The 141476-nt window shown below is 46.7% G+C and overlaps 11 protein-coding genes and 1 long non-coding RNA gene across 21 annotated transcripts in view; 3 read left to right on the top strand and 9 right to left on the bottom strand.

Moving 5' to 3' along the window:
* LOC121588671 (kelch-like ECH-associated protein 1B) overlaps positions 1-4996 on the top strand; it is a 17332-nt gene extending 12336 nt beyond the window's left edge. For 5 of the 7 annotated variants that reach the window (XM_041906882.1, XM_041906879.1, XM_041906877.1 and 2 more), the window contains exons 2-4: positions 770-1582; positions 1669-2351; positions 2430-4996. In XM_041906882.1, the coding sequence (XP_041762816.1) occupies positions 812-1582; positions 1669-2351; positions 2430-4056 (3081 nt within the window). In that variant the 5' untranslated portion in view covers positions 770-811 and the 3' untranslated portion in view covers positions 4057-4996. Of the gene's footprint in view, positions 1-766; positions 1583-1668; positions 2352-2429 lie in introns of all 7 variants that reach the window. The other 2 variants (XM_041906881.1, XM_041906876.1) reach the window with 1 other exon arrangement.
* On the bottom strand, positions 4941-6036 carry LOC121588674 (28S ribosomal protein S11, mitochondrial). The gene is made up of 3 exons (XM_041906886.1): positions 5675-6036; positions 5291-5588; positions 4941-5227 (listed from the first exon to the last, which is right to left on the bottom strand). Exons 1-3 carry the CDS (start codon positions 5866-5868, stop codon positions 5120-5122), a joined length of 600 nt encoding a protein of 199 aa, XP_041762820.1. The 5' UTR covers positions 5869-6036; the 3' UTR covers positions 4941-5119.
* Positions 6037-7076: 1040 nt separating this feature from the next.
* Positions 7077-24923, bottom strand: LOC121588670 (ubiquitin carboxyl-terminal hydrolase puf). Of its 2 annotated transcripts, none has more exons than XM_041906873.1 (17): positions 24204-24923; positions 22152-24002; positions 22023-22077; positions 20981-21950; positions 16784-20893; positions 15600-16523; positions 13965-15484; positions 13761-13884; positions 13492-13679; positions 13140-13410; positions 12205-13062; positions 11915-12105; positions 10652-11633; positions 10359-10573; positions 10151-10274; positions 9867-10074; positions 7077-9748 (listed from the first exon to the last, which is right to left on the bottom strand). In XM_041906873.1, the coding sequence occupies exons 1-17, from the start codon at positions 24244-24246 to the stop codon at positions 8550-8552; spliced, it is 13833 nt and encodes a 4610-aa protein (XP_041762807.1). In that variant the 5' UTR covers positions 24247-24923; the 3' UTR covers positions 7077-8549. The 2 variants fall into 2 exon arrangements, with proteins under 2 accessions (XP_041762807.1, XP_041762808.1); XM_041906874.1 differs by having other exon boundaries at positions 20981-21947.
* A 4370-nt stretch (positions 24924-29293) lies between these two features.
* On the bottom strand, positions 29294-31109 carry LOC121590148 (putative serine protease K12H4.7). Its single transcript, XM_041909574.1, has 2 exons — positions 30595-31109; positions 29294-30522 (listed from the first exon to the last, which is right to left on the bottom strand). The coding sequence occupies exons 1-2, from the start codon at positions 30993-30995 to the stop codon at positions 29454-29456; spliced, it is 1470 nt and encodes a 489-aa protein (XP_041765508.1). The 5' UTR covers positions 30996-31109; the 3' UTR covers positions 29294-29453.
* Positions 31110-35374: 4265 nt separating this feature from the next.
* LOC121589647 (putative serine protease K12H4.7) lies at positions 35375-37213 on the bottom strand. The gene is made up of 2 exons (XM_041908724.1): positions 36720-37213; positions 35375-36640 (listed from the first exon to the last, which is right to left on the bottom strand). Exons 1-2 carry the CDS (start codon positions 37139-37141, stop codon positions 35545-35547), a joined length of 1518 nt encoding a protein of 505 aa, XP_041764658.1. The 5' UTR covers positions 37142-37213; the 3' UTR covers positions 35375-35544.
* A 1177-nt stretch (positions 37214-38390) lies between these two features.
* On the bottom strand, positions 38391-40232 carry LOC121589881 (putative serine protease K12H4.7). The gene is made up of 2 exons (XM_041909103.1): positions 39750-40232; positions 38391-39671 (listed from the first exon to the last, which is right to left on the bottom strand). The coding sequence occupies exons 1-2, from the start codon at positions 40175-40177 to the stop codon at positions 38576-38578; spliced, it is 1524 nt and encodes a 507-aa protein (XP_041765037.1). The 5' UTR covers positions 40178-40232; the 3' UTR covers positions 38391-38575.
* A 2485-nt stretch (positions 40233-42717) lies between these two features.
* On the bottom strand, positions 42718-108092 carry LOC121603460. 2 transcript variants are annotated; one of them, XM_041932188.1, is made up of 7 exons: positions 107797-108092; positions 106891-107538; positions 78753-78920; positions 49085-49359; positions 47771-49012; positions 47499-47684; positions 42718-47431 (listed from the first exon to the last, which is right to left on the bottom strand). In XM_041932188.1, exons 4-7 carry the CDS (start codon positions 49134-49136, stop codon positions 43653-43655), a joined length of 5259 nt encoding a protein of 1752 aa, XP_041788122.1. In that variant the 5' UTR covers positions 49137-49359; positions 78753-78920; positions 106891-107538; positions 107797-108092; the 3' UTR covers positions 42718-43652. The 2 variants fall into 2 exon arrangements, with proteins under 2 accessions (XP_041788122.1, XP_041788123.1); XM_041932189.1 differs by lacking the exons at positions 78753-78920; positions 106891-107538; positions 107797-108092 and adding an exon at positions 51023-51182.
* Positions 108093-113182: 5090 nt separating this feature from the next.
* Positions 113183-115572, bottom strand: LOC121590504 (inositol oxygenase). Its single transcript, XM_041910248.1, has 5 exons — positions 115287-115572; positions 114997-115168; positions 114004-114349; positions 113699-113929; positions 113183-113608 (listed from the first exon to the last, which is right to left on the bottom strand). Exons 1-5 carry the CDS (start codon positions 115518-115520, stop codon positions 113500-113502), a joined length of 1092 nt encoding a protein of 363 aa, XP_041766182.1. The 5' UTR covers positions 115521-115572; the 3' UTR covers positions 113183-113499.
* A 2589-nt stretch (positions 115573-118161) lies between these two features.
* LOC121590502 (protein suppressor of white apricot) lies at positions 118162-123042 on the bottom strand. Its single transcript, XM_041910246.1, has 3 exons — positions 122267-123042; positions 120901-121073; positions 118162-120832 (listed from the first exon to the last, which is right to left on the bottom strand). Exons 1-3 carry the CDS (start codon positions 122728-122730, stop codon positions 118305-118307), a joined length of 3165 nt encoding a protein of 1054 aa, XP_041766180.1. The 5' UTR covers positions 122731-123042; the 3' UTR covers positions 118162-118304.
* A 231-nt stretch (positions 123043-123273) lies between these two features.
* On the top strand, positions 123274-130597 carry LOC121590501 (uncharacterized protein CG7065-like). 2 transcript variants are annotated; one of them, XM_041910244.1, is made up of 5 exons: positions 123274-123374; positions 125304-125451; positions 125637-126038; positions 126446-126707; positions 126780-130597. In XM_041910244.1, exons 3-5 carry the CDS (start codon positions 125979-125981, stop codon positions 130424-130426), a joined length of 3969 nt encoding a protein of 1322 aa, XP_041766178.1. In that variant the 5' UTR covers positions 123274-123374; positions 125304-125451; positions 125637-125978; the 3' UTR covers positions 130427-130597. The 2 variants fall into 2 exon arrangements, with proteins under 2 accessions (XP_041766178.1, XP_041766179.1); XM_041910245.1 differs by lacking the exon at positions 125304-125451 and having other exon boundaries at positions 123291-123374.
* Positions 130598-130695: 98 nt separating this feature from the next.
* LOC121590503 (U3 small nucleolar RNA-associated protein 14 homolog A) lies at positions 130696-134252 on the top strand. Its single transcript, XM_041910247.1, has one exon. It carries the CDS (start codon positions 131496-131498, stop codon positions 133971-133973), a length of 2478 nt encoding a protein of 825 aa, XP_041766181.1. The 5' UTR covers positions 130696-131495; the 3' UTR covers positions 133974-134252.
* A 194-nt stretch (positions 134253-134446) lies between these two features.
* LOC121589980 lies at positions 134447-139683 on the bottom strand. The gene is made up of 2 exons (XR_006004369.1): positions 139362-139683; positions 134447-134726 (listed from the first exon to the last, which is right to left on the bottom strand). It is a non-coding gene; the product is annotated as an uncharacterized LOC121589980 (long non-coding RNA).
* Positions 139684-141476: the final 1793 nt, after the last annotated feature.

Raw genomic sequence — 141476 nt, 5'->3', positions numbered from 1 at the left:
TTACAAATAATTGGATTTGAATTAGTGATGGGAAAACAAATTTTCGTCGGAAGTTTTTCCGATGGTAGGTCCGGGATCAGTTTCTGCAATCGATTCCAGAATCGGCTTTAGAATTGGAATCGGATCCAGAATTGGTTCCAGAATCGGCTCCGGAATCGGCTCCGGAATCAGAATCAGTTTTCGGAATCGTAATTGGCTCTGGAATCTGAATTGTCTCCGAAATCAGAATCGGCGTTGGGGTCCAATGATGCTACGTATTGATAACTGCAAAAAATCAAATATTGCTTGTAAGCGATCCATTCTCATGGAGATTCTCGGACTGATTTCGCTTCTGAAACATCTTATTTCAATTCAAGAACTGATTCTCATTCCAGAGCTAATTCCAATTCTGGAGCCGCTTCTGATTCCGGAGCCGATTCCGATTCCGGAATTGGTTCCGGAGTCAACTTCGGAATCGGCTCCAGAGTTATCATCGGAATCGGTATCGGTCCCAGGATTGATTTCAAACAACGAATTGGAATCGGGTAGGTCCGATTCCGAACTCCCACTACTAATTTGAACGATGACTGATGTCTAAGCTGAGTCACTGAAACGGTGTGAAAGAAATCCCCCGAATGATGATTTGGAATTACGAAAAAATCCGACCCGTTTTTGGTCCCAATCTTCGTTGAGTCATGCTAAAATCATCCCCCAAAACGTAGTCGGCTGTGCGCTCTAATCATTTGTGACCGTTTTCTTTCCCTTCTTTTTCATGCACCTTTAAAAGCAGCCTACAGATTGGACACCGTATCGCGTACCACCGCCCCCGAGCATGGAAGCAGCAGCCGCTGGCTTTGCCGACTGCTTCGGCAATGGCGGCGGTGGCGGCCCACACTTCGTGGGCATCGTCGGGAATGTTGGCAGTGGTAGTGGGACGGCTGGCGGTGGTGCGGTAACTGGTATGTCACACCCGGCCACCGATGGCACTGGTGGCGGTAGTGTACCTTTGGCGCCCGGCAGCGGCAGCGGTTCAACCACCGTCCAGTGGGTCCAGTCCGGCGGTGGTGGTGGTGGTGGTGGTGCCAGCGGCGGCAGCATCAGTGCAGCAACAGCGCGGGAGGATCTGGGCGATATGGCCTTCTACATGCCGAACTATTCGCGCGAGGTGCTCAAGATGATGTTTATGATGCGGTCGCACCACATGCTGACGGACGTGACGCTCGAGGTGGAGCAGGAAACGTTCCACGCGCACAAGGTCGTGCTGTCCGCGGCGAGCCCCTACTTCAAGGCCATGTTCACCGGCGGCCTGAAGGAGTGCGAGATGGCGCGCGTGAAGCTGCAGGGCGTCTGCCCGACCGCGATGACGCGCATCCTCTTCTTCATGTACACCGGCCAGATCCGGGTGACGGAGCTGACCGTGTGCCAGCTGCTGCCGGCCGCCACCATGTTCCAGGTGCCGAATGTGATAGACGCGTGCTGTGACTTTCTCGAGCGGCAGCTCGACCCGACCAACGCGATCGGCATCGCGAACTTTGCCGAGCAGCATGGCTGCGAGTCGCTCCGGCAAAAGGCGAACCAATTCATCGAGCGCAACTTTACCCAGGTAAGTCGCCCAGGGTGCGCTCCGGTGCGCGCAACGTGTACCCCGACACTAATCGTGAGTGTGTGTTTTCCCCCATTTCCGTACAGATTTGCCGCGAGGAGGAATTCCTACAACTGTCTGTGATGCAACTGATATGCCTGATCCGGAAGGACGAGCTGAACGTGCAGGGCGAGCGGGACGTGTACGATGCCGTGCTGAAGTGGGTAAAGTACGACGAGGACAACCGGTACCCGAAGATGGAGAGCATCCTGTCCGCGGTGCGGTGCCAGCTGCTGACACCCAGCTTCCTGAAGGAGCAGATGAAGAACTGTGCCGTGCTGCGCCGGGCGCCCGGCTGTCGCGAGTATCTGGCCAAGATATTCCACGACCTCACGCTGCACAAGCGGCCGGCGGTGCGGGAGCGGAAACCGAACACGACGCGCATGATCTTCGTGGCCGGCGGGTACTACAAACATTCGCTCGACATGCTGGAAGGCTACAACGTGGACGACAAGGTGTGGCTGACGCTGCCGAAGCTGACCGTGCCGCGGTCCGGGCTGGGGGCCGCCTTTCTCAAGGGCACGTTCTACGCGGTGGGCGGGCGAAACAATTCCCCCGGCTCGTCCTACGACTCCGACTGGGTCGATCGGTACAATCCGGTCACGGAGCGGTGGCGCCCATGCTCGCCGATGTCGGTGCCCCGCAACCGGGTCGGGGTGGCCGTTATGGATGAGCTGCTGTACGCGGTGGGTGGCTCGTCCGGCTCGGACTACCACAATACGGTCGAGTAGTATGTATATTCCCTCGCACACAACCTTACCTCATTTTTTCCGTTGCTAAATGGGTTTTTGCACTCTTCCTTCTTCAGCTACGATCCCGAAACTGACCGCTGGACGCTAGTGCAGCCGATGCAATCGAAGCGGCTCGGTGTGGGTGTGGCCGTCGTGAACCGGTTGCTGTACGCCATCGGTGGGTTCGATGGGAAAACACGGCTCGCCTCGGTCGAATGCTACCATCCGGAGAACAACGCCTGGACGCTGGTGCCACCGATGCGGTACGGACGCAGCGGGGCCGGCGTCGCAGCGCTGCACCAGTACATCTACGTGGTCGGTGGGTTCGACGGGACGCGCCAGCTGGCTTCGGTCGAACGGTACGACACGGAGCAACAGTGCTGGGAGATGGTCGCGCCGGTCCGGATTGCCCGCAGTGCCCTCTCGCTAACCGTGCTCGATGGGCGGCTGTACGCGATCGGCGGCTACGATGGGCAGGACTTTCTTACCATCGTTGAGGTGTACGACCCGGTGCGGGACGTTTGGGACGAGGGCACACCGCTCACGTCCGGGCGCAGTGGGCACGCGTCCGCCGTCATCTACACACCGTCCTGCATCTCCAGCTACATGGAGGGGCTCAATCTCGGCGGCAGTGAAGAAAAGCGTAGCGATTCGGGCGATGGCGGCGGCACTGGCCAACCCCAGCAGCCACACCCGCCTCCATCGTCATCCTCATCATCACAGCAGGCATCGGCACCAGCACCGCCATCTTCATCATCGTCATCATCATCATCGGCACCGTCTTGTACGTCAGCGGCCGGAACACACGCTTCCTCCCGCCCGACAGATAATGGCGAGGAGATGACAGCTGGCAGCGGTGGCGGCGGCGGTGGCGGTGGTGGTGCATCTGACGGCCCGATGGAAGCGCAGGTAGTAGAAGCAGAAGAGGAACCGTTTGCCATGGAAACCGACTCTAGTCAAGAGGAATGTGATAAGGACGTCACTGTGAGCGATGGCGATGGGATTCGAAGCAGCGCCGCCGTCCCACTGGAAGGTGCTCCGCCCCCCGACATACCCCCGCCTGTGGCGCTGTCGCTGGCAGTGGTTGAACGTTGCCCCGTCGTGCGATCGGCCGACCTGCTGCTACCCTCATCGCGCCTGACACGCCGCATACTGTCCTGCCGGCAGCGGAGCAAGCGGTGCTCCGGAAAGGAACGAAGCAGCAGTGCCGCCTCCCCGTCGCCTTCGCGCTGTCCCAAACGGTCGTCGTCGGCGGCACGGTACACGCTAACGCTTGCGCCTACGTCACGAAAGGAGGCGCCCAGTGGTTCAGCCGGAGGAGGAGGCGGCTGCAAGAGCAAGCGGAAGGCGGCGGGTGGTACCGCGACCGACGATCACTGTCCGCTAGTGCGACTGAAAAAGCGCATCACCTGTCTCGTGTCTGCCATCGTGTCACCTACCTCCTCCTCGTCGTGTTCGTCGGTCGCGCAGCCATCGCCGCCTGCCTTGTTAAGCGAAGAATCGTCGTCAGTCAGTCAGGCGACGGCGGCGACCAATAGCAATAGTAGAGATAGCAACAGTGCGAATACAAACGACGAAATAGTACCCACTGTGCCAGCAATCGTATTATCCACCCCGCATGATCTAAGTGCCGTTGAGGGTGCGAGAGCGGCCCGACGAGTACCGGCAGTATCGGCCGGGTGTTGCACCACCGCAAAGTTATGACGTTTGTAAAAATGCGCCGTTCGACCTGCGTCCTTTTTCCAACAAACCTCCCCACTGGTTGCGAGGAGAAGTATTGCCAACAAGCATCACATTCGAGGAAAAGGCCTTAAAGAGATGAAGGAAGAAAAACACACGCGAACCAACAGCCCACTAAATGCGCGATATGAACGTGTTAGCTGTCGATCTACAATGAATCTGAGTACCGCAAACTAACTAACCTTGGTATTGTGGACGCACGGGTATAGATTACACCACAAGTCAGCATCAAATGGAGTGAAGGAGAGAGGGGAAAGAAAGAGAGGAGATAGAGAGAATAGTAGAGTTGATACTTCCATGGACATTCCTTTTCGGGGGTGGGGAGGGGTTCATGTAAGAAATCGAGGCAAAATCATCACCGAGCCTTAGCGCATTTGTGCCAAGATGTATATACCGATATGTAAGCATACACACAAACACATACCCGTACCAGTTTGCTGCAAACAGTACGTTACTGCGATTCGAGTCAGACGATGCGCTGCCCCGCATATTTGTTTGTTAGGGTTTGTAGTTGTTTTTAAACACACGTCACTTATAGTGGACGCAAAAGTAAAGGACGTGTTTTAAGCCTACGACACGTCGGCGAAAGGACGAGGCCACAGTCCTCAACAACCTTCCTTTCCGGTTTGTCTTATACCATGTATAAGACCGGTACTAGTAGGAAACGCTTCGAAATAATCTCGCGTGTTGTAGTAAAAGAAACAAAAGATTACCAGACCGGACGCCGCACGGCCGGTTCCCCAAATACTGTTAGCGGTGCGTTTCATTATTTCCATTTCCGCGTGTACATATGTGTATGTATTAGGAGGCGCCGAGGTTTCCCTGACTAGCGATGAGCGGGAAAGACATTGTGCTAGAATTTTAATTTTATTACTATTTTTTAAAATAAACAATCAAACAAAACTGTAACACGTTGATGCACACGTGGGAGAGGAGGAAGGCGGCTTTTCATGAGCGTCTTTGATGGCGGTATGATGACAGAGTGTTAAATTCCACCTCCTCCAGCCAGGCCAGCTTTTACCACATTTTACAGCTTCCTTTGCTTTCTGGGACGCGGGGGATTCCACGATACTGGGGTCGTGTCCGTAATGGAAACAATGTTCAGCCCAGCCATCTCGAGCCCCTTTATAGCGGACTGGAAAGGGAGGCAAGTCGATAAAGCGAGAAATCCGACGGTGAAGCTACAGGTGATGCTTACCATTCGTCCCGGGCCGAGCCCTCGGACCGTGACGCGAACCGTTTTGAAGCCACGTTCGATCGCCCTCGTGCTGATGCTGATTGCGGTCGCCTGCGCCGCAATGTTCGTGCCTTTGCGCGTGTTCTTGAAGCCCTCGATGCCGCACGAGCGGATAAACTGTGGCACACCCTTGGCATCCGTGATCGAAATGATGGTATTGTTCGGTGACACGCGGATGTGGCAAATCGGTATCTCGTTGAACGGTACCCCATTGATCAGGGAGGTCGGTGTGTTGGCATCAGGAAATATGCTCGTTTTCCTATGGACGTGGCGGCCAGACAGGCAGGTTAGCTTGTGGGCAGCGATGGGAATGGGAAGAATCGGTTGTCTTATACGGTGACTTACTTGTCGATCATGGAATCAATGTCGATGGAACGTTCGCCGACCGTGCCCTCGTCTTTGCTGGGCAGCGAAGCCAGCATTGCCTTGCGATCTTCCACCTTGCGGAGTGTGGCCGTCTGGTGCAGCGGCCTTACACTACCGACCAGTGTCCGGCGCACTAGGCCGGACAATAGATTGAGCTGCTTCAGCAGAGACATGTTTGTTCCTTCGTTCCTCTACACACACGTGCGAATGTTATGCCTATGTACGTAATCGTTATATGCGATACCGGATCACAATTTCGGCATGTTTCACCTTTTTCTGTTTTTCCCCGTTTTGTAAGTGATGTGTAAACACGGCGTATAGTGGTGTTAGTGTGCCTCATGCTCAAACTGTCAAACTGCGATTCGAACGAATTTCGAACATGTGCTATTCAAATTCGCACGCGCTTTTTGACGGTTAATTAACCCTAGCAAACGCAACCAACAAAACGTAATGTAAGGGTCATTTCGCTATAACTAAATACAGGCGTCCCCCGAGTTACGACCCCCTCGAGTTGCGACGATTCGCAGATACGACGATTTTGATTTTGACAGTGAAAAGTTGTCATCGAGAAGAAATTGATGTATATTTTTGAATTTCTGAGCTGATAACCGTTACACACACATTTCCAAAGATTCCACTACTACCCGTTATTGTATATCTATATCGTGTAAACGATTTTTTGTGTAAAATTAATACATTATCGAACATTGTTTCAAATAAAAACACGATATGATAGATTTCGACTCTTCAACTTCGGTTATAAACTTAAAATTGACAGATATTCGACATACGACCTTTTCGACTTACGCCTTGCGTTGGGCCTTTTTTTCGGTCCCAAATACAGTCGTATCTCGGGGGACACCTGTATGTTTAATTTGGGCAATCAAGTGGGTTTGGCGACTTTTTACAGGGGTCTGGATGGGAATCAAATTGTGTCCAGTTTTGTAGCAGCCCGAACTATGAACATTCTTCTCAGTACAGATGGCTTCCACCGTTTTACGATCATTAAATCATTCCTGTCATTCACTTTTTCATTGTGCTGGTCTTCAAAAGGGCGTAAAACCATCACTTAAGGTCCTGGTCGATGCTTCAATCCAGAAGATCCTCCAATCTTTCACTCCTAACTTCTCTTTACTCTTCGAAGTTTGAAGAGAAAGATGCCACAGGATCAAAGTGCATGCTGCTGACAAAACAGAGCCTATTACTATCTGCATTATTATAGATTTCAGCACCAAAACTGAGTCGAAAAATGGGCCGAAATTTTAACATTTGTTGCACTGGATGACGCTACTCGTGATTAGAATTACCTACTCTCTTCAATGCACAACGACTTCGGATGTAAGATAAACGCAACGACGATCGATCGAGACACCGTTTCATCTGTTTACCATCGATGTACGATAATAATTTTAATAATTAAACATAAAAGAATTTGCTGATGATAATCATAATAATAATAATAATAAAGAAAAAAAGGAAATTTTTAGACTAGCTAGATTTATAATAAATACGATATTTTTTCGCGCATTTTCCATTGTTAGCCACTGTGTTGCTGCACACTCAGAGCATTGAGTGTCGGCAGCTCCCCCCCCCCCTCCCTAACCACCTTCATACTATCGTAGTACTATTTTCAAACCTGCGTTCGTTTTGTAGCCGAAAACAGTGACCACCGAATGCTTTGAACCAAAGAGAAGGCGAGAGAGCGAAAAGGTTAAATACATTTAATAAAAATGAAAGAAAGAAAAACGCATTATAATCGCTGCGCAGTGATCTATAACAGACAAATCGACTCAACAATGCACGTGCACATGGGCAGGTAAGTTTACCGTGTCCCCTGCCCATTGGACAGTTGCAAAAGAAAACTGATAAAAACGATAAAACTCTGTAATATTTCGACGGCGCATGGAGCGAAATGAAGAACGTATCCTAGTAACCGGTGAACATTAGACCAGAATGAGGAAGGGGACTCGTCGTTCGTGTTTTAAGTGTCTTCTCCGTTGCGTTCAACCGCTATCGTTCCTCTGTTTCCCTTATCACCTACACCAAGAATATATTTGTGAAATTTATTTCACACTGTTAATCGCAAATTAAGTGCAATCGAGATGTACGATCGTTCCGTAATCATTCATCACAATGCGCGTGTTAATGCCTCTCTGTGTAACAACTGCCAGTGGCTGTTTCCCTTTGCACGTGCAGGCCTTCCTGCACGCAGCGTATCCTCGCTTGACCATCCGCTAGTAAAATGAATCTCCTCTTCTCTGCTCCGACACAGCTAGGTTCTGAGTTGTCGGACGATTATTACAATCAACGTCCCTCGTCCTACTATCAGTGATGTTTGTGATCGATATTAATTAACGTACGTCTCTCCGAAGCAGTGCTAACCGAACGAGCGGAAATGCGGATGCTGTTGTACGGGGGAAAGTATAATTATTGCAATGATGATAATAATAATAATAAAAATAATAGGATAATGATAATGCACGTCACCAGCATGACAGCGATAGAAGGGGAAAACAAACTTATACACGATACAATATTAGCAACTAAACATTATACCTTAAACGTGATTATTTCATTCGATCGGACGAGAAGTTCGGGTCAATCCTACACCGTTGTTTTAGATTCAAATTCCTGTATGAGCAATCTATTTGGGGAGGCAGAATGCAGAATCGACCCCTCATCGATAGACCTCCCAGTCCTTCGCTACCTAGTAGGGCTCTCTCTATCCTTCTCTTTCTCACTCTCTCTCTCTCTATTTCACTGTCTCTCTTTCAATCATTCATTCATTATCTGTTTTCTAGCACCTTACTATTTAACGTTTTTCTTCTCCTATTTCCTCCTTTCTTTCCATCGCTCAATCCTCAATTGTATCTGATGTGGATGAAGTATTTTCCTTACCTGACGTTTCTGGACCTACCTGGGAGTTAGTGTCCTGCGTGTCTAACTGTGGTTGTGTTCCAGCCACCACAAAACCACCCTCACCGCTACTACTACTGCTGGTTACACCAATTCCCTGCGGTTCCTGCGATTCGATTGTTTTCTTTTGCAACTTACTAGCAGTTGGCGACTGCCGTCCAGTGTCGCCATTGTCGCCTGACTTACACCGCGCGGCTACTTCCTCCGCTGCAGCCAAAGTTTCGTCGACTGCGGTTTGACAGCCAGCACTGGTGCTGCTACTGCTAGCTACTGTGAGATCGTCACCTTGCTCCATACCTTCTGCAGCGCTGGAAGTCGACATAGAAGCACCCATCGACGCCGTGGTGGAGCTGGACTCGGTCTTAGTGGGCGGGTTGTTGCTGGTTGCATGGTTTTCGGGTAGTACTTTTCCACTCGTTGCTGGCTGCCGTTCGACCGTTTCATCGTGCTGCGGTTGGTGGTGGTGGGGTTTAGCATTGTTGGTATCGTTCGCATTCTCACCCTCGTCATCGTCCAAACACTCAAATATTAGCTCAATATGGCTCTCAATGTCTTTCACCAAATTACGCAGGTACTGTTCCTGTTGCTTTTGCTGCTGTTGCTGGTTCAGGTTCTGCTCACTGGTGGTAACGGCGTCCAATGCCGTGGGTCCGATGATATCATTCTCACCCGCTGACTGTTCACCGGCCTTTTCTGCTTCCTTTTCTCCACCACCAGGTGACGACGGTTGTATTGATTGCAATGCTTCAGAAACCACTGCAGCCGTCTCGGGGGCTGGGTTCTTCGACGAGGTCGGTTGATTTCGTGCCTCATTCGAGGAGCTTGGGCTTTCTGCTCCGATTGGCTGTTTTATCACTCCACCACCACTACCGCCAGCCCCAACTGCAGCACCCACGGAAGGGGTGGGTTTATTTTGTACCGTTATTTCAATCGAGGGTGGTATGGTTTCCTTTAGTCGCGTAGCTTTGGCCAACGTCGCCTCGGATACGCTTGCCGCCGCTACACCTGCTGCGGATTGTCCCGTCTCCGTTAGCACTTGGGCTGCAGACACATTCCCACCGGAGGATGGTGATCGCACAACCGGATGTATCGTTATGTGTGGCACTGTAACTTTCCGCTTTTTCGTTGGTACTTCTTCTAAAAATAAGATGAACAGACACAAGCAATCGTTAGATTTTTTGCACTCCCGATGATGTACCAGCAGCATCCTGCAGGTTGTTGTTGGCAATTTGCTCTCTTTTTAGGATCCACATACCGTCACTGTAGATTTCATCCTTGAACTTTGTTAGCACGGCATGCAGCGAGTTCTGTAGCGCACCCTTGACAGAGCTTGGAATTCCCGTGCGCTGGCCAATGATGCGTATCGCCTGCAGATCGCCGCATATATCCTCCAGATTGTTCTTGTCCGGCAGCAGCTGACAGATGGATTCCAACAGGCGTGGCACCACAAGACGAGATTTTATCTAAAACACACACACAAACACATTGTAATCAGCGATTCGTTCAGCAAAAGGATCGCGATATTGCCGAGAGATTTACCTTTGGATAGTAGATTTCGATAAAATTCGCTATGATGGGATCATTGAGCGAAAGTCTTTCGTCTCTCAGTATGTTGTCGATGTAATCAATGAGCAGTGGGTTCTTGATGAGCATATCAGCATATCTGGACGGATTTCGATAGAGAAGGTATTGGAGATGAATATCTACATCCTGTCCCTTTCCTCCCCAGTTAGGCCTGCGAACTTACCGGTGTGTTGTTTTGTTGTTATAGATCCCAACCCAAAACTTTGCAAAGATGTTAAAGTGCAGCACTACGCCTTCGATTCCGGTCAACAGCGACAGGTGTACCAATGGTTCCGTAAAGTGGTTCGATGTAACCGCCACGCGGAACATTATGTCAAGAAATTCGTGGTACGGTCGATAGAACAGTTCAAGTGCAAGATCAAAATCCTTGTCCAAACCCTGCAAAACAGAAACAAACAAATAACGGTAAAATCTCTTCGTGTCGCCACCGTTAATGAAGTAGGCAAAAATACTAACCTTTTCACAAATCTGTGACTGTGGAATGTTCATCTGCACCATTGCTTTCGGTGGACGGGGTGTATTTTTTGACACCGGTGGCCAGGCGGCTTTCATTCCACGCCGCGGAAAGTACGAACCGAGCGGCCCGATGGACGAGGCAGCAGCAGCAGCAGCTGCTGCAGCTGATGCAGCGGCTGCATTGGCCGTCGCCGCCGCGCTACCGCTTCCGGCACTGTTTGCCTGATGAATTAGGTGATGCACGTGCGGTGCATGGCAGCTCGTTAGCAGCGGTACCAGCACCGTCGTAATGATGTCCGGTGGAGCACACTTAACCAGCTCCTTCAGCACCTCCAGCGCCAGGTTACGCATCTCGGGTGGATTGAATGTGTTCAGCAGCGTTGCCAATCGCCGGACGGCATCCGGCAGTCCCTTCATCAAGGCCGGCTGCGGGCGCTTCTTCTGCTCGCGGCTACTTGCCCGCAGGGTATTGATCAGCAGTATTACCTCCGTCAGCAGTTCCTGCAGATCGCCGTACACGTGGCATGCCGTGGCCTCGTGGTACATCGAGTGCAGTGTGTGCAGCGCGTCGAAGCAAAGCGTTATGCCACCGTTCAGCACCACGTACAGGCGGTCGTCATCGTTGTCTACGAGAATGCGCAGCGCCGCTATGAGCGTACCCCAGGACACCCGCGCATCCAGTCCATTCAGGTAGGCAGTTAACGTCGTCCGCCGGAAGATGGTCACGTCGCGCTGTTCGGCCTCACTCGCTTCTGGGTGTCGCTGGGCAAACAGCGTCATCAGCCGGAAGAGCTCGTCGACGGCTAACGGGTATTGGGTCGGATGTGGCGTGATGTTTTTGAACGCCCATTGCAGGTTCTGGTGAGCGGCTAGCTGTCGGGTCAGCAGGCGGCTTTGCTGGCAGCACATTCGCAGCAAACCATAGTACACTGGTAACATTGCACGGTTGTAAGTCACTATTTCCGTATCGTCATGGTCAGCTCTACAAAATGAGAAAGATATGCGGCAATTAGACAGACAAATTGTGATGCCTTACTGAAAAACACTTCGTCGAAAAGTAATGCATGAACATATAATAACAGATCGTTTGTTGTATATTTTGTATCACTACTAAACGAACTGTCAAATTTACCAGATTTTATTAGATTTCATAAAATGTTTCAAGAAATAAATTTCAAATGGGTTTATTTAATTAGAAAAAATAAACTCTAAAGAGGTTATTTTCGTCAATTAACGGGGGCAAGATATGCTTTTAGTACTCACAAAATGTAGTTAAATGCAATGTTCCTCGTTATGTCTGGACAGTTTGCTACGAGGCTCGCATTTTCTGGACAGTCAAGTGTGGCCTGATACCAGAACGCAAGCAACGCTTGCTTATTGTGATGTGCCGGTACAGCCGGTTCCGACAGCCTCGGGTGAAATAGGTCCCACAGCGCCCTTAAGTGTGGTCCAACCTGTAACGATAAACGGGAAAAGGTGGCACCAGACCATCATTAGTTCGCTGTTCGCTGTCGTGCTAACCATTTGAACCGCTGCCGTGTACGATACTGTACCATAAGCTTCTCCGTCTTGGATACCAAACAGTAAGTTAGAAGATTAAAATACGCGGTAAACTTGCTCGTGCCGTGCACGTTAATGTCGGTGTAGTTGCGCGCCGAACGAAGTAGTAGCAGCAGCATGTTCAGTATAGTGTGCAGGATAAGTTGGGCTTCGCAGGAGATTTCGCGATGCTGAAACACGTGCATCGATAGCTTGTGGTGCGATGTCGCTCGATAGTTGTTGCGGAAGCTTTGCGAAGGCACTAGAGATACCAGCAGATAAGCAGCAGCATTCCGGACCCGTGCGTTTCCGTGTGCCAGCAGGAACCGCTCCACCCAGCTGTCGGCTGACTGCAGGATCCAGTTGTGGACGATCTTGTTGCGTGGGGCCTGCACGGCCAGCCAGTCCAGGGCCGACTGCGGACAGTACTCGGCCGCATCCCAGACACGCTGCAGGACGAGCTGCGAGAAGCACGGTAGCCCCGACGGACCACCGGAAGATTCCGTGAGCAGGGTAATAAGCTTGAAAAATGGCCCGCACAGCTCCGTGTGCTTCGTGACGGCGGTGAACAGCATGGCTATGATTTGGCTAGCGAGCCGCTCGTCACATCTACACAGTGCGTGGATTAGATGGCGCGTCTGCTGCGGGTTGATGTTGTCCTTGATTTGCTGATACAAGAACGGGAATCCTTTACCACCGGCGATCGCATTGTAGTCGCGGGCGGACAGGTGCAGCCGCAGATCCGGTCCTCGGGACCGTTCCACTAGCGATGCCACTAGTGCAATCATTTTGTCCAACGAGGCTGGCCGCGATTTGTCTACCGTTAGTGCTTCGTCCGAAGAATTTTCCTCATTGTCCGAATTGGCGTCCATCTGAAACGGCAGTGCAAACAAACATGGGTAAACGTTATTCAGAACAGTCAAGGGCGTATGCATTCACATTCACTTACGCATTCCTGCCCTTTATGACCGAGGTAAAAATCGGCCACACTTCGTATCACGTTAATGCGCAGCAAAAACAATGCCTCCTCCTCGCCCATTCGAGAAAATTCGTACAGCAAGCCGAAGAACTCGGACAGATGTCGCGAATGTGCTTTTGCACCGTGCTCCATCAACATGATGAGCGATTTGATGAAGCGCGTCACGCACGACACATTGCCGATTATTTCATTTCCGTCTAGGTCGGTTTCTGCCTTCAGATACAGACTACAGTGACTTTGTCTGGGGGAGATACAAAACGAACCGCAGTGGTGTAGCAAACGCAACTCCAGCACAACGTGCCAATTTACACTCATACACTACCTTAAACGCTGTATTACATGTATCACTAGTCGCTGGAACATCTGACGAACCATCTGATTTGGACATTGTATTAGCACCTGTACAGGCCACCAAGGTTCGGCCGACATATGGCTGAGAAACCATTCGCATGCTTCCTGGCTGGCGTTGAACTGTTTTGTTAGTAACTCTACCCATAACACCATCGTTGGCTGTGGATACAGATACAGGGAAAAAGAAAGCGAATAAGTTAGTAAAATGGGTTCCGCAGAGAGGGGATGATGATAACGTACCTTTTCCTTTGCGTGTATAAATGTTTCGATAAAAAACGACACTGACAGTTGAGCCGCGATGCACGTTATATCCGGTAGCGCCAGCAGATTTTGCGGAATCTGGCCACAAATTTGCCACATGAAGCTAAAACAGAAACCATAACCAAGCATAAATTACCATTGCACTAAAATTCAATGCTTTGTGTAGGTGCATTTTACACTTACTTAAAGTACGTGTGCTCGAAGATGTTGCGGTCCTGCAGGAAGTGCCGATTATCCTGCCATATCCACTCCTCTAGCTCCTTAGATAGGGGCCGGCGGCGGAGACGTTTGTTCGAGTGGTTGATCCGATTCACCATTACCAGCCCCGAACTACCGGAGCTTCCACTGCCCGAACTGCTGGAACAACCGGGCGAGCTTGAAGACTGCAGTACGGCGTGTGTTGCAACGGCGCTGAAGGACGATCCTGGCCCACCAGGCGTTGGTCCGACGACGGCTGCCATAGGCAGCGCGATGTTACCCCCCACGGTGGCCGTCAGAGCCGACAGGGATGATATCGATGAGTACGAGGATGGTGCCGGTTCCGGAACGACGCCATGTAGCATGGCTGACGGTGACGTTGCAGACGATGTCGATCCCTGGAAACCGATGACCGATGAGGCTGCTACTGCTGCTGGCCCTGGCCCACCCAGCACACCCATGCAGGACGATACCGGCGCCGTCGAGATGGATGATCCTGCCAACGGTGGCACAATTACCGGGTGTAAGGACGTGGACACGGACACCGTCGACGGTACACTTTGAGCACTTGGCACAGTGGTGGGAACTGTAATCGCTGTGGGAGCGGCTCCCGCTGAAGCAACGGAAGCGGTCGACGCGGTTGACGTTGGCGACAGTGAAGCAGTGCTGGCAAGGGATGCGGTCGTTGGCGTCGGACTGACCACTCTGGTGGATGTCACCTCAACTTCCTGCTGCTGCTGCTGTGATGATGTCGTTGATGGTATTCTAGCAGTGCTAGCGTGCTTAGTATCTATATCACATTTACTTAGATTATTACTTTGTTTAGCTACTTCACTAGGTTGTTGGATGAATTGTTCAGTCTCTTGATCACGTTCGTTTCTTGCTGATGCCGGACCTTGACCCACTGCTGTAGCATAGACAGGCTGATGACAATCCTTCGATGGCCCCAGGTTCGATGGCAACGGGTCTTGCGCTAGGGCAGCTTTGCTATTGGTATTCGGTACCGCTTTGAAAGAGGGTCCACCACTAGTAGCTGCAGTCGTCGCTGGCAGAGGCGAGGCCGCCGAAAACGACGCTTGCGACATGGAAAATGGAGTCGAACTGAAGGAAGAACTTTGGGACGGCATGGTGGCTTTTCGGTTCGAGAAATGGCCACCGTCCGATAGCTCTGGCGTTGGGTCTTGCTGCTTGCTGGAACCTCCCCTTTCCGACACGACAGCGGATTTGATCGGGTTTTTAGTGGGAGACCGTCCGGAACTGCCGGTAGTTGCATTATTTAAAGTTCTTTTATCGCTATCCACACTGCTATTTGATGCAGTAGAGGATCGTTTCTCTGTAGAAGCTGCAGTCGTAGCGCTGTTCGTGGCTTGCTGTTCGTCTGCCTGGTCACGCTGCACGTTTTTGCCCTTGTTCGAACGCCATTCGTAGAACAGCATGTACGCGGAGTTCGTTTTCTCGAAGCTAAAATCCAAGTATTTTTCCGCCACCGAGTCGTACGTTTTACTCTGCAATTGAAAATGTACGAGGGAAGGAAAACATCAGAAAGTTTAAGCACAACCATATTCTGGTAAAACCAAAGTGTGAGGGCATATGTTTCTCGTACCAATCCGGAACACTTACCGTCATTTCTCCACCAAAACATTCAGCCGCAATTTGCGATGGATCGAACAACTTCACTTCGGCATCGTTGAAGAGGAACCAGCGTTCCTGGTGGTTCGGATCGCCGTCCTCGTTGCGCTCCTTGATAAAGCTGTAGTAATGCCCACCGTCCGCATTGCCTGTGTGAACCGTTACGCCGACAAGATCGTACTCGTAGTGCTCATTGAAGTCTTCCGATTCTTCCTCGTCCATCGTTTGCTGCTGGCGCTGCAGGTCTCCATTGCTGCTGTCGCTAAGGTTACCGTTCGATGAATCATTCTTCCTATCATCGGCACCCTCCTTCTCGTCCGAGCTTGCATTCTTCATCTCAACGTCTTCGCTCTCTTGCTGCTTCTCTACCGCCGGTGCGGGGCCGTTCGTTTTATTACCACCGTTGCCAAACTCACTGCCTGTGCTCATCAAGCCGGTGCTGGTGCTGCTGCTGGCACTGCTGCTACTATTATCGTCCAGCCCAGACGTACCGGCAGGGTTCACCTCTCCCGTGGCGGACGATTCGCTTACGTTGCGCGAGTGTGATCGGCGCATCTGCGATTTTCGCTTTTCCTCCTGGTAGTGGTGCGGCATTAGCGTTTTCTCCACATAGCCCGACATGTCCAGCCGCATCGGGAAGGAAAAGTGCGTGTTCACCTTTTCCTTCAGCATGGTGACCATGTTGAACGTGTAGCGCATTGTGTTGAAGCACAGAATCTGGGGTAGCTTCTTGAAGCAGGCACGCTTTTCGGCACGCACCTTCTTCCCGCACTGCGAACATGTGTACATGTTGTCACCCTCGAGCGTATCCTTGACCGTTACTTCGTCGAGCGATTCGTGCAAATTGCGCATATCTGCCACCTGGCAACGGACGGTGTAAAATTCTTCCAGCGTTCTACTCACATGTCCACAGTCCTGAAAATGAAAAAAAAGAAAGGGAAATATTATTACCCGAGGGATGCTTCAAAATTATCGACCCAAAGCAAAGATTGAGTCTTGCTGCGCCACTCGTTTGAGCGCAGCAAATAGTTTGGCCAATCTTTCGTTTCGGTCAACAGCTTCTTAGTCAAACATGCGATGGAAGCTCATCTCAATGCACGCCCTTACAGCGCCATTGAGATGAGTCACTGTCTCACGGTGCTGTGCAGGCGCACTCTTTGTGCACTAAAACTCACTAAGGACACAACATTATTGCTGATGACACCGCAAAAGATGCGTTTGACCAGATTCTTCAAGTCCGGCGTCATCTCCTCCAACTTCGATACGAGATCGATGAAGAACTCTGCCATATCCTTCTGCTCGCCCGTGTTCAGCGGCTGATGGTCCATCTGATACACCCGGCAGAACGATCGCGGACAGTACGCCTTGCGTTCCGACTCCATCAGGTAGGCGAACATGCGCTGCAGCTCGCACAGGGTAGCCTTATGCTTCTGCGGTGCGTCGGTCGAGATGGACAGAATGGCGTCCCGTGTCTGGGGCGTCATGAAGAGATGCTGAATGCACGACGCCATGTAGCAGGTGGCGCCGAGGTTCGTCAAACCGACGTAGCCACACTCCGAGCGTCCCTCGTCCTGCGGCCAGTAGTCCCACGGGTACGGCGAGTGCGGTCCGGCACGGTGCTGCTGCATTAACTTGCCGTGCAGTAGGAGATAATTTTTCGGCGCATTGCGACACATCTCCACCAGCAAATCGTAGGCCGCCGCCCGTGCAGCGTGGCTCTTACACTTTGGCTTTTCCCGGTCCTCCGGCGAGGGCAGCTCGAACAGGCAGCAGAACACGCTGATCATGAACTCCTGCCCGACGAGGCTGTACTTGAACGCGGGATCGAACTTTAGCAGGTTGGCCATCAGATTGAGCAGCCCGAACAGTCCATCGTCGGGGCTGCCGTGCCGGCTCTCCAGATAATCGCGCTCGAGAATGCTGCGCGCCACCTGCTGACACATATCGTCCAGTCCAATCGCATCGCGCGGCTGCAGCTCATCGCCCGCCGAGTGGCCAGCATTGCCCCGCAAAAGCTCGGGCGAAAGTGCGTCTACCAGTCGGCACAGCAGCCAGAAATAGTCTCGACAAGCCGGACCGTACGGTTCCTTTGTTTCGTCTCCCGCCGACAGGAGCGCGCCGTAGATACCGCCGCCCGGTCCACCGGTCAGCGCTTGTGGTTTCATGTTTTCTGCCAGCGGCAACAGTGCCACCAGCTTCGAAAGCAGCGGCGCCATCAGTTCGTAGTACGTTTGCGCATTGCCCAGGCAGAGCCGGTAAAGTGCAGCGCAAGCCTCCCGCCGTACGGCCGGCTCGGGATCGTCCAGTATCAAACGCTGCAGCCAGAGCGAGTTTGCCTCGATGGTCCAGAGCAGCCGGCGCACCTCCTTGCACGAGTGCGCATAGCAGACGAGCAGATTCATCGCGTAATGTATGACCTGCGGCCGACCGAACAGGCCCGTCTTGAACAGGTTGGGATTGACCGGAAGCGATTCCTCGTTCAGGATCGACGCAATGCGCTCGAGCGTTGGCCGCGGTTCGAACAGGGCAAGTGTTTCGCGATTCAGCGGTGGAATCAAAATCGCATTCCCTTCCGCTTCGGTGGCCTTCAGCTCATCCATGCCTAGCAGACACATGATACGCAGCAACGAAGCCAGACAGTCGTGCCGCCACTCGTTCAATTCGCTCTCGTCCGACCCGTCGGTAGATTTTTGCAGCACACCGGAGAGGAAGATGCGATACAGGTGGGCCAACCCACCGCAACGCATAAACTCATCGCTCCACTCGACTACGCGCGACGAACTGGCGCAGGATTCGTTCCGATCTGCTTCCGCGTCTCGGTTGCGCTCAGACTTTTTCGGTTCATCTACCTGCACGGGGTCTTGCTGAGCGTTTCCTGCATTCGCCCCTTCTGGCTCACATTCAATCGCTTGCTGCGTTTCACCTGTTCGTTGCTCTTCTAGCTTGCTCGTAGCCCCGTCGCAGTTCGGTGTGTTTTCCTTATTTTCCGCACTCTCGTCCGCTCTGTCCTTGGCCAGTACGGCCGAACGTTCGTCCTCACTACACAATGGCGTTGGTTTCACTACACCCGGCCCTGGTGAGGTGGGTGCAAAATCCACCCGTTTGCCGCCCTTTGATGGCGATCGATTGCTGGTTGCTGCGGCAACGGACGTTTCCTGCCTTGGGATACCACTTTGCTGTTGCATTTTCAGCGACTTAGAAGAGGAAATCTTCAGCTTTAGTTGATTCTTAACCAACAGCGTTTTGGAGCTTGTCCCGGCCACTCCCACCGTGGCACGATTGTTGCCACCCTCGGTGAATGGAACCTGCTTTAAGTGCATCACGCCACCGGCACCACTGCCACAACAATTGCCCACAAACTTCGATTTACACAGGCTCTCCACAATGTGCAGGGCGTACATGAACTTTTGCAGGTTGTACGGATCAAGAATTTCCTCCAGCGTGTAACAACCCCCTAGTAGGGGATCTGTTTCCTTGACAGAGCCTTCTGCACTTTCGTCACCTCTCTGCTGTGGTAGCTTCGCTTCGCCCAACTCTTCCTCGCACTGTTCGTCCGTTTTCGGCCGAGCTGCACATTTGAAGGACAGATTTTTCAGCGTGCTGAAAAAGGAAGGACACGTGGGCAGCATTGCGAGTATGTCCCAGACGCGACGCGACAGCAACTGTGCCTTGGTGTTGGGCTGGCAGCGCTCTCCCGTGGTGCTGATTTTCATGTCGCCCAGCGTTTGCATCAAACGGAACAGCTGCTCAAAGTACGGTGGCTTTAGCAGCAGCAGCGTCGGCAGACAGTCCTTCGGGGGCGGCGGCTGCATGGAAGGATTTTCGCTCTGCTCGCGCCTGCGGCCACTGCGTCCACCGAGCGACACGTACACCATCTGATTATCTTTAAAACCCACGTCCGCCAGGCTGCGCTCATCGTACTCGGACGTGATCTCCTGACCCTGCGTGATGATTCTCAGCGGTCCATCGTTTAGCAGCAGCCCCAGCACCGGGGCCGGACTGCCACCACCCGCACTGTTCTGCTCGCCCCCACTGCCTGGAGTGCTGGTGTTGTTGGCAGGGGCTGTTTTCGCCTGCGGGACAGCTTGATACTTTTCCCACCATTTGGCAATTTCCGCCTTCAGGTCGGCCACCAGATCGCTCGCGTGCATGTTGAGAAACGATTTGTCCGGCACGCCCGCCGGCTGCAGCACAATTCTAATCGGCGGACCGGGGCCCTCCGTGCGCAGGGCACTGTGTGCCCCTATGTCTTTGCCTTCGAGGGCCCAGCGACGCAAATGGTAAGCGTATCGTCGCCGGAATGTGTCGAGATGCGTGTTGAGCAGCATCAGCGCACGCTGCACGCACATCAGCGCATACTCGGTGGCCGGCCCGTTGTTGTCCGAATGTTGATTCAGCTCCTCGACCGCCTGCGACAGATGGTTCATACACTGTGCCACAAACTGGTGCTCGTACTTCAGCTGCTTCTCCATGTAGTAAGTGTTGATGTACTGGATGGCTGACAGCGACACGTCGGTGTTGGTTGCCCGCAAAGCTATCTTCCACAGGTGCTCCATGCCGACCGTGTCCGTTTCACGATCGCGCTCGCCACCGTCAACCGGTTGGCCGAAAATCTCCTCCCGGCCGAGGGTGAACAGCTGTTGAAACAGGCCCAACGCAACCATCGAAATGCCTTCCGGTTTCAGCTCCGACAGGCGCTTCAGATACAGATGCTGTATTGCGTTCAATCCGAGCGCATGGGTGTCGCCGCCCTTCACCTGGGCCTGCAGCCAGGAAAACAGACAATCGCTGCACTCTGGATCGTTGGCCAGACAGGCCCACAGGCTGTCCACCTGGTTCAGCGTCAGGCGAAAACTTCTCGGCGAACCGACGTCACTAAAGACGGACGTGAGGAACTGCAGCCGCACCTGGATCTGGGTTACGTGCGAATAAAGCGGTCCGCACTGTCCGGTGCCATCGGACGGTGGTAGTACTACACTGGCTGCGCCAGCACTGTTTCGAAACGTTGACGTGTAGTGTTTCAAATTGTTGAAGAAATGAAACATCATGCGATGCTGTCGTTCCGACCACAGCACCACCTGGTGCGTGGTCACGTCGCGGAACTGCTGGAACGATGCAAACAGCTTGGGCAGCAGCTTCAAGCTCGTCACCACGCTTCGATTATCGGCCAGATTTTGCAAACAGCCTTCGATGAACCGTGTGCGAATGTGCTTGTCCGTGTGGAAGCAAAGCAACGTGCCGAGAACTTTCTCCGCCTCCAGTGCGATCGATTCGCCCAGCTGTCCCTGCGCGACGTTCGAGACAAATTACAGCATTAGAGCAATGGTTCAAGAAAAACATAACGAATCGAAGGAAAACAAACTTGTACTTACAATCTTATCATCCTGAAGAAGATCCCACAGCAATGTATTGCCCGGAAGGCACACATCCGGGAAGCGGTAGGGTGTACCGATCATCATCGTACCCACGGGGCCGGCCGAAGCGGCAGCCGCTGCTGTTGCCTGCAGAATGTCTTTCGTCTTCGTAGATCCCCCTTTCCCCATCTTTATCGCTCCATTGTTTGCCCCCATTCGATGCATTCCGGGCGAGTGCTGATGAGGTAAATGTTTCATCATGCCCATTCCGGCAGCGCCAGCGCGTAACGGCGACGGACCGGCCACCGTTCCAATCGAGCGCGGTCTCGAGATGGGAAATCCTTGGTGCAGCGATTCGGCACGTGCCGCCAACTGTGCCAGCTCCTCCTCGCACGGTGAGTCTTCGTCGTCAAAGTCGGCCATGTTCTTTTCCGACTTGTTGCTCATCGGCGACGAACAGCTGCCATCGTGGTCTGCCGCATCCGCCGCATTCAGGAAGTTGATCAGCCGACCCTCCCCCATGGCGCCCATGAAACTGGATACATCATCGCCGAGCGATGCGACCCCTGCCGCGCCCATCAGGCTGTTACCGGCACGGGCAACTAGCTGCTGCTCCCTTTCGCTCATACCAACGATGCCTGGACCGAGCGGGCCACCATGGTGATGGTGATGATGATGGTGATGCTGCTGCGCCTGCTGTTGCTGCTGCTGCTGCTGCTGTTGAATGTGGCGCAACACGGAAGTCTGCAGGTTGTTATCGCTACAGTCGCTGTCCGGTAGCATCGCAGCGAGCAGATCACTATCCTCCACGTCCGAAACGCTTTCGTGCAGCTCTTGCAACTCTTTGCGCGTGAGTCCGCTTATTTTGCGACGTTTTTTGCGCAGCTTTTTGCGCATTAAAAACGCCTCATCCATATCGATGCCATCGTCACTGCTCGTACCTTCCTCGTTGAACGTGTTGATCGAGCGTGTCATTAGAGGAATTCTTCTGTAACCGAATCGCAATTGTTCGTTTTAATTGTGTGCGCTTTGTTCACAACAAGTAACTGCGTGTACTTACATTTTCTCCTTATTTCTCTGAACATTGTAAATATCTGGTTCTACCTTGATGCTGTCTGTAAAGTTTAATTTAAAAGGGATCCAAATTAACCCAAATGCAATCAAAAAAGGTTCCCCCCAAGAGACTTACCATCCGTAGTTTCATCACAACAAATTTTATGGCGCGCTTGCTTGCAAGGAGGAGCCCCATTGTCGGATTCTCCCTCGCGGTCCGGAACCATGCCCAGAATCGGTCCAGGCGGCTTATGGCCACCGGCTACCACCACTGGCACCACCGATGATGGCACATCCGGATCGGAACTGTCATCCTCGGGATGCTCGTCCTCGCTGTTGGTGCCATCGACGCTAACGCTGTTCTCCGAGCTGGATGGCAGCTCGTTATAATCCCCGCGGCCCGTCGCAATATCATTTATGGTGTTGCCAGCCGACTTGCTCATATCGATGAGCGTTTGCCGCGAGCAGTCCCGCATCCATATCAGCTTCGTCAGTGCGGACGTAATGTAGATGCTCTGCTCCGTATGCTCCTTCGGGTCCAGCCGGCACAGCAGCGAGTACAGGTGGGTCGCCGGTGTCGGTGCGAGGTTCTTCACCAACGAGGGCAAGATGTCGTAGATCGTCTTCGAGCAGTGCTTTAGCTGGGCCGCCTGCCACATCAGCGTAATGTGCTCCTCGGTGATCTGATTTTCGACCGCTAGAAAGTTCAGCACGATGTGCGACTGCTTGATAACCTCCACGTGCAGGTTCGGTCCGAACAGGTGCGAGATGATCTGGTTCTCGGACAGCCAGTTGGCCAGCTTCAGCCCGACTGCCTCCACCTCGGACACGGTTTCCGAGGTGCAGATGTCGTTGAACATGTTGATGTGCGCGTTGATCTGCGCCATGCCCGCCAGGCGCATCGTGAGCGTGGAGGACGTGAAGTACTTGAACGCTAGCGCCAGCCCCTCCGTGTCGAACGTAATTTGCGAATCGAAAGGATCCTTGATGGCGGTCCACATGAAGTCGGCCATCGATTTTGTGGCCGGCGACCGGAGGTCCTGATCGGACAGCCGGCACATGTACTGCAGCACCTTCACGCGCAACGGGATGAACAGCTGCATGGTGGAGCGGTAGTTGATCCACAGCTTAATGTTGGAGCTCGTGGCCGTGATGGCATGGGCCGTCGAGACGGGCAGTCCGGGCTGGTCAAAGCAGTGCATCATTGCCTCAAAGCCGCCGTAGTTGCAGAACAGCGAAACGTTGCGCAGCAGGAAGGCCGAAATTTCGGTCTCATGCAAATCGCAGAACAGGCTGAGGGATTGCACCTCCTGCGGAGAAACGTCCTCCAGGCGCGTGTGCACACTGTGCTTGTACGCGACGTACAGAGGGAAATTTAGCAGGAACACCTTCGACACCAGAATCAGCAGCTTCTCCACGTCCAGCAGTGTCCACTGTTCGTCCATCGTGTGTTGGTTGTTCGTAACCGCCGACTGCTGCCTTTCGGCATGTCTCCCGTCATCAGTGGGCGCATGCTTCGATACGCCCGCCTCGCCAGCACCACTATGCTCTGCCTCCTTGGAAGTGACATCCGCCTGTCCACAGTCGGCGCTGTCCGTTGGAGACTTACAGGTTGGTGCCTGACCATCGGTTCCCGTCTTTTCGTTCCCATCCTCGGCAGCATTGCTGCCACCTGGGTCCGATGCACCCGACGCCTCCGACTCATTCGCAGCACCGGGCAGCGTCTGTCCAGTTCCGGTCGCGCTCGCCGATGCCTGCAGCTGGTTTTGTGCCAACAGCTTGCGAATGTGTTTCAGCTGGTGCACGGTAAAACAGATTATACCCTGCAGCACCAGGTTGAACCGCTCGAAGTTTTTCACATCCCGATAGCAGCACATACACTGCCTGTTCGGCCACGTTTGGATGTAGTTGAGAACGATTTCCACCTCGCGCTTCTGCAGGAACACCGGTTGATCGGTGTCATTGCTGCCGTGCAATCTGGACTCGTCTAGAAAATGGGTAAAAGCGAGAGCAAAACAAGAAGGTGAGACACGCATCGGTCGGGAAAGCGTTGCAGACAACATGTTGTCTCAGCGCCTCGTTGTTTAGCTGGGGACAACAATGGTGTTGGCCACCAACACCGACAACGGCCTCAAGCTGTCAACGGAGTGTGTTGAGCCAGCCAGTGTACAGCGTGCACGGTACTTACACGAAACAAGAAGATTCAGAAACCCGGAGCAAACATCGCACATTTTCGCAGTCCCTTGTTTTCCCCGCACGGAGGCTTGTTGCTAGCGTGTACTGTTTCTCCGCCGATGGGCACCATCCGAGAGGGCTGCGGGTCAGTTCTGTTTGCCACAATGTTCGCCAATTGCAACGTAATATGAAATATTTTTTCACTCTAGACTAACTCTCTTGCTGTTCGGCAGGAGTTCTTTCACCACTTTCTTTCTTCCTATTTGCTGCTGTCATTCGCTGTCAAACTCTTGTTTCTTTCATCGCCGTTGTCTTCGTTGCCGCTTTGTACCGCTCGCTGCTGATGCCTGCCTGTTCCTGCCTTCCGCTGCGCCACCCTCTTCCTAACGACGACGGCGACGACGACGTCGAAGATCACTATGTTGCAGGTTCCGCAAAGTCTGCTGGCGAGCGAAACTTTCGCAAATACTACCACAAATGTACGCACATGCACCGGCACTAGCACCAAGCCAGGGCAACCAAGATCCGACGGTTCATTCAAACGCGCACCGGAGAAAACATTTCTCACTCAACTTGCAGTGGGCAAGACATTTTCCGTTCAAACCTTTTTTTCCAGTCCGTGAGTCTTATTCTTCTGCTAGAACTGTGCTGTTGTACGCTCTTCCTGTTACTTTCGTGCACATGGTGTACTCGCTTTCATTGGTGTATCGCTATCTCTTCTACGCCTCCTAACGGGATATGGTGAACTTCTTGGAATTTACTGCGCTGTTGTCTTCTTCCGCCAATCTGCCTGTCTAAAATCAAACGTCAAATCGGTTGCATGTTCGAATGTTGCTGTTTTTATATTCAAACATGTTGTTCGTTATTTCATTTCGTTACCCTGATGCTGATGCATAAAAAGTAGTATTTTGAAAATCAATTTGATTTAGAATGCATTTGAACCCTGAAAATCTAGGTATAGTATAATTATTCAAACCAAACTCCAAGAAAAAAAAATCCTAAAATCCCAAACATTGGTTTGACATTTCGAAAACGAGGTTGGATAGCTGTGGGATACTGCACACTATTTGTTTCAATTTCAATTGACTTGTTTGGAAACAAAAACTTGTTGTTTACATTTTGTCACGGGCATATTTCCGGACAGAGAAGTGTTTATTTTTTCTACATTCCTCGTTATACAGCAATTATCCGCAGTACGCGATACTCGATATACGCGAATTCGCAGTACGCGATTCCTCTAAATTTGACAGCTCCATGTGTTTTTTGCAAATATTTTAATTCTTTGAAATATTGTATGCTCTTTTTGAATTTCCTTAAAGTTCTTAATGCATTTTGAATTAAATTTGTGCAAAAGATACTTGTTTTATAACAAAAAACATTAATGCAAAACTCTGTGGCGATATATTTCAACCCTCGAGTCGGTAGTGTAAACTATTTTTCTATAGGAATCCGCTAAACACGAAAACTCGAGATACGCTATTGCGTTCGGTCCCGTACGATAGCGTATATCGGATAATGACTGTACTCCGTTATGCTCTTCTATAAGGTGCAACTATTTTTTAGAAAGTAAGACTCTGAATATGGGACTTTGGAAACATATGTTTGAACGAACATAGGAGGATACACCCTTTCTTGACAAAATAGAAGGAGAATTATTGTTTAGCTTTACTTCGAATTTGTTACAAGGTTATAAGTGTTTCATGGTATGGGGCATGGTTGGGATGGATAGATTGCTTTACACAGTTTTGTGGTGATCCTACCCGTACCCGTAAAGCGCTACGTTTTTGTGGTCAGCACTGTCAGCGCCGGCACTGCAATCACGACGTTGTACTAGCATCCGCTAGATGGCATCAGAAATGATAGGGAGTAGTAAGACGAAGGGTCCGAACATCCACGAACCATAGGAGAGCAGGGATAAACGATCGCACCGATAGGAGAGCAGGAATAAACGATCGCACCGATAGGAAAGCAGGAATAAACGATCGCACCGATAGGAGAGCAGGGGTAAACGATCGCACCGAGCGATCGTCTTTCTCTTATCATTCCGACCGCCAAACTGTACGCTCGTGAGGTTCTTCCGTTCCGTTTATCTGTGCGTGATTATAGTGCGTAGTAATAAAGTTGGTGTACGACAAAAACCCAACAATTTCATGCAAGGGAAACTTGAGATGTTAGGCACCCAAGGATTCCACAATATCAGTTCTTGCCCAAGCGCCACAGATTAAGCTTAAACGACTGGAAAATTGAATATCCATAGAAAAAAATGAAAGCTCCACAGCTTCATTGGTTTGATCAATAGATGGCGTATTACAACTCATCATTATATTGCTATCCTTTTCTTGCAATGTGTTTCGACAAGTTGCATTTTATTATGACCTATATAGCCTTCTAACTTTCTGAGCAAAAATCTATATAAATGGTCGTGTGGTTAGATACGTGGGTATCAACACCAATGACCATTGCTCAAATCTCACTTGCTTCAGTGCTGGTGGTTTCCGTTGGAGTTTAGTATTTAAACAATCGTATCGCCGTTCTAGTTCTAGCGATGCATAACTTCAATGCGAAACCATACAACAGTACAGAGGAAATGAGAAAGCTCTCCTCCAAGCGATGAAGCTCAACTGGTTGGGGTATCCCACCAACACATAGCGCCACCAGCTTTTTTGCTATTTTTAGAATGCATGAGTCGTTTGGCGTCTGCTAAACGAAGTCTTTCTATATTCCGTTTAGGTAGAGAACTTGAGTCGTTTAGAAGCCGTTTAGTGGTCGTTTAGTGGATTTGTGGCACTTGGGTGCTATCATATACCTTCAGCATCCATACAACCGATACAACCAAATGGCCAAATTCGCCTGTCGCTATCTATGAAATCTATGGCCGGTCTGGTGGTACAATCGTCAACTCGTACGACGTAACAATATGCCCGTCATGGGTTCAAGTCTCGAAAAGACCGTGCCCCCATACGTAGGACTCTGACTATCCTGTTATGGAGGGTAATCCAAAAGTCACTGAAAGCCAACCCCAGAAGTGGTATGCGCAGGCCTTGACCGACAACGGTTGTTGAGCCAAAAGAAGAAGAAGAAGAAGAAGGACGAGGAGGATCTTTATTTCGACGGGTTCTTTTTGTGAATGATCTTGTCATACGGTTCACTTTCATATTTGTATTTGATGAGATAAACGACCTGGAGTCCATTAACTCCTTAATGGCAATAGCTGCTGAAGTACCACTACACATAAGAAGCAAATACATAGCAACAAAAGAAACTTTAAAGACAATAACATATTCAAAAATCCATCAGAATCAAATAACAACCAACATAAACAGAATCGCAGAAATTGAAAAAATGGCAAAAATAAAAATAAATAACATAGAAGTGAAAATCCCAATTAATCCTAAACCAGACGAAGAAATTACAAAAGATACCCCTCATAGAGAAATAATATTGAGACAACAATTTGAACAACAAATCAGAAACCTGGAAAAAAAGAAACCGATAGTATATACAGACGGAAGCAAAATAGAAGATAAATGTGGAATTGGCATCTACATAAAACCACACAACAAACCAAATCAGTATATAGCATCCCACTTCAAGCTTAAAAACACGGTACTAATAACTTCTGTAGAGATAACAGCAATTGAAAAAGCCCTACAAATTGCCAATGAAAATAATCTAAAAAACCCGACAATATATACAGATAGCCAGCATGCATAGGCAGCATGCTATATTTTAAAAGAAGCACAAGAGAAATGCTACATAGACGAAGCAATACATAACATCCTAAAAACAAGCGAAAAACTCAATGCTGAGATAAGATGGATACCAGCACACATAAACATAGCAGGAAATGAGAAAGCCGACCAATTGGCCAAAAAGGAAGCACATCAAAAAACATAATTGAAAACAAACTACGAATAAGTGACACAACAATCAACATAAAGAACACAATGAGAAAAGAAACTGAAGATTGGTACACAGCAGAGTGTAGAGAGAAAGGGAAGAAACTAGAAGAATTTCATAAAGAATTCCAATTTAAACCTTGGTACGACGAAATCCCACTAAGCGCAAATGAAATCAAAACAACAAATAAATTACTGGTTGGCCATGACCTATCGAGATATTGGTTAGCTAAAATGAAGATCGAAGAAAACGGTGATTGTCCAACTTGCCATACTCCGGAAACGGGACGCCATAAAATTTTCTACTGCACAAAATACAAAAATCAAAGAGACTCAAACCCTCTCATATCTTGGAATAATTTTATAACCAATTGGAAAGGAAAAACATGAACAACGATAAAAGAAATCATCCGTTTCATGAAAGAAAACAACATCGAAATTTAAAAGAAAAGATATTCTTAAATCTTAATACAAGAAGTATACACCAACCTATAAACAGATACATCTAAACAACTGACATGGCTGACAATGAAATAGCAAACAACACAACACAGAAAAAAAACAACAAGAAAAAGAAAAGACGTTCCCGAACCAAAAGACATATGACTCTAGACAGTCGAAGTCTAAAAGAGAGAGTAAGCCTCTGAATATGTTGTTTAAAACAAACGTTTGTACAACATAGGAGGATACATCCCCTCTCGCCAAATAGAAGAAGAAGAAGAAGAAGACCTGGAGACGTTCTTCATTTCGACGGATAGTTCTTTTCATGAACGTCCTGGTATTATGCTTCACGTTCATATTTGCAATGGAGGAAATGAACGACCTGGCTTTGTGGGACGGTCTTTATTTCGACGAGTAGGATGTTATTTTCTTGACCAACTCAGTATATTATGATTTATAAAGAATCGATGAACGGAGATTAGATGAACGTAGGTCGTTCGTTATTTAGGATGAATTGAATGGATCGTACAGTTCTGGTTCTTGAGGCACAACTCTTGGTAACTCGCACGGCTGAACAACATTCCTTATTTTCGTGTTGTCGTTACGCGACGATCAATATCGCTGTGATAACCGGGACGAGAGAGAATAATAATCTGCACCCGAATGGAAAACCCATTTTGTGCATCCTAAAGTTAGTATACATCCTTAAATTTTTTAGCGAATCCTCCTAACCGGTCTATGGTAATTAATGATTGTGAAAATGTTAGATATAGCTGTTTTATTTTTTCACTTGATGTGCATTAGTCCAGTGTAACAAGTTTACTTTATAACAATCTATGATCCTCTGCTGACTATTTTCAAAAAGATAGCATTTCAATACTCTTTCAACAATTTCTGTTACTAAACTCCAAAAACTCCACTAACTAACTAAGCCAACTCACAACGTACCCCACGATTTCCTCTCTAACACGCAGCAAATCCTCTGAATCGAGCGGTGTCTCCGCTATCCAATCGAGTGATACGACCGCGCCCTTTATAACGAACGCATTGGCCAGTAGATTCGTATAGTCGGTGAGCGAAACTAACCGGGTCGGATCGTGCTGGGCATTCACGTAAACCACATTCGTGACGCGTGGATCATCCGCACCGAAGTGCAAATTCGTCAACCGCACACCGTCATACACGACGGACTGATCGATCCACTCACCAAACACCGCCCGGCACGTGTCGATAAAGTACCGGTAGGTGATGCGCGTCCCAAACGGACTGCCCCCGGACGACGACGTCAGGAACCATCCGAACTCGGTGCACAGCTGGTACGTGCGCTGCCTAATGCCAAAGTCCGCATTGTTCGGTACGCCAACTTCCTCGTCCAGTGCGCTCGCAATGTTGCTCTCGAAGTCAAACGGCACGCAGTCGAACGCACCGTACCGGCGCTCGAAAAAGTTTGCCAAGACTTCCAGCGCCGTCTCGGCCGGATCGGCAAGCAGTTCGGCGCACATGCGCGTCACCGAGTCGGGACTGGCCTGGCCAAACATTTCCGCCTCGAACGAACTCTTCAGCCCGTAGAAGAACGTTTCGATCGTGAGCGGATCGTCGGCCCGCAGTGGCACACACGTGCGGAACATCTCCGACAGGCGGCCGTACAGTCCAGCTTCTATCAGGTTCTCGGCCGTGCGGAATCCACGCCACACGATACCATAGCAATCGCCATGCCCGAGCGTACGAATCGTTTCGCCCATATCCTCCCCGTACTCGGCAAAGTCAACTCGCGCTATGACGGATGCGGTCGACCCGTAGGCACCATCGATGAGGCTGGGGAATCGCTGCCGGGCCCAGATGGCAACCGCTCCGCCATAGCCGAGTCCGTGCAGGATGACCTTCGCGTTCGGGTCACGCACTACCTCGCGGCGCAGATGTTCAATCCATTCGATCAGATCGATCAGCGCCTGTTCGACGCTCAGAAACCGCATGTTGGGCGCGGAATAGTCCCTACAAAAGGTAAAAATGTGGTTCATTACCAATTTATAACGGCATTTTATGTTTTCCCGGCATCACTCTTACCCAACTGGCGAGCTGCGACCGTAGTACCGATGCTCGTTGCTAAACAGCCAACCACCTTGCCGTCGCGCAATGTCGTGAAACAGCCCATTCTCGATGAAATACGGGTTCAGTGCATTGTTGCCTCCGACGACGATGAAAATGGGTCCACCCGGTCGATAGTACTCGCCGTTCGAGACGTAATTGAACTCGAACGTTGCTCTGTTCTGCACGTCAAAATGATCGACGCGTGTACGAAATCGGAATGCTTCCGAACGCTGCGCCACATATCCAGCCGGTACGTTCGCATCGGTCCTCGGATGGAGAAGATCTAGCAGCAGCGGTCCAGCATTGCTTCCGAATGCAACTGCAGCAAGTGCAGAGAATATGGCAACACGAATCGGAACAGCGTGTGTACGTGTCATCCTGTGTGCGAAAAGGGTAACGCCGAGATACTGAAACAGTTCTGCCAGTGGCCAGAGCAGTTTAAAAACGCGATGTTCGGGACTCCCTAATCCTCCGAGTCAAGATATTGGTGGTTTCGTATCGCGAAACAGGTGCAGAATCACCGGAAGGGCTGTTTTCCATTGTTGCGGTTGCATGTATGCATGGTATCAGATAATGAAATTAGTCACGCGCTTCGATAAACCAAATTTATTGTGCCAAAGAGATTAAGCCTTCCAAGTGCTATCGGTCGATTCTGATGGGCTGTTTTATTGAGGATTTTGCACTTTAATTCCAACAACCATGTGATGAGATTGTTTATTTACGGTTACATAGCTTAGCTCGTAAGGGAAATCAAATAACCATTACTTGAAAGATAAGTTGGCGATCGACGGTGATCATCTTCTGCAGTTTGCAAATACTCAGAAGATCTTTCAGGACGTCACAGAAGTATATATTCATATCCTAATTTCTTTAAGCTCCGTATAGCTACCCAGAAAGCTTTATATTAGTGATGGGTCATATTATTCATATTCGGACCCAGAGTCGGGTGCGAGCCTGTTGGAATCGATTCCAACCCGTGGGTGCAGTCGGTACACATACCGGAATCGTTGCACCTACTGAACATACTTCTGTCTATGAGGTTGATCCTTACGACTCCGGGGACGCTTAGGGATGGATCCGACCCGGTAGGTTCGGGTCAACTCTCCCATCACTACTGTACAGTCAGTCCAAAAAGTATTCGTCTAGCTGAATATTTCACAGAAAAAGGCGAATTATGGCCGCAATACGTATGGGGCGATAAAAGTAATGATGAGGTTTGATAAAGGGACCATCAATACACACGTTTTGCTAAAAAAATAAGCATTTAAATAGTGCAATAGCAACCAAAATACATAAAAACTAAAAAAAAGTCGTTTGATGGGCGCGCAACTAGTATTCGTCCATCTAGCTTTTTAATTATTTACACTGGACAAACACTACGTAGACGTGAATTAAATTTATTATTATCAATCAGCTAGTTACTTCAATCTAAACTAATGCATTTCTGTTGTTTTAATTGCACTTCAAGCGATCAGAGAATCACTGTAGGCGGGGAAGTTAAATGAATGGAGCATGATGGCGAAAATTGTATCTTAATCCTATGGATAACCTATCCTTTCCATTTTTGAAGATTACAAAATGTTTGGGAGGCCTCGTTCCTTCATTTGATCAAAGTTTGGCAATTTTTCTGACACTTATTGTGTGACAAACTACCATGTAAGCAGCCATATCTGACGGTTAATCCAACGAAAGAAGTGGTTTAATGTCCAAAAAATCAAATTTTACCAAGGAATAAGTGCATTTTGTGATGGCCAATAAGATCAGGACAAGAGATGGGTCACATTTGGTTGATGGGTCATGCTGCATTTCATCGTAACTGGTCATGTAATAGCTTGAATGAGTGAGTAGTTACAATCATGTTTTGTTTGAATAATACCATACACAGAAAGTGACCAAATCTGTTTAGGTGCATCAAATAATTAAGGAATTTATTTCAAATTAGGCTCTACTAACATATTAAAACATGTTTAAATCGCCAAGGTCATACGGCCGACGTCTACCATAGCGAAAACAGTCTACTAAGATGCAACATCAAAATCTCGTGTAACGGTAGCATCATGAAGTCATGATACTAGGGCTCAGTGAGGTAAGGTGAGCTAGAAAAATGATTCAAAATGATAGGAGACGAGATGGAGATACATATTAATGCAGTTTTTAAGTACTTTGAGTCCCAGTTCTGAGAAATTTTACTTAAAATGTATCACATGTTTCAAGAACAGCCGAGCTGGAGAACATACAGGGCATTGTCATTTGCCCGAAACTCCAAACCAGCTGAAACCAAACTGATGAAAATGATTTAGTAGACTCTCAATATGATATCAGTTGCCAATTTTTCAATGGACCTTGGCCACGTAGTCCGAAAATGCAATATTTCTACCAGAGAATAATTGGAACAAGTCTTGTAGGATGAGTGGGTCAAAATACGCCTTTTTAAAGGTTCAAATGAGTTCTTGCGTTGTGTAGGTAGTCACCAATAGTCATAAATGCAATAAAAAACACGATCAGGACATTTTTTGATTCCATAACGTTTGTTTTCGTACGCATATTATGCCAAAAGTCTGATGGACGAATACTTTTTGCGCGCTCATCAAACGACTTTTTTTTAATTTTTAAATAATTTAGTAGTTATTGCACTATTTTAATGGTTATTTTTAGCAGTACGTGTGTATTGATAGTCCCTTAACCCATGATAAACCCCATGATTACTTTTACCACCCTTTGCCTATTGCGGCCATAGTCCGCCTTTTTCTACAAAATATTCAGCTAGACGAATACTTTTTGGACTGACTTTATGTACTAGTGGTCTCGACGGGTAGGTCTCGGTGCACGACAAATATGATTTTTTAACAAGAAGTGGTGATAGAATTTTTCTTCGTATTAACATATCAGTCATGTCTTTTAATTGCGAGTTTTTCACCATTGATAAGAAAATCAAAATGGAAGTTAGGTATTACTGCAACAAATACCAATATCCAACGGTGTTGAATACCGCCGACAAATGTCTATTTAAGAAGGGATGAGCTAACTTGTCTTATATTCAACGTAGCTCTCCGTTACTCTGGGGCAATGATTTAGAAATCAATCTACTACTAAGTCAAAGGCAATCCGTATCTTGTCTCTCTTATACATTAGATCAACTATGGACGGTAACACGGCTACGTGTCGATAAACCCAACCAGTTTTCGAGACTGATTGATCCCTAATGCCTTCGCTGTTTATTAAGGACTACTGATCACGCTGATCTGCCCGGATTAATGTCTAAGTGCTAAGCAGATCACTTAGAAAACCTTCTTAAGGCTCGTTGTCTACGGTAGTCGATTGTTTATCTCTTCAAAACAAGCTCACCAATTTGTGGTGTTGTTCACAAGGGCTTGTGTTGTATTCTGAAAAGAGCCTCAATTGTTTTTGTAGTTGTCTCTTAACCAGAGTTACTGTTACCATAGATCGCGGATGGACTTGGATGGATATAAAACTCTTATTGCAATTGCACATCGATCATGCTCTTATCTGATGCGAATAAGACCTCTTTGCCTTTCTTTGCCACTCTTTGTCTTTATTATTCGCTTTACTTCTGTTATTGGCGATCATTTCATGATTATGTTCTTGGAGTGTATGTTTCAATGGTCTGGTATCCGAAAGGAATGAAAAGGGATCCAGAGTTTATCGTTGTTGTTGTGTTTGCTACTTTTCTCGAATAGAGAAGAATGCGTTACTCTCTCATGTTGCTCTCTAAGGAAGGAGCGCAACTGACCATAGAGATCCAAAGCTATTGTAACCATGGTAACAATAACAACAACAACAACAACAGCCACATTGCTGTGATCCACACTTAGACATATGACTCTGGATAGTCAACGTCTTTAAATGAGAAAGTAAGCCTCCGAATATGGGAGTTGCAAACATAGGTTCGAACGAACATAGGAGGATACAACCTTTTTCGCCAAAATAGAAGAAAAAGAAGGCGCGATCCACACTATTCCAGCCTGCGAACGAAACAATATGGTAACATTACGCAACAAATTAACGTCAGCGTTTGTTTACGCTTCGTAACAAAGTTTACAGCTTGTTTGTACAGATCGGCAACACAGTACAGGAGCGCGATTAATAAAATATCAATCAACAACTGCTAATCGGAAGTCGCTCCAAGCCTGATAAGATAGGCCGACGATATCGGAGGCCGATTATTCAATTATATGATCCACATGGGTTCCCCAGCATGAGGCACAAGGTAAGATCGTCGGATAAGATTAGTAATGTCCGTTAGCCTTCGGCCAGAGCCCTGAGAAAGGCAGGAATGGGAACGACCAGGATTGAGAAAAAACAAAACACACTCGGAAGTGAAATTGTTCTGTGTGTAATCCTTTTAATCCCTTAAGGTATGATATCAACACGGAAAGCAGTAGAAGAAGGAGTCCTTTACGCATTGAAATACCCATTTCCGCCCCATTGATCTACGATTTATTGCATTCGCTGTTGGAAGGTGGATTAGCATTCCTCAAAGCAAAGCAAAGTCGCGCGATCGCTCTGCTAAGTACGTAATTGCGGTAACGATAACAGCTGCATACCTACCTGGTTGGCTAATCGAATTAATCGCGCACAGCTGTCTGTTACGTGCTGACCCCGTACCGTGCTCCTTATCAGCAAAAGAACATTTCCCCTCTGCTTGCCAATAAATGCCTTTAAAAAACACTCCCCCTCCTGATCGATTGTGATAGGAATGAAACGATAATCCAAAGGGCACACAAAGGGGCCACGATTTGTTTTATGTTGGCTTTATCAAGCCGAATGTGTTTATGGCTTTTAATTGGTCAAACTAACGCTCTGCTTACATTATGCAATCGCTCCGCCGAAAGGAGATGGGTGGAACTGTGCGTGGGGTGGCTAGTGGCCCCAACTCCTTCGCCAACTGCCTCGCGCTTTCCACACTCACTTCCGGAACGGGCTGATCGACGATCCGAGCCAGGTGGTGATGTACTCCTCCGCCATGTGCTTGGTCTCGAGCATCTCCTCCGAATCCATACCGCTGATCGCGCGGATATCCTCGGTGTAGAAGGCGGCGGGCGTGACGCGCGCATTGGCCAGCAGGTTCGTGTACTCGGTGATGGACACGTGACGGAACGGATCGATGCCACCGTTCGTGTACAGCACGTTGGTGATGCGCGGATCGGTCGCACCGAAGTGGAAGTTCGTGAGGCGCACGCCATCGTACAGCACTTCCTGTGTGAGCCACTCGCCAAACACGGCCGAGCATTCGGCCAGGAACAGATCGTACGTCACCTTGGAACCGAACGGCTGGTCGCGCGACTTTGCCGTCTGGAAGAAGCCAAACTCGGTACAGATGTGATAGTTCAGCTGGCGCAGACCGAACTCCGCGTTCTGGGGAGCATCCACCGACTCGTCGCCCAGGATCGAGATGAAGTTCTCGAACGACAGATCGAAACAGTCACGGATCTCGGAGTAGCGATCCTTCAGGTAGGCAGCCAGCGCTTCCATTGGCGTTTCGTACTGCTCGTCCGTCAGCACGTTGCACACGCGCTGCACATTCTCAATGTTGAAGTCGTCGAACATGGACAGCTCCAGCGACAGCGTCATCAGATGCAGGAACAGCTCAACCTGCAGCGAGTTCTCCGCGTCGAGCGGATCGCAGGTGTTGAACATGCTGGACACGATATCGGTACGGCCGGCGTCGAGCAGGTTCTCGGCGGTGTGGAACGCACGGAAGATGGAGTTGTAGCACTCGTCGCTGCCCTTGATGCGGATCGTGTTGCCAAAGTCCTCGGTGAACTCCTCGAAGTTGACGGTCGCGCGCACGGTAGCACTGGACACCCAGGCACCGTCGATGATGTTCGGGAAGCGCTGGCGGGCCCAGGAGGCCAGTGCACCGCCGTAGCTGAAGCCGTGCAGGATGACCTTCGCGTTCGGGTCGCGCATGACCTCGCGCCTCAGGAAATCGATCCATTCGATCAGATCAAATAAGCTCTGTTCCGTGCGCAAGAAGCGCAGATTCTCCGACGACAGATCCCTGCCAAACAAAAAAGTGGGGAATGACGATGACAGTTAGCGCTTGAGCAAGTGCAGAGGATGATACTAGGTGTACTCACTCAGTCGGAACGCTGGTGCCGAAGTAACGGTGCTCGTTGGTAGCCAGGAAGGCACCCTGCAGGGCGGCAATATCCTTGAAGTGCGTTTCGTCGATGAAGAACGGATTGGTACGGTGATGGCCTCCGACGACGATAAACAGCGGGCCACCCGGGCGGTAGTACTCATCGTTCCACAGGAAGTTAAACTCAAACGTGTCGCGGTTCTGCGGGTCAAAGTGGTTGATGCGCGACGTGAAGCGGTCCTCAACGATGCGCGGGTTCGGCACGTAATCCTTCGGCACCTTCGGGGCCTGGAAGTTGGCACCGAACATGCCGCCGAGCAGCTCCATGGGCAGCCGGGACCGCTTGCCGGACGGTACCGTCTTGGCGAAGGTGGTCGAAACGACCGCCACTGCCACCAGCAGCACTAGCGTAAGCTTCATCCTGTACTCAATGCGCGTGTTCCCTTCCCTTTCACTAACAATATACACAACGGAATGGTCAGCCGGCGTCCGGTGCGTTGGTTAAATAGTCCCCTTCCCGAGGACAGGAACGCACACTTTCCCACGGGAGTAGTAGCACCCACCAGGAGACTAACCGACCCATTCACTCCGCCCCGTTCCACGAGGCAAGGAACTCATTCCGTCACTCATTTGCCTGCAGTTAGAAAGCGATGGAATGAGGTAGAGTCGCGTTGTCGTTTTGTATGTATTGTACATTGCTTTTTTTTCGATTATGCTCTCACGATTTGAATTACTACACACTCCTCAGTCGATGTGACCGCAATCAGGGGAGGGTGGGTGGCGTGTGTGATGGTAAAACGAGCGCAAAAGAGTACCATAAACCGTTGGCTTGCTTATCAAGGATCTGAGAATATTTGGAAGCGCGGAAAGTACCTGTAACGATAAGAAAAAGCACGGCCCGGCATGACGTTGCCTGGTGTATCGTGTAATCGTGTTGGGATTGGGAAGTGCGTAAGCAGCATCGGTTGCGGCTGTATGTGGTTCGGACGGTTCTCATAGGATGATAACGGCGACGCAGTGAAGGAAATGCGTGAATGAATTTCAATTCGAGTGCCGGGTTTAAGGAGTAGAGGATAAAGGAGACTTCAACGCACTACCAAGACACGAACACAGGGTTGTTGGTTGATTTGATCGTCCGCATCAGTTGTGCAACTGGATATCTTTTTGGGCTTGAATTAAATGTTTTACTAATTGCAAACTGATTATTTTCAATCAAATTTAAAAAAATGCCCCAACCACACGTAACGCAAATCACTCGATTTCGTCAGGACGTCGTACTGGATTCCTCGAAACAAGCAATGGTTGCTTCGTCACGGTTGCGATAACACCTGCCAAGGCTTCGGCCTGCTCAGATAGGGCTATAAATCAGCAGCAAGCTGCGGCAAGCCCTACCATAAGGCCATCGACAACGACCAAATCCAACACACACACATACAACGGACACACAGTTTTCTTATCTAAATTGGCCTGCCCGAAAATTTGTAACGATTCATGCTGAACGGTGCCACCCATTTGCGGTGCTCTTTTGTGCCGGGTCGTTAATGAGGCTATTACCGTCTTATCCTACACCACCAGGCCATCATAATGCCAAGGTAATAATAGTAAGCCGATCAAGACGGAAAGCGCAGCACAGAAGAGAACGGAAGCAATGATATGGAAGTCAGTGTGCTACTATTTGTGTTAGATTTAGGTTTTTATTGTTGTTATTGTTTTTTTTACGCGGACACTTGCGCACTATTGCTGGTGGATCCTACCCGACGTGACCGCGTGATGTACGGTCATGCGTTTGGGCTAAGGCAGGATTGGGCAGGTGACCGCTTACACTTAGACCTAGAAGACAGAGCTACGGTGGGTCTACTTCCGGAACGGGCTGATCGGCGATCCGAGCCAGGTGGTGATGTAATGCTCCGCCATGTGCTTGGTCTCGAGCAGCTCCTCCGAATCCATGCCACTGATCGACAGGATGTCCTGGCCGATGAATGCTCCTGGCGTGACGCGCGCATTGGCGAGCAGGTTCGTGTACTCGGTGATCGAGACGGCCCGCAGCGGGTCCAGCTCACCGTTCGTGTACAGCACGTTGGTGATGCGCGGATCGGTCGCACCGAAGTGGAAGTTCGTGAGGCGCACGCCCTCATACACGACGTCCTTGGAGAGCCAGTCGCCGTAGGCGGCCTGGCACTCGGCAAGGAACAGATCGTACGTCACCTTGGTACCGAACGGTTGGTCGGGCGAGGTAGTCATCTCGAAGTATCCGAACTCGGTACAGTCCTGGTAGCCGGCCTGGCGCAGTCCGAACTCCACGTTGGCCGGTGCGTTGATGTCCACATCGGTCAAGTAGCGGATAAAGTTCTCGAACGACAGATCGAAACACTCGCGCGTGTCGGCGTACCGGTTGAGCAGGAAGGCGGACAGGGCCTCCAGCCCGGTGCCGAACTCATCGTCCGTCAGCGCATCGCACACGCGGCCAATGTTTTCAATGTCGTAGTCCTCCACCATGGCCGCCTCGAGCGAGAACATCATGGCGAAGAAGAACAGCTCCACCTCGAGCGGGTTGTCCGTGTCGACCGGGTCGCAGGTGTTGAACATCTCCGAAATCATCTCCGTGCGGCCGGCATCGATCAGGTTCTCGGCGGTGTGGAACGCCTGGAAGATGCGGTTGTAGCACTGGTCGCTGCCCCGCTCGCGGATGATGTTGCCGACCTCGACGGCGAACTCCTCGAAGTTGGTGGTGGCACGGACCGGCGCACTCGAGCCCCAGGCACCATCGATGATGTTCGGGAAGCGCTGGCGGGCCCAGGTAGCCAGGGTGCCGCCGTATCCCACACCGTGCAGAATGACGCGTGCGTTCGGGTCACCCATGACCTCGCGCCTCAGGAAATCGATCCATTCGATCAGATCGAACAGGACCTGCTCCGTGCGCATGAAGCGAAGATTCTCCGTCGACAGATCTCTGCCAAAAACGAGCAAGCGGAAACGGAGTCGTTAGACATTATCCCCCAAAAGGAAGCGACCTGCCTCATACACTTACTCGGTGGGGTAGCTCTCGCCAAAGTAACGATGCTCGTTCGTGGCCAACCAGGCGCCCTGCAGTGCGGCAACATCGCGGAAGTGGCTGTTCTCCATGAAGTACGGATTGACCGGATAGTGGCCACCGACGACGACGAACAGTGGGCCTCCTTGGCGGTAGTACTGGTCGTTGTGCAGATAGCTAAACTCGAACGTGTCCCGGTTCTGCGGGTCAAAGTGATTCACACGCGACGTAAAGCGACCCTCGACCGTGCGAGGGCTCTGCGACACGTAGCCCTTCGGCGGGCGGATGCCATCCTTGCGGGTGAACATCCGCTCGATGCCGGGCGGCAGACGGCGGATCTTGTCGATCGACTTGCCCGAAGCAACGACGATCACGGCCAGCAGCAGCAGCGCTGCCAGCCTCACACTCGCTGAGCTAAGCTTCATCCCGGCGACGGTTATACGGTAGGTTGTAAGATTAAAGACTAAACGGTTTCCAGTCGTTTGCACGCCGGTTAAATAGGAAGGCCGGCGGGACGAACGCTGAAAGACACAGTCATCGATCCGGGCGGACCATAAACGGTCGGATTTAATCCTTATCGTAGTAATATTATCGAAACAAATTGTATTCCAACCATGACGGGGGAAGAATAATAGACCCGCCTGCGGATACCGCGTACGGGCTGCGTACGGGAAGACCGGCCGGGATGCAGGGGGAATGCAGAGGGAGAAATAATTCCGGCGGGACGTGCCATGACAATGCGCGTTGCAATATCACGCGGAAGTTAATGGCACAGGATGGTCATTTTGAAAATCATTCCCAATACAGGTACAGGTGAGCGCCTGATTTTCAACCCGACTCACAGTCTTATCTAATCCGCCGGAATAGAGGGGTGTGTTGGGCGATGCAGTTGCAGTTGTGAGGTAAATGGGCGCATGGTTTAGCGCAGGATGGTGGAGGTGTTTCAAGGATTTTTCAGCGTACTAAGCAATAGATATGCTCATCGTTATCGGATGAATGGTGACTTACTTCTTAATATTTATTTTGAAATAATAAAAATGATAACGATAATAATGACAAGAATGGATCAGTCAGTGTTGAAGGTTTATTTTAACAAGACCACAGTTTATCAAAAGCTTTATCACTTTTTCCAAATTTCAGTCGATTTAGTGACATAAGCGAAGATTGTCCCTTTGCCGGATAGGCTTGGCTTAGAAATTGGTGCGATTGGACTGATCAGCATTCTATGGGTTTTCAATAGATTAGGAAAAGGGAAATTGATCATTGTCGACTACACAAGTGATGCGGGTTGCATAACTATGCGATAGTTAAAAAAAATCAGTGTAGCATACGTTTCAGGCGTAAATTGAACGTCGACATTCAGTTGTAGTGATGCGCGTTGCGTTCCGAACCTGTCAGGAGCGATCCGTTCCAAAATGATAGTAATTTTGGATGAGGTAAGTAATGATTTGCCAAACTTTAAAGACTCCATACTACACTAGTGTGCAAACATAATAAATTGGCTAATGCTCGTCTGCCATATGCATCTTATTAGTATTGATCCGTTTTCTGGACTGGATTGTGGCAATGACTGTATTCCTATGCGTTTGTGGCGCTATATTCGACAGGTTCGTACCGTATCTTTGTTCAAGAATTATCACTATTTTGTTGCTTGTCCCAGCTGCGCTACAGCTGAAAACTAGCACAAGTTGAGTTTGAGCTTTTTTTTATTATGTATATAAATTGTTGGCTTAAGGGATATACAACATCAGATTTACTGGTGGAAGCTCGGAGTCGGAACTACCTGATTCCGATTCCATCGGATCCGGATTCAGAAACAGCCTTGGAATCGGCCCCGGAATCGACTCCGAAGTCGGCTCCGGAATCGTCTTCGGAATCGGAATCATCTCCGGAATCGGAATCGGCTCCGGAATTAGAATCGGCTCCGAAATCGGAATCAGCTTCGGAATCTCCATTACATTATAAATATTTTCGAAGTGAACTTTGAGCATGGGGCAATCCAAACATGTAGATTGATTTGAGTATGTTATTATTTGTTAAATGAAGAAGTGAATTTACATTATGCAATTTATAAAATGTACATCAATACACTCAAAAACTAATAATTTTTAAACATAGATCTTAGATCTTACGAAAAATTAACGCTCCTTTTCTCAAATTCCTTTGATTTCTAATCTCATTGCTATGAAGCTTGATGATCGATATAACAACGATGGAGCTCGATGATCGACCGAAAATGTATCCAGAACCAGCACAAATAAATCTTCAATTAATGCTTTTCATCAAAATGTCAAAATGATTTCACGATTTTTGCTTGAATATACGAATGCTTCGACCCCCATTAAATAAGCCGCAAAGGGTTCACATGTACTTGAAAACGATCTATTCTCATGGAGATTTCGGAGTCGATTCTGTATCCGAAGCCGATTTCGATTCCGGCACCAATTTCAATTCGGGAGCCGATTCCGGACCTACTATCCAGAATCGATTCCACAAAAATTAGGTGCTAGCCGGAATCGATTCCGTCCAAACCTTAATTTTTCCCATCACTAATCAGTGTAAACCTAATTTAGCTTTACCGTAATACAACTCCTAAGCTATTTGGCCAGGACACATGGAAAGTACAGCGACAAAGAAGTAAAGCAACAGAGAAAGGCAAGGAAGGCCTTCGGATGACGAGCACAGACTAGACGCTAACGGAAAGTAGACAAAGACAGGTGGAAATCAAAATGATCAGCCGAACAGTAAAGCTAAAAAGACCATTTTCACTATTATTCAAGCATCTCAATCTCCTAAAATGTTGAATTCTGTCCCGGGACTTTGAACATTGAATTGTATTGCATTGTATAGATACTAAATCAAACTGAAGAAACATCGTTAAATTAAACCTAATTTAACGATGTTTCTTTCAATGGTAACATTTCTTTCAATGTTTCAATTAATGGTACAATTGAAGAGCAGCGAGTTATTATTAGTAAACTTTTAATATCCACATGTTTATTTCATACAATATCTATTAGACTGCAGGTATTAGACAATTCCCATTAAAAAAAACATAGTTAACAATACACATCAATGAAATATACACAACCAACGTGAAACGGTTCCAGCCTTTCTCCACTATTTTCTTCAGCTTTCTTTCATTCTATATACGTTGCTATTTGATACACTCTCTCCTTTCAAGCGTAATTCTCACGAAATAGCTATCCGCTACAGCTCAGCTGCTTCTAACTGTATGCATGCTGACTAACAAAACACACCTCCTTCGGGGAAGTATGTGTATTATATTCTAGTTCTATTCTATCATGTGCTCGTATAAGAGTCCCTGCTTGCCGAGTACCTGTGTTTTGTGTTTGTGTGTGTATTGTGGATTATTGATATCAGTTTTACATGTACACATATGCCGTTTCTGAAACAGCCACAGTACCAGACAGTACCAGTAGGTTTAGTTGCCATATTCCATAATAAAAGATAACAATTGCATTGTGCAAAAATGTGCATTTACCCGCATGAGCTGCGCAAACGGTTAACGCTTCAACTATGTTACAGCAAAGGGTTGGTGGGTGGGTAAGTAAGATTTAATAAAATCCCTGCTATGTTTAAAAAGCAAAGAAAAGGTAATTAAAACGATGCATGCGAGAAAAATGCATGCAATGTACTGTTGTCCCGGCGATGATGTTGTGCTCTACATGCAAAAAGCACATGAAACAAGGGACATCAGCATAAAAAAGCGCATCACTTCGCACACAACGAGGTGTATGGGAATGGATACAATATATGTATGGTTAGCATACATAAATTACCACAAACAAAAGTAGAAGCCAAATAGCAAAACAAAAGGAAACTACACAAAAAGCCCCACCTTAGCAGAAAACGTAATGCATGTACAAGCGCTCCTTATTAATCCTTTCGCAGCGAATCCTTGTTAAAGCTTCGGATCGCATCCAGTAGTGCCGTCCGCGGATCGATGGCCGGCGAGGTGGCGGGTTTCTTCACGATCGCACCACGCACCACGGGTTGGGAGGCCTTGGTCGGTGGCATCGGTGCAGGTGGTGGCGGAATGGGTGCCGCTACCGGAAGGGAAACGGGCCGTACGGGTGCTGGTGCCGGCGCAGCCACTGTGACAGGAGCAGCAGGAGCAGGAGCAGTTTGCGTAACGCTCACTTTGGTAATCGTAGTAACCGGTTCCGCAACGGATGCCGGATCCTTGGCCAGTATTTTGTCCTTCAATCCCGTCCGGCGAAGAGTGTGCTGGGAAAAGGGCAACGAGTTCGGAGCCTCATCCTCGCTCGCCGCAGGCACCAATGGGACGGTCGTTTTGCGCAGCGTACTCGTATCGATCATAGAAACGGGACGTAAGCGAGGCATGCTCACCGTACCGGACGAGCCGGCCGGATCGATGTCGAGCGATTTGAAACCGCGCACCGTCGGCTGCAGCACCGTTGGAGGTTTCGGCCCGAAGCTTAGCCGGCTAATGTTGGTGCTGAGGCTGGGGGAGGGAATGGCTGTCCCATTAATGCTGACACTGCTGACATTGGTGCCGGAGTAGAAGGAAGGAGGCTTTGGCTCGACCGGCGGCGGTGTTGGCCGTTGCGCAACGTTCTTTTTGTATTCGACGGCACGCACGATCGGTAAGCGTTCGCCGGGCGGTGTCGTCGTAGGCTTCGGCAAGGTCGCCGGAAGCTTCACCACCGCCGGTGTCAGGTCCTGCTGTCGTCCCAGGGACGGAGCTCCTGCTGTTGCTGCTGATGATGATGGCACATTGGAAACGACTTCTTCCTGCAGCGACTGATCAACCTCATGGATCGTTCGCCGTATGTATCCGCTGCTCGATTCCACCGTGGTAGTGGTGCTGCCCCCCGGACCAATGCTAATTTTGGTGCTGCTTACGTTGTTCACATTACGGAATCCACGGGGAAGCGTGGAGCTGCCACCAAACCGATAGTCTCGATCCGATTTGATCGACACGTCGATCTTGGGCCGCTCGTTCCACGTCGCAAAGCTTATCGTCGGTGGTCCCTGGTAGGTCCACTTTTTCGTGTCGGACTCGTTGGACGGTGTACCAGCGACACTCGAGCTGCTGCTGCTGCTCACCACCGTGTTGGTGGTTGTAATGCTAACGACCGTCGTTTGTGGTTCCTTCGGCGGGACACCCACGTGCTGAATCTGCTGACGTTGTTGCTGCTTATTCTGCAGCTTTTCATCGTCGCTCTTCGACTCGCTAGTCAAATCCACTGCCAGTTGCTGATCCTCTGCTGGCTTAGCAATCCATTCGGCTTGCACCGTTTTTTCCTCCACCGTTTTCTGCACAATTAATTTCTCAACAGGTTCTTCTACCTGTTTCTCTTCTGGTACGACCAGCTTCTCTACCAGCTTTTCAACGCTCTGTTCAACCTTCTTCACTTCTTCCGTTTTGTTAACGTTTGCCTCGAGGGTTGGTTTCCGATCAGCCTTTGAAGGTTCCTGCTTCGGTTGCACTTCCGGTTCCGGCTCCTGCTCAGGCTCCTGTTCTATCTTTGCCTCCTCAATGCTATCCTTGCGCACGGCATTGCTCATCAAACCTCCGGCACCATTGTTCATAAGCCCCTTGGTCGTACCGTTCAGTTGTACCAGTGTCGAAATGTCGGTAAAACTATTCCGCTTGATAGCAGCCATCGATGGCAAGACGATACCTTCATCCGTCGGGGAACCTTCCACCGCACTTCCATTCGTTTGGTGCAGATTGTTAATGCTGTTCTTGCGCGATGTGTTCAAAATGTTCTTGATCACCTCCAGGCTCTGCAGGGAAGGTGAATCGCAGATGCTAAGCTCACTGGCCGATTTGCGACGATTGAAAGAGTTCGCTGCGGTCACTAGCGAGGCACTGGTGGCCGCTCTGTTTTCCCACCGCTGTGCACCGATTAGCGAAATGTACGACGTGCTTCTTGGCGTTAGATGCAACGGTCCGGAAGTGCTCGTGCCGGTTTGAGCAGGCGAATTCAACGATTGTATGTAATCCGACCGGGTGGAGTGGAACGAATCGGACCGATTAATCACCCTCGGGCTTTTGTTGAGCATTGTCAAGCTGCGACGCTTGACCGGGGCCAGTTCCTTCTTGGCGCTCGCACCCGCAGCCCCATATCCGTTGGCCTGTCGACCGACCGGGTCATCCTCGTCGCTGCTCTGGGTAAGCGAGTGTGGTTTACGGAAGGTGATCGAATCGACCGATATCTTGCGGCGTACGATCACATCGACTTCCTGCGCCTCCTCTTCCTCCTCTTCCTGACACTCCGACACGTGTTTCGCTTCGGAAGCGCCGTTCGGTACAACCGGCACGTCGTTTCCTCCAACGTGGTTCTGCTGCTGCACCTGTTTCTCCACGATGGTAGTGGTGGTGGTGCTGGTAATGATGTTTTCCTTGTTTTCCGAGCTACTGTAGGTTGAAATTTTAAAGTTCGCCAAGCTGCTCCTGTTCACGACGGCAATTTCCGTCTCCTCCTTTCGGCTCAGCTCAACGCCTTCGCGCAGCAGCTGATTGAGCTCACTCATTACGCTGCTCTTCCTATCGTTCACCGACTGTGTGCGAGACACAGTGGGTGCATCAACTTCTGGTCCCTTACCACCGCTACCGATGGATTCGGTCAACGTCGATAGCTCACCCTCGATGATCTTTTCCCGCCGCTTTTCAAGCGTTTGGAGCCACACTTCGCGTGCCTCTTGGCTGCTGTCCGGAGCGCCATTTGCCTCCGATCGGCTCTCGGCACCGACACGATAACCATCCTCCAGATCCGAGCTGATGTGTGGTGGAACATCCTCCGAAACGTGCATGGTAGCATCGGCTTCCGTGGACACACTCACCGGACTATCCGGCCGATGATCCAGCACCGTGGGGTAAAATGGTGGCTGCATCGTATCACGGCCTGCCGTTAGGTCGAGCATGGTTTGCAGGCGCTCCTGGATGAACGGTTCGATGCGCTCCGTCTGCTCATCAGAAACGACCGTCAGCATATCGCTGCGCAGCGTCGTATTGTCGACGAAGGTAGACGCCGGTCGATAAAATTGGCCACGCTCATCGTAATCGCTTGTTTTGATGGAAGAATCGGCAAACTTTGGCGGTGCGGGCAGCTTGTACGTCCACTGTTCCTCGTCCGCAGTAGCACCGTTGGGTTGCTGTTCAGCCGATTGCTGATTTATGTCGCCATTCGGTTCGATGCTTGTACCGTTGGACGAGCTCACCTTTGCCCCATTGGTGAGGGTAGTGCCGCCACCCGGTGTAGCCTTCTTCTGTTCCTGCTCCATTTCGGTACCATTCTGTGTTTTTTTCTTAATCAGTGCTTTGCCGGATTCGATGTTGTAGATCTTGATTTCCTCGTCCGAGCTGTTATCTCCCGGCGAAGTTGGCAAATCCAACGGGGCGGGTAGGTTTCCACCGATCTGCACCTTCGATACGATGGGTGTCGTCGATGAGGGTTTTGATTGTGCGTCACCTACACCATTGCTGACAATTTTAATAGACACAGAAGACGAAGTGGATCCATTCTTCTGGTGCTTCTTCTCACTGTTGTTCGGTGTGGTCGACGTTACGACCGGATCGTTAAGCGGTGCCTGCTCTACGTTCAGCATCACCTTCGACACATTCTGCTGCTGCGGTGTGTACGGAGCATGGTGGATACTACCGTTGACGGCATTCAATCGCGATTCTTTAATACAGGAAAAAAAAGATGTTTTCTCTTATTCCCCACAACACATTCAAGCTGAGTTTCTTACCTCTGTTACGATGCGTATCATCTGGTTCGCTGCTAAAGTTTGAATCCGTTTCGGAAATGGCCGCATCGTTGTCCCGCAGCAAATCCAGTGTCGAGCGGGTGAGTGCCCTAGGCGAGGGCGTCGGCACCGGCGTGATGGTAGTTGTCTTTGCTCTCGGCGGCGGAGCTGGTGCTTTGGATTTTTTGGCTGCAAAAGCGAAAAAAGAAAACATTAAAGTAAAAATCAGATACGTTGCCAATGTTTAGTGCGTGGTTTGACTCCTTTCGGCTTACCACTAGAATTCAAGCGCTTTCGTGGCGTTGGTTCAGGCATGTCCTGGAAGTCCCGCGGATCTTTCGCATCCGAGCAGCTGGACGATGCCCGGGAATGGTGATGATGTATGTCGACCATGCTGCCACCGTTCTCGCTCGAGCGCTGCAGCGTGTTTGTTGTGTCCGGTTCGCGTATAATGTACATGGACGTTGGCCGATTTTTAAGCGTACTGTAGGACGTTTTGGTGTTGATGAGGTTTTTGCGGTCCTCCTCCTCCAGCATCGCACTTTGGGCATCATGTATGTTGTTGTTGTTGTTATTGTGAACATCTGCCGAATATCCGTTTCGGTCACCGTTTGCAGTTTTCGGATGCACGCTACCATTGCCATTGTTGTTGATAATGTCGGCCGGTTTTAGCTCCCGATCGTACAAGTTCGGCGTAGATACGTGGAAATTTTGCCTGGAGTACGGCGGTAACTGGGGCTCTTTGAAGATATGATCATCTGTACCGGGCTTGTCGCCCGGTGTTCCGCCGTTCGACTGTTGTGGCGGCGTTTGCGGCGGGACACGCGACACCTCGGGAATGGAGCTCTGGCTTGGTGGGCGCGGAGCAAGTCGTTTCTTGCGCGTCGGTGCTACCGGTGGGCCCATCTGGCTGTGTCCGTTAGTTGCCGTACCGTTTGCAGTGCCACTGTGACCACCGCCACCACCACGCGAACTCGAGCTAACGCCGGACGAGTCCATCGAGTTGAGCGAGTTGGTCGAACTGTACGGTGACGTCGTCTTGAGGGCCAGTTTCGAGGTGCGGCTCAAATCGGACGACGATACGGAGGTTCCACCGGACGTTTCTCGTGCCCCCTTCTGGTGCATCCGGAAGATGTCGCTCGTGCTCAGCCGATAGTCGCTGTTGCGCAGCGCTTCCAGCTCCTTGCGCGACATCATGCGTATCTCGCTCAGTCCCACCTCGCCAATGTTCATGTCCAGCTCGAAGCCCTGCTGAAAGTCGGCCGGATGGCGAAAGACGTACTTTTGTGCGTCCAGCAGCTTGTCGCTGCACACCATCTCGAGCAGGGTGGAGAGTTTGGTTTTCGCGCCGACGCGTGCTACGTACAGCTGGTCCCGCGGCAGCAGCACCGTCACGCGGAACGTCTGCTCGAAGGGCGCATTCGGCACGACGGGCAGCTGTATGACTTTGTTGTTGTAGTGACTAGAGGCGTCCAGGTTGGTGGTTGACCGACTAAGGTTGGAGGTTGATTTGGAAACTGAAATGGACACAAGTGCATCCGATTGGTGAGTTAACCCCTGGCGCTGGATAACACGCGTTTTAAACTTACCATCTTTGTTTCTTTTTCCTAGCAGTCTGTTAAGCGTTGATAATCCGTTCATTTTGTTTGGCTTTAAGGTGGATGTGTGTAGTATGATTGGAATGTTTGGATGTATATTTGATCAGCTCCTAAAAAAAGTTGCGTACTGTGGTAACTGCAGTTATGCTGTGTTTGACGTTGTTTAATTGCCTAGCAAAAACGATATGTGAATATGCAGTGGAACCTGTATCTACAGCATCACAATCCTAAGCATGGTTGGTATTCTCTTCGGCTCGAAGAAAGTTCTGAAAGTAGACACAGATATAAAGCAGTACATTAGCGACTTGTTTATATTAATGGAGTGCCATCTTCTAAACGGAAATAGTGTATCAGCAAAGATGCACTTCACTACCGATCGTGCTTCCTCCGTACAAAGATGTTTCGAAATGCATACACACGTTTAACGTACGCGCGCGCAGTTTGCCGCTTGCTCGAGTGGTGTTTGGCTAGCGTGAGAACGATTGTTTGACTGCATGTGGAAATTTCATCTGCCCCCCTTCGGTCTTGCATGTGCCGTCGTCCCCCTACTTGCCAGCCGCGCGCAAACTTCAGCTACTGCCGTACATCAAAGATCTGACGTTTTAATGACCGGCTCGCAGCAGTGTGGTCACGTGTCCAAGACGTACTCGAAACGTAAGCAGCAGCAGCTTGGTAGGCAATACATAGGGTAAGATGAGCTGGACAACTGTCTCCGGCAAGCTAGACGGTTTATTCAGCTTTTCCAAAAGGGTGGTAGAATAATTGTACCGCGAACCAAAATATTTACCCACATTGCAAGTGTTGTATACACTGGGTAAAGACTTTGTTGTAACGACTTTATTTAGAAATTTCAAGAAAGTGTGTGTTTATCTTTTTTGCTAGAATAATTAAAACCACTTGACACACTCAGTACTAACAGTTCATAAAACAACGCAAAAAGTGAGGTGTAGTGTTTGGCAAGGAGAAGAGATGATGGTGGCAGAATACAAACAAAAAAACAACCATCACTCAATGCTCCACAGACAATAGGTACGTTATTGATGATAGGTGCTGCCCACAACCGTTGTCAACAAGTTCAGTCCAATCTGGCGGAATTCCTCCGCAATCTGATAAGCGGTTGTCGGTTGTTTGAACTATGGTACTGCTGGAACAGTTATGGGGCATAACGAGAAAGAGAGCGAAAGAGCGGCAGCAGAGCGATCTTACAAAGTCAACATTCCCCACTGACCACGATAAAAATATGAGCCTGAAGAGTAATATTGCACATTAATCTACCGGACGTACCGACTAGCACGTACTGGCGCACTGTGCAAGAATGAGTTTTAATGCAACTTTAGTGAGGGGGGCAGCATAGAAATCATTCTTCTAAAACAAAAAAAAAGCGAAAAGAAGTCCCATACGACACCAGACTTAACGTTATCCTGCAGTCGCACTTATTACGGTTTGGAATGTGCCGTTTCTTTACTGCCGTGCTGGAAGCAATTTAGCTTATCATCGGTATGATTTGATTGACGCCGCATATCTCACCGCTTGGCACACCACCCTTGAGCGCGTTCACACACATGACCTCGCACAGACACGTTTATCAGAATTTTGTTTCCTATATTTTTTGTGAGTGGCGGTTTTGAGCAGCTGTGTCTTCCTAGGCACGTATGCAGGTTTTAAGACCATAAAAGAGCTTTAAGCCACTGGTAACACGGATGACGGATGTTCGGCGCATTTATAAGCTGACTCAACAACACAGGTTTTGATCCTACGGTCCTCACCATAAACCACCGTCCCACTCACTCTCTCGGCAAAACATTGAATCATCAAACGCACTTTTTCTTCCCGCCTGCTCTTTCGACTATCACTAGAGCACCCCGATGACGCGTCACACTGATTAAAATCTGATCAGATATCAGTGCATGCACAGTCGCACAATCCTACCTCCACGGGGCCTCCACCGCTGCCTGTGGCGTATCTCGTCCTTCCTTCGATAAATTAATTGTGCGCTACCGACTGTGTGCGCAAAAACCCGCGAGACGCGAGGGTTCCTCCTCCTGTGGTACGCGCGTTGGACTATCGGCGCAGAGTGATAAAAATTAACTAAAACAAAAGTCTTGTTCAGCGTCGAGTTCTACCGCACAAGGTTCATTCAGCAGCAGCAACGTGTGTGAGTATTTGCGGGGCGTACCGATTGGGGGTGGTAGTGGTATCTCGTGATCATTGATGATGATGACGACGATGATAACGTGAGCTTCTCTAAGCGAGACCGCCGCAGTAATAGGGCCCCCACCGCGCGCACAAACACACGGACGCGGTTTTGTGTGCAAGGGAGACGTACCAGTGTGTTGATACAGCCTTTTCCGCAGCTGGAAAGCTACAGGTACTGGCCGCGGACAGTACATAGTGGTCGCGAATGTGAGATATGGGGAAGCTTCCCGTGTCACAGCAGATAGCCGCGTCCGAGAGATAATAAATCGCAGTGCAAGGTACGATTTTGTGGATTGCTTGAAGGGTTTTTACATCGACTCTACTGTGGATAGGCGACAGATTCTGTGTAACCGCACGTCCGCAAGCTGTACCATAATCATAATTTGTTATCGTTTAGGTCAATCAGATTAATCACCGTTTTTGTGTAACCGTTTTTGTGTAACCGTTTATGTCACATATTTGGATTAATCCAAGCTTTTTACATTACATTTTTGTTTAAGAAGAAATTACATGAAGGTCATTTCAAGCAGTGAAATATTATTGTATTTATCTTGCTTCTAACCCTAACACAACAACCCCTCATGCATATGTCAGCTAGAAACTATAATCATCTTCATTAACTTTAAACGAGGCGCGATGAAAATCGCACCTTAGTATTCGCCGAACTTCATTCCTGCCAGCGGCAAGCACTGCAACACTCTGGCCTCAAGGTAAGGACACAATCACCGAGGGGGAGCGTTGCATTGCAGCATTGCATATAGTTTGTGCGCCGTACGGTAGCACAGGGGGGCGTCAAGAGCGTTCGATTGTTGTACGATAATTAGCTTTGATTGAAATGCAGCCGTTTCAACCTGGCCGTTCGTTCCCGCCCGGAGCACCCTACTGGAGATGTGCAACGACTACAACACTACTGTGCCGCCAAACCAAGTGGAGAGGGCGCAACACAGATCCGGAGACTGTGGGGATTGACTACATTTGCCGGTGAGATCATTATCATTAGCTATGGCTCATCAATTGTGCTTCCATTGAGCTGGGTGAGATAATGGTGAGAACAATTACCCAGACGGTCGACGTTGGAAAAGATCGAGACTTTTTTATTCGTCCGAAAGCATCCGCAAACTTACTTTCGCTCTGATTCCGGGACCGTCCGAGAACGATGATCTCGGTGAACGGGAATGATATAAATCGTTAGCTTTCATTAGCTACAACAATCACAAATCTATCGTAACGAGCAGCAGCAAGTGTCAGAGCCATGAGAGCACTCCATGTGACCGTGTGGTTCAAGCAGTTCAATTAGAATTGTTCTATTTGGTGTAATAACGCTGGCTAGATATGCGCAGTGCCCTTGTAAGCACCAAACGACATTTCTCTCCTTTCCTAGCTGCACACCGTGACTTAAATTATCTCATCAACACAACGACAATCACAAGCAAACTGACGATGGGGACACCCCATTGTCGGTAAGATTACTTGCGTCGTAATCACCATAAGTACACACGGCCGCGTGGATTACGCCATTGTCGATGAACATATTTTGGACTGGGTAGAGATTGGTGGAATGATGGGTAGAGATTGGTGAAAGAGTCGTTGACGAACATCAAGCAAAATTCGCTTGAAGGGACGTGCGTCTGTACGCTCCTAGGAAGGTTGGATTGTGGTGATCGTCCACTCGGCCCGAACCGCTGACCGTCTAATCGATTAGTCTACAATAATCGTCACCAATCACTGTTTGTTTGCTTACGGCTTGTAATCTTTGAATTTTCGTGACGAACGTATCCGTGAGATTGCATTTAGCCGTTTGTCCATTCATCATTTTTGAAAGATGAACAAAAAGATTGGTTCATATGTTGTTCAACATGATCGTTTGACGATTGAAGAGTTTTTTTTTGTGTTGATTTTATTGATAATAGTGTCGAAGAATTGAATAACAGATATCCCATTAGAGTTACATAAATGGAACTGACAAATCAATGTACTTTTGGAATGGCGATCATTGAACAGAAAGATAAATAACCCTTGAGGTAAAAAAGTCGACCACCAATTACTATCACCCTAGATTTCTGGAGTTCATGCGCATAGAATTGATGATCGTTGGTTGTGAGAAAAACCAACACTATACAAAATCCAACAAATCAACAACAAACCCGTGAAGAATGGTATGTAGACGTGTGTAACAAGATCATGCTTTCACGTCAAAGAAGAAATCTTGCACCCAACCTTCCGAAAGGTCACTGATGATAGTGATTAAGCATACCGGAAGATGATGGTCGCCTCCACAGTCTGGTTTCCGGTTGCATTGGTGTAGTGTGTTAGTGTACACTTGTGAATAACCGGTGCATACAGTGATCGTGCCTTCGCAGCACTCCCCTGGGCAGGCAGTTCGCACACCGTCCTTCCGAGAGGCCAAGGGAAATGCTTTTGATCAGACGATATATCTAGCCAAACAATCTCTATTGGCGGCCGGTTGATCTAACGGTGTACTGCGAGTTTCCCAGTGCATCTAAAATTCTCGAGCTGTAAAATGTGAACTTGTACCATCATCATGTGCTAGCTAACAACGAGGCTTTTCATGTGCGTGTGATAATGAGGGGGCAACATGCAAAGTGGTGGTTTGAGAGTCACAAGTTTCGTTTTCGATTCACTTTGCATACAATGGATGCGGTGCTCGTGTACTTGGACTTGGAAGCGTTCACAGTGTATCGTAGTGTACTTTCCGAACACGATACACACACACACAATGCACTTAATTTCAAGCTCAATAGATCTCGTTACGGAGGCCGTTGAGACTGATGCGCCGAAACACTGTACCTAATCGACGAATGGATTCTTAGCTTGGTGTTTAAGTGCATTTTGTGTTTTATGTACAAACCATTTAACATTCATTTAATCCTCGGGGTTCGTGCTCTCTTCCCAGCGGACAAGTTCAAAGCATTTTTCAACACAATATGTTCGAATAGTGAAAATTATTTACTTGAGCAGGCACAAACGTGCATAGAAAACGCGCGATTTTGAATGAACACAGACATTGTTGAATGGCCACCCTAAACAAGGCGGACCCAATGGGCGGTTTGAAGAAGTGTAACAAATCTCAAGCATCAATCAGTTTCGCCATTCAGCGCGCGCTAGGAACGGATCGAGACGAATCGGAACTCTTACTTGACAACCTTCAAATCAAATTTGCATCTTCCAGCAGTGTAGTACCGGTTGCCGGCTTTACGGCAAGGATTGAGTTCTGCTTATCCGAATGGTTAATTCAATTTCGCCATTTAGCACCGCTCATCAGCGTCAACTTTGGATCGTTACTTGCCCCATTCAAAACAAAAAAAACGCGCACACGAGCGCACGGCGTGGTTCCGAGTTGCTTACGAACAGAGCAGACCACGATTTCTGAAGGTTGGTACGTAAAATTGAAGGTTTACCCAAGGTGTCAAGGCATGATGATCTCAACCAATCTCGTAAAACCGACACGTGAAGAAGCGCCCAAATAGTCACGAGATCGATTATTAGACACCCCACACCCCGGGCGGATTAAGTGAGATCAGTTTACAAAACAGGTTCCTGGTGCGGGATGCTTTTGAAAGGACACTGTCAACTGTAGCGAAGCAGAGAAAGTATTATTAGTTTGCAAATAGCTTCACGAGATTCACAACACTGTTGTGAATCCAAGACAAACGCGTATGATGGATTCACCAAAAACATTAGGATGATCACGAATGCGGATAGACAGACACCGTGTCGATCTAATCGTGCATTCCACCGACCACACAGACCTGTCATTAGACATCCTTCGCCTCGAATTCAAAGCTGTTGACATCTTCCACGGTTTGTTCGGTGTGCTCAACATACGTTTTTGGAATATTCGATTCATCGACTTCCTTTCCGCATTGGCTGTTGTTCTGCTATTACCCTCTTCATAAAGGGTTGTCAATCAATCTGCACAGGCAGCAAAACGATCAACCATGAGATGCACGTTCGCTGGATGGGAACAAAAAAGGCGTAGTGCGTAACTCGTTGCATCCGATTGTGCGTAACGCTGTAACGAACAGACGCAGGGGGGCGATAATAGTTGCTTTTCAATTTCCATTTCAACCGACTCGATGCGAATAACAATTAGAGCGCTTGTGATACTGACTGTCCTCCCGCAGAAATGGCTTTGCGGTTCAAACCTGTCGATCTTCTTCCGACGCTGTACGATGGTCAACTAGTTATTGCCTAAAAAAATCCCACACGTAAGGTGGAGTTTTCAATTGTGTCTGTATACTTGCCTTGTATTATCACTCGACACAGAATGTCAAGTGTCTATGAGCAAACATGCTGACAAGAATTCAACTTTATCATACCTCTTGATGGTTAATCCTACGCAGGGTATCTTTTATTGAAAAAGAACTCAGGTTTATGGCGATGTTTTATAGCCTATAGATCATCACACCATACTTGAAGCATTGGGGTGTTCTACTTTTCTGTATAAGGATCGTCGTTAAATCATAATTAGTGCCTAGCTATACCACTAACAGCATGCAGCTGAAGTCATACACATTCGTAAGGTAGTAATCATTTTAAGTACAACCTTTTTAGTACACGATCTTACTCGTAATATCATAAAATTTTTTAAATAACTTCCGTTCAAATATACACACATTTTAATTCCCTAAAAATATCTCCCAAAGTATTCCTGCAAGGCAGCAAGCGATCAGAGATATCACATTCCATATACACAGTCCAACATTGATCCAATGGAACACACCCTGCTGCTACCAGAACCTGCTAGGACAGGTTGCCACTTTTGGCAACTGGATTTTTGTCGAAAGTTTGTCCACCGTGTCGCGACAGCCGGTTCTCAAATCTCAGCACAAGTGGAGGGCGTCTCTCCCAAAACAGTTTCGGTTGGAATTGGTGTCGTTTCAGGTTTTTTTCACCACTGAGCTCTTTCTGCGACGGTCCATACCGGCCGATTTGGGAGGGTGGAAGATGTCTAAAAATAACGACTCTCCTTCCTTCCCACCGCCCAAGTTCAAGGCTGGTCAGCAGGGTGTCCAAAAACCTCAGTCCAACCTTGCATAGCCTCTCCAATGAATTGGGCGGCATACATGTGACACTTGCTGCAATGGCACTCGCTCCCCAAGTGAATGATATGAAAGAGTATATGCTGGAGTGAACACCATATAGAGTGTTTAGATATATTATATCTTTCGTAAACCGACTAAACAAATAACAACGAACAATATATTGTTTCGACAGCACACAAAAAGGGGATCGAGAAATGGCTTTAGGATAGCTCAACTGCTGAAAGTAGAGGCAATACGTTCGCTTAATCTCAAGTGATCCTTCCCCCGTGGAAAAAGCTCTACAAACCTGTTCCACACCACTCGAATGCGTGGTCACATTGTGTTGGGTACGCGTGTGTCTGTGTGGTTGCGCGCTATCTTCGCGCTCCGATTTGGTGTTTGCTTTTGATTTTGCGGAGGAGGCAACGGCATCGGAATGTTAATTGCGCCACATCCAAACAAACACTACCCCGTCCAACCGGCACAAGCCACTTCTCGTGAGAGAAAGAGAGCAGGCTAACTTCATTTGTTCCTGAGTGGTTTCTAGAGTGCTCCAGACATTAGCTCCGTGTGCACCCATGAAAAGATAACCCGAAGAGCAAAGAGCTGTTTATCGTTTGCTTTTTCCCTTCATTTCTCGCCGAACATTCCCCTCTTCCTAGCTGTGGCCTGTGGACATCGCACATGTTGTCGTGTGTTTACTTTCGCGCAAGTGAATCGAAGCAATTAATTAGAATTGCAATAGAGCACGCGCGCACGCCATTGACCATTCCCTTCCGTTGCTAAATCTGTCCCGTATTTGCAGTCTGAACGCGCGAATCGAGTCAAGTTCTTGCCAACAAGGACACACCGCTATGGAGGAGAGTCGTAAAACAGAGCCAACCTTGTTGTTGCCGATGGTGATCGCCAAAACAGAAACGCGACGACAATGATGTCATCCGTTCGGTGACTTTTTGTTTGTTGTTGGCTTAATCCGAACATTGGCGGGGACGCACTCTAATGCGAATAAATCACCACTCGACAGAGTGGAGTAAGACATAAAGCAACCTTGCCTCGTTACTTCTTGAAATCGAGAAAAAAGACACTAAAGAGCAATGCCACTTTCAGCACAGTGACATATTTTGACAGAGGAATCCACATCTTCAGGTGAAGCACTCAAACATAACGCCATGGCGTACGCAATTAGTGACGTTGATTGAACAATAAAACAAATGGCTAATTGAAGAATCGCCCCAAGAGATCACTCAATCAGCTGATGGAACTTGCCAAACAGCAGATTGCGCTGACTTCCACTGGATGAACGTGAAGGGCGCTTGTCCTCAAGCAGCGTCGGATTGTTGGGGTTTCGCCATCTTCTGCATCGGGAAGCCCGGTTGGCAGAACTGGGCCAACCATGATTTACGTCGGTCCATCTTTCATATTCATTATTTTCCACTTGCTGCGACATTGTCGGCGTGTTTCCGCGGACACCAACGCGCTCGTTTGGTCGAACGCAGCTGCAGTTGGCTTAATTAATCATCTTTCATTTTCCCATCAGATCCACAAGTTCGCCACCATGGCGGCTGCTGAAGTTGTTCCGATGATTAATCGGAGATACTTTTTTCTTCACCTGGTCGGCTTTTCATCAAGGCATCCGTACCGAAAGAGTGTCACTGAATGCATTAGAAACTGAAGCAGAGATGCCTCACTGGGTCAGTAGTGGAGTTGAGATGCAGTAGCGGCGGTAGTATCTGTGCCAAATTCAAGCTGCATAATGTGCGCCTAATTATGGTTCAGATCCGATGAGCAGATAAACAAGGGAAGGGCAGAACCTGCCACTACCAGAGGTGAGACGCCATCAATTGCCGTGGGAAGCAGTGACAAATTGCGTTAACTAACTAGATGACCACCTTTAGCGGCCGAGTTTGCAGCATTTGCTCACTTCTGTTTGATTACAGGTTTGATCAAATATTTGCCCCCATTAACTCACTAATCATCCGAGGATTTTCGACATAAAATCCATCGACCAGGTAATGAAGTTTCCTCTTCAGTCTCACGCAATTACTAAGTAACTGAGGGTATCTATCTTGTGAGATTGAGGGTTTCACAACACCGATAAACGTCAAAGTCGCGCGCAAATAAGTCATCAAATAAACAGGTAGCAATGTAGCAGTGTTTATCGTGTATCAGCAGGCCATCATGGATGCAGTAGTGACGCCCAACTGGGCTCATCCCATGCTACTGAACCCGTAGCAGTTCTATCTAAGGTAGCTAATTCTATGCTTCTTTCACAGGGAACGAAACTCTTCTTCCTGCTGAACATTCTCGGGTGTTACCAGCGACAGAGAACTGCATCACACAGAAGCATCATGTTGTCCGGTGTTTGTAACAACCTTCTCCCGGAAGCCATGCGACAACACAATGGGGGAGTTTCGGTGAGGGATGCAACCGGTAGTTGCCGGTTGTAATTATAGCTAAGCCCATTTTGCAGAACAAACTCTTACCACCGTGTTCCGTGTATACTTCATTACGACGATCGTCCTTTCCGCACATATGAACGTTGCGCGTGCTGCTGCTGCTGCATGAGGATGTGAGAGGAAAATAATCGTTCGCTTCTTGGAATGCTTGTTATCATGGTGCGCACCACCGTACCCCGCGTCCCGCGGGGAATCATTCTTCATCTATCCACTCCTGAGGGCTCACTGGCCCGTGGCATGTGAAAGAGATTTTATTTACGAGGTGTGTGTTTGCCAGTGGTAACGAGCAACACAAATCCTCCCATCACCAATCATTGGGGGAAGGTATAGGGAAAGGTCAGTCGTACGTCCGTTAGAGTACCGTGTGCTAGCGGTCCGTAGATTCCATGTATTCAAATTGGCGCGGCCCCCTGCTCTGAAGTTGGTTGTTCATTTCTTACGACTTTACAATTGGCCCTGTTTCTATGCCACCATCCATTTGGAGGGGAAATGTGGCTCTTTATAGTACGTGAGATTGGAGCTATGGAGTTTTGCATTTTAAATTGTATTAGGAATAAAAGTACCGAGCGGCCAAGAGGTGATGCATTTGATTCACACCCAATTTCGCATACGACGACGGTGTGTTTTTTTATGTTGCATTTATATTATCTTGTGAAAATAACTGCAGATTCTAGCATAGAATCTAAGCAACATGACCGTCTGTTTCCTTTAATGTCCACTCTACTTGTTGAAATTCTGCACTGTTTTTTATCCTCCACGAGTTGAAATTGATCACACTCAATGAGCTGGTCATGGTAAAAGGTCACGGACTAGGTCATCAACGTTGAAGGGCAATACATTTAAGAGAAGGAATGTTATAACCAATGCAACAGACAACCGTTCCTTGGGAAGATGATGCCCCGCGCTGATGGCGCGATGAAACTATTCGGCGTGGACCACAACGTTACCTGACCTCGCTTTCTTCTGAGGTTTTGTTAACCAGATATAAAAGAGAATCATCGCTAATTGTGAAGGGTTTTATTGTGTATTTTATAGAGCGGGCAAAATGTAAAAAAAATCCCAATCAATTGAAATAGATTAAGATTAGATAGGCAAAAAACTCGCCAAGACATGGGCTGGTTTGTTTTTATGCAGTTTAAATTTTAATGCCGAATTAGAAGTACAATGAAGGCAACATTTTCCTTTAATGATACGCTATTGTTTAGAGAAGTAGTGGGATCTTTAATAGTCATTAACGCCACCATATTGAATTAACAACACAAGATGATGTATGCACATGTGATGTGTTTTATATCTATAAATAAGTGAGATGTCATCGCACAAATGCAGAGACAAATACTGACAATACACACATACCTCTTCGCTGTATACGTAATAACATCAAATCAAACATTCATCTATTTTTCAAAATTTATTAGTCCCATTAGCGCTGAAATTATTCCTCCAACTTGGCCGCATCACAGCAAATGAAACAAAAGCCAGCAAGCGACGAGAGATGAACTGGAACAACTCTTTTCCGCTCTACAAAACCCACAAAAAAACCTGTCCCGTAGTAATTACCTGCGTTCATTTATCAACGTGACATGATCAGTGTGGTTGAAAATTGACAACCTGCCAGTAGCTTGATACACTCCCGATGCCGCCAAGGGGGCTTTTGTGGCAAATGTAAGACCTCTATCGGTCCCGAAACTGCCGCTAAATGGCCTCAAACGGTAGTCGTGCATTGCAGCCTCGGCAGGGCGGTTAAGATGACAATCGAAACCGAAAATTAACCTGCTCCACGAACCGCGCGCCATCGCCCGGCTGCACGTTATGTATCGTGCCGCTGCTGCTGTGTGCTCTAGATCCACTTGATTCTAGGTTACGTCTAGACGCCTATTAGTGCCCGGCGAGTTAGAAAGCCAAGAGAACGGAGAGCATATTACCTTTGCTGGTACACCTCCAGCTGTAGCATGTAGCGGTCTTTGCAGCTAAGAATCGGTAATCACCACACTGAGACGACTTTTGCAGAGCTGTAAACTGTACCTTCGAACATAGTTGTTCTTTCAACCACGTTTTTCAGGTATTTTTACGCTAAGCGATGTGTTTTCAATTCGCGTGCCCTGTTCGAGAAATTCATCTCATTGAATTTTCCATTCGCTATGATGCGACACCTAATGCATAAGTAAAAAAAAAGCAAAGAGTGAGGTTCATTTGTAACAGCCACCTACCCCAAATACCTTCTGATGATTATAAATGCTTTATCGCTTCCCGTTTCCTACTTGCCTCCAATTCACGGCCGACCTAGGGAGGACTTTAGTGTTCTTTCCAAAGCTTTCAAAATTATGGAAGTGTCTAAGGTGACCTCCAAAGTGCGCAGAAGGAGACGGCGGGGTCGAGCGCAACACCAGGAAAGGAATCTCCGGCCAAAGTTTTCTCCCGAACCGGTTTGAGTCGAATTTTTCGGGCACTAGACTTTTACAAAAGGGGGGATATGATGATGATTCCGAGCAGAACACACCCCACACGCCGGTGCTACGTGTCCCATATCGCTTCTTAGCCCTTCTTTACCTGTCTGCCTCCCTCCTCCCTTTCCATTTTCTCTTTCTTGCCGTGCGGCTTCCCATCGAGGAATCGAGCAAAAGTAGGTTAGAAGCGCACACCAGCCACACATATGATTTTCGTGCTATCGTGGCCTCGACAAAGTCAGGGACGCGAGGGGCACCAACCAACCACTCTCGAACCTGATCGTTCGTGACGACAGTGCCATTGCCCCTTCGTCGATAGGGAGCGAGATAAACGATATGGTAGTAGAGAGACAGAGAGAGCGAGAGCGAGTGGACGGGAAACGGGAAAAAAGGGAAATGAATTTCGCATGAACGATCGCGGACCGATCGTTTAAGGCAGCATTCGACATTCCTTGCTTGGAGACAAGACGTGCCCGCGCCCGGCATGAGGAGGCTGCATGGTATGGTGCTCTGGTGTGTGCCTCTTGCTCCCGAGTGTCCCGGCCTGCCGATGATGATCAATAGTCAAAGCCTTTTCCCCGTGTGCGAGAGAGTGCCCCTGGATTGGATTTCGAACGGTGCCGGAATGGAATGCGACCGCCCAGTTTGGAGAGCCCGCATGCCCAGGCTTATGTTGCTTCGGGGCGTGGGGAATGAATGGTGTCTATATGCGCTCGCAAGGAGAAATCGCAACCCCCTTATACTCGCACTATAGCTTCGGGCACACAGCTTCGTAGATCGAGCCAGGGTCCCTGGACCTAGTGTAGGTCCGGGGTCCCTGTGCATGCGCTGCACCGAGCAAAGTTGTTTTGATAGGCGAAAATAGTTTTATTTTGCTGAAGAATGTGCAGCAGGAAAACCGCCTGACATAACAATAACCCCGCCTGGACAGATTTATATGCAACCAAGCAGTTTAGTGGCAACATGCATCCAAGAAAGCAGCTTCTAGAGTTCTAGCTCAAAACGGATTGGAAAGTAACATAACCGCATCCGTTTGCACAATAATAGCGAGATAAATGGTGGCACAAAGCTAAATACACACACACAGGTAAATAAACCAGCAGCTGATTAAACCTGACTGTGCACAGGTTCTGTGCAGCAACCAGAAGTAAAGGGGGCAATTTCACGAGCACCCCGAGGCCCTTCAAAAGAGCTGCCTGCTGCCGGTGGTGGTGGTGTTGGTGGTTCGCTTGTGTGCAGCCAGCCTTCAACGTTAGCCTTCCACTGCACGTTCGCCCCCGTATTGATGTCAATTGGCATAAATGGATGTTTATGGTATTGTTTAGGTCGCTAGATTTTACATTCTCTGCCGGCTTAATAAAACTGACTGACATTCGTGGCATTCGGATCTGCTTAAATCGCTTCAAGGTGGGGTTGCAATAAAGATACCGTTGAACGACTCAATTCCACCGCCATACCAGCGTTGCACTATCAGAAGTCAATTTATCACACTCATGAATGATTGAAACGCGACTGAACTAAATATAATGCATGTACAGCGTGACGCGTGAAAAAAGAACGACTCAGTTTGCACCACTCAGATAGAAGGTGTCAAAACTTTCAATCTTCAAATCCACAACTCACGGTAATCATCGCCCCGGGTGATGTTTCAAAGGTTCCCACCAAGCCACTCCGGCGCATGAGGGGCGACCACTTCAATCGTATCGATCAATCGATCTATCACACTTTTTTAATGCATATTGTTGTGCCGCATTGGTGGTGCGCGATTTGGAACGGATTACGCCGAGAAAGGCGCCAGGTAGTTCTGGTAGAAAAAGGCTATCGATCAACATTCGATTTCGTGGCACGTTGTGGGGAAGGAAGTCATGTCTTTCGCATTTAACCTTGTTGCAGAATGTGAAGTTATAAGAGAGGAACAGAAAAAGTAACCAAAAGCATTAGAGGTCAACATCGATGGAAGATAAAAAATTATCAACGCCACAGTCCACTTGAATGGATTGAAATGGTACTAAAAAAATGAGAAGGGGATGTTGGTAAGGTCAAAGACTTTAGTACGCTGTGCAAAGTAACATTAGGACGTGCATGTGTTAAAATAGGTCTGTAGGTGGTAGCCGCATGGCACCGACCCGTAACTCGTGCGAGGAATTCCATGCAAAAACCAAAGTCACGACCTAGCCTGTTGTCCTCCGGGCGGTTGCTGATTTTCCACAGAAGATGCCTTACCGTTGGCCCGACCGCTCTACAGGTGACACAATTTGCCTAGCACACAGGCATGCTAGCGCGACCGATGTAGATGATCGGTTTAATGTATGTACGCAGGTGGCGGTCCTACCTGCGGGGCAGTGCAGTTGGACCAATGCATTCGGATGGCCGTTGAACTCTCCACTGAACCGGTTGTCTGTTTCGGATCACTTCATTCATTGCGGGAGCCATCACTCTTCCCACGAGGGTGGTCCGGATGTGTGGCCCAACAATCCGGGGCCAAAATAAGGGCCACTGTTCCTACGAGAAGGAAATCGCCATCTTCTCCAGTTACACTGCTCTTGATGAGGATGGAGCAATTATTCACAGCAGACCGTTGCAAATGTACTGCCGCCTAGGGTAAAGCAAAAATCAACATACCTCCTCTTACCCCGTGAGAATCCGTAGCCTCGCATTAGACGATAACATATGTTTTTGTTTTGATGTGAGGTCTTCTCTCCGGACCGTCGTTTGCTTAAGCCATGCTTCATTTCCCATGGCTTGGGCAATATTTAGGCAAACGTTTAGAACAGACTTTCTCGAAAGAGGCAAAACACGCACCAGGTTTGTAAGTAGATTCGTATCGCGCAGATTGGCGAATTAACCCGAAACACGTTGTGCTACGTTGGTCGTTTAATTTAATTTCCAGTCAACATGTTTAACGACGTTCGTTTGCGTCTGTGTGTTTTTGCTTCATTCATTCATGCCAAACGTTCACTTCCTGTTTCATTCCACCATACAGTCAAACATCTTGTGCGTCATTAAGATTTATGATTATTAGCCTAATTGACTTTGGAATCACATCTGGACCACATACGAGGTTTCTAGATTACGTCCCACAAGTCTAGGAACTAGAGCAGAGGTTACCAGCTTATATGGCTGATGTTAAGCTTGCCAGACATTCCTACGCACACCAAAGATAATTATTTAGATTTTACAGCTTTTTTATTCAACATCTTTTACCATCAGAATGTGCTTAATGTTGGTGATATCGGCCGAACATTGCTTTAGAAATGCTATGAAATATGGTCATCTGATTAATCGATACATATGTCACAATTTACCTGAATGAAATAAAAACTGTTTCCATTTACAGGGTTTTTCTTTATGATGTGTCTAGCAACCAATGGCAAAACTATAACTAATCCACTGGCTAAGCTATACACCGTCGTTATGACTTCAGATCTCGCTGAATCCAGGAATCATGTAAGAGCAACGACATCAACGCGCGATGAGTAGTGAAGCACTTTATGCAACACTGTAGGCGCAAGAAGACGATGTTAACAGTGGAATCGAACATCCTCAACTTGAGGTAAACCAGGAAGCATGCTGGAATGAAGTATCGCCACGACCACTGGATTAGCCCTTGTGGGTCACAGATCTGAAGAATTGATGACCTCACAAAGGTGCAAACGGTAATGACTACCCTTGCTACATCGACAGTGAGTAATGCATGGTTATGAACACTGCAACCACAGAAAGCTAGCCGTGGACAATCGTGAGTATCTAGAGATTCCAATGAAAGATAGAAATACTTAACACTTCAGTGAATAAATTGTCAGTGTTACTCAAAAGATTAAAAAAAATGAAATAAGCCGTTGATTGCAGGTTTGCTAGCGAGTAAAACAATAATTTGTTTGCTTAATTCTGTTATCAAATTGACACTACACACCGATAAGAACGATCAACTGTTGCAACATGTAGTATTAGTACTTGTACAACACAAATGCGCGTACGTAGCATGTAAACATGATAATACACTGCCCACAATCAGTACAAGATAATTCGTGTTTTGCGTCTGTACAGCAACTATCCCTAGCATTAGAAGATAAATCTGATTGGACTTTGAACGATCACTGCTCGCGCCACTCGCTGTACAATGGCGTCCTCCTCGGAAGCAATGGAATGCTATGGGCACTCTCAAACAACACTCTGTGTAGGTTGTTCCAGTGAGAAGGAGAGCGACATTGCTTCACAAAACCACATACTAATGAATCGCAAAACACGCCGTTGCCTGTACCGGCTAAGGCAACTGTGCGACCGGTAAGAAGCGAGGTGGAGGAAAGGCCCACATCTTAGATTGCCCTTAGATCGCCCGCACATACGCGTTCGGTACGTGCGCGTGCGCAAGATGTTAAAGCCATCTCCGCCGAGCGAACGTTGAACGGCGAAAAAAGGCAACACGAAAAGAGCAGAAACGTATGATCGGTTGTATGATCGGTTGCATGAAGCACACTGCATCGTCTCCAAAATGTATGCTGCACCGTTTGCGTCGTTCGCACAAAAACCCTTCCCAGAGCGCGTTCGGGCCGGGCCGCAGTTGCTTTTGTACACCTGTATACATACATTCGTGTGGTGCGGCGCCCTTCTGAGCAAAAAAAAAGCGGGCCACAGCAAATTGGAGAGCAGGTTATTCGCACACAGCGCACAAAACGCGGACAGGGTAGCCGCGCGCGCACAAATAATACCTTCCCGGCCCGGTACCGAGGCACAGAGATCCACCCGCAGGTCTTGCGCGCGATGCAGGAAAGATTACAGAGCGGGTGGGCATACAGGCTGGCTGGTGTGCGGCTAGAAGGATGATGAAGATGGCGAGGAGAAGAGGGAGGCTGCAGTCGAATGCCGCGAGAGATGAGAAATCTCGACAAAGTCGGAGACAATTTAGGTTAATGGTTTTTTGTCAGCCCTTCCATTCCACCCGAACGCAATCCGCCACAGGTCACCGCGGTGTCCTCCCTCGTAAGTGGTGGTGGTGGTGGTGGTGGTGGTGGTGGTGGTGTGTGTGTGTGTGTACCTCTACCAAGCACGATCGATTGGCGAAAATTCAATTCCACACGCGAAGGCAAGTGTCTCCTGCAGTGTGTATGCATCCAGTGCACTCTCCCACGATGGAATGGTGTTGACCGGCCGCAGTACCGGTCGGTTCGAAGATATCGTTGAAAAGTTTGCGAATGTCCGAAATCTGGCTGGCGCATTCGCTGATGGGAGAAGGAGGGAGTTCGAGTCAAGCAGCGCCACATGGTACCGTTGACGGGGATGAACGAGTACGGCCAATTGAATCACACCAATCGCTAATTTGCAATAGGTCAGATCGATGGCGGTGAAAGATTAATGTGCAGCCGTTTGCAGCACTGTCTGCGTCGTGCCCTCACGGCGGATGGTAATCTTCGAAGAAGCTGCGAAGGTAAAAAGTAGAAGGAATCGGATGCTAACGTGCTATCGTGCCATCACATTGACTCCACAGGTAACCTAGACCAAGCGAGTGTGTTGATATGTGTTGAATATACATAGTTGTACTTTTTTCAAATCTTACTATATTTTATGATTGAAGGTATATGTGTGCAGTTTTTGTGTGTGTGTGCGAGAAATAAAATTCTTTCCCATACGTACGCTGAATTCATACCTATGACAGGTAATCATTTTGTGTAAGCTTTTCACGAATTGATACTGGATTCCAAATTGTTGGTTTCGAATGTCGCTGATGCTCTGTCCAACTTGACTACAGCTTCGATGGGAGGTTGCGAAACATGCACCAAACTAGCCTCAACTTTGTACCTCTCCTGAGGATGGACGGCGACGGCAAAACATCCCACAATTTCAAACCCATCCAATGCGCCCAACAAACTCCACCGCGATGACCGCTGCACGAAGTGCAAAGCCCTCGAGCACAGAAGTAGCCGTGTCAACGTCATCAACCGCTTGGGCTTGACGCATCGGAGGAGGAGGAGGCGAAAACGTTTGCTAGACCCATACGGTGTGGCGTCAGTGATGTGCACGTGTGCCAACACTCTACCAACGCAGATGAAATTCCATCCCCCGGCATCGCCTTCCACCCTGTCTACAGTGTGTGCCAACAGTCGTAAAGGCATCTGCAGCATCCTTTGAGAATGTGCAGCTCGCAGCAAAACAACACGTTTCGAAGGGGGGCTCTGAAGGGGCGAAACAAGGCGTGCGTACACACCGGGGATGTTTTGCATAATAATTTAGGTTAACAAGACGCGTGCGGGGTTATGTTGTTTTGATCGCGAAACGGAAGGCTTGCTTCGCAGTGGACACAGCGAAAGGTTAGATACTTTCACACTTCCCTCTGCGAATGTGGCGATGGGAGTGTGGAATGGGGAGGATTCGGGTCAGCGTTGTTGGTTAGAATCTGTCCACGTGTGGTGGTGGCGATGGACAAAAGCTGCGCGAACATGTCGGAGCATGGTAATGATGGTGTTGTGCGTAGGCAGGCTAGGTGGTCAAGCGCCTGGAATCGTGCAGAAGGGTGAAAGTGTAACTCAATGCGGAGCAGGGACGAAGGAAAGTTATACGAACGTTTTATTCACACCCCAAAACCGGTCGCACAAGGTGGACCGGGGCGTTGATGAGTTTAATTTATCTCTTTCTCGAAAACACAATACAGTTAAAGGAGTGTTTCTAAAGACGTGTGTCAGAAGGAATTATCTGTTGGACCTGGTTACGGTCAAAAGGCTTTTGTTGGAAAGTTTCCAATTGGAAAAGTGACAGAAGGTAGTCAAGCTGGTAAACACAGTTTTGTACAGTATAAATTATTAATTACTATTCGAATGATTATTAGAAATCAAGCAGTTGAGAGATTTGCCTTTTCCAAGATAAAACACATCACCAAATGACACCGTTTCATAGAAGGCAGCAGATGAAGTGATGAGTGGCAATCATTTGAAAACGTTGTTCGTGTCTCTGATTTATTGCATCTGCTTCGTTCTCGTCTCTCTCGTCACCCAATTCCCACCAGGCTTTGGCGCAATGTTCAACACAACCATTTCCATAGCAAGTGGCGCACGATGGTTGCCAGCTGTTCCGGCGCCGTGCACCACACTCAGATCACTCTCGATCGACACCTGAGATTCGACGAAGTCACCGGGCCCCTGAAAGACGGCGGCTTCCGTTAAAGTCCCGGCTGCAACCGGGACTCGGCCAATTCAACCGATTATCTGTCAACCGAGTGACAGTTCGCTTCACTCTTCTGTACCGGTATACCGGCTGCACGAGAGCCAAGCCATGTTGCTTCCCCCCCGCCCAATCGCCATCTACATGCCGCGCTCGAGTTGATGATGGTTGATTGATTCAATTTCCGAATGAAATTACCGAGTCTCGCCGAAGGTGCTTCCCTCAACACCGATTGGTCCCTCGCAGCCCGTTCGGTTGTCGAATTGAGGGCTGGCGCCCTTCCTTCGTAGCGCAAGCGTGAGCGTGTACAGTGTGTCACGGAAAAACTCAATTACCCGTGCCGGCTGTTGGCCGCTAGCTGCTGCTGCTGCTGGGGCAATTAGACAAATTGATGGCTTACTTTCACTGTCGTCCCACACGATTCACCTAGTGGTTTTGTGTTTTTTACGCTACTGTTTGTGCAGACAGTAAGAAGAAGGTCTTTGCTTTGCGTGGTAATATTGTCATTTAACAAACGCTGACCAATCATAGAATGGGAAGGGAACATCATCTAAACGTTTTCCAACTGCTACGTAAAATATAAGAATAAAAAACGTTTCATCATATTGTTGTAACGAAGAGAACTATTGGATTGAAAATTCCACTTAGTTTAATGCCCTCGTGTACAATAGGATGAACTGCAACACCCCTAGTCAATTTTCCTGTACTGCTTAGAATGCAATTAGACGGCATTGGCATGTTGCAACGTGTGCATGTGCCATTCCGCTATCCAGCACTGTGGGTCGGGCGGAACCATACACTGACCCAGTTCAATTGTCATAGCAATCGGTAAGTGCATCGTCAGCACATCCAAAAGGGCTGGTGGCCTCGAAATGACAAAAGGAAAAGTAAATTGTATGCGCGTTCCATTACCGCCCATTTGTGAGTATAAGTTTTAGCGTAGTCATTCACTGCGCATTCTTCATAAAGGATAATCTTAAAGGACAGAGGAAACCCTTCGGCGACTTCGCTGTACTTGTGTTTTATAGTCGCTTCAAAAACAAGTGTCAATTACGGAATAAGACTACATGAACCTAAAAAATAATAAGTCGTATTGGTATGCTCATGATCATTAGTTTTCAAACTTGCAAAAAGATGTCTATAAATGACATTATTAACGTCTTTCTTAAATGGAGTCTTCCCAAATCAGATAGTATTTTGATGCACGAATGATAAATGAAATTTTAATGTTAAAACTACTCAGTTATCCAGACATACAATTTGACAATGATCCGAAACTGGCGCAAAACGCCGAAACATGTTTGATCGCTAAACCAACCAGGCAATTATTGGCTCAAGAATACATTTGACCTGCCCTGTTTCGCCCGTTCTGTTTTTTTACTTTTAAATCAGAAGAGCTTTTAAGCTCGTTAAACTCATTCCGAATACCGGCTCGAAAGCAAAACATCGCAAAATCATTCATTCACACCAGACTCTACCGACCTGGCCCCTGAACCATATCCAGCAGCCACCGCATTCTTCACCTGTTCAGCCGGTGGTTAATTATTTTGATAAACGAAATCCAGGGCAATAGAGTGTGTAGTAAACACAGAGCACAAAACATGATCTCTTTTCTCTTTGCCCTCTTTTTCGTCCCATTTTCTTGCTTCTCATCCAATCGGTGAACCAATCTATGCACTCCGATGATGCTCCGGATTTTCCCATTCGATTGATGTGCCTTGGAGTGGCAAGCAAATAAGCGCTCGGGTAATCATGCAACCTCCTCCCATGGATTCGGTTTGGCCGCGGCAGTGCAACGTCAGTAAAGTGCGCCATGTTTCATGCACTTTCGGCAGTATTAGCTTGCCAATGTTTCCCTTTTCTTGCACGGCGAATGAGGGCGAAAGTTGAAACGCACGAATGTGCGACAGCACGACGCTGTCGAATGATGAAGGCTGCATCTTGTGTTGGGGAGCTTGGCTTGGTTGGAAGGAGGGCTAATGAACGTTGCTACCACTTTTTGCATCCTCATCTGGTGGCGGCGGTTCGCGCGATCACGTAAAAGCTTCCATCGCTGGTGTGGCGTAAATGATTGCTAAAATAGTAACACATCTCACGGCAAATTGACACCGAAAGAAGACCGTGCATACGGGATTGTACGAATTTTTGCATGTTTTTAAAAAGCAGAAGCATGACTTTTTAACTATTTTAATGGTGCACTTTCTCTCGGGAGAGCGGGAGATACTGCTGTTTTTTTTCGTGCACCTTGCCGCAGGCACCTGACATTTGCGTGTTTATTGGTTCTTTTCGTTTATGATTGCGAAGATCGCCATCTGTGTCTTTGGTTGAATCGAAAGCAAAACAATACGAAACGCACAGGAGAAAGTTTACATGCACATGCATTTCGTGAAATTTAAAGTAAATGTTTGAAGAAATTCAAATTAAATTAAGTGATTTTTATAAAAATTTAATAAACAATTATGCAACAAAGCTTGATAAAAAGTGAGGCACAAATGTAACGTATTTCAGATACCGGGGAAGGAGGAAATTTTCCTCCAAAATCCGGTTTTCCAGTTGCGTTGTGTTCATTACAAGATATTCAAAAAGGCAACCTACGACACCATCAAGCAGTGCCAATGCAGAACCACATTCCCACATTCGATCGTTACCGTTGCAGCTCGATAGCTCGATTTATAACGTTTGTCAGAGATAGACGGTGGCCGATTAGTGCGCTACAACAACGCACACAGCACCGGGACATGGAAAAGCAATATCACCACCGAATTCCGTTCTTGCGTACTGTGCGCGTTCGGTTGATGTAACCCATTTTCCACGGACAACGGTGCTTTTTATTTGTAGAGCTTTATAATCAGCTGCGATCAATCGTCGATCGCGCGGATGCAACATGGATGGAAAATGAATCTCGCCGGCAAAGGTAGATAAAAGTGGATAAAATATACACGTTTCTTTTATTTCCCACTTACCGCTTAGGATGATAAATGAGATCGTTCACATTTACAAACATCGATCGATCTCTCCCCGATCGGTTAGCTAGTTGCTTTCTTCCTTCCACGACTAGCTCAAAACCACAAAGAACAAATTGTTGCCCCTTTCTGCTGGTTTGGAATATTCAGAGGTTCGTCGCTTATAAAAAGCGCAATCGTTATGACACAGTGCACCCGACCAAAGAATTAAGACAACAACAATACTCCATGCATCATTGGGTCGATGAGAAATAATCGCTGGAAATTGTAAACAATATAGTTAAACCATCGTACGGTTACCCACTCCAATATGACACACCCGTAGTGGTAACAGATATGAAGCGAGAAAATTATGATCTCTTACCCATTTCCTTCACAATCATTGGCACATAATGTCACCGGTTCATAACTCTCGTTAATGAGTTTTACGTTTGCTTCATAAACAGACATAAAACCACAAAAAAGTACAAACAAAGTACTACACAACCAAGATCACACCAGACCGGGTAGCCAAATTCATTGTCTCTTTCATTTTTTGCGTACTCTGTCCTACACGCAATCAAAAATACGAGCCAAATCTCAGTACTTCCCATAAAAGCAGTGTTGTTTCGATTTGCTTTACGATATAGTTTTCTTTTCGTTTCCCTTTCTTCCCTTTCCTCTGTTTCCGGCCAGCATCCGGTGAAAGATAGGGTAGAGAAACGCACCCGAAATAGGAAACAGTGTTGAAAACAAAGCTGTTCGTAAATTAAATTAATCAACCACGTCCAAAATTAGATCTGCCCCGGCGACAGAGAGTGAAAGAGGGTCCAGGGAGGAGGAGTAATGCGGCCGGAAAAATGTCCACCATATTTGGAAGCACAGGAAAACTACTCGGCCGTTGCAACGTTCTCATACACAGTCTCCGAGACACCAATTCGGGTGGGACTTTCCTGTCGCCGGAAAGGCTGTGGTTCGAAAAACGTAGGTGAATTAAGTTGTGACGGCAAAACAAAAAAAAACTACAAACCCTTCACCGATCCCATCCGGCCACACCGATGAACCAAAACAAAATGCCAATATACACTGGTCGGCCACCGAGAAACCCAAATGTCGTCGCCCGGCAGTGTCATCTCGTGTGGATGCAGGGAGGAAGGAGAAAAGCAAACGAAACACATAAAACAAAGGCACAGGTTTCTAAAAAGAAAATATTCGAGCACCTTCCGGTAACCGACGCGCACATATCACACGGGGACCGGCGGCTGCCGTGCTAACCCCCACCACCCCTAAGGGGTACACAATCGCGTTCATTGGCGCGTCCGAACAATTAAAGAGAAATTATGACGCAACAAACCCGCAGCCTCACTCACTTGCTGCTTTGCTCCCCCGCTCCCTGCTTGGGTTTAAAATTATTAAGACAAAACCGCACCCGGTGCAAATTACACGTGCGATGATGCACCACACCGCAATCGGAACACAAACGCACGATCGACCAAAGACGATCGGAAAGATAGCTTCGGCCGGAACTCGAAATGTGCTCTCGGTGGTTATTTCACGTCCGGGGTGCATCATCATCAATCCTGCGCGTTTCCATCATGGCTGTGTGAGCCGGGCGCGTTTTATTGGATGAAAGTGAAAACGCCAATTTCAGTTCGGCACCGCGCATAAACGACGAGCCGCACCCGAACGGAGTGCACCAATAAAATGTCGATTAGCTTGCGTGCGGCGCACAATGCGCGCTCGGGTGAAATGATTCAAGCGCGGGGAAAAATTTGGAATTGCGTACCTTATCCGGCACGCAGCGGAAGGTTTATTGATCCCTATTCTTATGCGGGAAATGCGAAGGATTTTGCATTGTGCGCAAATACGCATTTGCTCCAATTTGCTCTAAGTCGAAACGATTAGCGTACCCTCCCTGTGGTTAGCTATTTCCCTATTGATGTTGGCGAGGGCACATTGCGCATCTTTCAACCGTGTAGACCATCTGTTTTATTCGCAGTAAGAATGTACCAGCTACCCTTCACACTGCCACTTAAAAGGGCCCACCGATAAACCGTTTTGGTGTGGTACATTTTTTATATTTGCTGATTTCTTGTCGGTACGCCATTCACTATTGAGTGGAATGTGAGAAAATAGATTTCAGCACATTTGCTATTTGTGCGCTCTTGGCATACACACTTTTGCTTTTACTAACTGCATGAAACGGGAGGCATGAAACAATGCTATTTGTAAGTTTTTTTTATTAATTTTTTATGTCTTTCTGCATCCGTTTTTACACCGTGTTGCTTCTAATAACCCCTCACAGGTGATAATTATTTTAAAAAAATTTCTAGATATCCCACAATAGATGGATTTGTTGGAATCATTGTGTTAAATAATTTATTGTTGTTATCGTCTAGTAATGGTTTCTATGGAACATGCCTTCATAGCATAATATTAAGTATATATTAATTAATATAACTCATATAATTAACATCATCCCATATATAAAATTAAAAATACTTAATAAGTGACAATAAATAATGTTGGATAATGATGTTTGATGAGCCGGTCTGGTGGTACAGTCGTTAACTTGTACGACGTAACAACATGCCCGTCATGGGTTCAAGTCCCGAATAGACCGTGCTCCCATACGCAGAACTGACTATTCTGCTATGGTAACAATAAGTCACTGAAAGCCAAGCTCACTTTACTAGTGGGTACTGGCAGGCCTTGACCGACAGCGGTTGTTGCGCCAAAGAAGAAGAAGAAATAATGTTTGATATCCCAACATGAAGGCAGCGTGTACCTAATATCCAGAAAATAAAACAAACCCGAGCGAAATTACATTAACACAGAGACAAATTTATAAATAACTAGCACCAGAATAATTATTTAAAACATATTTAGCAAATTTAATTTATATATTGGGAATTTGGAGCAAAACGAAATTAAATAAAAGTTACTATTTTTTTTGTGTTACCCGGAAAAGTTTATTTAACGACAAGGAAATCAGTCTGAGCTGAAGGTTGACTTTTTTGATCTGTATCGCCAAAACACCACTCGACAATACTCGTTACATTCAATTTGGCCTGTCTGTCAATCTTTCTATATGAATATGGACAGACACTATGAACGATTACTTCCAACAATAAACAGGTAAACGGTTAGATTCACAGATAGAGCCGTGCATATGCTCCGGGAGCAGCAAAATTAAAGTTCAAATGTCACTTCCGCAACACAACATGAATCGCAAGGAAAACATGAATTTGCGTACTCACGCATGCCTTCAAACATACTGCTGCCTACATTGTCTTCATCGTTTCAGGATGTTCTCTTTTTTGCTGGACGCGAAACCAAACGGTGATTTGCGCAGCATTCACTCTTCCAGCAGACCCGCTTTTGGTCTACTACTTTTAGCGTAGAGACAATGAGCTCTTTAGTTTTATTTCTTGTTAAATTAAACTCCCGACCCGTCTCTTGCGGGTTTTTGTCGGAGGCATGTGTAAGATGTAGCGAAAACATCGCGAAATAGGCATTTTAAAAAGAAAAACCTAAAAAAAACACCAAATGCAGCATTAATACAGTACATGGCATTGTGTACACAGTGGAGTGTAGGCTGCAACCATTGTTGTCAGACAAACACTAAATGCGTTACACGTTAATACAAGATTGACGAACTGAGTGTTGGCACAGAAATTTTATCCAAATATTAAGCTGAACGCGACGGCGGAGGAGCATAAACACAGGTAATGACCAGAAGACCTTGTAGCTATTTAATGGATAATTAGCTCTTTTTTAATTATTCAAACTCCGTTCTAATTACCAGATGGACATACATCTAATTGAAGAATAACGTAAGGCAATGACCATGAAAATCATGCAAGTTTCCATGCAAAGCAGTGAAATGGCAATGGTGTTATCGGAAAAGGTTGAATTTATTACTAACATTTAAACATGCATTGTGTAAAATATACAGATATTTACAGTTATTCCAAACTGAAAGAAAAAAAGGAGAATAGCAGGAGAAGGAAAAACAAATTGCTGTGCGATTTTCCAGCCTAGCATAATTTTATTGTTTCCGTTGTGTACATTTTCGACAATGTTTACAACCGTTACACTGTTTGTATAATGTTTATTGCGACAATGCATCCCGTTGCTAATTCACTTCAAACAAACAAACAGTATCTGGAGATGTGATTATGAGTAATAATTTAAAGCACCATTTTAACTAGAAAGCAGAAGCTTTTTACTTTTTCAAAGAAGAAACAGCCATATTGTGTGATAGTTGGAGAACACGCCCAAAAAGCAGATTCAATAATACTTCCAGGAAAATGTTACTGATCTTGCCACTTGCTTAACAAACTTACTGTACGAATCAACGGTACACTACATACAAACTGAGGCTTAGAAAACTGATGTTATGTCGTACGCCCTTAAGCTTGCGAAAATAATGACATTATACTGAACAGACTGATCTCGAAAAGAGAGGAAATATCCATTTCACATAATAACGTCGTTTTTTGTGTTGTTTCCTAAAACCCACATCACCCCATACCCAACACAGGTTGTAGTTTCGTGAGAAAATTGATGGGTGGACGATCAGTACCCGGCTGGGTACCGGAATTGATTTGTTCCAAGCGCTGGGTGTGCCGTGCAGCAACCATCAAAGCGTCATTCGTCATTCCCATGAAAAGAAAAGCGGGAGGAAAAGCAGACCTAACCGATTTTCAAATCGATCCCACCCAAAAACGATCACCCCTTAACCGGATTGGTACCGCTTTATTTCCTTCCTGCTGCGAGATATTGTCTGTGGTACACAGCCGCACGCCCGTCTATTCGATTACGGATTAAAAGTTTTGCTCTAAACGGAAGTAAATGAACCCACCGGGTCGAAAACTCTCCGGCGTCCGAGGCTGTAGTAAGTGTAAAGCATTTTAACTTACAGCAGCAGCAGCGGCAAAAAAGACATCAAACATCCTATCGAAACTGAAAGCATCAAATTGCGGCAGCGTAATGCTCGAGACATCAGGTGCACCACCACACCAACTAACATCGGAAACGTGCCGGCGCGTGTGATGGAGGAGGCGTCGTCGCGTAACGACTCAAATCGAATCGAAAATATCTGCTCAATTTTCACTTTCCTCTAATCGGGTCGAAAAATACCGATCAAACATACATTTAGTGTAATGGGGGAAGCCGGGGGGAATGGAGAATCTTCCCTCCGCCACACCTCATATGTAGCGGAAAAACGGCCGCTAAGTGTGCCGGAAATCTGCTGTGGAGTAGCTATGGCTACTATGGCTATGGTACTGGCACATCGGATGGAAAAAGCTTCAAACGAACGAATCGCACAACCTGTCATTTGATGAGGAACGGGCATCTATCGATCACAAGATCACAAGCTATGAGTGCATTGTTAACAGTTGCTTCATCGCCGGCACCATTGGCCAACCCAGTCAAGCAGCAATGTGAAACATCTCAAGAGTGCAGAGCATTGAACTTGGGATGGCGGTAAGATGCCGCTTCTTATGCATGCGTGATTGCACGAAGATATGCCTTGTTATGTGCCTTCTCCCTAGTCAGAGGGGGAGTAGCGTAAGGACGTACTCGACAAAGAGAAATTCTATGCTGTGTTTGCTTTGATTTGTTCCGCCAACGAGTGGGATCAAAGTGGTGCAGACATTCGTTGCCGTGGATTTCCGTAGCCACTTTGCGATGTTTGCTCTTGTTGTAACAGATGTTCAAATCCCGATATGCAGGTTGACGATGCATTCAAAAAGACGAAAAAGTAGCAAATCATTTTTACATAGAAAACGATGTATTTTAAAGAGTTATTTATTATTTTATCAAATCCTGTATAACATCAAACCTGTTTTACTTAACCCATCAACACCTCCACTTAAGCTCACAGCTGAGCCCGAACCGTTATATGGCACCGTGTACACCTATAACCGGTACGCATCTAGCGCACCAATCGAACCGACCCGATAATTCTCCGGCGCCTACCCTTCCAACACTTTGATTTACATAAGCCGTGCGCGGTTCAAGACATTACCTCACACACACTGCTGGTGGGCCTGGTGCGTGTGCAGCTCATGGATTGCGAACCTTTCCCGGCGTCACCGCAGAAACCCTTGCTCCGGATTCGCACGACTGATTTCTGTCAACACACACGCACACACAACACACAGGAACAGTGGCCAAGTTCTCGGTAACCGATTCGATGACCGAGCGGCCGGTGAAGTGTGCGAATTGTTTTATTGCAATTCAATTCTGCATTGTGCCCGAAATGGGGTAAGATTCCATCATCATCGGGCGAAGACTTTTCGCTCTACAATATTTTTGTCCAACGAGGGGAAAAGCGAGGCAGGGGAGGTGAAGAGAGGGACGGTGTAATCTGAACCTTTGATTCGTTTTGCCGTGAGCTTTCTCGCATTACAGCACACCAGCTAAAACCGCCACCTAGAACAGTGCAGGGTGGTGTACAGTTATACAAACTAAAGACTTCAACGGTGTGGCGAGCGACGAACCTCGACCGCCAGTGAGCCGTGAGTGCAAGGGTGTATATTCTATTTGAATTCAACGTTCTTTGCTTTCTCTCTGTGTAATTTTTTTCAATTTCTATTCGCACCACCAACACACCACAACAGCGATCCATTTGTGATAGGATGGTGACTTAGCTAACCAGCAACGTTGGTAGCAACGAGCCGTTCTGCCGTTCTGGTTGTGAGGGCTCGGAACCGCGGAATTCAATCCAAAATAGGCAGACAAACGCCGGAACTTCAATCACCGATAACCACACCGAAAACCCACAAAAGGAGACGTTGAAGCACGTTTGCAGCACGTTTGAATATGAGTGTGTGTTGCTGGGTTCGTGCATCTAGAATGGAATAACAGCAACTACAGCAACTCAAAAAAGCAAACGCTTAAGTCAATCAACCGCAAACCGTTTCAAGCGTTCAGTGCGACCTCCTCGCACCAAACAGCCAGGCACAGAATAATAATGGGCAAGCACTTTGACCAAAACACCAAACGATGACTGTGGTTTTTTTTTCATTTTCCGAACGGCAATCAAAACACATAAAGAAAACAACAGTTAACGTACGGCCTGATGGAGGAGACGGGAAGCTCCAAACCGTATCTATGCAGCGGGGAAGAGCAGTTAGAATATGTACACAGTCATCACAAGCGCACGGAAAAGTAATTGTTAATTAAAATATTATCGATTCCATTGGCGTCGGTTATGTTGATTGTGTGAGTTCAACAATGGAAACACTCTTTACTCACAGTAGCTCAAAAAATCATGCACAGGAGGTTCAATTAGAATAGAAGATTAACCTGAAGTATATTAAATAAAAAAATCAATCGCAAACTGTACATCATAAATCTGCTATTTCCGTCTCAGTTGTACATCAACAATCGTTTACTCAAACACTTACCGAATGATGAGTCGTAGCCCAGCAGAGGTGTGACTAACGGGACTGTTCGATTCATAAGAATGATTCCACGCCCGTAATGCTTCCGGCGAAAAGTGGCCCCTAGTCCATGACTCTTGGAAGGGTGAACGTGGAATCGTTGCGCTGTGTAGCTGCTCTAACGATTAGAATCTGCAAAAGAGTGACAGAATGTAACTATTAGTTATTAATAATAAAAACAAGTATTGAAAAAGCGAACATATTTTTTTTTAGTTCTAACATGTCTATTCCGAAAAATGCCATTACTAAAATACGGACTTATTATACTTATGAAATTAGAAGTAATGAATTAGAGTAATTAGAGTAATAAGGGTGAACGTAATCTATTGTATGAAAAACAAGATATGATGAATTCAGAGTAGGTTTTGTCCAATTTGATTTTGACAGAGAAGCTTTTGATCGCAAAAATTTGCAACAAAACCAAAAATGTTCCAACGCCACACGTCAGCGATTGATTGATATTTTCACACCAGTGTCAGTGCTTCGTGCCGTTTGGGACAGCAGCAGAATTAAATAACATCGCATTCGGAAGCACAGCACACTTCTCTCGATTGCGCAACTAGCATACACCATGGCAGGCCACATTCACAGCATGGATTAATGACCAGGTCGTTGGCGCGTGCCACTTATCTTTCGCTCGGGTGACACCTCACGTCCGATGCTCTCGCCTTTGGGTACGCTCCGTGCTTCTTTTTATTTACTTTCTCCACAATTTTCCGTTTTGTTGTTATTATTTGCACTAAATCTTCGTCAACTTCTCGTCCCTCGGTGAATTATCAGCATGCACAACAAGGCACCACCGCCTCCTACCTGACCACTTGTGTACCACCTTAAGTTACGCATTTGCCTCGCGCTGGAAGAAGAACCAACTAACTAACGCACAACAAAAATGCAGTTAAAATCACACGAAAATGGACAGTGGAAGAAATTGAATGTCTTTTGTTTTTTGGTTGTTGTGCTGCTTCTGATGACGCGCATCAATTCCTCCATCCATCCCTCGCCGGCATTTCACTTTAATGTTAGCGCTGTGTTACGTCACGACCGGTGCTGGTGCCAGGGTGCTGCTTGATTGGCTCGACGGATCGCATCGCGGCATCCGTTAGTGGCAAACGTTGCGAATTTTGCATACAAACATACGATCATTATGGCAAATTAGGCTAACCTGATGCCGATGGGTATCGTCGTGTTACCACCGCATCGGCTGCAGTTTCTAGATGCGAGACGCGTTTGGGGCACAGGCGTAGGTAATGATTGACCAGCAAGGATTACTTAACGGCATAGCATTGGCCGTGTCGGCACAAGCGTACGTTTGCCTTTCTCGATCCTAATGAAGATTATAATTTAATTTGAAGAAAAGCACCTCTCCCACATATGTATATACACACGAGCTGCAGGCACTACCAGCACTATTTAATTATTTTTGATCTACTTTTGTTGCAGTTATTAGAGAGCCATCAACTCGCAGCGCTTAGATTTATGCAATAACTAAATAGTAAGTCTTGTGTAATCAATTTAATTGAAGAATTTAAAAACTCTATTTGCATCAATTATAATGCGATCAAAAGGTGCTAAAATCGAATCGAATATCGAATTTAAAAAACACACAGTAAATAATGTTATACGTTAAACACAACCTCTACCGATCTGCTTTTTGTTTTCGCTTCATACGCTCAGTTAAGTGGAACCATCATACGAGCCATTTTCCCACCATGCTTTTCACTTTCGGTGTTTGTATCTCCTAATATCTTTATGTTATCGTGTACCACACACACGCCCTACACGCAACAAATCAATTATCTCAACATAAAACGCAACACACAGATGATGGTGAAGTGTATGCTTGCTCTCCCTGCGAGACAGTAGACGACGGTAGAGTAAAAAATCAACAAACAAAAAAACCTTACACAGGAATGCTTCGTTTTGAATCTTAACTGCACACATTACAATCCATACTGGCTGCTTATTTTACCAGCACAAGTTGCTACACATATTAGGGGCGCGTGTTTACGTTGTATGCACTCCACTCCATCGATGCTCAAAATGTAAACAAGCATAATTAAACGCAGCCACATCACAGCGGGATTTTGATATCGATCTAAAGATATTTGCAACCCACACCAAACGGATGCACTACGCTAATGTGAATTGCCTCACCACTTCTGTCCAGTGTAGAATGAAAGTGTTACTAATTTCATAACTACCATATCGATTATTGGGCATGTAATATACTACTAACCATAGATTTAGATCATACCGATAAATTAAGGCACCACGCACTATTGAATGGCTTTTGGGATTTTATTTCCCCGTCGTTTTTTTGCATGCACGTAAGACTTGCCCGGCTGTTGGTCCATAGCCGATTGGGCATAAGAGTTACACACAGGCACGTAAAGTGTTACATTGGGCTATCAAGACATATGTGGGGTTGTCTGCCTGTATTGGAGCCTCATAAAATTCTTACTTAACCAAACAAACTGCTTTGCACGGGGCTAGAGTAATCCTGGCTAAAGCTATTCGCGGCAGGGCGATAAATCGTACTATTGCAAACCTCGATTATTACTTGTTGCGTTAACAGTCGAGGGAAGCAATCGTGATCGAATGGAATAGTAGCTCAAAAGGAATGTTTTATATTTCTTCTACATAACGGATTGCAATATAACAAACAGCAGGCACAGTTTAGTAATCAACCAAAAGAAACCAAATTTTAACGATTTAATCGTAAGAAATAAACATCGTCGCTATGGATAATGAATCAGCCGTGTAACAATGTTCTAATTTAAATGTTTCCTTTTCGTCTTTGCTTTCATTTGCTGTTTTTTGCGAGACACAGTCATGCTGTGGAAGAAAAAATAAATCAATCAGCAAAAACATGTTTTGCAAAATGCTGATTGCATGAAAAGCAACAGCACACGGTAGTTCGTTTGGTTGCAAAACGTTGAGGGTATATTTTTAGTCAACACCGGCAATCGATTTGTGTCAGCTGGACTAATGACGCCAACGTTGCATTTGGCGCGAAAAGGTTCATACTTTTGCTGAGAGTGCGAAATGTGTCTCCGGCCAACACTCGAGGCGCAAAGAAAAGAAAAAAAAATAAACGCAAACTTTAATAATTTTTCAATGTCTGCCATATTCGTAACAGGCGTCACTAATGATGCGTTTGGGAAATTGGTCCCAATTTGAAAACGAAATTTAAGTAACGGCAAGACAAGCTTTTTGGAATTAGAATCATCCATAAGCAATCAAATTTCTTTTAGTTTGGGACATATTTTAATGGATGAGTTGTTTTATCAAATAATACTCATTAATGGAAATATTTAGATATAATTATAGAAAACACTAGGCGCTTGTCGTTAGAAGCTAATTTGGAACCAATTATCTATACGGCTTTAGCTCAAGGTCACTTGTCTTAACGACCCGTTAAATGTTGGTATTTCACAAAAAGAAAAAAAGACACGGATTAGTAGTATCCTATCTTCTTTCCAGTGGCAGCATCAACCTTTAGCTACCACAACGTTTTACTGTAGTCGCTTGAGCTAGGTGCTAGTAGAGGTTAATCGGCTCTTTAACCTCTAGAAGGCATACTCGATGGCATTGCCATTATCGATCCTGTTAAGCCCTCGCTTTTGGTATGACGGCATTTCAGGCGAACGATACTGTTGTACCTTTTTGCTAAAATGCACGCTACTATCTAATCCAATTATTGCGTATGTCGTTAGGATATTTCTTAATCGATAATCGAAGGAAATGTAAGCCAGGTTGCTGCTATATTAAAGAAAACTTTTTCTGTCTTAATGAATATTGTCTTTACGTGACTTGAAAGAAAATAATTAAGGTAATCAGGAAAATCGAAAGAATTTATTGAACAAAAGAAAATAAATTGTTTAATTAAATTTTGATATAAAAGCAAGCTAGTGCATGATAAAGACACAATATTTAAAATGCAATTTATGGCAATTTGTGGTTTTGTTAGCGCGATTCCATTACAAACGAGTAATAAATTCCACACTATCTCTTACTGATCCACAACATTTTCACAGCACTTCATTTAACCTTCTTTTGTGAAAAAGGTTTCCATTTTCACTAACCAAACATTTCCAACCAAGCGAACCACTCGGGCGGCTTGTTTGACGGCTGCTTACTCACAAGGCTAATCACCGTAACCTTCCGCGAAGGGCGAAACCTTTTCAACGAAGCTCACACCTGCACCGCCGGTTGGCATTGCGCAGGGAAAACAGATTAACGCCTTTGACGGTACACGCGGGTGACAAATGGCAAGAAACAAAACGACGCCGTTATGAAACGATCCGCGGATGAACCCGGTGCGATGTTAGATAAACGCCACGCCGCTTCGCGTTTGGACCCTCTGGTCGGTCCATTCCGGCATCAGCCTAATGAAGCATTGTCAACAAGCAGCTTAGCATAGCGCGGATGAGCGCTGCGGCCGTACGGTCGGAAGAAGCAGCCGATGGAGCGTTAGACAAGCGTTAGGAAGTCACCACACTCGGGAAGCTAACCTACAGTCAGTTCTCATTAGCGAATCATTGGGTAATAGAGCTGGTTGTGAAGCGCTCCCGGCGGTTTTCGACCGGTTGATCACACAGTTAAGAAAAATTGCAGCTTTTGTTAAATGTTAATCTCGTGGCGACTGTCCGTTGCTACAGCTTGCAATTATGAATTTAGTTCATGAAATGGCTTTATTCACATTGTTTTCTAACGGTATACTGTACGCTCCAACTAAAGAGAAGATACAATGTCGATGTCATACCAGGGGATTCCAAAATACGGCCCTCAAGAGCATGTAATGCGGCCCGCAATGACTTTGTAAAGGTTGACATAAATAACTTAGTTTTTGGCTGATTATTAAAAAACAATTTTGACTATTGAAAGACAAAAATTAAAATGCAACAAAAGAAAGCTGTCTAAATTTAATATATTCAGTTAGTATTTTCTAACCAAAACAAGATTTGAACTTTCACTCATTCTAAAGGTAACGTCAACATGGCCCTCAACAACATTATTTGTGAAGCAATGTGGCCCGTGAACTGAAACATTTGGAGTCCCCTGTTGTGTACCGTCGAAGCTAAACAAATCATAAATACAGAACGGTTGGAGCTAAAAAATAACACATACTTGGCTTGCACAACGCGTAGAGCATATGGCCGTGATTTGATCCGGAATGTGATCTTTGCCTTCGACAGTCGATTCTTTCCCGCAAGCCTACGGCAAGGAACACCTGCACGCACCTGTGTATCTCGTGTGTCTTTTTTTGTTACATCGCTCCCGCCATACACAATCGTGTGGCATTCTGCGGCTCACACTCCCCCGGCAGACTGAACACACTCCTACGCATCCTGTTGAAATGTAAATAATCCACAATCCTTCCAGTTGGCGCGAGAAAATAATCGATCAACCAACGCCGACTAAACCCCGAGAAGGTTCAAGAGAATTTTCTCCATTCTTTATAAGGTATCGCCGACAAGGTCTTTCCATCCCGCCGATGCTCTCGCGTCCCCCACAGTAAAATAAGCCGATGAATAATAATTGAAACTCTCGCCATGGCAATAGTACGATTGCATAAATGAGGCAAGAAGCGATTGAAGTCAGAACCGCGGCACACAGACAGCAGGAAGCTGAAAACGATTAGGTGTTGGTTTAGTATGCGCAGCATAGGCTGTAGGCTTTGAACAAACGAGCGGGTGTGGGACGGGCTGAATTGATTGCATTGCAGGTAGGTAGCAAATGCAGGCGCACACCTGTGAAGCATACTGGAATTCTGGACGGGCGGTGCAGTGAATGCACTGGAGAGTCAATTTTCTAGATTTACGAAATGTTCTGAAAGATTTATTTATTAAACTTAAAATATTTAATATAAAATTATCAAATAAAAACCCAAAACTTTTGACGTTCTCAAAAAAGATCCAACAACCGATCACTGATATAAACCTTATTATAAAATTATTCTTTTCTGCTATTTCGCGGACATTCCAGCCTATATAGGCTTTTGAGACTCATTTCAGTGCCATAGAGCAGGATAGTCAGTCCTTGATACGGGGGGACGATACACGTGAGGCGTGAACCCACGACGGGTAAATAATTATGTCATACGAGGTGGCGGCTGTACCACGGTCTGCCCCATTAAAGGTATATTATATTTAAATTTTCCCGAAATTAAATTACTAAAGTATTAAAAGGCACTCGTAATTCATGAAGAAAATGTTCAATTTTTCAATTGGAATTTTATTTTTAAAAGAACCATGACCCGTACAGCAAGTACGTTATAATCTCTGTAAACTACTGTAACCGATCTATAATTATAATTTATAAAAAAAAAAACCTATGTCCTATGGTTTTTTTCTACCAAAAACATAGCTTTTTCACTTAGCATATGCCCATATCGTATCAACGGTGGTCACACATTTTTTCTGCTATTTTACATACATTCCCTCCTGCACGCTTTTCGTCATCATGAACCCTGGGTAAGCTAATTTCTCACATGTTTTGGTATGTGTGCTACACACACACACGAATACACAAAAAACACTAGCTGTGAACTTTTGACCGTGGTTTTAACGATGGTTTATTTCAGCTAATAGGCATTAGGTTGACCATTAGATTTTCTACACAACCCTCCCCTTGCTGACGTTGCTGAACCCCGCGGGATCGATCGACGCGATTCGATCAATTAAACTCAAGGTCCGCACAGTAAACCTTTCCACGTTTATCTCTTCTTGCGCAGAGCTGCCATGCTCAACAAAAACAACAAAAAAGTAACAAACCGCGTTTCCAGCATTAAAACGTTCAAGCAGCCAACCTAGTTCCCGACCGAAGCTCACTTTAAAAGCGCGGCCGCCGTTTGCTACCGAACCGTAAGTGCACACGCGGGACGGGAAATGGCTTCGAAGCGTGCGCGCGCGCATAATGTGTTTGCAACTTGCGCAACGAAATCAATTAAAACTATCGACGTACGACGAATGCGAAGTTTAGACAAATGCAACCAGCGAAGGAACCATGAAGCAGGGGAGTAGTGACGAGTGGGCACAACATAAGAAAAAGGGTGAATATATGCTACCAGAAAACAAAACTAAGGAGAAACAAAAACACATCCCCATAAGTGTAGGTCACACCAGAGGCTGTGGAAAGAAATCGTCCAAACACAGCACAGTGACTACCGAGGGGCATGGGTGGCAAGATGTAACTCACCATCTTAAAGGCAAGCGTGAAATGCAATCGAAACACTTTTTGCTAACTCATTCAACAGCTTCCAAATGCGGCGTGACTCACACACCATCAGGCGGACACAGAAAGGCATCGAAATTCGGAAGTTCAATACCACACCTTAGGATGTGTGGGAAAAATATTTCCCAGGACGATCGCCGAGAGGTAGCGAATCGCGCAATGTGTCTCGCTTCACGGTTTGCTGTTGTACCATTATCTCCATTTAATAGAGGAACACTATCCGCTTGTGAGGTATTTAAACGAACGAACGAAGCTTTAAACAGTACCGTAACGCATTAAAGCTGTGAGCTTAGTTGTTGGTGAATAAAATGTGTTTAAATGAGAATTACTTGCGAAGCCATTTAAAGCCTTATGATATCCTCCCTCCCTCCCTCAACACAACATCGTACAACCAGAGCAACCGGTACTCCTATACGAAGGCAACTCTTGACACTGGAAGTCAAACTTGGCCTCTTCCAGTTTTCGGCTGGTTCTCGCACATTCCTGAGTTAACAACAACAATCGTCATCACAATGGTCGGGATTGATCGATCAATCAACCAATAGCTAGTACAAAACCCTCCAGAGCCCGTTGCACGATTACACGAAAAGTCGCTTAAACGAGAAACAAGCCCCATTGGGACACGCGCAACATTATGTGCTGTTGCTGCTGCTGCTGCTGCTGCGGTGGTCCAAGCGAGGTGTGACCGATGGTCAATTTTAACGCACCATTACACCGAAAACTGCACTTGGACACACACACACACCAAATGGAATCGCCGAATCGTGCGAGTTTGTGCTTCATTAGTAGTTGCCGTGTGTCTATGCATGTGTGTTTGGAATTACATCTCAACGGAACACGGGTTGGACTGCATTACATTTTGAGCCCACCGCTCTGCTTTGATACGTAACGCATTTCAGTTTTCCCTAACATCGATGCAGAGCGGCACACACACACACAACGTGAATATCGGAGCGACTCTGACGCTGGTGATCAGCTTTGGGGCATTTCGATTACGCGTCACAGACGCGCTAGACGTATCGATGCCCACACCCGGGCTCTCGTTGTGGTTCGGTGCCCTTACGGTTTTCCTGTGCGACTGTAATGCACTTTGGAGTAGGGAAAAAACGCAATTCGCAACAGGTCCAACCACACACACTCGAAGGTAATGCGTACGCATACGTCACTCTGGGCCAATGTGTAATCGACCGGTCTGTATGCGTTACTAAAAGCCGACACAATGTTGAGCATCCCTTATGCTTCATGTATCAAACAGTTTCACGCATTACACCACAGCCGGAACGCGGTAGAGGGGTATGTAGTGTGGATGTGAAAGGAAAGAGGGTACCCATTTCCCTTGGCTGAGTCAATCCGGGAGATGAGAGAATGTCTGTGCATACGAAGTAGTGTAGTTTGGATAGGGAACATTGGAGGTGTTTGGTTAAGCAAGCTGTTTTTGTTGTTTAAGAATTATAGTAACATTCGTGAATAAATGTAATGATTGTCTAATTTATATAATAAACGAAGAACATCCAAAGATCGTTCCATCTGATGGATTCCCCGTCGTTTTTTGCTGCATTCCATTTTTCCAAAAATTTTTGAGTATTACCCAACTTTTTTGGAAACATTTCTATTCTGTTTCGGATCGTTACTTAGGCAACTTCTTGAGTATTTACAACATTTTTCACCGTAAGTCTTCATTCTTGGATCTTCGGACAGTTTTTTTTTAAATAAAAATGTAGTAAAAGCAATAATTACTGTAATAACATGTTGAAAGATTGTTTTATATTTAAATATTAGAAACCTCCGATAACTTTTTTTTCTGTCAGGGAAACCAATATGCCAACATAGAGTTCAACTTGCACATAATGACATCAACAAAGAATGCTACTTACAATTCGATTTTAATCAACTTCAACTACCTTTAACAATGATTTTCTAAAGTATATACGTTACTTTTTAAGATATGTTTGACGACAAACATCTCAAATATTAGAATAATGGTTCTGAGTTAAAGGATAGCCTTTCTTGCTACATGAAAGCTGTAAAATTCCATAGCAATGCCAAGCATACAGATTTTTATATACATAGAATCACGCCAATGTAGCTCTAAAGTCGGCATCCAGCTAAGCTAACGCTGCACTAAGAGCAGCTGCTAGTCACAACAACAAAGAAAAATAACAAAAAAGCGATTGAATTACATGCGGGTTTTGTGTACGAGCTTTACGCGGGCCCGATTCCAATCCAACTCCCGTGTTCTGCCCGTTTCCCTCGATTGGAATGCAAAGTATGCTAAGCCACTGCCTCTCGTGGACAGAAGTGCACCTCCACCATGTTTCCTCCATGGAACCCACGACCCAACAGTGCACTATATTCATTCAAAGTGCTGGTTCGGCGAGCACGGGGTGAGGGTGTAATGCGTTCAAATAAAAAACTCCCCCATGCGCCATTTTCATGCCCACGGGCAGCCAAAGCGGCATCCCACTTGCACCAACCGGCCACACCGTTTCAGCGCTGGACCATAATCGGATCAATGACTTCTTAACAACGGCTTAGCGCTGTAGCTGAGGACCTGATTGATTTATTTCACATCACGCCGCGTTTCCCACTCCCGGCCGGTCTGTTCTTGTTGGGTGACACTTCCACGCGCACACACCGCCAAGCAGACCTCTCTAAGTTGAAGTATCAAATCTTGCAGCTACTAGACCGAACGGAACGGAACAGTACGTTGCTCCCTTCCCGTACAACAGGATCTGCGGGGTGGCGCACCGCGTGAGCCCCAATTTAAGGTGGAAAACTGATACGCGGCCCGACGTCAAATGCCGGGAGTAGTCGACCTACTTCCCCGATGTGGTGGTGTGTGCCAAGCGTGTATGGAAAAGCTGGTGATTTGAAAAGACGAGATTTTTATTAATCTGGTTCTCTATTTCATCCCAGCTCACCTGTTTTCTTTAGTTGTAAAGCGGCAGCGCATGTGATGAGTGTTAAGTTGGCCAAAGTAAAACGATTCCATTCGATCCCTACTCTCGGAGCTCGTGGTCAGCTGGTCTGGTACGCACCGCACACAAGCGATCCCGTATGTCTTTTGCAGCGGGAACCGAGATCGTCGACCGATCCGGTTGAACCTGTTTCGCAATTCCATCTACGAGCGCGCGGTCCATAACATGCCCCGAGATGCCCCGTTCCGAAGGAGAGCGAAAGGCTATGCTTGGAACCAGCCCTGTGCACCTCCAGAAAGGGGTCCGGTCGCGCAAGTGTCACGCGTTTTTTTCATTCGAAACTTTCGTTCGCATACACACATCGGAGGAGCGAGTTGATGCTTCAGTTCCCGGCTGGTTTCATTGGGAAACTGCTGCTACTGCAGCTCACTTACTTGTGCTGCCGTTTGTGCCATTTTCCCTTGAAACCACACTCACACACACTGCTGCTGCTGCTTTGCCTTAAATCACAGTTTTATGAGATTATTTACATACCGCAGTAGAGTGGTGGTGGGGGCAAGCGCAGCAGTTGTTGCTTTTTCAGCTAAGGTCGATTGCGCTGGAGCATAGGTTTTACTTTCATCATTGCATATGAACCCAGCGCGCGGTCATAGTAATATCCATATGAAAAGAGCCTTTTTTCTACGTTGCACGAGCCGAGACACAAGCGGTAGCTGGCGGCTTGAGATGTCGAGATTGAAACGCGACCAGCTACAGAGTTATGCCGCGAACGACGAAAAAATGAGCTAAGAATGCCAAACCGTAAAGCTTCGCCACAGACACAGCCCACTCAAAGGCTAGCATTATGTCATGAAACCGTTGATCTCCATGTAGTCATCTAGAGCTGGCTGACGAGATGGATGTGACAAAAGCGTACGAGAAAAGAAGGCACCAGATTCACAACAATGCCGATGGTCTATTTTGAAAATCTTAATTCAACGGCATTTTGCTTATGCAGCAATGGTAACTTAAACTTCAAATCATCCAATTAAAAAACGCCCTGGCATAGCAGCAAGATCGCCATCCTTTTCAAAAGGAACGTCCGCGTACGTACATCAAACGATCGCATAAATTATCCATCGCCGTTTTTATTGGCAGCGCAATTGCCCGTCAGCACACGTGCCACACCATGCGGCGCGCGCAATCGCTAACGAGCATTAAATTTATATCACCCCGGCAGAAAGTCGGGTCGGAATAGTTGTTGGTGGTTAAAACAAATCCCCCCACTCACACACACGCTACAGGCGAACTCTCCCGTCGCGACACTGGGTGGCAATGACACTTCGGCAATCGTAAGTGCTTTTCACACGTAACGGACTCCCCCAACGGTGGCGCACGGTTCAAAACAAACCGCCTGCCTTAGCATCACACACCTTAGCCGACACACAGGCAACAACGCGAGGGATTCACACATTTAAATAAACCGTTCGCCAAAAAGGGTTCGTCTTTTTGCCGGGCATTAGAATCTTTCGCTTCCGCCGTTTCGCGGCCCAGGGCGGAGCAGCAGAGACATTGAACGCAGCGGATGCTTACCGAGCACACACACACACAAATCCGCGGATGGAAAAAGAAGCGTTAAATTACGGACAATTGAGCTGATGGGCGAAGAAAAAGCTAAAAAGGGTACAATAAATCGAAGGATACACACACGTGCGAGTGGGGAACGAAGCGAACGCGAGAGGTTGGATGATCGAAAGAAAGAATTTTTCCATCAACGGCGCCATCGATCCCGAAGGCGATGAGCGGGCAGGAAAGGGGAGACCGTTTCTGATTGCATCAGTGGCCGTTTCGCTCTGTCTTGTCGTACTCAAAGAACGTGCAAAGGTATGTTTTTCTATTCTTTTTCCGAGCCCTGATTACCGCGTGGCCAGCCAACGGGGGAAAACTCGTACAAACGTTCAAGAACGAATTACTCACACACACACACTCACACATCGTCAGCTGGACATGGACACGGTTTGCAGAAGATCTCAAACCTGTCCGTTTGACCGGCGGAGAAGCGACGAACGTAAACGTGTACCGATAGAAAGTCCAATCGAGCAGAAGAATGACAGTGGGACAGGGCAGGAAGGAGCAAAAAAACGGGAGCAGAAATAGCCGCGATTGAGAAGTCGAACGCGAACGAAAGACGCTCACCGTGCCGAACCAAAAACAATGCCCGCACATACAAAAACATAACCGTTGGCCACCTCACAACTTGCCAGGGCACTCTCGGAAAAGCTTACGTCACCACCACCCCATCCCTCTGTATTGCCTCTGGTCGGGCCAAATCTTGGTAGTAAGAGGGAAAAAAGAACAAAACAAAAAATCCACCCGGCACAGCAGCACAGACCGGGGACAAGAACCTGTGGCACCCAGCGATGGGGGTTGAATTCGATCGACGACTGACGGGTGCCCGGAGCGTTCTTGCGCGCGGCAGGCTGCCAGTGGTTGGCGCGTAGGGCAGGGTAGGGGTGGAAGGTTGCCGCCTGCAAAGAGAAGTCATTAACCTTCACCGTGCCGATGTACATTCACTCGCCGCGTCTGGTCGCGTTCTAAAAAGCCAAGGAACGCGGAGCGACACGAAGGCGCAAAACAACCGAGAGAACAGAGGCAGCCAGCCACCGTATACCAAGCCATAGCTTCGGCACCACTAAGCCCCGTGTTGTGCCAATGAACGGTGGACTTTGGCGATCAGCCTGATTCTGTTAATGACGTTTTTTTTTCGGGAACCCGTTGTGATGATAGTACGCCGCGCCAAGCCAAACATTTAGAAAGTTGCTCTGCGGAGCTCCCAAAAGCTATAATTTCAGCTAGATTACATTACAATGGAACAATAATTATTGTATCAAGTGCGTGAAGATATAATTGTACACCGAGAACCTAAAATTTGTACTATATTATAGACAATAATCCACGATCACATAAATAAAAATTCTTTCGTTATTAAGATCAACATTGATACCAGGTTGATGGCAACACTCACAGCAAACTGGAATGTATCGATCCAGAATTTCCAAACCCATCTTCTTCAATAGCTATAAAATAGACTTTCGCTTAATAATACACTATTGGGCCGAAACTCGTTAATCTAGTCCGGGAGCAAAAAGAGGCAGCAAATCTAGTCTCGCTTTTGACTCCATTCCAGCGGCTAAGTCATCTTCAGTTGAGCCCTATCCTTTACAGTCTTGTTTTGCTCACTCGCAGCAGAGTAGCAACACGGTGCGCGGTTGGATTAAACCTACCGCCTTTTACGATCGTCGAATCAAAATCGATAGGGCAACCGCGCGATCGGATAACAAGTTTTGCCCCGGGAGTTAAGCGCGAACAGGTTTTGGGCCCATCACGTCTCGCTCAAGCATTCCTATCACACCAATCTCGACGCTTACGCATTCTTCCTGCCAATTAATGGACCCACTTAATGCATGCAACTCCTATATCGGCTCGCAAAGTGCATCGCACGGAAGGGAACACACATTGCATTATTCTAGAGGAAAAGATTCCTTTCGTATTATGCGCATTTTACTACGAGCAAAAATACATATCCAATAACTAATCATCAAAATTGATTTCTCAAACAACTTCACCGATCCGAAGATCACCAGATGCACAAATATTTGCCACCGCTAAAGTATCCGTCTAAAAGAAACTGCAAAACAAAAAAGTTGAAGAATCTTTTAATCTCCACTTCATTATTATTCCACTCCACGCTGTGTGCCGGTGCGGCGTTCAGCTTCGTATGATAATATTTTTGCCTCCCGCGGTGTGTGTTTATTGGAATGTTTATTCCCTGTCCACCCATATGATACGCACGGCAGCCAGCGCCACAGAGCGCGCCCACACAATCACCGAGAGCCGCCAGAACGTGAACACCTTCTTCATCACCAGCAAGCGAATTCGCCCTGGGATTTGTGTTGATTTGCTTAAGCTTCTTCTACACACCGCTGCTACTGCGCCGACAACCAGATACAGATAAATGCCGTCCGTCATGACATTCATCGATACCCGTCATCTTTGCGCGTCCCACAGTGGTCGTCCTTGTCGCAAGGACGCGCTAATTGCGTAGCGGGCAGGAAGAACCTGCTTTGCTCCGTACACGTATGCGGACGCGTCCAAGCAGAGAGTGGAGAAAACAACATCTTCCTTCCAGCAGGCTGAACTCGTAGGCTCTCCCCCCATGGAGAGCCTCATTCTGTTTGAAGTTGGTACAAACTTATTTAAAGCTCGCAAATGAAGCACAAGGCAAAGAGCGAAAAAAAGGTAGCAGCTCTGCTGCAATGACGCACAGGGGTTTATGCGTTCCGATTACAGTCGGATTATTTCGTGTTGATTAGCTTTTCACCTTCCTTTCCGCGCAAGCCAAATCCCAAAACACATCATCCCCAAACCTGCAACAAACGGCGACTAAACGGTGATAAAAGGCGGTCGGTAAGGGCATCAGCGAAAGATGAGAAAATCGTGATATTGAGCTTATAAAAATGAAATCGAACCAACCAAGACCAGAAGTGTGCGAGACAGAGGGGTGTGACCAGTTTTCACACGTTTCCAGCGCATTCAAAAAAATGAATCTCTTCCTCCCGCGACTCATTCGAACCAGAGCAGGAATTTCCACTTCCTTCGCTAGTAGTTCACCTTCGGAAAGGTTCCGACATAAAGTCCCCAGCACCCCTACTGGGGCCACTTTGCGCACTATAGCGAAGAGAACCTGGGGTGCAGCTTTAACGCAGCTTTTAGATGAGGATTTTCATCGCAGGCAGGTTTGCCGAAAACGAGCGAGGATGAATAAACATCAAGCACATAAAAACAGGATTATTATGCACCTCGCCGCAGCTGCTTACCACCCCAAAACTAAAGTGATCAAGTGGATGCTTTCGAAAACCAGTTTATTGACGATTGAGGGGAGGCTGTCCGGTGCGGGAATGCTAACCATTTGTTTGCAATCGTCAGCGATCAATATGGCGCGGCAATGCTTTGATGGTGAGACGAGCCAAACATTCCATTCTGCTGGCCGATTTTGTTTAATTAGTATGTCTTTTATATAAAATCTTTGAAACATGTTCACTTTCGAAAGTGAAATTAATTACAGCTCTAGAAGCAACACACAGTTCAGGATTTTCGGTAATCGTCACGTGATATGTTTAACGACTTTGTCGTATTATTGTATTCAACTAAATACGACCTAGTTGTTATTAAAACAACATTATTTCTAAATCCATTCAAGCCTATAAGAAAGCAGTTCAAAATACCTTCACCCTGAACTTGAAAGACGCTATTTCGGATTGGCACAAGTTTTCCCTTAAAACAAACTCAAGATTTCTTTCATTTCCTCTAGCGCTCTTCCATTTTAACACCTTTGTCCGTACCGTGCAGTATTTTTCCCTTACCTCGCCGGAAGGTGTCCTCCCATTTGGACGGTATCATTTCCACCGCTAACCATTAAAATAAATAAATAAGTCCACTGTGAAAATAGAACGACCCGTCAGTGACGCAGAATGGAGCATGAAGGAGGGCTGATGTTTCTATTTTTTAGGTTACGAAGCGCGAAACCTGACTCCCCGTTGCCCCAGGCATTCGATATCCCAGTGTAGTGCCGATGCAATAAGTTACTACCAACCCCACACACACACACACAGGTTCAACTATATTGTCGGGGATTGGATAACTCCGATTGGTGCTGAGCTGAGAGGGTGGTAGAAACACATTGCGCGCGCTTGATTCCGAGCAGGTAATTGCGTACCAACTCCATACGTGATGTACACACATGCACACCAAAGTCAGACAGAACCGCTTCTACGTAAATGGGCGCTTGCATCTTCTCTCTGGCCACCATTGCCCACCGACGACTGGGGCGCTATCATCCATCGTGGCCCACTGCAGCAGCCAGCCGGGTATGATACCCGTTGCGCGCCGAGCAGCCTCGCTGCGGCCTCAATTTCTAGTTTGTTCACTTTTCCTCTTCGCGAGTGCGCCCGAAACAGCCCCTGGGGAGTCCAGGAACAACCTATGTCAACATCACCCACACATCCTCTCATCGCTTATACGTGAGTGTGTACAAATATGCGGGTATGGAGTCCATACTATGGACTCTCGCTGGTAAGCCACAGAAACCGCAGCCTACAACTACAAACGCAGGTGCATTTAGGGAGGAGGAGGTGCTCTTTACGCGGTGTTTCCCGTGTGAAGATGGGGGTGTTGTGTCCCGAAAAAAAAACATTGTGCTAACATCATCTCAACGAAGAGCGATCGGGAAGAAAATGAAAGTTTTGTTCAAGAACTCTTGATGGTTGTAAAGGCTCCATCATGTCGTCTAAACTGAAGCCCCATTTCAGCATGCCCGCGGACTCCAAGTGGGCATTGCGTGGGCTCCTCATGGGCTCCTGCTCTGTGGTGACCATCGCCAGTGCAGGCTCTTGACGTGCCCTCTCTCGACTTACTCCGTTCCATCAACTCTCTGTCTAATCTTGACGCCTGGCAATTAGCATCGTCGTCCGAGGGGGTGTCGCGCGTGAGACCGGAACACTGCACTTGACGGGGAAAAAAGGCTTCATCAAACGGGATTCTCATGGTTCGTGACTGACACGCGGGCTAACAAAATCTTGCCCGATACAGGACGCCATAAATAAACAGCCACACACGCACACAGGCACACAGGCACACATCAAATACAAGAAAATTCCCACGCAATCTAACCAAATGGAGCCGCGCCGTGCAGGTGTGCGCATAGACCGAACACGACCCACGATCTCATCAAGATCACCGGTTTGCCGGGCGGGTGCAATTTAAATTGTGTGCTCCGGTTTCTTTTAGGGTTGCAGGCAGGGTCTGTATGCAAATTGCTGCACCGTCCGCAAGAACTTTGCCGCGAACAAAAACCACCGGCGGAGCGGTTGTAGTACGACCTTGGGGACACGGGCGAACCAAACCGTCTTGCAAAACACTCGGACAGTGATAGGAAACCAGTGTGTTTATAAAGCTGTTCTTGCCACCAACACACCACTTTTAGCTTCGCTGCAAGTAGGCAGTAGCAGGCAGTTTGTGATGGGGCTGCCGGAATTGGTCGAAACGTTATCTTCGCAACCAAACGCTTGCTGTGGTGCAACCGCACCAACAGAGGAAGTGAACCTTTCTCAAACGGATAAACATTCTTCCCGACACCTTGTACTCTGGCCATAGGAAGAAAAGCTCGCGCTAATAAAACCAATGTCAATCAGCAATGGTAAAAGGAAGGTGAACTTGAATGCGGGCGTATGCAAATGGGGATTTCTTTTCCGTTCCAGCCGCTTTTGCAACAATGATACAGGCAGGGACAGACAGAAAGGCCTGCAGAGAACACTCTCCACTCTTCTGCAATCGTACTATGTGAGTGGACTGAGAGTTTCTGAGATTTTCAACGAATTTGAGGTGATTTACACCTTCCTTCGCTGACGGTCACGCTCTCGTAGGGCGGAAATGCCAAACGCTCTCTTCGGTATCCCCATCAACATCATCACCACCGCAACCGCACATAAATCCTGATGAGAGAAAGTTCCTCGCAATATCCAGCCATTGGGGAACCATTAAAGCACCGAACGAAACATTCTTGAGCAATGGTGATTTGCTATCGTGTGGTCTGACCTTCGCCACCAATCAACCTTGGGGTAATAAATTGAGCGCCTGGTGCATGTGTATCACACCCGCTCGGAACAAGAGCTTGCTAATCGACAGCAAACAGCAAGCAATTATGGCAAACCAATCGATTTAGGCTTCTGGGTTCTCAATGGATCGATCGGCCGGTCGTCAGGAACAACTTATGGAATAGCTTGAACTATTAATATTGAGTACATTAACCTCTGTAATCAGTTTACTGTGAAATCGGTAAAAGGGGCTAATGAAGGTTGTAAAAGTGAAACCTTCCTAGATGTTCATACGTCTAAAGTATTTGTAAAGGCTCTTGAATTTATCTGTTCACGAAAATTTCGACTAACAATAAACTTCAGAGCAGCTAAGAACATAAATAATTTAGTAAAAATAAAAAAAAGCTAAATACACATTCAAATGTGCATCTACAACAATAAATAGATGAAGTCCACATCTATTTATTTTAAATTTGTACCTTTCTGCTTCTGTAAAATTTTCAATGACCTACCGTGCAAACTTTGGAAACATCAAATGTCGTTTCGGTTCAATTCGGATGTCTTGTTCTCTGCACACCACGGGGAGTCTTGTCCTTGACGGAAATTTGGTTCTCGCATCGCAGCTCTTAGCCAGACCTCCTGGGGTCAAGTTGCAAATTAAAACATGGCTCCCCTGGGGGACCGTGGACAACAGACACCGTTGCTTCGCGGGTGGAATTCACCGAAAAACCAGCACCTTTCCAATTCTTTCATCCTCGGATGAAGATTCCTCAGCTCCGACCAGAACTCTTCGCGCTAAAAAAGCTTGAAATTTCACAAACCCAAAACGTCAATAAGTCTCCGAAACGATGGGATATGCTTCATTTGGTCCGCGTATATTTTCCGCGCCATTCTGCGTATGCCGTTTGCACACTCGAAGAAAGCCAGCGGGGTCTCTCCGGTGGTGTGGATTCCCCAGCGTTGGTTCAACAGTCTTCGAGTTGAGCGAAGAATTCTCTTCAATCGTTTCTTCTCAAGATAAAGACACTCCACACAACGGCAGTTCAGGTCAGCTGGAGCTGTGGGGATGGGGTTTTTGGTTCAACGCGATGGTAAGCGATGCTGATTGCGGCTGGATGTATGCGAAGAGACACAAAGAACGAATTACACAGCTCCAAAGGTGCAACAACACACAGTGCGGTCATCATCGTCGCCGTAGCCGATGGTCTCGAATCTTACGAACTAAAAGCTAACGGTACGTCGGAAGTATAGTTATCCGCTAAATAAAGCGATGGATGATCATGCGAAAACAGAAATTCTTGCCGATAAACGTGAAAAGCGTTTCACCGGCGCGGTGGAAGGGAAGAGCTTTCGTCTTCTCAAAAAAAAAACAGCACGATGACACATCTCTGATGGCCGTAATTTGCTACAAGCGCTGTCAATCGTAAAATAAAGGTGAGCGTCTGCGCGGCAAATGCCCGAATGGCACCCATATAATGGACGGCCGAGCCGTGTTCGGTGAAGAAATGCGCATGAATTTAATTAACTGCCCGTTGGCTCTATCTAAGTTTTATCTTAACGTTCATTATATGGCAACAAAGTTGAGTTTTAAGTGCACACAGGTTGACGACACACTGTAAAATTATAAAACCATCATTCAGCATTAACAATCTTCGGGTTTCAATAGGTTATCATGTAACGAACTCCTACAAAAAATATTTACACACAAGACTCGAAATCGGTTACAAAAAGTACAATAATCGTAAGCAAACGTTAGTAAAAGAAGTACAACATACAAAAACAAAGTCCTTGAGCAGTAACAAAACAAACCCAAAGCAAGTTCAGAAAACGCAAAAAATACTAATAATAAAACCAAAGCATCTCCGGTTGTTTTCGTAAGAAATTTGCACCAAAACCTACAAAGACTAACCTGCCCACACCTGATGCGGTGGGCTCATACCGAGGCCAGACACCCGCACACACCCAAGATACTGCACAATTAATTCTGCCTGCACCGGAAGCTGATCTAAAATTCAAACACCTCCAACCGACAAAACAAGCATAACCATCCCCTGAAGAAGAAATTATATTGCCGCTAAAGCTTTGCGAAACTCGGCAGGGTGGCGGCAGCGGTACCAGTGACCAGTTGTTGCCCAACCGAGGATACCAACACCGTTACCACCAATACCCTTCTCCCCGCTGTGCTCGGCTCGGAAGCATTTTGGAGCGTCTATGGAAGGGTTCGTTGATTTGTTTCACCAATCAGCACCTCCAACCATTCCGGATGTACACCCACCTACTACACGCCCGAGAACAATGGATCAATAAAAACTCACTCCTCGACCAGCGCCGTACATCATTGCCCTCTGTTGCCGGCTAGAGCGTACAAGTCATACCTTACGGATCCAGCCATCTCGGGGAGCATCATCACCGTCAGAACACGCTGCCCCCCAGTGTTACTACTACGACTACTTGACACAGATAATCGGTCGGAGTTAGTGGAGCTAGGTTATGCAAGAGTCTAAATCATGCCCAGCCGCGTCACGGGTCCTTCACCTACACTATTCATTAGCAAATCAGTCTAAGGTAGCAGAGTAGCACCCGCAGCAGCAGGTCGTCCAACATCATCGGCACACATTATGCAATGTTTCTCTCTTCTTAGCATCACCATCACCGGTGCTGTGGTGAGCAGCACTCGTCATCTTTAGCGTCGTGAAACGCACCGCTGCACTCACGGCAACAGATCGCTCACTCACGTGTGCGTTGAGCAAAACGGGGCGGCGCATAAATTGGTAATTTTAATTTTTCTGCCAATCCGGTCGGACAAATAGTTGCAATTCCGGAATCCCGGGGCGATTTTGGCGGAGGAAAGGAGGAGCAGGATGTTTGAACTTCGTCACCTCATCTGCTGACCTTGAGCTCACACACTCGCATTAAGCCGTGGCCAAGACGGCGTTTGGTTCGTGCCCACACCGAAGGTCTTAGCCACTATGAGCGTGCCGGGTTGTGTCAGCGGAATTGAATTACATTACCAATTCAAGTCACATACCGATTGGGTGGTAAATCCGCCGCTAGCAACACACACACACACACATGCGCTTCCCGCGGGTGCCGGGGGATGATGGTAGCGGTAATAATATTTATGCAGTCAGACCAACTGCTTCGCAGTCAGCTTAAGGCAATCGGTCACAGAGCGATGGTCAGATCGAAAAAGATACATCACAATGTAAACGCATTCCATCGCGCCGGCACGGAATAGATCATTCGGTCACTGGTCCGTGTTGTCCGGAGGTCTAGTGCGGTGTGTCTGTATGTAGGAATGTGTTTGCATTGGTGTAGCCAGGCACCCCAAAATTCTTCTGGTCGCAAATTAGACTCCAAATTGGCCAATTATTGTAAAGTAAAATAAAAAAAAGTAAAACAAATTAAGCTCCGAATTACATAATGAAGTACAATACAGTCAGATTAACATTTATATATTTATTTAATGCCCATTACACGATCAAGACTCTCTTGAAAACAAGCGGATCGAGTTCGACGCTAGCACTGTGTCCTGTTTTTTTTCAATTCCTTTAACAGAAGGATCTGCGTCAGCTGGTTACAGTGAAGTTGCACAAACGAAACAACAAATCCATCTCTCCATCATCCCCACCACCTGGCAGACATTGACCTTCAGAAGGACTTAGACAGGCAATTTATTCATCAACCTTTAATCCAGCAGCAGCGGGAGAACCGTTCAACATTCGTTCATCTTCTTTTGAACCATCCATGCTTCTCTCCCTGCGCTACCACAACCTTTCCCTCAACACTCCGGCCAGACCACACCAAGGGGTGCAAAAACTGCTCAACAATATTCGTGTGCTTTCGCTTGATCGTTCGCGGATCATTTTACGTACAACGATGCTGATGACTATACACATGGGACACGGGAGATTTTGGAGATGAAATTGTGTGAATACAAAATAAAACACAGCAGATCAGAATCGGTTCCCCTTTCGATTCATCATGCTGGCCAGCAATTTTCATCCCTTCATTGTCGTAAAGGTGTTTTGTGGAGAGGACTGTGTTTGTTCAAAGAATAAACAATTTTATACATGCAACACAGACACACACACACTGTTTTAAGTATGTCAAAGGCCCATACCGAGCAGCACAAATAGCACCACTCTTACCATATGGTAATATGTTTTATTGTTTATCTCTTTGCATGCAAACAAAACCATCGCCAAATTGAAATTAATATTAAAAAAAAAAAACGCACCACCCATGTTAATGTTTTATTTGGCCAACACCTTTTCCTCGCAGAAACGCGATAAGCGGAGCGCTGCTGAATGTTTTCTGATTGAAAATTATTACTGCCCATCATACCTGCACACAAACACACACATCCAGCGCCATCCAGAGCGACACAACACACGCAATTTTCATGCCTGCTGGGCGCGATCGAAGGGATGTGTTTCTCTTTTGGTTTTATTTCTGCTTTTTATTTGCAAGGATGTCACACACCCGTACCGAGCAGAAAGCTTAAATTGTTCGGCGGAACAATTACCCGCACTACAATCGCCAAGAAAATATCACCGAAAAAGGCGATGGCGGTGGTGGAACGGAATAACGCCAAAAACAGCCAGCCAAGAAACTCTTCGGGCGCTGTCATAACGGGGATTTTTGAACACTTGTTCAACCTAGCATAAAAGAACAACACAAGCACGACGGCCTTAACAGGCCAATCGCTTTCAGTCTCTATCTCTCTACCATCCGTGTCCTACCCACTGTGGTTGTGATTTGCTTGCGCTGGAGGAGTGAAACCCGGCCACTGAGCATTCGAAAGTCGCCGAAAACCAAAAAAGAAGAAAAAACTAAAATACCAGCCCGCTCATGATGCTTGTAAATTACGCTTCAGATCGAAAATCGGATTGCGCGTTACATGAAGAATATTAATTTTTGAGCCGTTCATGTGCGTGTGCGTGTGTACGTGTATGTATGACGGTTTCAAAATTTTATTTCAGAATCAGGATTCTGTTATCTTTTTGCACACTGTTGAGCCACGGCCAACATACATCTGCAGCGAAGTGCACGTTCCTTTGCACAGGTGTTCCCCGAGGACGAGTGATGGTGGAAAAGACACGCACGCCTCTGTTGTAAGATTGTGCTGCGCTCTGTCCGTTTGTGCCGAAATGGCTCACTCTCACTACAGATGTCGGACACTCCGGGAAGGGCGAACGACCATTACGGCCGTCGCAAAACCGCGAAAGCATAAGAAAAAAAACAATGTTGCTCCAATTACACCTGATCCAATCACTTTTGCGAATCGGACTTGTTTTTTTTCGCCTCTTTTGGTCGCACTCTTACTTTTATGACAGCCCATACACACACATTGACGAATAATTTTAACGTTTGCAATAGGCATGGGCAAGACGATTCTTTTCACCGAACGCGAACGAACTAGTTCGCTCACCTAAAAGAACCGAACGCGAACGACGATTCTTTCGTTCTTTGTTTCATGAGGTTTTTATTCACAAAGAACGCTCATTATCTTTTTCATTTACCCACCATAGACGCATACTGTAGCCAAAGAAGTACTCATTCTGCGGTTGAAACCAATCATTTAAAAACATTGAACACTCGGCTGTCTGGTCAACACAATCCATCGCAAAACCGACCAAAAACTAGCATGTAAAAAACTAATACGAGCAAAAATCTCTCCTGCATATATTGTACCCCATGCCTTATACACACTTAAGGATTCTATTTAAACAAACTACTAAAATATGGATCAACATGATGAGCGTAATCAATTCAGTTCAGTTAATTCGCGAACAATGACTAATCCGTTTGAACGGGCTCGATCTATTGAATTGTATAGGTATAATTTCCATACCAACAGAACACAGATCGAACACAAATGAGCCAGTTCGAACGCGTTCGATGAATTCAGTTGTGTAGGTACGATTTATACCCCAACAGAACACAGATCGAACACCAGTTCGAACGCGTTCGATGAATTCAGTTGTGTAGGTACGATTTACATACCAACAGAACACAGATCGAACACTAACGGATCAGATCGAACGCGTTCGATGAATTCAGTTGTGTAGGTACGATTTACACACCAACAGAACACAGATCGAACACCAGTTCGAACGCGTTCGATGAATTCAGTCGTATAGATACGATTTCCACACCAACAGCACACGTATCGAACACTGCTGGACAAATTCGACGGCGTTCGAGGAATTGAGTTGTATGGGTACGATTTCAACACCAACAGGGTGCATTTTGATCTCTGACGACCCGTTCGCACGGTGCGAGAAAGAGCGAGAAAGCAATATGATTTTGCACGTTTTATTACCACATTTATGTGTGCCGTCGAACACTGAACGGAACGTTCGAACGCGTTCGGTGCAGTCAGTTTCTTTCAAAAGTCCTGCTCGTTCTTTTTGTTAAGAACCTCGTTCGTTCGTGCACTTTACCGAACTGTTCGAACGGTGCGATTCTCGTTCATTTTACACATGCCTAGTTTGCAACATGTGAAAGTAGTTGAGGGAGTGCGGCTGTGACGTTCTATACACACACATACACACACACGCGCCATAGCGAATAAAACCAATCAAATAATTTAGAAGAAGTTTTTTCATGACTGCCAATTAGATTAACATATCAACAAATATTCCATTCGGGCTGGCAAATGCGATTAGACGCGATCTCGCCCATGTTAAATTTATTTTTTTATTTTATTCGATCAATGCACTCCTTTTTTCGCTCATCTACGGTGTTATTGCGCAGGCAGCATCACCACCCTTTTCTGCCTTATCGCTCAACAGATAAAGGCCTGATTACGTAATGCACAACGAAGCGGGAATGGTTTCGCTTTTCAGGTTTGTACAAAATTATGCGCAAAAACGGGCAAAGGAAAAGAAGCGCAAGCTCGCGAACGCTCGCCATAACCATATTATGTGGATGAAATTTCCACCGGATCTTTCTCACGAGCTGACTCTGTTTCAGACGTTGGTCGGTGCAATATTTCGGTTTCGTTTCTGGTGGGATCGTGGTGACCGATCGTTCGTCAAATGAGTTTATGAGCCAAGCCAGGTTGGCACAATTGATAACCAAATTAGGCAACTTTTTGCTGCGTTTTGTAGGGAAAACATCAAATCCAAGGGAATTCCTAAGCTCCAGCATACATACACAAGCAAAATAGTATAGTTTAATAAATACATAAAAAATGTCTTATATCTGGTCGAAATTTAAATCTAATAAAAACCAATGGAAGCATTATACCAAAGCAACTCGCATCAAGTACAACTTATTTAGCGAAGATTCACCATCATTTCTTCTGACAGAATAACGGTTGGCGACCGCATCGCATAAACAACCTGCCACAGCTAGGGGCAGGGCCACACATCAGCGAAGGCCAGCGGTGACGAACACTAAAACAAAAAAGGAACAAAGACACTAACCAAAACCACCCCGAAAGGCCACCCAGAGACCCTTTAAGGTTCAAGCGCAATGGCAAGGAACTGTTTGGAACAGTAAGTGAAAACTGCCTGAAAGTGCACCGCCGCGACGTGGCGTCGAAAAAAGAAAGACGGAGAAGAAATGCTGCCCAAAATCACTTCACCAGTGTGTTATGTCCGGTTGAAAATAATTTAATAAAAAAACAAGCATCTCCCCAACAATTCCAAACGCTGGAGAAACCACTCAAGGTTGCTGGTCGTAAAAGTGTGCAAGCATAAAGCCAGAAAACGATTTAATTACATGCGAGGCTGTTCCCTCGGTGGGTGAGTTTCATGTTCGGGTTGGAACTTTGCTATATTTTTGTTTTTCAAACCCTCTGCCAGAATGCCTGATGAACCTGTTGGATACACAGAAGGACGCAGCGAGAGCTGGAAGTGGAAACTAAAATAAATGCCACACTGCTGTTGTACACAAAGTCTGCCCCGAAATGTGCGAAATAAAATATTTTAAAACACAATTAAACAATCTGGTAACCGGTTTATAAAGCAAACTCCCTGGTGGCCTTCCCGCCTTCCCGGTGGTGAATTGAATGAATCCCGGGCTAATCAAACGTTAAATCAAAAGAAAATTACAACAAGGAATATCCATTTTTCTTGCAAATAGATTAAAATAACTCACAATGAAAAATGAACTAAAATTTTCACATAAGAAAAAATGCTGGAAGAATGATCAAACAAGTTGCAATGAATTAACTCTTGAATTTTACATCATAACTCTCGATTTTACCACATTTGATGCACTTAAACGTGTAAAAAAAATGAAATTTCCCTTCTTATGTCTAATGTAAATGCTCTCCCCGGTTTAACACATACATACAAAGATATACAAAACGAGATTCTCTTCGTCCTTCAAGGTCAGAACAGTGACCGATAAAAATTTGCATAAAATTGCACCCTTCAAAAACAAGGAAAGGGAACACTGCGCGCGCTCGGCATGCCAAATCGGTTAGCAAGCGCCAACGGCAAGACGACCGAGACGGACGACGTTTGTGACGAATCATGTGATTATGCATTTCGGATGATGCTCACCGTGTTCCGCTCACTGGGGGGAATCAACGATTACGATGACGCGAACTTTGGCGGCACGAAAATTGAGTGATTTTTGCGGTTGAAAAATACCAGCAGCTCGAAAATTGCCGTGTTGAGCTGGAACGTTGGAATTCCCACACGAGCAACTAATCGACCTTGAGTGAGGGATGGATGCACTTTTTATACTGCTATTTGTAAACTTCTTTAGGCCAAACCATTGCCGATCAAGGATGTATATCGTTCGCTAGATATCGTGCGATCGATCGCTTTTTGGTTTATTTTCGCAAACGTGCAACAGGAACGACCGTCTTACGCACAAACAAGCGCACTGCTATACGTGGTGGTGCGCCGTGTAATACGCAAGCAGGCCTGGTGGTCTGTACACTCACGAACTTATCGGCGGTGCGATTTATGCAACCTGCATTAGCATGCGAAACAGAAGCAGACAGAAAAGCCTTCCAGGCTAGAGAGGTGTCAGCTTCAAAAGCCACACAACCCCACACTAGCCCGGCACCCGTGTGTGCAGGCGCAATGATGCAAACGATGCCAACTAATGACACTGACACATCGGCGATGACTGCAGGCGAAGGTACAACAATAACAACGCACCATTGTGTAACGCCAAATCATGCAAATTGCAACAGCAGCTACAGCTACAGGCACAGTGATCAGCTGACCGGGGAAGTGGTTCTGGATGGATCTCAATCTAGAACGACAGTAAAGCTTCATTTAAATAGGTGTCATTTAACATGTGGAGCAATTTGAATATCGATCCACTTTGATCAATCGAATCAAGCTGGTTTGTGTCTGTGTAATTGGTGCAGTAGAAAATTGCGCCTCCTGTTCATCACGGTCGGTTAACGATGCATTGATAAAGAGAGGTCAGGTGAAATAGCTTCATCAGTAACTCATTCCCTTGCTGATGGCTGGCGAGCTGCATGATCTCATCGATTTGTTAAGGCATTGCGCAAAAAGGATGCACGACCCTGCACCAGTGCTGATGTCATGCTGCCGACTCACTCATAACAGGATCTTTCTTAACAGATCTTCCTCCGCTGACATCAGTGGCACGTTGTTGCAGCACGACCGCTCCCAGCTCGAATGTAAATCTTCTGCCGGTTTAAACAAATAAACCTTGCGCGTATCCACTTGGTAGATACTAATTAATGACTCCCCTTTCCACAGAGAGCGCTAATTACAAAAAAGGCAAATAAACACACCAACATGAGCGATGTGTGTGGATCGCCTGGCCGCGGAATGAATGAATGGCGTTTGTGCCGGTTTTGGGATGCACAGAACGAGAACGAGGTTCATTGTCCGAACCACTGTTCTTGAGTGAGGGAGGGAAAAGCAGTCATCGTTAGGTGAAGCGATGACACTTCTTCCTCGCTGCAGTTCTGGATGTAGTGCAAGTGACACACGCTACATCGAGCAAGACACCAGAGGCACCAGAGAAACGCGAAATGAAATAACGCATCCACATAATGATGATGTTGTCGCCGAACATTGACAACCGTTAGCTGTAACGGAGTAGACATTGGAACGGATTCTTGTCTAGCAGTACGGCAGCATTGCACTGGTTTGCATTTCAACCCCTCATTCCTTTTCGCTCTGTCCATGTTCGAAGAGCCCTTTAATGATCCACCTCCAGCAGCAAGCTACAAATTGCAAGTGCACACGCACGTCTCTAGAATTAAAGGCAAATGGCATAAAAAGCTGGATACCTTTCGCAACTGACAAATCAACTACCGTCATCTTCACTCTCGTGTTCACACAATACAGGGTGCATACTTACGGGATGTTTTCAATTGCGCAGAACATGGGGACGGGGGAAATGTAAAACACGGCCAATCGATCGGATCTATCCGGAGCGGGTGAAAAGTTCGGGCCACTTGATTGCGCTCCGCAAACCTCAATTCCACCAATCCGATCGAGTGGCAAGTGTGTGGAAAGATAAGAAAGAAAGGCTTTCTCTGCTGCTGCTGCTGCTGCTGTTTCGTTATATTTTCGATCACAGCCGGTACCTGGAATTAGGTTGGCCTTTGCTTCGCTTCGATCCGCGTCGTTGATGCGTCGATGTTTAATGTTAACAAATTTAACCTTCACCTACGTACAGCACACCGTTTCGGTGCGCGACCGTGAGCATTTACGCTTACACAAAACATCAACTATTTTCACTGCACCGATGATTCGGAACCGACCTCGCTCCAATCGCTAATCTGGAGACGGAGACGGCCACACAACAAATGCACACACTCGCACGATTTTCACGACACACACACGCAACCCGGAGTAATTCTAAACTCCAGATCTAGGAAAAAAAAAACACGATTTAACCCACGATCGGGCAACGCGCAGGTGGGCACGCTTCCGGGACGACTCGAAAAGAATAGGCTTCTTCTACTTTTAACTCCTTCTTCCTTACACACTTCTAACCGTTGCGCTGCGGAAGGGAAGAAGATGCGTAATAATCGGTCACTTCAAAACTGATTATGATGACACAAGCTTAGATCCGTGTGTGTGAGTGACGCCGGCTTTCTTTTCGGGAAAGGGAACGACGACGTCGACGATGCGGTTGCTACGGGAAAAAGTGGTGGCATTGATTGCTTTCCTCCAAGCCCCCGGGGGTCATATTTTCACTAGACGCAATGATTAGCGCACACTTGAAAACAATGCACATAAATTCGACGGCCTTTTTTACCTTTGTACAAATTCGAAACGGGTCAAACAAACACTCTGCTGCGTGCACTGTTTTGTTTACCAAAACCGATTAGCTTTCAGCTGCCTCAGCACATGATCGTTTGATTTTGGCGCGCAACGGCATCAACACGCAGACATTAACACCACTACGCAAAATATGCAGAATCCAAAATAATGCAGCAAATTAGACGAGTTTAGGGTGAACTATTGCGATCTACACAACGGAAAACAGAAGAAGTGAGCGTGCACGCCGCATCGAGCGTGAACGATACGTTGTTGTAAACTGAGGATTGAATGAAGGGCAAACGAAGCAGTAGCCCGATTCGATTGCACTGTGGGACGAGTGCAACTAATACAGCGGCATAAAAGCAAAGAACGATAAACTATGTCTATGAATCATGAAATATCTGGAAAACACATTCGGGAAGAATTGTGATATGAGTTATTTTCATAATAGAAGTTAAAGTATAGGACAATCAAAAATGGAGACGTTAAACAAGATTCGGTCTAAATGCTCATTCCAAAGCAGAGGGCAAAAACATCTATTTATATCCCATAGTCCATCGTCCCAACTATGGCTCTGGCAGCACTGCCAGAACTTGTTTTCGACGTTGAATCAATTAATTTTTCTAACACATACACTAGATATTCAAGCAAGAGTGTAAAAATCAATTGAGATAAGATAGTGATGTGGCTATACCTGTTTTCAATGAATAATGTATCGTAATTGGGAACTTTTTTTCAAACAACTTGTGAAAAGTTTGACACGCCTGATGCTTGAAGTGACAGCTCCTTATGCAGCACAGGGTGAATCTCAAATTGATGTATTTTAGAACTAAAAAAAATCATTTAAATTCAACATTCAATGCCGACATAGTCCACAAGAACCTAAGTCAGTTAGCCAGTTAATTCAACATTACTCGCAGCGTTTATTGTCTCTTTAGAAATGCAGTCTATTTCCGACCTAACCCAAGTGCAACCCCAAGCGCCACAGATTAAGCTTAAACGACTGGAAAATTGAATATCCATAGAAAAAAAATGAAAGCTCCACAGCTTCATTGGTTTGATCAATAGATGGCGTATTACAACTCATCATTATATTGCTATCCTTTTCTTGCAATGTGTTTCGACAAGTTTCATCTTATCATGACCTATATAGCCTTATAACTTTCTGAGCAAAAATCTATATGAATGGTCGTGTGGTCAGATACGTGGGCATCAACACCAACGACCATAACTCAAATCTCACTTGCTTCAGTACTGGTGGTTTCCGTTAGAGTTTAGTATTTAAACAATCGTATCGCCGTTCTAGTTCTAGCGATGCATAACTTCAATGCGAAACCATACAACAGTACAGAGGAAATGAGAAAGCTCTCCTCCAAGCGAATGAAGCTCAACTGGTTGGGGTATCCCACAGAAGCAGCCACTTCAATGTTGTTGAACCCAAGTGCCACAAATCCACTAAACGACCACTAAACGGCTTCTAAACGACTCAAGTTCTCTACCTAAACGGAATATAGAAAGACTTCGTTTAGCAGACGGCAAACGACTCATTCATTCTAAAAATAGCAAAAAAGCTGGTGGCGCTCTCTGTTGGTGGGATACCCCAACCAGTTGAGCTTCATCCCTTGGAGGAGAGCTTTCTCATTTCCTCTGTACTGTTGTATGGTTTCACATTGTAGTTATGCATCGCTAGAACTAGAACGGCGATACAATTGTTTAAATACTAAACTCCAATGGAAACCACCAGTACTGAAACAAGTGAGATTTGAGTAATGGTTCGTTGGTGTTGATACCCACGTATTTGACCACACGACCATTTATATAGATTTTTGCTCGGAAAGTTAGAAGGCTATATAGGTCATGATAAGATGAAACTTGCCGAAACACATTGCAAGAAAAGGATAGCAATATAATAATCAGTTTTAATACGCCATCTATAGATCAAACCAATGAAGCTGTGGAGCTTTCATTTTTTTTGTATGGATATTCAATTTTTCAGTCGTTTAAGCTTAATCTGTGGCGCTTGGGAAGTCAGATTTTTATGCACGGGCAATTTATTTGCTCAACATGTTTCACCTGTGTTATAATGTTATTTAATTGTGCAAAGGAAGCAATCAAACGTGTGTGTTTAAGTTGGTTTATTGTAAAACAATCATTTGTAATTTGTGTATATGTGTGTTTGTTTACTTGCGAATGAACTCTTCCATTTCGCTGGTCAGTGCATAGTTTATAGACTAATAATATTGCTGAAGTTGAAGTGCAGTGATGTTAGTGAATAAATTTAATCAACCGAGGAGTTCAAATCCTGTCCAGCACATTGACCTAAGCCAAACCTTGACCAAACTTTTCCTCAAAGCATTTTTGGAAAAGGTGGGTTAAGGGTGGACAAGATAAATACATCGGATCGGAACTGGCAGCTCCGACTGTTCTAAAATTTGGTGGGTTAACGACTGAATCGACCACCACAAACCCACGTGGGTTTGAAGTGGTTTTAGAGTGGGTTAAGGACGATTTGGTTATTTGGGACGGAACTTAAAAAGTGTTCGTTTATTAAAACTTCAGCGCTATAACAGGTTCCGCTACTTGGAGCACGTAGGGTGTACAGTTTTCACTACCACGGTAATTCTCGTGTAATATGGAACTTCGCCAACAATCGTCTGAAATCCTCTGGTTATCCTAGCTCCATCAATTACAACGGGCGCAACGGCAACCCAAATAACCAAATCGTCCTTAACCCACTGTAAAACCACTTCAAACGCACGTGGGTTTGTGGTGGTCGATTCAGTCGTTAACCCACCAAATTTTAGAACAATCGGAGCTGCTAGTTCCGATCCGATATATTTATCTTGCCCCCCCTTAACCCACCTTTTCCAAAAATGCTTTGAGGAAAAGTTTGGTCAAGGGTTGGCTTAGGTCAAAATGCTGGACAGGATTATAACTCCTCGGTTGATTAAATTCATTCACTTACATCACTGCTCTTCAACTTCAGCAATATTATTAGTCTATAAACTATGCACTGACCAGCGAAATGGAAAAATTCATTCGCAAGTAAACAAACACACACGTGGGTTTGAAGTGGTTTTACAGTGGGTTAAAGACGATTTGGTTATTTGGGTCCTTTGCACAATTAAATAAAATTTTAACACAGGTAAAACATGTTAAGCAAATAAATTGCCCGTGCATTAAAAACCTGACTTCAACAACATTGAAGTGGCTGCTTCTGTGGCCATGTGGCTTAACCCACCAAACTGATAGTTTATTAGCTTTTTTTGATGGAATTGGATTTTTAGTACAAGAAATTGGTGACGTTTTCGGTATCTTGGTTATATGGGAAGAATCAGTCCACTGTTTGCAATATTTTTGCCTCGCGATTCGCCGCCACCTGACTATCCGGTCAGATCAACTCCGCCTTCAAGCCACTCTAACTGCCTTCCACCCAAATAACCAAATCGTCCTTAACCCACTGTAAAACCACTTCAAACCCACGTGGGTTTGTGGTGGTCGATTCAGTCGTTAACCCACCAAATTTTAGAACAGTCGGAGCTGCCAGTTCCGATCCGATGTATTTATCTTGTCCACCCTTAACCCACCTTTTCCAAAAATGCTTTGAGGAAAAGTTTGGTCAAGGTTTGGCTTAGGTCAATGTGCTGGACAGGATTTGAACTCCTCGGTTGATTAAATTCATTCACTTACATCACTGCACTTCAACTTCAGCAATATTATTAGTCTGTAAACTATGCACTGACCAGCGAAATGGAAGAGTTCATTCGCAAGTAAACAAACACACATATACACATATTACACATGACTGTTTTACAACAAACCAACTTAAACACACACGTTTAATTGCTTCCTTTGCACAAATAAATAACATTTTTAACACAGGTGAAACATGTTGAGCAAATAAATTGCACGTGCATAAAAATCTGACTTCAACAAAATTGAAGTGGTGGCTGCTTCTGTGGCCGTGTGGCTTAACCCACCAAACTGATAGTTTTTTAGCTTTGTTTGATGGAACTGGATTTTTAGTACAAGAAATTGGTGGCGTTTTCGGTATCTTGGTTATATGGGCAGTCATGGCTCTCTTTGAATGGTCATGAATTGTGCGTCGAGAAGTGTGTTGTCGTTACATTAGCAAGAAATCAGTGCCCCTTAGTGTATGACTATGCGTCAAATGGATCTACCATTGAGCGCAAAAGCTGTGTCACGGATCTAGGAATGCTCCTTGACTAAAAGTTGAGCTTCCACGACCAACTAGAGCACGTTGTCAGTAAGGGTAACCAATTGATCGGCTTACTATAACATATAGCTCGAGACATCACTGACCCGGTCTGCATGAAGACGCTATACTGCGCTTTGGTGCGGCCAGTGCTGGAATACGCTTTGGTTGTATGGTGGCCTTCAGCTGCTTGTCCCCTGGCTCGTTTAGACTGGACTATGAGTGTGCTATGCGTTGCTTGGCATCGAGACATTGAAGTAACAGAAATGCAACGCTCAGAGGCTGTTTGTCGCGGGACTTCTTGAAAATCGGATCGACTCGCCGGCGCTTTTTTCGATGCTCATCATGTATGGCCCGTATGCTCCGTGCTAGATCGCTACTCGACATGGAGGAACGCCACACTCGCTTTGGATCCTCTGATCCATTTATTCGTATGTGCTGTGAGTTTAATGTCATTTATGATCATCATCAACCCGGCATGTCGCGCGCCGCATTGTTAAATAGTATTCGTGTGGTATGAGCTTTTACGTTCAATTTTAATCAATAAATAATAAGATGGCCAAACCGATTTTGGCTAAAACTTGTCCTCGTTCCTGCACAGACCTTGAAAGAAACCTTGCACACTAGTTTGATGATCTGCTGGGAAGTCTGCATATTGGCAATACTGAAAAATATCTTGAATTTCCTTCTTGTGCATTGTATCACCACAGTGGCTACAACATACAAAATTCGCAAGTCCACGAAGCTCCTTTCGTAAGTGGTATTCATTTCATTTTCTTTCGTTTTCTTTTCAACATATTTTTCGATCAAATACGTTCAAATTACGATAATAGATGCAATCAGGAAGGTGTCGGATATCTCTTATCAGCTAGGAAGAGCATATTCAACTGCTTGCGTTGATGATACCGATGAAACGGAAAGTTGATGAAAATCAGAGCTGGGTTGAACTAGTTAAGAACAAACTTGCAGTTTCAACATAGTTGTACCGCACTATCGGTACCACAATACCTGTAGCTAATTACAATCAAGTGATCGAAAGAACTCCGTTCGATCCAAAACCTCTTTAAACTATACAAACAACAATAACCAATTTCATCCGCCTATGACCCAAACCAATGGCTACCTACCTAAACAACTTAAACTAATAATCGAATGGTTTTCGCAGTTAAGATAAAAAAGTCATTTATTTTTCCAAATCTCGGCACTTTACTATGTTGGTTATCCTATAGTAACAACAATTTCATAGATTTAGAAACGAAGATCGGAATCATTGTTAAATGCATCACAGTTTACTTGCATGATGGAAACAGATTACCATATTTGACCTTAGGTACACGTGTTTGTTGAGGTAAATAGATAAGATTTTAACAGTATTCCACTCGTTACGGTGTTGCTAAATTATACCTATACAAATGGCATGATTGTGAGTGTGTTCCAATCCAATAGAATTTGATTCGAACTCTCTCTAGTAACACTTCCAGCCTAAAATTCCAACTCTCCAGGACAGTACTTATCGATCAAGCTTTGGTAGTAGGGCCACAATGCCTCAATATCTGGCAGCGTAGTTGATTTGGTGTATAGATCATACCGGCTAGAAAGTAAATCGAACATCATTACTACACATTTCTCTCTTTCTCTCGCTTTCTGTCTCGCCAAAGCGCGTTGACTGTTATCAACTTACTTGAACATCAGCACCCATTGCTTGGTTTGCTCGTCCTTCTCGTTGGTCAGATGATGATAGTCGCCACCGGAATGCCAAGGGTAGAACGAATGATAGCGAATCATGTGTAGTGCCTGCTCGGGCAGGGTACTACCGTTGTGCTTCAGCACTCGATACAGATACTCGTCGTGGCCCCATGACATGGTCAGTTGCTCCAACCCGCAGTTGGGTTCGTACATTCCATTCTTTGTGCTGAAGATTGGAATGAAAACAATTAGGCCTATGCAATGATAACAATTCCTAGGCTCCTTCCACCTTTTACCTACTTGTACTTCGGGTTTGCTCCATCCGGATTGTCGACGAAGCTGTCCTCGCGATACACAATGCTTGGACCCCATTCGCACCCGACCGGGAAGGTATCGCCCACCACCGCCCACTGGGGCTCGCCGTAGAATGCCATCACCTTGCCGAGATCGTGTATCAGCCCGGTCAAATGCAACCAGTCTAGCTCGGGAAACTCGGCACGGGCCCGTTCGGCCGTCTGGAACGCGTGCACAATATTCGGCAGATCGAGATCCGGATCCGACTCGTCGACCAGGTCGTTCAACCTCTCCAGCGCTTGCCGCACGGTTGCCTTGAAGTGATCGAATTTAAGCCAATCGGCATGGCGACCTACAGAAAGGGCGAATTGTTTAGAACGCATTGTTTAGTAAATAACCATGCTTGAGACTGGTATTGTACTCATACGCAAGAGCGACTTCACGTTTTACGCGCGCGCAAAACTTTCCCTCGCAGGCCAGTTGCACATGGTTTTGCGCGTGGCAAAAGAGAGAGAGAGAGAGAAAGACAGGCGCGTCACGCACATGGCCAGTGGTGACTACGACTGTTAGCGTCCGGTTTGTTTTTGTTTGTGGCGTAGCGTCATTCGAACGTTATCGAAAAACTATCAAAACAAATCTAGTCATTGTCGCTTATCGGAGGCGCAATCATCACACCAGCGGGGGCCTTGCTTTTGTGGAGTGGAGTGGTGCAAAATCGTAAGCACCTAAGGTCGCCACTTAGCTGGCCTGATTTTGTCCCGCATATTCGCGTGGCAAGGTCCGGACGCGACTCTTGACCCTGTTTTGGCAGGTTAGCCCCGCTATTTGCGTCGTTTTATTTGCGCGCTGTTTGTCTCCAGTTCGATAACCGTTATCATGAGCGTGGTTTACGCTTCCAGGCTCTCCCCTCCCTCTAAAGGGGGTCATAATTTAATCCGGATGGGTGTCGCGCGTAAACCGTATTATTATCTGCGCGGTGGGCAATCGACGAGATCGTACCTTTGACAAAGTCAACCGTTTGATGGGTGTGCATCAGCTTGTACGTGCGCCGGACACGCTCCTTCAGCGGATCGGTTTCATCGACCGTATAGTCCCGGAACTTGGACACTTCCTTGTCTACAAACTTTGGCTCGGGACGTAGCAGCTCCGAGACATCCAGCACGTTCGGGTGCTGGAATGGGTCAAAAAGGGCCGGAAAGGTGACCGTTATTTAAAGTTTGCTTCAGATTTTAAGCTCTGTTATCAATGATTTGCACTCTTATCGTCCAACGAACAAAATTATTTTATACCTCTTCAATGATGATTCTCATTATGGAAGATTTGTAGTAAATATTATTTCTTGACACAATATGATCGTATAGGCGACGCCACAACACACAAGCACGCTTTTTCACACCTTGTTTCACTTCACAAAGCACAAGAAAACTTCCTAAAAGCTGTAAACTACTATTGCCACTAGCTGATGCAGTCGGTTGTCCGATTCGAATGGCAGCAGGCAACCGTTTGATCCTGGCACGAGGCATCTCGCCGTTTTATATACACCCATGTTACATACACACACCCTTGCTGCTTCCACTCACCACCATGGACATTTTAATGGCAAAGAAATCTCAATCACTTTACTGCAACCCCAAGTTTAGTCTGGCCACGATGTCTACGTATGTGGCGAACGAGGGGGGGTACAAAAGAATAACAAAAAAACAAGCAAGATGATCCCTCTAACCAGCAGCAGCAACAGCAGCGTTCTTCCCTTCCAAGCCCGGGGTGTGGCGGCGATGGTGATACCGCGATGATAAGCTTAATCGGGTATTGGGATTTGAATTGTCTGATTAGTAGCTAGGTTGGTGGGTATTTTTTATGTTTTCGATCCTTATTGTTTGTATGTTTCGTTATCTGCTCCTATCGGGTAGTATCTTGCAAGATAATAGGCACGGCGGTAATGACGGAATGATAATTCAATCAATCGCTTTTACTACTCCTATTTTTAATTCCCCTATATGGGGGAAGATATTCTAGAAATTCTTTAAAATTTATGACCTAGATCTTCGTTAAACACTGTAATACAGTAAGATGCGTTTCGGTGTTTGTGCGGAAGATAGTGTAGCCAATTGGAGTGATAGCCGAGGACGACGAAACGACGCAAAAAAAAAACTCAAACGGCACGTGAATGCATGAAGGGGGATGCAAATTCGGTGTCACTCTATAAATATATCATATGCAGGAAATCCGGATCAAGCTAGATTCAATTTCGTGCGGCTTGCGATTGTTTTATCGTCAAGCTTGATTGTGGCACCCTGTGATGTTGTCAAATAATAGATCGTGTAAAGGAGGAGCAGTAGTCGACACAGTTGTACACTTCGAGTATTTGGGGTGTTTAAGTGTTAGTGTAGTGCCTTATAGATTTTTTTTCTGAAGAATCAAGCAAAAATTCAATGAATGAAAATGAGCGAATTTAATAATACCAATAGTACGTTTATGAACGGATACAATCGCAACTGTTGTGAACGGTTTACCGGCCACTACCGGAGAAATAGCAACGATGATTACCGGAATAATAGCCAATAAGTAAAAAGCATCCATCCAGCGGCCAGAGCGGATGAACGACATACACCTTGAACATATTGATACAGTGTTTTGGTTACGTATATTCTTATTTAAACATGAATAATAGAACCGAAAGCAAGATCACATTCATTGTGATATCAAGCATCTCCATTCATTCACGATCACTTCAAAGAACTGCATCGTCCATCTCAAAAGCTTGCAAATTGAATTAGTTCGTGAATCAAAACTTGAATTTGAATTAGTTTTTCAGAAGTGTTTAAGCCGTAGAGTCACTTTCGCCTTTTTTCTGTAAGTATTGTATTATTTCTGTTTAGTATGCCCCTGTAGATCTTCGTATATATCTTCAACATGTTCATATCATATTAAAAATTTAGATAAAATCATGAAATCATGAAACAACACCTAAGGCAGTTGTAATTAGCCAGCCAATTGGGACTGGAAACAACAAATTCAGCTCAAGCACGGACGTAACAGGGATCACGGGTGTTCAGTGATCTCCCGTGACGCTCTTTAACACAAATCACTGTCACTGGTGTGTGATAACACGTCTCGTGACCCGCAGACACATGTGACTAAGCAGGGCGCGTTGGGAGCATCTTGAAACAAATGCTCCGAAAAAAAGGGCATATGGTTCGTTGATTGCCTTATCGTCTCTATTTCTGGGGTGTAAGATCATTCACTTTTTTTGTTACATTCTATAACGGGTAGAATAATTTCACAACTGTACGATGACGGCGGAGTCTATTACAAAACACCAAACCCCCACCAAAAAAAAAAGAGAAGCCAAAGTCTGCAGTTACAATCTTCCGCGTCGTTAGCGCTATCGAAGGTCAAGGAAAGTGTAGCGCTGATCTAGCAATGAGTTTGCCGTTTTTCCACTGACTCTTTCTTTCTTTCTCCTGAACTAGCTACGAAATGCGGCTGCTAATGGTGATGCCATAAAAATCGCACAAGCTTATAATTATAATGATGGCAATTACGAAACAATTACACGATGCCAAACGTTATCAATGGCCGCAGAAAAGTCCGTTGGTCGGTCGGTAGAATGGGAGGTCTGATTGGTCTCGCGAATGCGCGCTGGTACTACTATCGCTCTCTCTGGTTGCTTCGTTCCGGTGGTCAGAAGAAGGGTCGAGAGGCAGCAAATCCATTCTTTATCAGGCAACATTATTGATAGAACAGCCACCGTGGAAATGATGTGCGGCTTAATGCTGTGAGAATGAATACTGTAAGTGGTAGGGCGGAACATGATTTTCTAAAAATTCTTTAGATTTGTTACAAAAAAATTATATTTTACAACGTTTTCCGTTTGACTTGGTCAACGTTCAACGAACAGGGTTGTCAAACATTTCAGAAATCATAGTAATGAAATAAAATGAATTACCATAATTTTGCGTTTCGTAAGATCTTTTGATCGTTCCCGAAAATTTTAGAATTAAGTCAACGGTTTATTGGCTAGAAATAATAACCCGAAGAACCGATTAGTATATCAAACACTGGAAAACGGTCAAACATCCTTAACAATGGGTTCAAAATCTCGAGAAAATATTCGAACACGTGTTTTATCTTGAATATATTCTAGGGATTCAGAGAGCTAGGAAATAAAAAAAGATTATTGTATTGATCGTTGACCATCGGTAGCCCAACTTTATTTTCTTATCTTACACACTAAATCGTTTTGAGTCAATTCCACCCATTTGCCTATTCGAGAGGACAGTGTCACTGCAATCCCCGCGTTAATCCTAGCATTCCCAGTATCGTGCCCTTGCCGGTGGATACCGTTCATCGTACTCGTAGCTACGGCCGACACCGGCATCCGTCCTCCTTGGCTGGCCCCGGTGTCGGGCGTGATATTCCCCATCGCTATCGCTGTTCCGCCTGGACCGGCTGCGCGAACGACGCCTCCGTTGCTGGTTTCTCTCAACCGATGCTTTCCGTTTTCGCGATCGTTTGCTTTTGGAGCGTGATCGCGATCGGGAGGAGCGCCTGTGAGGCGAACGGGACCGTGAGCGCAATCGTGATATCGAGCGAGTACGGGTAGCACGTTTAGATTTTTTCGTTCGCTTGGCACGATCGACACGAGTGTCGTCACTGGTGCTGTTGCTTCCGTTGCTACCGTGGCTGCGTGATCTCGTGCGATCGCGACGGGTTTTACTACGGGTACTTTTCCGGCCCCGCGAGTACCGTGAGCTGGATCGTTCCGACCCCGATCGGGATTGTGATCGGGAGCGAGATTTCTTTTTCGATTTCTTCTTAGACCTCGATGAACGGTGCCGGCTTTTGGATTTTTTCTTCTTCGTGTGCCGATCGGTACCGTTGCTGGAACGTTCTGGATCAGATACGGAATGGCCTCGGTTACGGGATCGGGACCGTGGCTTGGGCAGTGTTTCACTGACGAGCACCACATCATCGTCATCGTCGTCATCGATCACCGTCGTGGGTAGATTGGAGTTTATGGTCGGTGTTTTCGGAGCCGTTTGCTTCGGCGATGGGGTGGTCGAGCGAACGGAATGGATTGATCCTTCCTCTGCATCACTGGCCGGTAGCTCTTTTGTGGAGGATTCTATTGGAGAAAGCTTTTCGTCCGAAGCACCATTGTCGGTTGGTTCTCGGTAAGGCCGCTCGACCTTCTTTTCCGTTCCAACGGCCTTGATTAGATTCAGGAACATGTTGGCACGTTTTTTGCGTTCTGCCTGCTTTTCCTTCGCTACCGCCGGTTCCCGTTCCAGGCGTTCGATTGCCGAAGAAGCTACTACAGCTTCCTCTAGCACATCTGCTCCATCCACTAACAAATCGTTTTCGAGTTCTTGCTTCAAAGCGTTCGGAGATTTGGCGATATCCTTCCTCTCGTGACCGTCGTCGGCGGTTAATTCCTTCCCTACATTGTCACCCGCTTCTGTTGATTGTACAATGCTATTTGTCTCCTGATGTTTTATATCCTGTTGCTTTGTCTCCTTGTCACCATCCTCTTCCTCGTCGCTTCCCAGCCCAGGCATCGTTTTGACTGCTCCTCCGTCCTCCTTTGATTTGCGTGAAACGAGTGAAAAACTAACCGGCGCCCCCAGCTTCTGGTGCTGGATATTTGTGACCGGTGCGGCAATCGCCTTCGGTGCAGCCGTGTGAACTGCCTTGATCCCTAGGCTCGGTGTCGTTTCTACCACTATACCATTTTCCGTCTCCATGCGCACCTTGGCCGGTGGGGGACTTGGAGGCTGCAGTAGCCCTAGGCCAGCCTCGCCGGCATTCATCCGTTGGCGCACTCGGTACGCATAGTACGGATAGTATTCGTGGGCCTGATTCAGAAACACAAAGCGTGCATCGTTCTTGGCCCGCAGTGCCTCCTCAAAACTGTACCCATTCTTGGCCACGTAAATCGCCGTCCGATCGATAACGTGCTGAATTGTTACCGCAGGCACAACACCCTTGAATGGCGGAAGTTCCTTCACCTTTTTGGGACTTTCGCGCTTACCCGGCTGGTGCTGTACTACCGGCTCTTTTTCGTTGGTTCCATCCTCCTCGCTGTCTCCACTATCCGAATCGTACTGCACCAATCCGGCCAAACCGGTTGATACTTTCTTGATCTCTACGGATGGCGTGGAACCCTCCGTATAGTAATCGACTTCGGTGTTGAGTGCGGTGAGTGGTTGGGCTCCTGCCGAAGCAACGTCCGTTGTACTGCCCGCCTCTTCCGCAACCATCGTCGGTATGGGGGCACCCGTTATCTTGCTAATCAGTTGCGTATAGGCACAATCGACTGATGGTTTGTACTTGATTGCTGGCACAATTACTTTTGGTCGGTTGAGGAGTTGTGCAGCTGCTTCACTGTTCTGCTGCTCTACATCGGTGCCATTCTCGTTTCCATTCTGCTCCACCGCCTGCTGGTCGGTTGCGATCGGATATTGGTTGGTTCGGAAAGCCAGCAGCACATGGCGATAGTAGCGGAACAAACGACCGTTTTGGTTAAGAAAATCAAACAACGGATTGTTGGCCTGTTTCGTTTTCAGCAGTATCTCCATCTGCGCGTCCTGGGAGGCAATGAACTTGGCCGTCTTCTCAATGATGGCGTGCTCTTTCATTGTCTCGGGCAGCGGAATGTCCGGCGGGATTTCGAACCCTTTCGGCACTTGGTACGGATCGTCATCGTGCTCGTCGGCACTGGTTCCGGTGCGTTCTTCAACCGTCGCCACTGTGGCCCCTTCCTGCGGTGCGGGAGCGTCATAGTTGAACGGAACCTGATTGCCCAACATCGTCTCCCGTTTGCGGGCCTCTTCTGTGGAAAGATAAATGCATGTTAGATTACAAATGGATCGCAAAACTATAGCCTGCGTTACCTCCTACCTTGATACATTTCCTCTTCCACCTCATTATTGTACAGGCTGTAGTATCGTTCCTCTTCACAGAGCTGTTCTGCTTTCTGCTCGGCGGCAGTCAGGCCCTCCAAACGATTCTGATACCCACCGGGCGGTGGTTCGTACGGTGAAAGGTCGTGTAACGCACCACGCGCATCATATCTGCATACGAAAGGGAATGTCCAACCCGGAATGCAGCGGAAGCCAGAGAAAGAGATAGGAAAGAGAAAAAAGCAAAGAACAGAAAAACAAAAATCAGCATCCATCTTCCCAATTCGATGGTCACGCGCTTGCAGGCACGTGTATGATACGTTTATTTGATGTCATTTTCGGGGAGGTTCTTTGGTTAGATTCTTTTGCTGCGTATCTCAATGAACGTCGCTGCAAGACTATGCAAACATGTTTGTTAGAGACAGACGAGAAAGGGTTTCGTGTAATGGACGCGGAAATTAAGAAACAGAAACCCGGATTCTACCACCCTTATGATGGATAGGTTCCAAATATGGGGAGATTCATGCAACATGAAACGTATGTACGAATCGATCCATGAATTTTCCCTCATTGAAAACTAGGGGTTGGTGGTTTGTTCCCTTTCCGTACTGTCCCACCCGTGTTGCATTCATCTTCGACAGTTCGTGATGGCAGAGAGATTTGTATTTTTTGCAGTTTTTTTGGGTTTGCTTTGCTTACAACACAAGAAGAATAGAGAAAAAAATGTAGACAATTAAATCAAACATTTGAAGATGTTTCAATTACCACTTGTTTTATACATACCACTGCCGCCGATCGACTACTTGTTGGGATGGAATTGGTTTTGATTATTTTGTGACCTAAAATTGAATAGTATAACGTACGGTTTTTCTTTTCGTGTTTGCTTCTATCGAGGCATTCGGCTTCAGCAAAATCGATTTGCGGGGAGGTGGCTCGAACAGCTCGTAAGTCCACTACTGTCCGCACATTTGCCCATGACAGAGATCGTAGCACACAACATGAAACGTTCAAATGATCTCATCGTAGTAAACTGCAAGATGAGGAGGATCATGCTGTGTATTGCGACCGAACGATCCTCCCCATTGCTACAGCAGATGCTGTGCGATCACACTGAATAGTTTGATTGGATCTCCTCCAGCGGGGGGGTTACTGTCATCCATCAGGCGAGACTCTTCACGTAATACCGTCCCAGTCGGTGTGGTGCGTCGATTGATGCGATCTGGACGACGCTGCCGCTGTGGCCGGACGATGCTGCGCTGCTTGGCTTAGGCTTGATCGGTACAAACGTTTTGTTTCTGATATTGCATGTGTTTTGGTTGAGCAGAAATAAAATGGTATAGAAGGTACATAAAGGAGCTATTAACCTGTCTATCTTCAACTGATTGTCGCCCATCCACGGTATCAGATGCCGGCCCTGATCGATGAAGCGTGCTCGCTCGTCGTCGCGGAAGACTTTGCACGAGTACCCGAACACTAGCAGATCGTCAAAGTTGTCCGGTGTGCCGCCGTGGTGGTGATAATGCCCGGTGCGGCGCAGTATTCCCGACTCTCCGTTCGCCGCACTGAACGTGGTGGTAGTGGAGGTGGTGATGGTGCCGCTACCTCCCGCACCGTGTATGCCCACTTTGATTCCAACTCCTGCACCACCAATGCTGCCACCGCCGCCATCTGCTGCCGCCGTCACTCCCACGCCAGGGTGATGCCCTAAGCTATTGCCAACACCATTGCCAACGCCGTTGCTGCCGCCCGCATTGCTTCCACTGCCCATGCCGTTAATGCCCAAGCCACCTCGCAACGCACTGTTAGCAATGTTCCACCGTTCGCTCATAGTGACACGCACGACTGTGTGTTTCGCCTTTGCCACCACACCATTCGCGGTCCCGATTTGCTCCTCCCGCCCGTTTGCTTACACAACAACGCTTCGCACGAGCTACAGTTCAGTTCTGTACAATCGATTGTGGAAGGACGCGATACATTCGGGTACGCGCGTCCATGCATTGGCCCTTGAGAACACGGCGAAGCACTTTATTTCGGGTTTGCTAAATCTTTTGTAAACAAGCTGCTTTCCAATCGGGCGCGCAGCAAAACAATAGACGCAATGGTAGAAAATTTTTGACAATCAATGTTTTCTTTTTGTCAAGATCAGCTCGTTTGACGCGGCTTGTTAGTTTGACAATACCATTTTACCGGTACGGTGATTGTTGTTTATTTGTTTTATAAAATTAAAATTTAAGCAAACATCAGGAAAAAGTTAAAATTTTCTTCGTCTAATTAACACCAAAAGAATGAAAAATGTACAGCTCAAAAAGATTTAGAAACACAACAAAGAAGCCCGTTGCGATGTATTGAACCGGTTCAAATAACCGGGACAAAGCAGCTGTCAAATGAACGTCACACACTGTGAAAAAATGGTTGCCGATGGTTTGCTGTAATCGCTGAGGAAAACACGGAAAATTCTCAATAAAATAAAAGGTAAGCTTATAATAAAACGCTGCAATAATAAAATCCCTACCTAGGTACGTGATGGTTTGTTTATTGAGCGAATCAAACAAGTTCGTACAATCGCTGTGGTACTGTTTAGTTGATGCGACTACAACCACAATCCTCCGAGCGTCATCACAGTGAAGCAATGGCGGACAGTGCCGCAAGCCTACACAGCCGCTAGAGGCTTCGTGAATGGTTTGGAGATTAGATCAATATCCTGTGCATTTATCATCACGCCCGGTTTAAGCATCGACGTGCTTACACCTACAAGGCAGCAAATGGATCTATTCTTTCCCATCCGGGGTCCCATCCCCCCATGCGCAGGACTAACTACCCTGCTATGGGCAAAACCACAGAAAAAACTGAAAGAGAGAAAGGGTAAGTCCATCATTAAATGGTCCTGCGATGGGGAGACACACAAAAAGACCAATTACGGTTCCTATGTCAAAGAAGAACAAAATGAAGAAAAAGTCCGGTTTTAAATAATCGCACATGAAACCAGTTCAGCGATCCTTTCGAAAACTCCTTGCCCTGGAGCCCATGCATATCGATCGCAAACTTCACAGCCGACGAAGAGCGATACCGTGATAAGCTGCAGACCTTTACGATAGTTGCTATTTCCAACCTGGAGAAGGACCGCTCTTTCAAAAAGTCAGTTGAATGTAAATATAAAGAAAAGTACATTTTGTAGCAAATTACAACTACAGTATTCCCGAGTACCGCGTTACGAAGCCATGAGCCTAACTTAATTTAACCCATTTTCACGTTTTCTCAAATTCAAAATACATCTAAAATATCTTGTTGAATTCATGATACGGTTAATCAATTTTTACTCGGCTTTTACTAAATTGATAAAATTTGCTAGTCACGTTTTTGAAAATAAAACCCTAAACACAGGTGTCGTAGCTATTATTTCATCAAAAAATATATACGATGGCGTGATTTAGAAGAAAACGGTTGATGGCACACCTTCATATTAGCTTGCTTTTAGTTTTCTCAATTCAGAGGAGTTTTCTTCGTTAGTTTATTTTTAACGAGCAATTATTAGAGCAACTCAAATTTTTTTTTATTTTAACAAACAATATATCTCTTCAGAGCAATTTGCTTCAACAAACATTTGCAAAACTCGTGTACTGTGTTAGCGTGGCCACATACTGTGGAAAAACTATCCTCTTGCTATCTCTGTCAAGGGTAAACGCATCAAACCACTCATGCCTATGACCCGCAACACTCACAACTTCTTCTATTAAGCGTAAACGTCCTCCGCGGACATGCCGGCCTATGTAGACATTCGAGACTTTATTCAGTACCACGCAACCGAATATTCAGTCCTTGCTACGGGGGGCGGTCCATTCTAGGTCTCTCGAGTTGACGACTGTACCACGGGACCGCCCCCGACACTCACAACATCGAGTCCGAATACGAACAGTCCGAGATCCCGAGAACGTTATCACACGTCGTTTGACCTGTCCAATAATCTTCCGCTTATACTGCATATCGCGTTTAATTGCATTGTTAGTTTGTCAAATTAAATGTTTCTTGTACGATCAATCGGTTAAAAAGATTGATGCGTCGTGTAATTTATTATGATTATCAAAAGTTTGGTGTGCAAACATCGATACACGTTGTTAATCTTGTTCGTGATGATAGTCAGTGATCGCTTGTCAGGTCCACAAATATTGCAAAATATCCCACTGAGAATTTTTGAAATATTACCATAGTACAAATACAATGTAAAGGTAAGTAAAACTTAGGCCAATCATTACTTACACACGACATTTACAGGTAAAACATAGTAAAAACTGTCAGCTTTGCATCGTTCACCTTAGAACCCAAGTGGGATCAGGCATCGATTGTACCGGCGGGGCAGAATGAAATCTATTAATTGCATCCTCTTCTTTCATTTGTTCCTTTCAGATTTTGTCACAAAAAAGCGTACGCGCGCGTGTATCTTAACTGAAACGTGCGTTAGTAGAAGAACGAACAAGATAGCGTTCCGCGGTTAATTGTCCTATATGGGAAGAAAGAAAGAAAACTGCGCTGTTGGGCAACATACATCAGCAAGGTTTTTGAAATTTATCTATTGCGAGGCGTTTTAATTACTTTCCCTTTGGCTCCCTTTAAGACGAGTCTGTGAGAAAGCAAACAGAATCACCTCGGGAGTGCAGGGAAGTAGCAGCAACACGTGTCCTTCGAAACGGCACCATTTCCTTTTCTAACTCTTCTTTTACTACTACTGTGTGAAAACAGTGATCAAAGTGTGCAAGTGTGTGTAAGCGAAGTGTTTTGGTGTGTCCGAAAGTATCAATTTCTATTCCTAGATCGATCGCAAAGCAACGTATTAAATCTGACCGACACTGAAAAATAGTATTTAGCTTGTAACGGTTAATAAAACAATTACCCGTAAGGCCGAAAGGAGGGGAGCAAATATTGTTAAAGATATCGCCCGAACTTGTACTCAATAGCGTGAGGGTTCGTCATCCGGCATTTGTAAAAGTTTCCGCACGAAACCACAGAACCGCCTTCTTTCGCTACTAGTGGTAGACCACACACACCCCACCTCGATTGTTCTCGAGGTGCCAAATCGAGAGAATGGATCTTGAAGAAGCAAATGATGCAATTAAGCCCGGTGACAATGTGGCGAGATCAAAGGTAAGTACCGAATGTAACATAATTACTTCCCCTGTGTTAGGCGGCCTGGGTTCTACAGCCTTTATTCCAGACTCCTGGAAGCTGTGCTGGATGTGCAAGCGTAAATGTGTGCTGTGAATTGGGTCTACAACTAGCAGCTTTACACGTGTTGCTGCTGACGCATTTGTGCTGGATGTGAGACGTGCTGAAGTGATATAAAACAAGTGCTGTGGAAGTGTGTGATAAAAGTGGTTCGATTGTGACATGAACGCAATGAGAGAATGTAAAAAGTGTAAAAGTGCCAATGAACAATACCGACCGTGAAGTCCAATTTTGGAACTATAAAACACAGCTCTTATTTATATCGCGGTTTTAATTATATTTCTTCTTCCTTTTTTTCTCTGTTTCTTCCTCCCTTCAACCCACAGACGGAGATAGAATTTGAGGAGCATGTACTCGATACAAAGGTTAGGCTGTCCGATGGCACAGAAGCGTGCGTGTTCAGCCGCACGCCGCGCAACAAAGATCTGCTGTTCGGGTACATGTGCCATATCTGCGGCGTGGCCTGTCTGTACGGCGAGCGCATGCTGCAAATTCATATCGCCGGCCGCAAGCATCAGGCCCGATTGAACGTGACCGTGTTCGATGCAGAGCAGTACCGTGCTTCGCTGGTGGCGAAACCGACGAAAGGTAAACGAAAGACATTAACTCTAGATGGTTGTATGAACGTAATGCAAGTACGGTTTACCTTCTTTTTTTTAGGAACTTCCGGATCGAACGAGAACAACACTTCCACCGGAAGCGGTGGTGGTGGCGGTCAGGAAAATGATTCTGCCTCCCCATCCTCGATGAAACCGCAGGCTCGGTTGCAAAACGTGCTTGACGGCTATCGCGATGGTCCATTGGTCGGGCTGGAATACATCGTGGAGCTGATCGATTCGGCGAACGGTGCCGATCCCGTCTACAGCTGCGTGCTGTGCAATCTGCACAACAACAATGAGAGCGGCATTACGACGCACATGATCGGGATGGGGCATCGGTTCAAGTTTCTCGAAAAGCACTACCCGACCGTGCGCAAGATGCTGTCCCCGTACCGCAACAACAATCAGGAGAACGGCGGCCAGGTGTTTTTCCGCGTGGTGCAAACGGTGTGCGAAGCGATCGAGGACCATCACGGCCGGTTGACGCCGCAGGTGTACGAGGCGGCCGAGTTCGAGCGTAACCGGGTGAAGTTTGGCCAGCAGATTTCGTTCGGCACTCACTTCGACGAGCGCACGGGACCTAAGTTTGTCGAGGTGATCGACGCGAAGGTGCTGCAAGATTTGGTCACCGCCGAGGACTGTGGCGGTGGGCAGGTTCAGGGTGCACCGAAACGCTACCGCATGCGTAACGAGCGTCGTAGCAGTTTGGATTCCATTTCGAGCGTCAGCAGTGCTAACTCGATGCTAACGATCTCGTCCAGCGGTGACGATGAGAATCGCGGACGAACGCGAAAGCGAAGCCCGCTCAATGGGCAGGGCAATAGACTGAGTGGTGGTGGTGGCCGTGGCGACTTGTCCTACCAGCGGCAGCAAAGGGCAGCACAGCCGGCAAATTCGTCGGCGAAGCAGATGCTGCCAACCCCCCGAGAGCTGTCGATACAATCGGCCGCCATTGCACACGAGCGATACAAGTGGGAGAAGTATCGCTGTACGGTCGATATAGCGGTGGAAAAGCTGGAGAAGCAGCTGAAGGATCACGAAAAGAACCCGGAAAAGCATCCGCTGTATTCGGAGGAGTGGAAAAAGTTCTGGAACCGGCGGTACAAGGAGCTGCAGGCAGAAAAGAAGGACCCAGCCAAGCACAACTTCAAGCCGGAATGGATCGAGTTTTGGACGAAGCGCATGAAGGAGCTGCACGACGAGGAGGTCGCGCGAAAGAAGGAAGAGATCCGCACCAAGATGAACCTACCGGCGGAGGACGAAGAACGGACGGGCGAGCTGCGGGAGCAGTACGCGTTGCGGGTCCCCCAGGCGGGCAAGCGGGCCCGGTCGAGCGAACGCAAAGCGGGCACGGCCGCGGCCCCGATTCTGATCGATGTGAACTCGGACGAGGAGGAGGATGACTATAAGGGCGGACAGCCGATGCGGTCCAAGAACCGGTCGTCACCGCGCTCATCGCGCCGCGGTGAGTGGTCCGATTCGGGAAGGAAACGGTCCACCTCCCGTTCCCACCGGTCCCGCAGTCCCATCAGCGACGATAACGGGTACGAAGGCGGCTACTCGCGAAGTCGCTCGCAGCGTGCCCCACCGATGGACTACCGCGGCGAATGGCCCGTTGGCAAGCATCGAGGTGGACCGGTGCCGGAACGGGTGGATTACGACGAGTGGGCGAAGAATTACTACGGCCCCAACAAGAAGGTGTTCGTGCGTACGGAGTTCGATGCGGACAGCTCGACACCGCTCAACTTTGTCGCGGTCTGTCGGCTGTTGACCGCGTTCGAGGAGTACCTGGGCAGTCTGGGGCCCAAGGTGAACGATTTGCTGGCCAAGGCGCTCGCGCTGGAAAAGGTGAAGGCGAACTCGGCCGACGATTTGCTGCTGAACGAGGACAACTGCATGTTTCTGGAGACGGTGAAGGAAAAGCTGAAAGGCCACATGATGGCGGAAACGATCGATGCAAACCGAATGGTCCCGATCAAGAAGGCGGTGCGTAACATTGCCCGGCTGCTGCACGAGGCATCGAAACGCGAGCCTGTTAAGCCACCGGAGGAGGAGCTGTCCCGCGATTCGGTGGCGGTGAGCGAAGCGGCTGTCCCGAGTGCTGTTCCTACTGCCGCGGCTACCACCATCAGCGCATCGGCCGCTGGGGCCAGCATTGACAAGATTGCCGTCGCCGAGCAGCTTGCCAAATCGCTTGTTGCGCAGGGAAAGACCGACTTTACCACCGAAGAGCTGGAACAGCTGATCAACGTGTACGTCACCATGGCCCAGATGTCTCGGGAGAAGAACTCGCTCGTTACGGCGAAAGCGTACATGGCCACACTGCCGCCCTCTGCCGTGCCGGTAGCACCGAAGGAGATCGTACCCGCCCCGGTAGCTGCGCAGGCCGCTGGACCGTCGAAGCTGCCGGAACGTTTGCGCCCGGAAGCGGCTGGCTCGGCTGGCGGTGCGGCACGCTGGAACGACAAAAAGATGGATGTTCCGGTGCGTTCCGGTAACTTCGGCAGCATGGCGGACAACGATGAAGACGAGCCGTCGTCGAGCATTTTGGAGAATCTAACCGACTCCGATCTGCAGACGCTGCTGCAGAGCTTCAAGGAGCTTTCGAATGATGAGCAGATGCATCTCATCTCCTATCTGCGCAAGCTGGAACGCACCGAGCCGGAACGTGTCGAGCGATTGCGCCGTTATGTGAACTTTGACTCATGGAGCAATCCCAAGGCAGGTGGTAACGATGGCGGTAATGGTGCACGGCGGGATGCTGCTAGCCGCATGTCCGATGAAGACGAGCGTAATTATTTGGAGCAAGACGACAACTCCACATTTGATATGTTCCAACCATCGCCAGGACCGTCGATGGGAGGTCGTAAACCGGTACCGAACCCAGCGTCTAGCAACAGTGGGTCAAAACGGCCAACAGTACCAGCGCAACGCGCGCAACAGCAGCAACAACAGCGACAGAAAGACATGCATCAACATCAACAGCAGCAACAGCATCAGCAAAAGCCTCAACAGCAAAAAGGGAACCCGATGATTATGGATTCGGAAGACGAGGACGACTATTCGTACGATGATATTTTGCGAGCTGCATCCAAGAACGTGTCGAACGTACCGCTGCTTTCGGGCTCGAAAATGCCGGCCGATGCGTACGACACGAGTTCGAACCATTCGCACCGAACGAGCGGCAACAACGATACGGGTAGTGGTGGGGGCAACAGCTCTGCAGGAATTTCTCTGTCCGACACGCAGAATTTGATTGCCAACTTGATGGAATCGCTACAGAAATCCGTGTCCGACGCTAACAGCCATAGTACAGCGGGAGCGAGCAGTGCCGCCGGCAGCAATAGCTACGCGAATCCGATCACGACGATTGGCGGGACAGCTGGTGGTGGTGGTGGAGGTGGGGAAAGTGCTGTCGGTAAAACAATTCCCGGCAAGATAACATCGGCCACGCCGAATGCCTCCTCAATGTATCCGGGCTTCCCTCAGCAACAGCAGCAGCATGGTCAATCCATGGGAATGGGCATGCCTTTTGGTGGACAGCAGGGACAGATGCCGATGGGACAAATGTCCGGGCCGCAAGGGCAGATGCAACAGCAATTTGGCAATCCGTACATGTACCAGGGCCAACAGATGTTCGGTGCGAATGGTCCCGGCCCGCAGCAGATGCAACAGTTTGGCGGTTACGGTAACTACGGATACTATTAGACTAGTTGGCAGATTTATATAGGACAGAGCATGAGAGTGAATAAGTAAAGTTTCGGTATTACGCATATGTGAACTAAACTCAGTGTCGATGGGAAACAGATATTGATGTATAAAACAAAATGAATGAATCACCATAAATAAATGAACTGTGCGATCGATGTTTTAGAATAACGGAAATGTTTCTGTTTTGTTTAAGGAAATAATGCAAAGCGTATTATTGATGATGAAAAACGTAGTTTTCGTTGGAATCGATTCCGGATAGCTCCGATGTTTTCTGGAATCAACTCCGGATAGTAGATCGGCTCTGGATTTGGGTTCCGGAATTGGATCGGTTTTGAAATCGGAGTCGGTTTCGGTATCCTCATACGAATAGATGTTTGGGTCTAATGATGCTACGTACTGATAGCTTTAAAGAATCAAAATTTACTTGTAAACGATCCATTCTCATGGAGATTCCCGAACTGGTTACGCTTTTGAAACAAACTGATTCTCATTCCGGAGCTAATTCCAATTCTGTAGTCAATTCTCATTCCATTACCGGAGCAAATTGTGTTTCCCAGGTCGATTCCGATTTCGGAGCTCGGTTCCAAAGTCGACTCCGAAAACGGCCTCGGATTTGATTCCGAACACAGAATAGGAATCGGTCGGGTCCGATTCCGAGCTCCCACATCTAATACATACAGCATATATTAATATTTCACATTTTATTCACATTTCAGGTAATGTGTTCGAATCGATATCTGGAAAATTTAATTTAAATTTACAGCCGTCGTATTAGCAATTCCATCAGAATGGAAACATAATTTCGATGCTTGGGTTTGAAATATGGTTCAATATGCTTTCCAACGATCGATGGGTCATCTTTTAAAATTTTGACCTACCTACGTTAAAATTCTTTCCAATGTGCAACTGTCAAATAATATGCGGCAACTGTCATCAGATGACACCGAACAGCGATGTAAATAAACGTGATTTTGTGGCAACATGCGGTCGGACTGACGATAGTTAAGACAGAATTTGCCTTTTTCAGAGTGTAAAACTAGTTTTCAAAGCATTGAAGCACATCACCATGCCGCTGGAATTCAAGAGCAATTGGTCCGCGCGTGCTGGGCGCAACGAAAGCGACGGAGAGGATGAGATAGATCCGAAAGCGCACGCCAAGCTAATCGACGGTATCAACGCCCTGACCGGTTCCCATTACATCCGTGAGGTAACGCGGACGGAACCGTCGCTCAAGCGGTCCGAGTTCGGGCTGTCCAAAACGAAGGATGACAAAGTACGGCTCGGCGATTTGGCAAAGTTTTTCACCAAAACCAAGAAGCACATAAGCGTTGCGAAGCAGCTGGATCAGCTCAAGGTGCGGAACCCGCTGCAGAAACCGCTGGAAAAACCGGTCGCCGATAGGATCGAGCGGAAGGCTGGCTTCGAACGCGTGCGGAAAGATGTGGACCGATGGGAACCGATCGTAACGGCGCAGCAGGTCGCTCCGCAAACGGTGTATCCGCTGCAGTACGACAGCACTACGGTGTACGATGGTCCACCGAAGCGGCTGTCAGAATATCGCGTCAAGACGAAGCTGATGGAAGAGCTGGAGGAGCTTGAGAAGACGTACGATGATGGTGGGGAAAATGGGGATGAACACTCCGACGATGGCAAGCAAAACTATGCGCTAACGATTGAAGAAATGCGTGAGCAGCAGCATGAGCGCTCTCGCCAGAAGATTCGCGAGTCGTACGCAATTGCAAAGAATCGGCGTATGAACAAGATTAAGAGCAAGAAATACCATCGTCTGCTGAAAAAGGACAAGCTAAAGGAGCAGATGCAAAAGTTTGAAGAGCTGAAGGAAAAGGACCCGGAGGAAGCGCTCCGGAAGCTCGACTGGATCGAGAAGCAGCGCTCCCAGGAGCGAATATCGCTGCGGCACAAGAATACGGGCACGTGGGCCAAAAATCTGCAGGTGCGTGCCAAATACGACACGGAGGTGAGGCGTGAGCTGGCCGAACAGCTTGCCATCGGGCGAGAGCTGACGGCAAAGCGTCTTCAGCAGGGAGACAGTAGCTCCGAGTCGGATGGTGAAATGGACCTTTCGATGGGACAGGCCGGCGAAACCAATCCGTGGACGGAACGTGCCGGCGACTACGAGCAGGTGGCCAATAAAGAAATGCAGCAAACCGGCAGTTATCGCAAATACTGGGAGGAGCGTAATCAGGTTGAAAACATTAAAAAGCATTTAAATGGTGATGGCAAAACGGCCAACGGACAGCAGGCGAATGGACGTCTCTCTTCAGATGAGGATGGAAACGAACCTAGTGATGGTGACGAAGGTGTGCAACCATCGAAGCCTAAACGAGCTAAAACACTTCCCAAGAAACGAAAAGAAAAAGTTAAGATGGCATCCGGCACCTGGATTGTGGAAGATGTGGACAATTCAGTCCAAAAGCCCAAGAAAAAAGACTCTGCGAAAACGAAAAAGAATCGCAAGACGAAGGATAACGTTGCCACTGTGGAGGCAATGTTCCAGGAAGCGGAGGATCTTATCCAGGATGTGCTGGACAATAAGTTGGAGTTTGTGCGAAATATTGATCGCGAGAAAAGTTTGGACATAAATGGACCTTCTTCTGAGCTGCCAGACCAGCAAGACAAAGAAACTAAATTGAGCGATTTGAGTTTTAAGAAACGAGCCACCCTAGCCGACGCAGACGAGGAAATGAATGAAACGGTAGAGACGGCAGCACCAGACGAAACGAATAATGCATCGAGTTTGCTAAAAACCATTCAGTCCTCCAATGACAAATCCTCAACCGTGGTCGGTGGCCGCCCATCGCCGTCGGTCAAGCAATCGGCCGAAATCAATCTAAAGCAGGTGGTACAGATGAAACCGAAGCATCTGCTAACGGCCCTCCCCAACACGATCGTATCGGGCGAGCTGTCGGACGACGAGGCGGAGGCGGACGATGCGCATCGCCTCACGATCGCCGAAGCGTTCGAGGATGACGACATTGTGGCGGACTTTGCGAAGGAGAAGCAGGACGAGCGGCAAAAGGATCTGCCCCAGGAGGTGGAACTTTCGCTACCGGGCTGGGGCCATTGGGCTGGGGTGGGCGCCAAGCCACCGGGACCGCGTAAGGCGACGCGCCAGATAATGCAAATACCGGCGGAGCTGCCGCGCCGTGACGATAACCGCGATCAGGTAATCATCAACGAAGACGCACTGAAGAACGAGAAGCTGGACAAGCACCTGGTGAATGAGGTACCGTTCCCGTTCGTGACGGTGAAGGATTACGAAGCGTCGCTAAGGGCACCGCTGGGCCGAACGTTCATACCGCAGTCGGCACATGCGGCGATGGTTGAGCCGCGCATCGTCACCAAGCAGGGCACGGTAATAGAGCCGATGAAGAAGGAGATGCTGGTGGCGAACCCGAGCAAGCTGATGCGGGTCGGCAAGCGGCTGCAGAACGAAGCGGTCGACCAGTACAGCAAATACGCGCTAGAGAAACTAAGCAAACCTTCTCCAGTTTCAAAGGTAGGGTTTGGAAGGGTCGAATAAGGGATAAGTGTTGCTGTAAAAGGAATATAATTAATATCAATAATAATCCCATCCCTTGTTATCTCTTAGCACATATGATGACTTAGCTTTGCAGAGACGCCGTTTTTCCACCATTTATCACGCGGTTGTACCACGAATATCACGCGGTTGTATAAAACTCGTTAAATAATCTACTTTTGCATGATTTGTAAAACAACTTTATGCAATCTACTTTTAAGGAAAAGTACATCAGAGTTTTCAATGGAATTAATCTGAACTTTAAATACTCCTTAGTCTTTCTTTGTGGAGAAATATATCTGGAAAGGAAGGAAATTGAAACTGAAAATGTCTTTATTAATTGCATTCAAATGAACCCTCCCCCCCCCCCCCCTCTTTCTGGTGTGCTACTACCAACGATAATAATCCCCAACTAGAGCTTAAGCTTACTGGTTCCCGGCCCTTCAGTTTCTATCAAGGAAAAGGTCACGTTCAGGTTTTTATTTCAACAGTTTTATTAGCATGATTTATTGTAGCGAAACGTCACACGAATATCTCTTTTTCTCTCTTTTCTCTCTCTCTCTCTCTCTCTCTCTCTCTCTTTCTTTCTTTGTTGTACCCTAATTTTGCATCCGGTGTCAGGCCTTTTTAAGGGCTATCCATTTTCGTTGGTAAAGGCCGGATTGCTTCCGGTGTCATCGCCACCGAAAGCGGTCGCCGGTGGGAAGTCTCCTCCGGTGGGCCGATCCGGCACCGGCGTAATATCCTGCGAGTCGGCTGGCGGTGGGAAGTGCAAAAGAAAAGACAGTGAATGTAAATATTAGTTTTGTATGGTATGAGGAGGAACAAAAAAAAATGCATTAATGTGATTAAAATCGCAGCACGGATTGGGACCGCTGGCTAATGGAAGGCTTAAAAATTGGTAAATGGAAGGTCCATGCCCGCTAATGCAACATTAAAACCACTGTCTCTTAGCTTATGCAGTCCTTTTTTGTTATTTAGCAATAACGGATCGGCAAAGCAATTTTCATTAACATGAAGAACAGTTTTATAACAACTCTTTCAAACTGACCGTAAGATAATTGATAAAATGTTTGCCTCACAGGAGACAAAAAAAAGTTCTTTTTCTTCGTCTCGCTTAAGCGGAACGATAATTATATCATTCTTTTTAACACTTTATTGGTACACTGGTACGGTTTGTAGATTAATCTGCATTGCATAGCGCAGCTGTGTCAAACTCATTTCATCAGAGGGCCGCAAGTACAGATTTTCAGTGATTCGCGGGCCGCAAACGTGAGAATAAAAACTATACCTCAATATTTATATAAAATACTGTTTAAAATCATTATTGTTAAACAAATTGACTTTTTGTACTCCTCGCTTCAAATCTGGAATAGTTTCCTATTTACAAATTTGCTGTGTTATTTTTCATTGTGCACTTTTTTATTTCGAAAAATAGTTTAATGTACTTTTAAAGTCACATGCATTTTTTATCCTTATTACGACATTTTTCATTAGTCGCGTTCCAACACGGTAGTTCTGTTAGAAAATATCGTCCAACCACACTTTTTCACTAAGGTATCTTTTTCGCTAGGCGAATCATTTTCAAGCCATCCAAGCTATCCATCGCTGGATGTATAACAAATATATTTGCCTGCAATTTTTTGACAGATCAAGAGAAAAATTGTAATAAAACGTGTTTAAACATAATTTTTGCTAATTTCCAAGTTCCAAGAACCCGTATTTTACAAATAATTTTTTTAAATTACGATAATTTTATCTGACAAAGATTCGTTTTTTGACACTTGAAGGGAGATGATTCTCGAATTGAGGTAGTGGACTGTGTGAGCTAATCTATGGAAATAAGCTATACATCGCAGGACTTCGGCATTTCGATTATTTTAATCCTTAATCTAAATACTCATGGCTTAAGCGTAATCATATCATTTTGGTTTTGATTTTTGGGGAGGTTGGAAAGTACATTAATTCGTTTTGTAGAATGTGGGGTACACATAATTCCAACTTGGCTACAATCATTTTTATTAACATTTATGGTGGCATGATTATGAATAAAACAGAAGTGGCTTTAATTGAACATCAAAAATGTAACATTCTAAGGACGGAGCCGTGCAAATTCGTTCGAAAAAGAATTTCGGAGCCCAATGAATTCTTAACTCGGCACTCGGGGGCATAATTGGTCAAATTCGGGTAATTGGGGCATGGTCAAATTCGGTAGGACCGACCAGATCCATTTCTCACTGCAGATTAGCCGCTCCGTGCGACAACCGATGACTCCAATGGTTCCGAATGGCATTAAACGGCTCTATAAGCTTAGGTCGGCACCGAACGGAACTGTTGGTTTGATTTGGACGGATCAGGAGTCAGAATAGCTAAGATCAAAAATGACGATTCTGACAATCCAGCACTAGTTGTTGCGAAGATTCCAAGTGTGTGTATGAAAGTATTTCATTCCTTTTTCGTTTGTAGAAGGTTGACGCAAATCTATTTTTCCATATTTTTCCATAGAATGTGCAATCGAGTGTACACAACATTGTGCTAATATTCAGAATTTCATCGAAACATAATGAGTTTGCATTCAAATCAATTTTTCTTAAGGGTTTCAATTGTTCTGTACGATTGTGCAGCATAAGTTTATGAGATGTTATGGTTACATTCATGTTAGATTTGAAAGATATACCATCAAAATGATTGTTCTTCTCTGGAAAATTTTATACAATTAGACGAATAGTAATAACAGTTTTTTGGTTTGCAGTGCATTTAGCAATTCTCAAAATATTCTCGCGGGCCGCATTCAGCATTGACGAGGGCCGCATGCGGCCCGCGGGCCGCCAGTTTGACATACCTGGCATAGCGCATCATCGCCTACCGGACTGATGACCGTGCACCATGACCGTTTGGTGTTACCATTGGTTACCAAACGAATGCGAACCAAAAGATGTGGCGAAAGTGATGCATGATGGCCAATGATGCTCCATCATAGCCGTAGCGCCCGAAGCACAATACGGCTCATCGCCCGTTAATCTGTGTGGATGGGGACGGCCATTTGAGAATGCCGAGTGAAGCACAATGCGCGTAACCGTGCGTTACGGTCCGGATCGGATGTTCATTTTTATCGTGTTTCGCGCTACACGAAATGTGTTTCAATGGAATAATTATTAATTTATTTTTACACTCTATCCGGAAACGGGCCAAGCCTGCACCAACATGGTACGGAATCGGGCTCTCCCCGTCCCACGCGCTTTGTGCTTCTTCATTAAAATGGTTTTTGTTTTGCAGAAGCAGCGGAAGGCACCATGCGTAAGGTTAAATGATTTGCGGTTACACATGCAGTGCACGCAGCTACTGTTATAAGCTTTTAAACGGTTGGGCTTTTGAATTGTTCGTTCCTATGGGATTGTTATTTAAAAAAATCCTATGGGACGACGAATAATGCTCTTGATAATTGCTTATGTGCTTTTGTTGTGGAATGCTACATATTAAATTAAATCAAATTTTAATCCCTAGCCATCCAACTAAACTAAACGACTTCATTTGTCAGTTGGTTCTGGTACTTATTTCATTACCCTATGTTATAACCACACAACATCATTTTCCCTTTGTTTGGCATTAGCGATTTCTTGCCTATTTCTTTAAATTAATTTCAAAATTGATGAACTATGCAAGGACGCTCATTCACCCTGATGAACTAACCAACGAAAACACGAAATATTAATATGTAATTCTATTCTGCCGGCCTTTCTAGTTGGCTAAAACAACTAAATTTAACATTTCCTCATACCAGCATGTCAATATCAGCACGCCAGTTAATCCGGGACAAATGAAAGAATCACCCAGCTGTGTGAGAGAACGTGTTTGAACGAGCTTGAAGAGGCTCCAAGCTCCTCAACTCCATGTTTTGAGTTTAACAAAACATGGCCATGTCAAAATATCTAAAATACATTAGCCAGAACTAAACGATTGGCCATCAACCGAAGCATGAGATTGAAACTCGTCTCGTATGTAGGTTATTTGATCATTTATCTTCCAGAATAGTGAATTTTCTGCAATACAATAATCAAATGTACTGGCCACATGATTGAGACATGAATAAACTTTTTTTTAAATTGGCTTTGGGATGCACTAATTTTTGAGTACATTGCCCCATAATTGGCCCTATGCTGAATGCTATTGGATGTGCTGAAAATGATTATTGAATGATTTTTCCCCATTCTTTCCATTTAATATTTTTATATGTATCTTATTGATTGTTACATTTTATAAAAAATAAGGTAATATTGTTTCACCTTTAGTAGACGGTGGGCAACTAGTAGCTATGGGCAAGATCTTCAGGAGCATAGGCAAAGCCATCCTATTTGTTTTTATCCTTTTTTCGTTATGGTAATGCCCAGCGGATCATTATGACAACTAAGCGTAGGACCTCCTACCATGCTCACAAACTACACTTGGGTAGGGATTACTTTCGTGTGACCGCTCAGGGACAGAGTCTATGCCTAACAATTTACCGGCCTTTATGATCATTCTGGTTTTTTTTGTTCGATCAATGGAACTAATTGTAATATGACAACAATTATCTCAACTGGCTGGATAAGACAGTAAAGTTACGTAATAAATTTTAAGTAATTTTAACAAAGGAAAGTTTTTATCTTCTTATTCTATTTTTTTTTCTAATTTGGCGCAACCACTGCAGTGGATCATCATCTAATCGACACGTCTAGAACTGCAGACTGATCGCTGTACTCATACATGCATAGGATAGCATAATTAGTCAAGGATTGCGCTTGGAGAACACCGGTCCATGTGACAATGGAAAATTCTCGGACTGTCCACGACCACCAACTTCAAATGGACATAATCCCTTTGCCACTGAGTCCAATATTCTCCCCAAAGTTAATGGTTTGTGATTTTTATGAATCACTCTTTACATTAACCCGCTGCTCATGCCAACCTGAATTTTTCATAGGTGCAACAAAAATGGTCCATGGTCCACTTGTATCATGGGATTTCACTTCTCTGTCGATATGGGAATTTTAATTATAAACCTCAACAGGGTGGATCCTCCGCTTCTTTCGTGGTGTAGGGTTCATTACAAGAACGGACGGATTTAATTTAAAAAAAAAAAAAAAACCATCAATCGATCAATCCATATCCCAGATATTCCATTGACCCATTTCCGGGCATTTCATTGTTTCAACATTTTCCAAAAAATCACCTCCTCCCCAACGTGTACCACCGTACACAGCGATTGATTTCGGCGTTCGGCTTTGATTGAGCACCTTCGGGCCGGTGATCCCTTCCTTTATCCCTTTACCGGGCGGGTGGAGGCTTATGGCTAACAGTTGCGACAGAGATAAGCTTGCTGACGTTTCTCTCCCCTCTCTTTCTGCTACTTACAGCTACTGCAACAACAGCCCATCGTGCTGCGTTGTACGTCTGTGTCTGTGTACGTAGATGTATTTGTTTCCTTCCAGGAGCGATCCAAGTGTGCTAAGCTTTTCCTCCGGATTTACGGTATCCTTGTATGCTAAGAGCTTTCCCTTCAGCTGCTTGGTTGGTTCATTTCGGGAACTTTTCATTCGAACTTTAAACTGTACACTGCACGCTTGAAATGGGCAATCCCGCCCGCACGGTACCACTACGTCCGATGTACTGGACCGGTGATGAATTTGGATCACGCAGCCGGGAACCGATTTTATCAAGCGACCGCACCCAGCAGTAACTGTGATGTCAGTTCGATAAGATATTAGCGGCGGATAAGATACACCAAGCGAGACACACGCTACATGGTGTAGCTTCTTTCCCTTGAAGGCGAGGGTAAACCAAATGGACGAAAGAGGCAGCACGGTGTGTGTGTGTGTGTGTGTGTGTGTGTGTGTGTGTGTGTGTGTGTGTGTGTGTGACTCATTGAGGTTTCGGCACGTTGGCCGTTATCGAAGGTGATTTCTACGCCCGTCGTCAGCTGATAACACGATAAACGGACGCGATAAATTGAAACCGTTAATGAATAAATCACCACAATAAAGAGCAAGAAGTGCATGACGGGACCAGAATTGCAGCTCGGGGGGAATCAAGCGGGCCGGCAGAGGGCAGAAAAAGAGGTCACCGGAAGAGTAAATAAACCTCCGGAGCGCAAATCAACTGCACACTCTGTCACTCGAGGCGTTATTAAATTGATAAGACTTTCTACAGTTTCTTTCCCATTCTACCCCTCTATCTTCCCTTCCGTTTTCTGTTATGCATGACGCTTCCTTTAGGCTCCAAGCTCGTTGGGTGTGTTGCTGGTTGTTGTTGTTGGTTTATTTGCTATGAATTTCAGAGGGAGTTAACCATTTCCTTACAAAATGGGCAAACTAAAACGGCACAAAAGGGGAATATTAAACGATTAAAATACTAAGAAATTTTATGAATGCAAAGCGGCAGTAAAAGCTGCCACGTTCTGCACCACAAAAGCTTCACTGTACCCGGGGGTGCATGCTGGCGGCAGCTTTTCCACACTGCTATTGTTGTGAACTTTAAGCTCTGGTCTACTGTTTTGCTGCGTCCGCTTTCGTTTGCGTTTGTGGGAACGTTTTGTTCTAATTTGGTGGAGTAACAATCGTTGTTGTTACTTTCCTTTTATTTGGTGCAATTTACAACAACCAGATGTACATTGTTCAAAGAATCGCGTGGCGCATACTTTAGTTGCTTGATAGCGATGTTGCAAAACGAATGAGCAGATCAAAAGTGATCAGCCAACGATCCTCGATTACACGAAACTTGCCGATCGTGGCAAAGGTAACGACCTGATCAAAACACAAGAAAATTGCTTAAATAAGGCTTGTTTTTTTTTTTAAATTTAATTAGCATATACCAAGCTAAAGAAAGAATGATGTTGATAACGTCTCAACAAGAAGCATATTAAACAATTCCTACAATTACCAGACCATTTACCGAGTTGTTCAACAGCTTTCAAAATAAAAATATTTCTGAATGGAAAAGGATTATACCGGGAACATACTGTGTTGCCGTATCGGTCAGATTTGCTCATGAACGATTTAACAGTGAAAGCAATCTACTAAATGTGTAGGATGAATGTTTATTAATGTTTATCATTGTTTTAAATCGACACGGACTACGAATAATAACATACTTAACATCTATAATATGAATGAAATAAATAAAAATCAATCCCTAAATATCGCCGGAGGATGTTCTTTGCCAACAGTGGAAACTGGTAAATAGAATCAAAATAATCCTACGCGATACATGCTTAAATGGACAGGGAAAAATGTTTAAACGGTGACCAAAAATGCTTAACAATAATGTCTCTTCACTCAACCCTGGGCTTCTGTTTATGTTGAACGTTTTGCTTTACGTTTCTTCCTAAAAGTAGCTGTTTGTTATATTATGTCATGTCTGCATTTACTTGCTGATACAAATCAGCTGGTTTTCCTTATTCGATTAATATTTCCTACTCAAATATTATCCATTTCGTTGTTATCTTATTGTATTAGTAGTTTTTGGTATTAT

This window comes from Anopheles merus, chromosome 2R (assembly GCF_017562075.2).
Source record: "Anopheles merus strain MAF chromosome 2R, AmerM5.1, whole genome shotgun sequence".
NCBI lineage: Eukaryota > Metazoa > Arthropoda > Insecta > Diptera > Culicidae > Anopheles > Anopheles merus.
The sequence above is the reverse complement of the archived record's forward strand: the minus strand, read 5'-3'. Positions and strand labels throughout refer to the sequence as shown.

What these genes read in the sequence shown, in the direction of transcription:
- LOC121590504 (XM_041910248.1), bottom strand. Translation starts at nt 115,520, where the DNA reads ATGCCTCGTGCCAGGATCAAACGGTTGCCTGCTGCCATTCGAATCGGA. An exon ending in GGAGCAAACCCGAAGTACAA is followed by an intron (nt 113,930 to 114,003) that starts GTAGGTAAAAGG and finishes TCCAATCTTCAG; the next exon opens with CACAAAGAATGGAATGTACG. An exon ending in CAATGGGTGCTGATGTTCAA is followed by an intron (nt 113,609 to 113,698) that starts GTAAGTTGATAA and finishes TTTACTTTCTAG; the next exon opens with CCGGTATGATCTATACACCA.
- LOC121603460 (XM_041932188.1), bottom strand. Translation starts at nt 49,136, where the DNA reads ATGAACGGATTATCAACGCTTAACAGACTGCTAGGAAAAAGAAACAAA. An exon ending in AAAGCGCTTGAATTCTAGTG is followed by an intron (nt 47,685 to 47,770) that starts GTAAGCCGAAAG and finishes TCGCTTTTGCAG; the next exon opens with CCAAAAAATCCAAAGCACCA. An exon ending in TGATACGCATCGTAACAGAG is followed by an intron (nt 47,432 to 47,498) that starts GTAAGAAACTCA and finishes CCTGTATTAAAG; the next exon opens with AATCGCGATTGAATGCCGTC.
- LOC121588674 (XM_041906886.1), bottom strand. Translation starts at nt 5,868, where the DNA reads ATGTCTCTGCTGAAGCAGCTCAATCTATTGTCCGGCCTAGTGCGCCGG. An exon ending in ATTGATTCCATGATCGACAA is followed by an intron (nt 5,589 to 5,674) that starts GTAAGTCACCGT and finishes CCACGTCCATAG; the next exon opens with GAAAACGAGCATATTTCCTG. An exon ending in GGCTCGGCCCGGGACGAATG is followed by an intron (nt 5,228 to 5,290) that starts GTAAGCATCACC and finishes CTCCCTTTCCAG; the next exon opens with TCCGCTATAAAGGGGCTCGA.
- LOC121589881 (XM_041909103.1), bottom strand. Translation starts at nt 40,177, where the DNA reads ATGAAGCTTAGCTCAGCGAGTGTGAGGCTGGCAGCGCTGCTGCTGCTG. An exon ending in GGCGAGAGCTACCCCACCGA is followed by an intron (nt 39,672 to 39,749) that starts GTAAGTGTATGA and finishes CGTTTTTGGCAG; the next exon opens with AGATCTGTCGACGGAGAATC.
- LOC121590148 (XM_041909574.1), bottom strand. Translation starts at nt 30,995, where the DNA reads ATGACACGTACACACGCTGTTCCGATTCGTGTTGCCATATTCTCTGCA. An exon ending in GGTCGCAGCTCGCCAGTTGG is followed by an intron (nt 30,523 to 30,594) that starts GTAAGAGTGATG and finishes TACCTTTTGTAG; the next exon opens with GGACTATTCCGCGCCCAACA.
- LOC121590503 (XM_041910247.1), top strand. Translation starts at nt 131,496, where the DNA reads ATGCCGCTGGAATTCAAGAGCAATTGGTCCGCGCGTGCTGGGCGCAAC.
- LOC121588670 (XM_041906873.1), bottom strand. Translation starts at nt 24,246, where the DNA reads ATGTGCGATGTTTGCTCCGGGTTTCTGAATCTTCTTGTTTCGT. An exon ending in ATTGCATTTAACTACATTTT is followed by an intron (nt 11,634 to 11,914) that starts GTGAGTACTAAA and finishes CTCATTTTGTAG; the next exon opens with AGCTGACCATGACGATACGG. An exon ending in AGTCACAGATTTGTGAAAAG is followed by an intron (nt 10,574 to 10,651) that starts GTTAGTATTTTT and finishes TCTGTTTTGCAG; the next exon opens with GGTTTGGACAAGGATTTTGA.
- LOC121589647 (XM_041908724.1), bottom strand. Translation starts at nt 37,141, where the DNA reads ATGAAGCTTACGCTAGTGCTGCTGGTGGCAGTGGCGGTCGTTTCGACC. An exon ending in GGCACCAGCGTTCCGACTGA is followed by an intron (nt 36,641 to 36,719) that starts GTGAGTACACCT and finishes TTTGTTTGGCAG; the next exon opens with GGATCTGTCGTCGGAGAATC.
- LOC121590501 (XM_041910244.1), top strand. Translation starts at nt 125,979, where the DNA reads ATGGATCTTGAAGAAGCAAATGATGCAATTAAGCCCGGTGACAATGTG. An exon ending in ACAATGTGGCGAGATCAAAG is followed by an intron (nt 126,039 to 126,445) that starts GTAAGTACCGAA and finishes TTCAACCCACAG; the next exon opens with ACGGAGATAGAATTTGAGGA. An exon ending in GGTGGCGAAACCGACGAAAG is followed by an intron (nt 126,708 to 126,779) that starts GTAAACGAAAGA and finishes TCTTTTTTTTAG; the next exon opens with GAACTTCCGGATCGAACGAG.
- LOC121590502 (XM_041910246.1), bottom strand. Translation starts at nt 122,730, where the DNA reads ATGAGCGAACGGTGGAACATTGCTAACAGTGCGTTGCGAGGTGGCTTG. An exon ending in AATCAGTTGAAGATAGACAG is followed by an intron (nt 121,074 to 122,266) that starts GTTAATAGCTCC and finishes TTTCGTATGCAG; the next exon opens with ATATGATGCGCGTGGTGCGT. An exon ending in GGAAGAGGAAATGTATCAAG is followed by an intron (nt 120,833 to 120,900) that starts GTAGGAGGTAAC and finishes ATCTTTCCACAG; the next exon opens with AAGAGGCCCGCAAACGGGAG.